General features: G+C 39.8%; 14 protein-coding genes across 14 annotated transcripts in view; 8 read left to right on the top strand and 6 right to left on the bottom strand. All coding sequences in view use genetic code 11, as the record gives it.

Annotated features, from left to right (window-relative positions):
• Nucleotides 1–9,762, top strand: part of EGR_05735 (hypothetical protein) — a gene marked incomplete at both ends in the record, with an annotated part of 13,534 nt that extends 3,772 nt beyond the window's left edge. The window contains 6 exons of the mRNA XM_024494984.1: nucleotides 686–1,020; nucleotides 1,385–1,804; nucleotides 7,488–7,596; nucleotides 8,129–8,412; nucleotides 9,278–9,640; nucleotides 9,704–9,762. Of these exons, the coding sequence (XP_024350577.1) occupies nucleotides 686–1,020; nucleotides 1,385–1,804; nucleotides 7,488–7,596; nucleotides 8,129–8,412; nucleotides 9,278–9,640; nucleotides 9,704–9,762 (1,570 nt within the window). The remainder of the gene's footprint in view (nucleotides 1–685; nucleotides 1,021–1,384; nucleotides 1,805–7,487; nucleotides 7,597–8,128; nucleotides 8,413–9,277; nucleotides 9,641–9,703) is intronic.
• Nucleotides 9,763–30,551: 20,789 nt separating this feature from the next.
• Nucleotides 30,552–33,919, top strand: EGR_05734 (Putative deoxyribonuclease TATDN1; the record flags this gene model as incomplete). The annotated part of the gene is made up of 6 exons (XM_024494983.1): nucleotides 30,552–30,598; nucleotides 30,727–30,836; nucleotides 32,897–33,019; nucleotides 33,053–33,251; nucleotides 33,285–33,555; nucleotides 33,635–33,919. 6 exons carry the CDS (start codon nucleotides 30,552–30,554, stop codon nucleotides 33,917–33,919), a joined length of 1,035 nt encoding a protein of 344 aa, XP_024350576.1.
• A 758-nt stretch (nucleotides 33,920–34,677) lies between these two features.
• On the bottom strand, nucleotides 34,678–35,127 carry EGR_05733 (TM2 domain-containing protein; the record flags this gene model as incomplete). Its single annotated transcript, XM_024494982.1, has 1 exon — nucleotides 34,678–35,127. The coding sequence occupies one exon, from the start codon at nucleotides 35,125–35,127 to the stop codon at nucleotides 34,678–34,680; it is 450 nt and encodes a 149-aa protein (XP_024350575.1).
• A 2,378-nt stretch (nucleotides 35,128–37,505) lies between these two features.
• On the bottom strand, nucleotides 37,506–41,015 carry EGR_05732 (Cell division protein kinase; the record flags this gene model as incomplete). The annotated part of the gene is made up of 9 exons (XM_024494981.1): nucleotides 37,506–38,067; nucleotides 38,099–38,230; nucleotides 38,264–38,458; nucleotides 38,595–38,756; nucleotides 38,791–39,318; nucleotides 40,014–40,172; nucleotides 40,205–40,621; nucleotides 40,654–40,857; nucleotides 40,990–41,015. The coding sequence occupies 9 exons, from the start codon at nucleotides 41,013–41,015 to the stop codon at nucleotides 37,506–37,508; spliced, it is 2,385 nt and encodes a 794-aa protein (XP_024350574.1).
• Nucleotides 41,016–46,866: 5,851 nt separating this feature from the next.
• Nucleotides 46,867–51,655, top strand: EGR_05731 (Hairy/enhancer-of-split related with YRPW motif protein; the record flags this gene model as incomplete). Its single annotated transcript, XM_024494980.1, has 7 exons — nucleotides 46,867–46,928; nucleotides 47,720–47,765; nucleotides 47,864–47,947; nucleotides 49,184–49,295; nucleotides 49,872–49,975; nucleotides 50,292–50,364; nucleotides 50,802–51,655. The coding sequence occupies 7 exons, from the start codon at nucleotides 46,867–46,869 to the stop codon at nucleotides 51,653–51,655; spliced, it is 1,335 nt and encodes a 444-aa protein (XP_024350573.1).
• A 3,933-nt stretch (nucleotides 51,656–55,588) lies between these two features.
• Nucleotides 55,589–56,773, top strand: EGR_05730 (Sepiapterin reductase; the record flags this gene model as incomplete). The annotated part of the gene is made up of 3 exons (XM_024494979.1): nucleotides 55,589–55,604; nucleotides 55,657–55,892; nucleotides 55,982–56,773. 3 exons carry the CDS (start codon nucleotides 55,589–55,591, stop codon nucleotides 56,771–56,773), a joined length of 1,044 nt encoding a protein of 347 aa, XP_024350572.1.
• Nucleotides 56,774–66,124: 9,351 nt separating this feature from the next.
• Nucleotides 66,125–90,127, top strand: EGR_05729 (Liprin-alpha-2; the record flags this gene model as incomplete). The annotated part of the gene is made up of 21 exons (XM_024494978.1): nucleotides 66,125–66,157; nucleotides 67,033–67,230; nucleotides 67,570–67,659; nucleotides 69,023–69,124; nucleotides 70,512–70,727; nucleotides 71,767–71,941; nucleotides 72,064–72,128; nucleotides 72,857–72,958; nucleotides 73,448–73,624; nucleotides 74,470–74,787; nucleotides 75,129–75,432; nucleotides 77,125–77,252; nucleotides 77,534–77,827; nucleotides 81,676–81,981; nucleotides 83,595–83,812; nucleotides 84,573–84,869; nucleotides 85,361–85,442; nucleotides 86,384–86,620; nucleotides 87,786–88,047; nucleotides 88,555–88,738; nucleotides 89,848–90,127. The coding sequence occupies 21 exons, from the start codon at nucleotides 66,125–66,127 to the stop codon at nucleotides 90,125–90,127; spliced, it is 4,068 nt and encodes a 1,355-aa protein (XP_024350571.1).
• A 2,747-nt stretch (nucleotides 90,128–92,874) lies between these two features.
• EGR_05728 (EF-hand domain-containing family member B) lies at nucleotides 92,875–99,254 on the top strand (the record flags this gene model as incomplete). The annotated part of the gene is made up of 8 exons (XM_024494977.1): nucleotides 92,875–92,939; nucleotides 93,270–93,451; nucleotides 93,814–93,952; nucleotides 94,959–95,226; nucleotides 95,292–95,589; nucleotides 95,796–95,959; nucleotides 97,351–97,476; nucleotides 98,982–99,254. The coding sequence occupies 8 exons, from the start codon at nucleotides 92,875–92,877 to the stop codon at nucleotides 99,252–99,254; spliced, it is 1,515 nt and encodes a 504-aa protein (XP_024350570.1).
• Nucleotides 99,255–101,898: 2,644 nt separating this feature from the next.
• EGR_05727 (Regulator of nonsense transcripts) lies at nucleotides 101,899–110,136 on the bottom strand (the record flags this gene model as incomplete). The annotated part of the gene is made up of 16 exons (XM_024494976.1): nucleotides 101,899–102,024; nucleotides 102,467–102,703; nucleotides 102,767–102,929; nucleotides 103,015–103,190; nucleotides 103,220–103,339; nucleotides 104,558–104,681; nucleotides 104,743–104,975; nucleotides 105,222–105,622; nucleotides 105,817–106,354; nucleotides 106,890–107,196; nucleotides 107,336–107,571; nucleotides 107,777–108,060; nucleotides 108,208–108,849; nucleotides 109,289–109,671; nucleotides 109,771–109,919; nucleotides 109,954–110,136. The coding sequence occupies 16 exons, from the start codon at nucleotides 110,134–110,136 to the stop codon at nucleotides 101,899–101,901; spliced, it is 4,302 nt and encodes a 1,433-aa protein (XP_024350569.1).
• Nucleotides 110,137–110,735: 599 nt separating this feature from the next.
• Nucleotides 110,736–117,051, top strand: EGR_05726 (Microspherule protein; the record flags this gene model as incomplete). Its single annotated transcript, XM_024494975.1, has 8 exons — nucleotides 110,736–110,926; nucleotides 111,780–111,900; nucleotides 113,888–114,007; nucleotides 114,060–114,342; nucleotides 114,427–114,800; nucleotides 116,262–116,459; nucleotides 116,611–116,788; nucleotides 116,855–117,051. The coding sequence occupies 8 exons, from the start codon at nucleotides 110,736–110,738 to the stop codon at nucleotides 117,049–117,051; spliced, it is 1,662 nt and encodes a 553-aa protein (XP_024350568.1).
• Nucleotides 117,052–118,566: 1,515 nt separating this feature from the next.
• EGR_05725 (Acetylcholine receptor subunit alpha-like protein) lies at nucleotides 118,567–120,350 on the bottom strand (the record flags this gene model as incomplete). Its single annotated transcript, XM_024494974.1, has 5 exons — nucleotides 118,567–118,694; nucleotides 118,924–119,023; nucleotides 119,206–119,400; nucleotides 119,470–120,244; nucleotides 120,277–120,350. 5 exons carry the CDS (start codon nucleotides 120,348–120,350, stop codon nucleotides 118,567–118,569), a joined length of 1,272 nt encoding a protein of 423 aa, XP_024350567.1.
• Nucleotides 120,351–121,711: 1,361 nt separating this feature from the next.
• On the top strand, nucleotides 121,712–124,130 carry EGR_05724 (hypothetical protein; the record flags this gene model as incomplete). The annotated part of the gene is made up of 6 exons (XM_024494973.1): nucleotides 121,712–121,738; nucleotides 122,009–122,559; nucleotides 122,595–122,863; nucleotides 122,901–123,062; nucleotides 123,167–123,597; nucleotides 123,981–124,130. 6 exons carry the CDS (start codon nucleotides 121,712–121,714, stop codon nucleotides 124,128–124,130), a joined length of 1,590 nt encoding a protein of 529 aa, XP_024350566.1.
• A 2,752-nt stretch (nucleotides 124,131–126,882) lies between these two features.
• EGR_05723 (Farnesyl pyrophosphate synthase) lies at nucleotides 126,883–132,027 on the bottom strand (the record flags this gene model as incomplete). Its single annotated transcript, XM_024494972.1, has 8 exons — nucleotides 126,883–127,029; nucleotides 127,700–128,090; nucleotides 128,404–128,582; nucleotides 130,807–130,941; nucleotides 131,084–131,161; nucleotides 131,284–131,715; nucleotides 131,750–131,887; nucleotides 131,917–132,027. The coding sequence occupies 8 exons, from the start codon at nucleotides 132,025–132,027 to the stop codon at nucleotides 126,883–126,885; spliced, it is 1,611 nt and encodes a 536-aa protein (XP_024350565.1).
• Nucleotides 132,028–134,662: 2,635 nt separating this feature from the next.
• Nucleotides 134,663–141,244, bottom strand: EGR_05722 (RNA-binding protein 38; the record flags this gene model as incomplete). Its single annotated transcript, XM_024494971.1, has 4 exons — nucleotides 134,663–135,409; nucleotides 138,123–138,442; nucleotides 139,261–139,384; nucleotides 141,020–141,244. 4 exons carry the CDS (start codon nucleotides 141,242–141,244, stop codon nucleotides 134,663–134,665), a joined length of 1,416 nt encoding a protein of 471 aa, XP_024350564.1.
• Between the last annotated feature and the right edge of the window lie 2,935 nt (nucleotides 141,245–144,179).

The raw sequence follows: 144,179 nt of genomic DNA, 5'->3' as shown, positions 1-144,179 counted from the left end.
TCAATGCCTGCACGACAGCGTTTGCACTCTGGGTTAATTTATTTTGGTGTAGAGCATATTTAACAACCCGGTATTTTTGAGACAATCGGCTCGTTCATATTTGCAACGCATTACTAAAGGGACAGAAGTTTTTCAAACCTAAGAGTGCGAAAGTCAAATTCTATTGGAAGGATGTTTGGAATTATGCGTCTGATAAATCTCTTCATGTCTTTATTTAGCCATAGTACCTAATCAGTGAACAGTAGCTTGTAAATTAAGGAAATAAGCACCATATTTGGAAACACAAATTCCAAGGTGGACGCACCGGTTGTTGTGGTCACTTACTCTCAGCTAGCAAACGAAAAGCAAGTTTGCATCAAAAATAGCACGCATCATTTTGGGTGGAAAATTATCCGGTAAAATTTAACCGAACACCGAAGGCATCGTTCCACAAGAAAAGCGTTTTATGCAGTTCCTTTAAATGGTTTATTGGGTACACCGAATGTACTAAGTTTGATTGAATGAAAGATCCAAAAAGTTTAAATAATTCAAAGAAAGTCGTATTTTTCGCCATATTTACTCGCACCAGAAAGACAAAATCATTCCTTCATCTAATGTATTTTGCGGAATGTCAAGCACAATGATTGTTGAGGAATCTAATAATAAATGGAAAGAAACAACTGTCGTTAATTTTTGACCAATTTAGGTTGAGCATAGTGGCTGTTGATCAGCGGACACCGATCAATATTCACTTCACGGTGGACGTGGTCAAGTGGCCCCTCGAGATGACCTTAACTTCCATCAAGTATGGCTGGTTTCCTCGACCCACCGTTGTCCACAACCACCGCGTGCGAATGCGCATGAAGCTAAAAGGAACAGTTGGTAGGGGGATCTTCCCCACCTACAGCTGGCCGCCTACCTCACCCGAGACTTCACTCTCCTACCGTTGGAACCTGGTCACCAATCTAGACAAATACCTCCGACCCGAATGTAGTCCTCACTGTGGTGTTGGCATCATACTGATGGATATTCAGCGCCAAGGTATTTCTCCAGCCATAACTGCACCTTTTGGTGTAGATTATGTTTTTTAAGATGGCGCCTATCAACATTGTTAATTCAGGGTATTATAAAGAATGGCCATCTATTTGTTTCCCCATTTTATACATCTTCATGCTTGTATTTTTTTATCTACTTAATGAAGTGCCTAATTAACTGACATCTTGAGCGTATGTACATTCATACGCACAAGTTAACAACTGGTAGCTCACTTTTTATTATATTCATTAGCGTCACAGCCTTTTTTGCAATAAATTGTGGTCTTATCTTCAGAATATTTTGAACAGCCCAGTCCTAAATTCAAAAAAGTGCCGTACGTTGATTTTCAATTTTTTTGGCACCAAATTAGATCAATCGGTTATCCAGATAGAATGGGCCCAGTTGCCACTGTTGCAAGAAGGAATACGCGACGTGACTAGAAACCTATCTCATACTTCTCTGGCTCCTGCAACGAACAAGTGTCCACAACGATCCATACAGGATCTCCAGCGAAAGCTCCTCAAAGCTCCTCTGTACCACCGATACTCCTCTCCTTCATCGTCAGTCTCATCACCTCATCAGGAGTATTTCTCTGAGAATGATCTCAGGCAGGCCTCGTGGTCTTCCCCGGCCCCGCAGCTCATTGAACACCTCGAATGGGCAAGACTTGGCACGACGGCCGTAGTAGCTGTGGACCTAATTGGCAATTGCTTCTCCCCTTACTGGAAGGGCGAATCCAGCAGCCGATCCGCCACAGTCCTCTCCGTTGTGAATGTTACCACCTACGTCGGTGAGTCCTGCTCATTTCACCGCGTTTCGGAAATATAAGGAGCCAATGAGCAAACCATACGAGTGATTTAGTACATCAACTGTGTTGAAGTAGAGCCACTACTTATAATAATTATTAGAAGTAACAAAACACTCTCGTGACTTACATTAACAAGTTTTAAAATAAGGATTAAGAATTTTTCCATTTAGCACAACAATTTTCTAATCAATTCATAGTAAAAAAAAGTTTAAAACGCATCATAGAAATTAAAATTTTCTAATTTGGAAATCACTGTGAATAAAATTTTAAGTCACTTGAATTGACATTTCGCATTTAGATAGAAACACTAAAAACGCCGCTGTTTGTTTTGGCAACTCATCATATTTTAACTGCACATTATTTGTCTCTTCCATCAGATCACAATGCCACGTACTTGGTTTTGAAGAGTCAAATTCTGTCCAAATTAAAATTCGCCTTTTTCCTTATGCCTTGAAGCAAAATAGGGAAAGGGGACGAAATGCATTAGTCTAAAGTGGGTGGTACTTTAACTTTCAGTTCTCGTAATTCTCTCCATTAAAAAGAGAATGCGAATGGGTTCAAGTCTACAAAATCCATCGAATAAAATGTACAAATATTTTATGACATGGAACCAGTCCTAAGGTATGGCGCTTGTAAGACACTCCAAGCTGTAGGAATGGACGCTAAGGGGGTAATTCTATATTAGCGGTACCTTACAAATTTTTCCCAATTCTATTGCCTAAATCACATTAAAATATGGTGATACACTTAATTATCACCAGCTTGTAACTCTCTGAGACTAAAATAAACAAGGCTTACCTAAGGGGACTTATTTGCACTGGATTCACCGTCAAAGGTTAACAGTAGGGTTCATTTGCATGGGATGGATTGGACTTTAGGCCTTGTATAATTACTGATCTGAAACTAAATATTTACAGGCACTAACTCGCTAGGCTTTATGAGTAGGAGATTAACAAAAAGGCAGTTTTCCATACATTGGGAAAAATTACTTTATTTTCTAAAATTCTTAAAACTACTTTCTGATTCAAAATAAAGGAATTAGTTGAAACAATAGGTAGAAATGAATTCAATGTGCACGTATGACTTCAGGTACCTTCAATAGCTTCCCAAGTGATCAGTTAATGATGATTAACATTTTGTCGCATTCATTCTGTCAAATCAGATCAACGTCAGCATAGGTCATCATCACCAAAAATGTTGTTTGGTCCGGGTAATTTTGATCATAAAATCACCAAACAATACCTTATACTTGATTATCAAACTCCCATTTGTACGAAATGTTAAATAAAGTAGTAATTATATCAGTTCATTGTATTTCATCCATTAATAAATGTGTCGAATATATTTTCTGATTTATGTATATGGAACCGAGTAAATGGGTAGTTTTTCTGTCTTAAAATCTTTTAAACATTAGAAACTTATATAAAATGGAGCGATTTTACTTATGAGGCCCGATTAGTTTCTCATATCCACTTATGGTTGCATGCACACATTTCAGGCTTATCATTTGAGGATAACTCTACTCTTGGTTGTATTGATATGCATTTCAAAAGATACTGACTAATAACATTAACTTGAGTGCAGTCTAGAAATTGGTTACTGACAATGATAATTTTATCTACTGTCTTTAAATATATAGAAGTATTAGAGAGTTTCAATGTTGCCTTTCCGATGACCTTCACGATTTATTCATAAAAATGTTCTTAGGAAAATAATAGGCTTTTATTGACAATTATTCATAAAGCACAATTTAGATATCACCAAAACGCAACTTGTTGAGCGGTTCGAGCATTTGTAAAAAAGTAGGCTTTAACCGAAGCATGTCAAAATTTTTGCGTGTCAGAGGTGACAGCCCCAGATTGCAGCAGGACTAGAATCATGTTGACGGATCATTGTCAGGGAAACGCCTAGAGTTAATTAAAACTTAGGATAAATATTGGCTTATTTATGACAGAATACTTAAAACATCATAATTTTTATGCATTCTTCCACTTAACCTACTTTGCCACAATTCAAAAAGACCTCAAAGCACATTCCCCTTGTTCCTATTCTTTTTCCGAAATCGAAAATAAGTCAAATTGTAGTTAACTAGATCTGACGGCAATTTTATCAAGTGGGAATTACACTCACCTTTTACTATTTGAATAATTTGTTTGTGAAATTTAGAGCAATGAGTTTCTTCAGAGTAAGAATCTTCGTTTGATATGATTATTTAAAAAAGCTCTCCTGTAAATTAACTTATTTTGTATATAACGTCAAAGGAGACTGGAGGACTTTTTACGCAAGCCTTGGCATTGTAGAACCTTTGTCATCCAGAGGCTTGTCAAACCAGGCGGCTTGTAGTCTAGAGGAGTCCAGATTTTACAGATTCCAGTTTGTATTATATATTTCCTTCATTGTTTTGAGTACCATCGCTGATGCTCCACTTAGATAGTGCTTCACACGAAACCACAGCTTGGAGGTTTCTTTTTTTGGCTAACTCTAATAATTCATTGTTTTGTCCGATATGTGCCCTGCCTTTATGAGGCCGCATTTTGTTTTGCCTGCATTAGTCGTGCATAAAACAGTGTGTTGTAATCCGAACAATTTGTTGATGAAATAGTCCATATTATTCGAAACGGCTTTTTTATTTCAAGAACAGTTCATGCTTGCGATGCACTTTGAAGAGTGGAACTGATCTGCAGAGCTGCACTAGATCTTCCTCCAAATAGGCATCTAGTTTGCCCTGAATGCTATAAGACACCCTCAGTCTTGAATATACTGTTTCTCGGTGTTCACGCTAGATTGAAAATTTTTCTCATATCTTCTTTCACTTGGTGAACATTCTGGGGCATTGTTTCAGCAGCTCGGTGTTTTACAGGAAAGTATAACGTGGTATCCTTAATTCGCGAATCGGTAAATCGCTGGTGGATGTATGGGCTGCAGCTCTATGAGCTAGGAGCCACCGGTCCATACGTAAATCTCATTTCTACGGTTGTGTTCCTTAGTGAATATCTTAAAAATCTCGAATCGCGGAGTTACGTTCTCTTGTCGTTTGTAAAATGTACTAGCTTTAAGCAGAGATTTCGGACAAAATAATACACATGCTCATTATCTCACTCTAATAATGGCCAGTGAAGGCATTCTTTGAAGAATCCAGAATAGCTCCATTGCCACATAGAAAATGAGCTTTAAGGTGAGAAAAGGAAAAATTCCGCTGGTGCTGCCTTCAGTTTAGAGCTCACTTCGTTTCTCTCATTAACCTGTACTTTCAAACCCTTTGACTGATAAGCTTGACCTGTGTAGAACATAATACATCGTTGGAATAAAGTTGTATAGAGTAATTTACGGGTCGGAACGATTTGGTTGGAATCACGGGGTTCGTCGAACCGAACGCGTCGTGTCTTTGAGAGATCCTGTAAATCAAACGCGCATCAGAGCATTTACATACAATTTAATCCTTAACAAAAAAGGGCTGCACTAAATTTGCATTCTCAGCTAAATAACTACTGACTCCCACCTCTTATGCTTCCCATTTTGTGTGTTTTTGTTTCGTATTTGCCTCAACTTCTTGTGATCTTTAAAGTGGAAGCTCAAATGTTTAAATGGAAAACGGCAGTAGATGATGTCAGAGGCAAAAACCTCAAATTCGTTGGTAGTGGCGTTTTATAAAAGATGAATTATTACTGGCATATCCAGCTATTACTAAAAAACTTAAAAAACTTAAAAAAAACTTAAAAAACCGCCATTTTAGCAGTGGAGTAAGCTGCTCCTTGTTCTATTTAATATGGGTCTCTTGCTTCGACCATTGTTCTTTCCCAACTTGTGTTTCGTAGAATTTAAATGTTTTTTTTAGAGAAAGAGCTGCTTCAGTTCCTGCTCTTCGGTCAAGTGCTACCGTATGATTTACTCAAAATGTTTTCCATTTCTTTTCAGGAAACTATCGGTCCAAAACCAAATTTATTGTAGTTTTAAAAGTTCAATTGTTGAACATGTAACTTCGCAGGAGCGTTTATCTTTGTTCATCTTATTTTACAAAAGCCATGAGGAAATGCGCGCTGTTAACTACATCTTCCTAACTCATAAATTTCGAAATGGTTTTAGGAATTGTAAATTTGCAATGGACTGTCTTCTTGTAAAATTTTGCATATTTATGTGAATTACGCATTTGTGCCATTAGCGGGGTCCTCTGAGGCATGAAGCGACCGTGGAATTTAATTGACACTTCAAATTAGTCTAAGTAATCCTCCGATCCAAGTGAAAAAGGTTGCGGGTGGGACAAAAAACCTCTAAGCTTATACATTTAAAGTTAGACATAGCGGGTTGATTCTAATGCGCAGGTTTTTTGTACAATACAGTAAATTACTGAACTTCCAACGTGGAACCCGCATTTTGCCCTTCATACAATTTCACGTAACTTATTGTTACCTTTTCAAATGTAGCTGAAATAACCAGTGTACAATTCAATCTAATTTAGGCATTTCAGTGCCACGGCATTAAAACTCAGCACTTTGCGCTGATCCTTTTCTGAAGCATCACCCGAACAACGTTGCCCCAACTCTGTCATTTATACCAAAACACTTGTATCATTCGCCTTCTCAGCCATAATATTTCGGACGATACTTTGTAAATAAACTCTCCTTTCTTATTCCTATCATTTACTAATCTTTGTTGCAACAGAAAATTTGTTTTAATCTCCAGTCGTGTATACACGTGAAGATGGATTTGCGGATTTGAGGATGCTCTTACAGTTGCAATAACTTTTGGCCTAAACATGAAGCCAGAGAATATAAGTCATGCATTGAGTCGGTTTAAAATTTATTTTAATGAGCCCACTCTCTGGGATTAAACACATGAAGTTGGTGGATGTAACAGCAGCGGAAATTTGTTGTCAATCAAGCTTTATCCGGTCATTTTACTTTGTATAAAGGTAATGCTTGCACAGGTATTCTGCATATTAGAAGGCTAGACACCAGGAATAATTTCATTTTGGTTTAAATTTTTCCATTTAAGGTGAGACGTTTCGCTACCCTTTATCAACGGACAGCACTTGCTTTCAATCTCGTTCACTGTCTGCCTGTCTTTTTGACAAAGGTGTGTGAATTATTTTTTAGCGAAATTTATTTGCTGTTTGTGTCAGAATCCCGATGAGGAAGCTTATTTGTAGCTGTTTTTTTTTTGAAGGACTTTTCAAATATCTGTATAATAGCAAAACGTAAATTCTAATTCTAAACCACTAATTTGTGTAAAACATTAAAAATTAAGATGGAAAACTTGCGTCTGTGATATAACGTTAATCCAGAAGAAAGGCTGGAGACGTTGAACAATAGTTATTTTAAATTTCAACAATGAATGTGGTTCTGTCAGGTAGATGTCAAGTCCTGCACTGTCTTCATAGATGGTCCTTTCCGTAAAAAACTGTCTCTGTGATTCAACAAAACTGCACGCATAACATCGTAGAAAATAAGAGTAATGGCTGATACATACTTCACCGGCTTGAATTTTTCCATTGTGGGAAATCACTATTCATCCCAAACGATCTCTTTGTGTAGCATAGCATGAAAGCTTAACGATCCTCGACCTATTATAGTTTTTTTGCATAGATTTCTGCAATCTAGATTAAATTCCTAACTGATTTGGTAATCTTTATTTCATTGAAATATATGCATGCCAATTCACTTTTTAGACTTGATTGAGGTAAACGAAACATCTTGGCTTAGCCTGGATGCAACTGATTGCGCAATATTTGGAATTGCAATGAAATCAGCCATTTCTGCCGGAATTCATGAATTCAGGTTTGTACCACTTCGCACTTTTTTACACACTTCCACTCAATGAATGGGATTTCTTGAGCATCAGTGCGTTATTTTTTAAGGTAATATGTGTTCTTTGATTATTTTGGATCCTCAATGGAGTAGAATAGAATGCACTGTAATTTTGGTGCGTGGAGATGTAGCTGAAAATGTAATAGGTCATATTATTGCTAATACCAGGACATAAAAGACCTAGAAAGCTATAGACATACCCATCCGACTCAGTATTTGAATTGTTTTTAGCCTGCATAGTTAAGTTGGCCTATTTTCAAACAACCTGCATCATGGCTCGTAAGCTTAGGTTTTACCTATAACATAATGCCTTAGTATATTCTACTTGACGGGTAGTTTCCGTACCTGGACAATAATGAGTAGTAACAAACACACGGCAAATACTCCGTCTTAATTAACCAATTACAAATAACCCTAAACATGCAAAAATGGAGTTTAAATAGCCTTGGTCATCGGCAGGATGATGGCACATTCATTTGTATTCTGGTTGCTATCCTCAAAGGATAATGACGAGTCCGGTCGGCACATTGATATCACGCGTGATCATTCATGTGGGTGATAGAAACCCTCGTTTGCCGGAGGTGCCGAACCATCGAGTTCTAATGCGTTTCGAACCAGGGTACGCAGTGAGGGCTGATCCAAGGACCCACATGCTGCAGACTCTGAGACGGAAGTGGGAGTTCCTTGCCACTATTGATGAATACCTGCGACCAGAATGCCGAAAAATAGGTCGCTATGTCTGCGCAAATGACATGGACCTTCTCCTAATCAACGTTGCACCGGATGGTGCGTTCATAGTAGCTTGGCTACCATCTAAATATTGTTTTTCTTGATAATGCTGATATTTTATAATAATCAAGGTGCAAGTGCTTCTATTTAACAGAGTTCCTGATATTCCCCGATGTAAATAGTACTGGTAATTTATTAATTTTCAGTTTCTCGGATTAAAAATCACCAAAACTTTTCTCAAATGAGACAGATAGCTATTTTAGTTTAAACTGCGAAAAAATAATGAATATAAACTTATCAATGACTATTGGATCATTGTTTCTTACTCACATGTAATTTTGTTCGCCTAAATCGTGCTATGACAAAGCGGCACGTCCCTCATTCGTACTTAGCTGTTTTGCTTTCGTGCTGAATTGACAAGGGCCTTGGAGCAAAGAAGTCTCATCTGATCTCTTTACGCCATTGATGTCAATCCAATACCATCTCCGTTACCAAAAATTCGAAATTTTATTGCAGCAGACTAGCGCAATTACTCAACTCCTACACCGATTTCTTTCACCATTTCGGATGTACTCTTGATATCAACCTAATAAGTTTACAAGATTTCTATGCACTGGCGACTTTTTTTAAATAAGTCCTCCTCGTACCTACAAAATTATAAGTTCATTTGAAATTGTGAAATATCGACTATTATTAGATTAATGGAACAATGTCTTTTTTGAAGAAAGTTGTTCAGGCAGTTGAAAATGCTGTAAAAGTGTAAGCCCTCTTTTGGTTTTTCTACACATCTGTCACTTGTCAGAATAGCATTATGGTGAGGAAGTATAAACAGTGGTATTGTAGGCTAACCACAATCACTGATAGAATTTCAAATTCCCATTTTGCTTTTTACTTAAACGGACCTCTGCCATGTTTTTTTAAGGTGATGTCTTAAATGTGATATGGGCAAAGAAGTCGCTAGTGTATGTACCAACTCCATCAAGCAACCGTTCTGTGGCAGATAGTCCATACTCTAGTCGTCACGCACCCCGTCCGCGCCAAGAGCGAGTGGCGTACGGCGAAATTCCTGCTCCGCGCATTTCCGGTCCGGAGCACGAACTGTCGTGCCCCTGGAACGAACTAGAAGATTTTATCCTGCTGCTGCAAACTGGCCCACCCGACTCTCGGGTTCAGCCCAACTTGTTACGGCACTTCGAGCAGGCTGGATTCGGTCGACTGATGGGGGTAAAAGTAGAGAAACTTGGACATTGTTCTGAACAACTGGAACCATCTATTCCAGATAGAAGTAAGGATTTCGTTTTAAGTCCTAAAGGTAACAGGTTTATATGTGTAAATAAACTAACTAAAGACTTGATCACTAACTCAAAAATTTGCAACCTGCGCTACTACAATCTCAAAAAATTATAGCATTTAAGATACATATATATGTGTTTTTCATTGGGCTGCAGTCATTTCAAAATATTTTAAACATAAGTAAGGACGGCCATCATATGTTGGAATTTTAGACTGCTACCTTTTACTCCTATGGTAGAATTAGTATGGCAGGGAGTGTACCACTTCCAAACATATTGCCTAATTAATAACCGAAAATATGAAATACTTAAGCGAATTCTGATGTTGCCCACAAAATTATATTTATTTCATTAAAATTGCGTCTTCTCGTGAATTTGGTGAGAATTTTGTGAAGCAAGGCATGGCAAAATAAGTGCATTGAAGTATGCCTAAGTAAGTTACATAATCAGAATGATGAGTGAATTGAATTGCATGCATTATTCCTACTAGCTTTTGTAAGTAAAAATTCATTTTCTAACCTGATGTGGAAAGTGGCTAATACACATCCTGTTTCGATACTACAAAACACTAGTGGAGTCATAGATGCAGAAATTGTGTTAGGATATTTTTCAACTTGCAACTTTGCAGTACCATCACCATGCGTCTTATTGGTGCCAATTTTTATATCAACATTTGACTGAGAGGTTAAGGAGCTAATGAATTTTCCACCTTTTCATAGTTCATAGGTATTTATAAAAATGGCCAACAAATGCGAAAAAGTCGAGAAACCTTAATTTTACAGGACGCTAAATTCGTATAGTCCCAAAATCCAAATATTTAGACGACAGAGCAGTAAATTGTATCAGAAAAAGAAGACCCCGTTATTTAGAAAAAATTGGCTTTTATTGGGTTTTTACTTAAATAGCGAAAAGTCACATTCTAGCTCAGATGAGTGTTAGACGATTTTTAAGGAGAAAATTCTTTCAACATACTCTTTGCCCAAGATTTGACAATCAAAGAGGCTTTTTTAAAAGAATTGCATGCATGCTTTTTTCATATAAGCCATCTTATCATTAACCACTTTCAACAGTACGGTGGTAGATGACGATTTAAAAAACTTTATGTCTTGCAACACCGAGCCAAATTTTTAAAATAAGAAGTGGATGCAAGCTTTATTATTTACCGTTAAGCAATTCATCGTGGGGTGAGACACAAAGAAAATTTTGTTATATTTAAGTACATTTATATTTTCAAACAGAATCTGCCTTTCAATTTATTATCTTATAATTACTGAGTTCTTTTATCTGTCATACAAAAGATGTGAATGAAGTAGACGACCTTGGTTCTTTGTAGATACAACAGCGGCTTTCAGAATCTGAGAAGTTATAAGTATTTTAGTTTGTTATAAATAAAAATGCCACCATATGGCCTCCATAAGTTGGAATTCACGAGTACCTCAACATTGTGTAGGGAAATCTAATAAACCCATGTGTTTTGCAGTTTTCTTAAAAGTTTGTAGTTCATTACCTAGTAATGATGCCAAGCAAAAAGTCAACCATCATGTCAAAGCGAAAAGGAATATGCGATTACTTTCTGTGTTTCATAAGTGATGGAGTTTATACCACTCCTTATTCCTGCTGAGCGTTTTCCAAACGGGCCGACTGGATTTTGCCCAACGCTTCTGCACGCAGCATTTCCGGCCTCTTACTATTTAGTCAAGCCATTTCATCTTGCGCGCTTGTGTGCTAACAAAATCGTCTTTCCGTCTTGAGAACGAGTAGAGCAATTACATGAATGTGAGCTTCCCCTTGACCTCGAAATGGTTCGAATGGTTTCAACCAGCATGCATTGTACCCCATCAATGAGCTGCTTTATAAGTCGATGAGGATGGCGTGCTTAGGTGCGTAAACAGAAACCTGCCTGCCCATCTCCCTGCCTACGCCGTATTCCTAACCCTTTCTTATTCCTCATTGGCTGTCAGAAGAGCTCGGGTCATGGCGACCGTTGGGTATAAAGATTAGGCACTTCCAAAGTGCAGCGATGCATTGAGAATCGCCAAACTCTAGTTAAAATGCCTACCTTGTCAAAGTACTTAAATTTTTTAAATGATTTGCCAAAGCTAGTTTAAGGACATAGTTACGTTAACATTATGGTCCAAAGTTGCAATCGACGTTTTAAACCGTTCTTCGAAGCAAATGTGCAAATGTTGTAACAAAGACTACTTCGTAATTTCCTTGTTTTTAATCGTTATATCTTGCCGAAATCAATGCCAATTGGGGTAACTCGAGTTAACTGGATGCATTTCTGTAAAATAAACAATTTTTTATAAATATATACTTGTTTTGAAATAAGTCAGGTGAGCATAGTCTCCAAAATCGTTTTTCTCGCAAAGTCATTCACTTAGTTTTGCAATTACCTATATTGCATACATCTTCACAACGTGGGAGTGGATAATTAGTAGTTTGGTGATAAATTGCTCGAAAATAACACTGACGGACTTGAATGTTACCCATTCATGCGTCTCACCAAAATCGTCCGTATTCTTAATGAATCAAAATAGGTATGAGCAAAGCCCATTTACCAAATGATATTTAACCAAGTCCTCTTTCAGTGCGTGCCTATTTACTCATGCAAATGGATAGACTTTGGAGACGGACATTGCTTCTATAAAGTAACATTTTTTGTATCGGCCTCCACTATGATCCATCCACTAGACTTGCCTTATGGTCGAGCGCTGCAAATTAAAAAATTTGTTTATTTATCGCAAAACCATTTTTATTTTAACAATTTTTGGCATGCTGAAAGTACCAGTATGAGGACGTAGCGACCATTTAAGAAGAATCACAGTGTAAAGCACAAAGATGCGCAATTTTGTCTTCGATAAAGACATTCTCATTATCCGTTTCCTCCTCCCGCCGGCAACTGCACAGGTCAAATGTTGCCTGGACACCTGTCAAGGGAATAAATAACATCATTTAGGTTTTCCTTGAAACGCTCGGCACTGTTATAGTAAATGTAAATCCTTATTCTCTTGCAGAGCAATGTTCTAATGTCGATTATTTTAAGCGGTTGGAGCTGAGTAAACCTATTTGCAAAAATATTTCTATCATGTTTTTAAACCACATCAAATCACTTCCGTCTCCAAGGTTCGGACACAGCAAAATCCGAAAAAACAAACATGATTTAATTTTGTTCCCTCAGTGCTGAAATGCTTAGCGCAGAATTTGCTGTGATTGGAAAATTAATGAGCAAATGTACCCGCTAAGTTTGAAGTATGCGCTGATGTGATGATGCATTCCTCTGCTTCCAGCAAATGCTTTTTGAATATTCCTCATATTTTTTACAAACTCAATATTTATATTTTAGATTCCATCAAATAGTAATCTACCGCTTTGAGACGGCGTTGTTAGAGATTGTATTTTCCAAGGCAAGTAGGCACATTCCATGTCTAACTAAAAAAACGCTCTGTGGAATGCAAGATTTCCAAATGACGTTTAAGTGTATCATTTGAACCATTTACAGTGTCTAAGTAAAAGTTTTGAGCTAAAAAGCAAATCAGATAAATGTCATGAATTAATAAAACGATGGAAAACGTGTCAGGAACAAGTGATTACAAAAGCAAAGTTTGATTAAAACCACCAAAACCAAATTAATCATCTGCACTAGAATTTGTCATTTTTTGGTTGCGAAAAGTCAATTTATGTAACCTCTTTAAGATTAATACAAAATTGACTCTTGTTACTCTGATTTAAACTCGGGGAACTCTCAATAAGGTGTCAGGAAGCAAAATTGTGGTTTTAACCACTTTCGCTTAGTGAGAATCTATGTGGCATTGTTGCCGCCTGCAGACAGATACATTTCGATGCAGTTGTGTTCTGCATTTCCTTCGGTTTGAACCGTTCACGTAAATCACTAATTTGTCGGGACTGACTAAACCTTCAAAATTGCCCTTTTTAAGCAAATTCATTGTTCGAAGGTTATTGCCAATAAATTTATCTCACAACTGTGCCATTTGAACTAACTATTTCTAATACCCAGGAAATATCCAATATTTTTTTCAAATAAGGCTACAAGTCATGGCCATAGTTTCCGACATGAAGTCGCTTACTTATGAAACATTGAAGTGAAAGTTCGATGAAATGTGACCGGTGCGTGGGTGGATAAGCCACACCCACGCTGAAGCGCCTAAAAAGGTCTGTCAATGAGGCACTGAGCAGACGGCCCTCCCAATTGACCACTAATTTTTGTGATGAAGCTGTGAAGAAGCTCAGTGGCAAGGGCAAATGGGGCAAAGTGTGTGAGCATAGAGGAAGAGAGGTAGTGGCGTGTTTAGTCTACCTTCGCTTGGCCTGTCCTACCTTCCTTGAAGCCGATTTTGCCCGATGATTGGTCTACAAACATTAGCGCATTAATTCGGGCAACCGTGTGGCGGTGTCAGCTTCTCCTCACACTGGGCCAATCAGATGGCAAGGAACACTGTCAGCCAAATCGTAGGGCAATTTATCGAGGGTGTGTCTGTGATTGGTAGACCAACTGGGAATCAGGAGGGTTAAATCTGTGGAGCAGCTCGACTTGATTGTACTATTGCTGCAATGTCAACTGCGCCGGCATCACTATGTCACCTTTATCTACTTCCGGAGGGGATTTAGATCACAGCAAAGAAAAAGAACCGAATAAAGAAAACAGCATTTCGGCGCTTCCTGATAAGGTATGGGACTGGAAATGGGACTATGAGGAGTTTTACGATGCAAATGGTTACAATATCGATGGACAAAAAACAACTTCTGGCCTTTCTACAGAAAGCCCGTTTTACTTCATGGAGTTTTACAACCAAGACCGATCTAATGACGGTATGCAATGCGGTCGCCCTATTTTAAAATACATTTCTTTCTTGATGTAACTTTAATTAACATTTGGCGTGTCAAATGCCTTTAGAAGACGTATCTGTTGGACGCCAGCAGGAATATATTATTGTTAAGATAAATGTCTAAAACTAATCTTAAATAGGTACTTTTTACATTTAAATCGAATTTAATCACTTTATTAGTCAAGGCAATCTCGTTTTATCCGACAGGAAGTCGATGCGAAGCAGGTTGCCTTGGTGACTGAGTTCGTTTCCAACTCTACAATAAGTGGCTGAATAAGGTCAAGTAAAACCCTACTTTGGGAATTCCTCCCAACGTTCCACTTGACAGCATACTTTTTTGCCGTTTCAGCCCAAAAAATTGCATGTATTTCAAAAAAACATGCATGTATGTGAGAATTTTGATTTATTAGTCCCCTTCATATCGAGTATTTTACTTTGCTATCATGTTTAGAAATTCTAGTTGTACTCGGGTTATTCATTAGGTGAAGTCGGGAAATAAATTGATCCTGCATTACCGATAGGGACCCTCCTATCAAAAGACATAAGTCATCATTTATCAGAGTAAAAATGATACTGCTTGCGCAAAATGTAGCATTGAAGCTTGATGGAAATTTGAAGAATTTTGAGACATTTAAAACACTTTTTTCTTAAATCCTATGGTTGATGCCTTTTTAAAAAAACTTTGATTAATAGACCTTAAGTTTTAATAGATCATTCTCGTGTAAATGAGTGAAAATTTACTTTAATAAATGGCCCTTCCTGTCACATGGATATTTAACATTTTTGTCGTTTTCAGATATCAAACGAACCATATGTAAATAGTAACGGTATGCCTGTAAATGTATAAAATACTGTCAATTTATCCTTTAAGTCTTTATAAATCATCAAAACTACTTTAGTGCAAAAGTCTATCGGATTTGAATGAATTTAGAAATTTATTTTTTCTGTGAAGACTAACACAACCGTATTAACTACCACCTGCTCACTAGTATCTAACATGTAGGCACTTATGAAATAATCAGCAATCATAACAGCAATTGTTTATCATTGTTCCACTTATGGGAGTAATGCTAGTCAGAGTGAGACTTTGTTGTGCTCTGCAGCGAAAAGAAGGGTATTTAAAATTCGTTCCGACAGTTTTGGTACTGGTTGTTCCACTTGCCAATGTATTCTTAGCAGTTTACCGTCACCAACATCCAATCCACTAATTATGCAATAAGATTTAACTTAATAACTTCGCTTTCATTCCAGAATTTTGGAAAAGTCGGAGTCAGAGGGAGTTGGGGCTGCATGCGTATAAGGTGTAGAACTAGCCAATCACATTGCAGCACTGGCATAAAAAGTGAGCACGCTGCTCATTGGTCGACTAGCCTTCTTGTGCCTCCTGCAATTGAATGCCTTCCATGGGCTGCTTGACAATGCATCCACTTTTATTAATGGGAATGCACTTCAAATACAGGTCAAGGTTTTTGTAAGTAAAAAGAGGAATGTGGGACCGTGGTTAAGATTTCGAAAGGGAGGGATGTGACAACTTTTGTATTTCGATATTTGGTGACAATTGAGTTTGACTAAGATTGACCACTCCTGGAATTTAAAACTCACAACTTTTTTGAAATTGTTAAGTCATTGGTAGGGACACTTAAAACAGGAAAATATTAAATGGACCATGCTGCCTCCTGTCCCCTGCGTTGGCGCAATAAAAAGTCCATTATGCCCTATTCAAACGACTCTACAGAGGCAAATTTTTTCTGCCTCTATGATTATTATACCTTTACTTTCAAAAGAATGACCAAAAGGCTTCCACTTTTACCAGCCTCCTAGTTTTTCAGCATCAGAATTAGTAAAAGATTTATACTTTAACATAACTGGATGCCCAAATGCGAAAAAGGCAGTATAGTTTTCTCTCTTTGAGATAGTGCGCATATTCTACGTGCGCATTCACATAACAAACCATAATGCTTTGAGGGACTTCCAAGCACTCGTCGGCAAAGACAATTCGCTTAATGAGTTAAGATAGCATTAGAATATTAAATGGCAATTGTTTTCAGCAGGTAAATAATTGTACAAAATATGCATCTCCTTCATGTTGCAATATTTGAAAATGGTTCTTTCAAATTTGAAACTTTGAATGCATTATTGAGCTAAAAGTAGTTACTGTCATGTAAATGCAATAGTATTAAAAAGCCACTTCGATTGGTAGATACTTTATTGTTACCTTTTAGAAAAATATAACTGAGGTTTACTTATGCATTGCATGATACCTTGAAATCAAGTGATGCAAAAGCACTTTACCCACGTCAATATTTTGCCGTTATGCTGTCTATTTTAGGCTCTAAACGGACATCACCAAACCTTCAACCTGACTATTCCGACAAAATTCCCAACCCCTTTGAATATCTTGATAGAGGGCTGTCGAATCTCCCTGTAACAAGTCAACCAAATTCAGAATATCCACTTGCCCCGCCCAAAATTTTTCAGCCGCAACCAGAACAGCAGCAGCCTGTAGGCGCACAAACTCAACAGCGAGCACTCCTCATTACCACCCTCCTTCCTATATGCGCAGTGATAGTAATCCTACTGACTGCCGCCCTAGCCACTATTTGGTTCCTCAAATGCCGTGGACGTAACTCAGGGCGCGAGCAAAAACTGCATGGAACTAAGAACGAGGGTGGAGGCGGTGGTGACATTGTCGACGGAGACGAGGTATTTACTCCAGAACGAGTTCCTCTAAAGGAAGACAAGAAAACGTTAGGCAAGAAAAATGGTCTAACCATCGCTAATAATGGTAACCAAATGGGTAACAAGACACCTCAAAAGTCTAGTAAGTGTGTGACTTTAAAAACATTATTGTGATGCAAAACCGCTTTGCATTTTAGACGACTTATTCATGATTTTTTGTCTCTTAAGCGTGCTGCCAAAGTAAATGCATTTATATCATTATACAACCCCCCTCAATTAGTTACTAGCCTCGACTGAGTGTATAAGACAGAAAGGTACTAATTCAAACTAACGAAAAATCACATTATCTGATGTTTTGGCAAATTTAGTCATACTCAAATTCTATATTAACCTTCATCATGATCTGACGAAAGCGTATTTGTTAGAATACTAGGATGATTTCAGCGAAGTATTGCATAAAGGTTGGCTCTTTTTCTTATTAAAGCAATTAGTGTTGGCAAAGCCGCCAGCTTCAAAGCATGACTGTGTTCACAAATAATATTTTTAATTGAGTTTAACACGCCTTACAAATGCTATCTTTAGATGTCCCTAAAAATTATATAAGGTTAAATGTGTTCCGCCTTTTATCCGGATATTTATCTCACCCAGTACTGTGCATGCGGTGGTTGCACTGACATTTACATTCTGCACACTTCTACTTAAAGTATTTGTCTGCACTTTTAATGTGACCTGTCACTTTTAAGTCTGCTATACAAAATTTTCTGTGGGACCCTTAATCACACCTACGTGGCACATTTGTGGTTACCAGCAAATGCGTTGCGCATAGTATTCTGCCACCTCAAGAACATTATCACGCATGACTAATATGGGAAATACAAAGTAGGTTGAATTCTGCCGGGCAGATTGGTTTTCTGCAGTCATATTCGCATTGCTAAAGTTTCTACAAGTTTCCCCACAATTATTTTAATATTCTGCATTCATTTTGTCGGTATGACGCACTTCTTGGTTAATGCACCCATTTAACAAGCATAAAATCACCTTTGAACGCCCCTGGTGAATTTAGTAACAAAAAATATCAAAAACCTCTGGCCAATAAATTCATCCATGTATCCCATTATTTATTTGCTTCTTAAACCATCTGTTCAATTTACAATCGTCCATCTTCCATTTACCGACCTGCTTGGGACGTTAATGAAATGTATTAATTAACGACAAGTCATCACTACTAATGGCAAAAAGTTGCAACAAGCTGGCTAATAAGCACGATAAACATGGAGCTTTCCCATTTACTATGAAAAGCATACTATTCATCCATGAAGCAAAGCGAAGTAAAATTGTTTGATCCACTTTGTTTCAAATAAAACAAATTTGACAGACGCGGAAAAATTTGAAGACAGAAAATTTTACCACGTTAGACTAGTTTGTAAATGTGTCAACGCACCCAAGTAATTAAGACAGTCTCTTCAAATTAGCCAAAAACAAGCCGCATTGCAAAATCGCCACTGGTCAAAGTTATTAAGGAGGAATTTCAATTCATTTGGACTTAAGCAAATGTAGTGTCTCCTATCTTCGAAGAACAAATTTTTGGGAGATTCGTTAGTTGGAAATCTGATAAAATGTTTTATAGTATCCTTCCACTTTCTGCTAACTCGTTACCCACCTATTGCTAAGTGCATACTCTGCTCATGAAATGCATTAGTTCCTCATGATTTCTTCTTAAGCTGTCGTTTATTGGAAGCAAACCTATCTTTCTCTACTGAACTTTATGTTGGACTTGAATTATGAGAGTTTTCACTTTGAATACGCGTTTAAATGAATTATTCACTAAGGTGTACGTTTGCATTTTCGGCATAAAATTACAGTCTAGGAATCACACTCGATCCAATTTCCCACCCCACTGTCCAATCAGTTGACAATATTGTCATTATAACCATTCACTTTCCTTGAGAGGTAAAAAATCCATTTTTTAGTTCGTGAGATTCCCACGTGTGTTTATTGGTCCACTTTTAGTCGTTTTTAGTTTTAAGGTTAACTGGCGCTTAACAAAAGAACTCCACTTGTACTCTCTAGTCAATGGAACTTAGCAAAATCTTATTGTGTATCAGTTGTTTTAATACTTAACGGTTTGTCCTAATACAATAAAAAACACTTAAGTTTTCACTCAATTCGACCTCACTAGAGATTCATAAATCAACCCAAAAACTGTTCTAATGATTTTTTGCAACAAATACGATCCTATCAATCAGTGTAGAAATTTCCGGTTCTACCGGTTTACGCCTTTAGCAATAATTGAGAAACAAGAAAATTCAGTAGCTCTGCTGCTCGAGTTATTTTAAACCCAAAATTTTTATAAGTGTACCAAAGCTTTGTCCAATTTTAACTCCGGACAACCTTCTCCATTAAAATTTTTTTTGAGGGGTTCCAAGGAAGACTTTGGATATTATTGTTTTGCTGTTTTCTTAGTTGGCCACTTGAAGGACATTGACAGTGTCCCGTCACCACCTTCAAAACCCCTCATACTCCCGAACGAAAAACCTCCACTGAAGCCGCCGGAGTTAATGCCTCCACTAACCAAAAGCGCTGGCGAGCAAACTTTCCAGCCACGCGTCGCGCCGTCTGGCTCTCCCAGCACGCGGCACTTCTATGCAATGGGTCAGCGACCAGATCCCTACCGAAACCTCCCACCCCCCATTGATGCGCGATTTGGCGTGCCTCGTCAAATGACCCCTCAGTTTAACCCCTATCGTAGGGACCCCGCAGTCTAACCTATTTCTTCAACATCGAATACCAACCTTATTCATATTAACTTCTCTATCTTTAAAAATCTTCCAGCTTTCATATTATCTAACCCCGAACTCACTTTAAGACGTTAGCTTTTAGTGATGGGCAACAACCATTATGAGAGGGCATTTACTCGGCATGGCAAACAATTATTTATGTCTTATATATCGTGTAAAATAAACATTGAAATGATTATAGACCGAATCCGAATCACGTGACGAGGGTAAATGCATAAGCACTGGAGGTAAATGTAGTTTTGCGGTGTTCGCGTAATGCCAAGGCTTGACATCATACTTCCTTTCACTCAACCTGTCTAAGTGTATAGCAGGATCATTACACTTGCATAACCACTGTAAATACTTGGTCTCGATTTCCTTACTCAGGGACTTCAAAACAATTTTTAGGATAATGCGTAGAGTTTAAAGACCATATCGTGCCCAATATGGTTTAGATGAATTCTAGCCATCCAAAACTAAAATAAGTTTGCCAAAAACAAATCTAATTCGGAAACAATTGTTTTAAATCCACTACTGCATGCCTCAAATATGGAACGTGGGATTTATCGACAAAATAAATGTTAAGCTACAAATTGTCAAAATTTATTTGCATTTTTAACAAATTTCCGATAAAATTTTAGTGCAAGGAACTTCCACTAAGTGTCATCTGTCATTTTTTACTAACTTGCAATCATGAATGTGAATTGGCTGAATATTGAAGGACGTTAAGTAAATTTGAGAGTTGGTGAAATTCCTTATAATTTCCATTAGGAAAAGATTTCCTTACATAAGCTATGATGGATTACCCTTACTGCTTCGTGATTACCGTTATTAATTTGAGCGACCTCTGCTGAGCTTATTATCGAAAATGCTAGAACTACAGTTGCTAAGTTAAAAATGGTTTACCCAAAAAACGAGCACTATTACCGTTGTTGGACTTATCAACGAATATGTGATAGGATGCCATGTAATCGGGTTTGAATGTTCGCAAACGGTCTACCCTGATTTCATTGCTAACCCAACAATATACCAGGCAGGGTTACACAACTTTTACTAGACAAATCTTTGCATTTGGAGACAGCGGTGAACTGTAGCAAAAAAACACCCTAAACCACATTCATATGGTGTGCTTTTAAAGTCTTGCAATTTTTTATTAGAAGCTGTCCACACCGACAGGTCTTTACTATCACCGAACAATGCTTTTCAAAGTTACTACACTTAACTTCAAGTACGCTAAAACAATTTCATTCACTATAGAGCAGATTTAATCAAGCACATTAAAAACAAAAACTCAAACTTCGTGGAATATTATTATAGGGAGGATTATTTTTACAACTTTTGGGATTATAATAGTATTATGAGCTTAAATGTGATAGAGGCAAACTTTTCTGGAAGACCTTTAGAACGTACAGAGTGGAACCCCCATTTACCTGGATAAAAGTGATTTGCAGTCTTTAAGATTTTTACTTTTGTGGATATTTAGACGACGCAAATAAATAAGCCTCATCTATTTAAGATATACCTAAATTACTAGTGTATAATCTACACGCTTAGTCACCGTGGTTAGGTAGGTACCATTGATTATTCGTCCACTTTATCTTTTTATCCAGGTGGCAATGAAGGCAAACGATTCTGTTTTATTCAAACATTACATTACTTCAATTTCTAAATGCTCAATTACATGATAAACAATAGCAGTTGCCCGCATTTGCGCATGTTAGATTGAACACGATACTGCCCTGCCCTTCGCTGGTGCTCCAAAACTGTGCTTTTGAAAATCAGTCTGCCCTACGAGAAGCCAAAACGAGGGATGTCTACTAGCACTTCTCCATTTTATAAATTCATAACGATATTTCAGTTATAAGCATTTAAATGCACACTTAAATTTGTTCTTACTTTTTGGAGGAAACGATTCTGTTTTATGGAAGTCAATTTTTTCCTCTGATTATGAGCATGCATGTTAGGGCTGTTAGGCTGATCCAAAACGAAATGCATGTACTTGTCACTTTCAAAAGCGGTTCACGTAAGGTCTTTGGCGCTCTATAGGATTCCTGTATGTGAATTCAGTTTAAGGTTGATTCAATCATGAAAGACAGTGTGATTAAACTGCGTTTGCTACTCTTCACACTATGAAAGTTCAAGTGCCACATTAGCTAGCAAATTCAGAAACACAATACATATTAAAGTGTAACCATTTTAGTTTCCTTCGCAGTAACTATTGGGAGCTTTAAAAGTGCTTGTCTCACGAGTTTTTGCAGTTGGTCTCCGATTTCACCCATTGGCATTCCTTTAGCAATGTTAAAAGTATGTGATGGGCACTTTTAAGTTGTACACGAACGGTGTATTTTGCATCTTACAACCGAAAAACACAGAGTCTACCTAGTTTATTGACTCGATCTAAAAATTCACAAACTTACAAATCGGCCTAGGCAAAAACGTATGCAAAATCTCAACTGCATTCATTTATAAATAATGGCTGTCCTTGCATCCGATTTTTGCCGAGACACGGAGGAATTTTCCTGTATCAGTGATTTGTCGACTTGACAAGGACTTTAAATTAATTTAAAATTTATTTGTTCCTTCTCATCGTTTATATAAGGTTTTCCAACATACAGTCACCTACAAGATTTGATTGTTTGAACATTATTATAGTGCCAAAGTGAGTTTAAGGTATACAATATTTCTGGCAACCTGTTTGCCAACTTGTTCGCAGTTCATTCTGTGTCGAGTTCAAAATTATTGTATCCAAATACCACTCGAGTACAAATCCTTGTATGGCTGGTTCACTAGTGGAATGAGCCAGAAATTAGCAGTACAGATGTAAAGCGCTACCAATGCACCGGAAATAACTAATATGCCGAGTTCTTACGTTTCCTTCACCTGTGAGAGGAAAATTCACGATTTTGATGGTTTAGTAAGTAACTCTGATCGTCTGAACGCTCTGTTCACACTCCAGATTATTTTGATGGCACTAAGCATATTTTTATGGCGCAGATTTGTCTATTAGCATCCTCATCAATCCAGTGTAGTAAAGTGCTAAAACTGCATCAATTTGCTTTTATCGCCAACACTTTACTAGCATCGCTAATTATTCCATTCGATATGCAGATTTTTTTGTTATGTGTTCAAAGTACAAAACGAAAATATGTTTAAATGGTTATGGAAATTTACACTCGGCAGCAAAATCAAATCGGGGAAATTTCACGATATAATAGAGCCCTGTGCGTTTTAAGCAATGGAATTCATACATTGCGTCCGGTAGTCCCCCTTCAACATCAACGGCCATCCGCTTCCATCATCTCTCAATTGTGCAAATTCGGCCTTGCTCCAATTTGTCACCTCGTTTGCAAGGTTACCAGCATACAGACAGCAAAAAAGATCCGAATTTTTCCTCCATCACAAACATTGGCGGATTTAAAGCTGAATGATTCTTAGGTATTAAGGCTTTAACTAAGTTCTTTGGACACGCATTTGCAATGGGATGTCACAGTTGTGCGCTTCTAGCATTAAACGGAAACTGGTCGGAAACAAGTATTTACTCTTTTAAGCAACAAACCCCTTCTTTTCTACAACTCTGTATTCAAAATCTCACGTACCAACATAAGATAAACTAAAAATTCTGGAATGTATTTCAAATTAAGCATTAGCTGTTCTGTGTTCTAGTTGAAACAGTAATGCTGAGGCCATTTCTCCAGGTGGCTCAGTTTTAATCTGCTTGGTAATTTTGTGAGAATTTCGCGTCTCATGGCGATACTCCTTTCGTGACTGTTCCATATTACCAGAGGCTAATATTTGGTGTTTATTAAGTTGTAACGTGGACTCAAATCATCAGTACTCAAAACCGGGAATAATTAAACGGATTGTCTACAATCATGATAAAACAATAATTACACTCATATCTCAATTATATATTTGGCTTAAAAATCCGTGACTATTCCGAAAATCGTCTATTTTCTGTTAACAAAATGAGTAAGAATAATTCATGTCAACATTCTTTACGAAAATTACTTCTTCACTTATCAAATGCGCTTCAAACAATAGTCTTGGTGCACAGTTCTGTTTCCATGTCGAATTGTATAATAATATTCTTATAATGATAACTGAAATACTATGTATTGAATTAGGTAAAAAGGTGTGTTCTAGCAAGTTTTGCGAATTACTGAACGATTTTATCAAATACGCTAGCCATGGGAAATATTTTGGCCATTTGCATATTAACCTGGGAAATGTATTTTATAAAAACATCCACAAAAGCTGTCGCAATAGATTACCCTCACTTTACTTCATTATTAATTATCCGTCTTTAATGAGAAGTTTCGATTACGCTCACCAAATTTACCTTCTTTGATATTTCCAAGGCATCGCAGTTACCGGCTTGCTAAATTGCAGAAATATCCATTATAAAAACATCCAAATATCATATGCTGGTATGCCTAGTTATTTTGTAATTAGTGTTTGTACAGTAGAGTTTTAAATACCTAGTTCTCATATTGATTCGGGATATAAAATACTTTTTTTTTGAATCCGTAAATAGTGGTTTCACGCTCTTAATGCCTACTACTGTGATTCAGAGCAAAAAACAAGCCCATGACAATGATCATGCGAAAAATCCTACCTGTGCACACACCAAAAAATTCCACTGGTTTTAAGCTTCTGATTTGGGATGGTGAAACTTTTCAACTTTTAAGCACAGACCCGATTTGCCTCCTTCGTAAAAAGTGAAATAATTACTGTACGGAGGATGCCCATGCGTCGTCTAATTTTGATACCTCTTTTTACTGAAATTATCACCGCCCTAATAACAGCCACATGGCTAATCGTGACCTGATGCTTTTTTGTTACATAGAGCAAACGTTCGAAGCGTTTATCATTAGGCTACATATAAAGAAGCCTAAAGCTTTTCTTTTCCTTCATAATGTTTCCAAGGTTTCCGTGGATTTCTGCAGATCTAAAAATATTCACTTGAAAACGCAAATGTTTGGCATTTGTAGTGATACTATGGCACCATAACAAATTATTTTAGAACTACGGAAGTTTTGCCAATACTTCAAATCGCTTCTTGCAGTATTCTGTCCTTTACGGACATTCGTGTCTGGTGGTTAAACATACTGTTCATCTGTACAAGGTATTGAGTTTACCCTAAGCAGGCGTACTCATATATTGGTGGCAAATGCACCTCAATTTTAAAATAAATATCTAAAAGACAAGTTGTCAACTGGCATTTGAAGGAAACATTCCCCTACAATGTACCTTTGCTTCTGCTCCTTTTATTCAGCTAAAAAAAATAAGAAGAGCTATTCTTTAATCATTAACATTTTGAGGATCAAATGCCACTGCGCCCTCACAATTTCAACTCTTTGTCTCAGATAGTTTTGTAGGCGAGCGGAGTCAATCTGAATAGTATTATTTTTGGCGTCAAATAATGCAAAAATCTGGTAGATGTATTTTGGCAGTTTGGATATGCATTACGACAGTCCCGGCATTTTACCTGGAGTTTTTTAGCACTAGTGCCAAAAAATAGCTGTTTGTATGATTCACACTAACGGGATATTACTCATCTCCAGTTTTATTCGTGAATATTATTGAGGACAGGGTTCGTATTTTAGTATAGCATTCTCAATAGCCGAATTCGAAACAATACTAGTGAAGTTAACGGCTGATACATAAATCACAAAGAACTTTTTAAGCTTCATCATGCAATGGAGCTTAAAGACAGACTAACTCATTCAGAAGTGAGTAGTAGCACTGCATAACTTTGGGTATGATATTTGAATATTCGGCTGTAAACTCATCAAGGAGGGTTTCATGTTTGGTTTTATAATATTAAATCGTATAAAAGAACTATCGACTTAGAAATACTGCCAATATATCATCTGGATCTATTGAAAAACAATTTTTCAAACGTGACTACTACTTTCAAATCAAAAGGTGTCGATTTAAAGTCGTAGTATCCTTAATGGGTAAAATTAAGCCATTTAAATTTAACCGTATCACTTCTAAAACAGGTAGTTAATACTTATGGGCTATTAGTTTTGAGGACTGTTTTTAAACTAAAATAGTGGTTGTTTTATTCAGGGCGTTTCTGCATTTTCACGGCTAGATTTCTTAAAATTGGATAAATGGCAGTCTTGATAGAAATACACTCGGTTTGTCTGTTTAACATTTACCAAAACTTATATGACCACTTTACACATAAATCTGCAGTTAACAAAGGTTTGGCAGTCAGTACTGCGCCCATTCACTGTTCACCAGAATCCCCACAAGCAAGTCTGTTAATCTATATTTAGTGATAATACAAAGAAACACAAAACTCTGCTTGCGTACTGATTAAAATATTCATAAATCAACGAGATGTAACAAATTTTGCAAATGACATTCTTTAAAAAGGGTGATTTTTGAACACCATAAAAGCAGTTCAACCGTAGTGAATTTGTGAAATAGTGAGTTAATCACAGCTACATGCACTTTCAGTGCAAACATTACCAAATTTTTAAATTAAGCAGTGATTATCTTTTCACAAGTTCTCCGCTTTAGATTGCAAACACCCCCTATTTTCGGAGTAATTTTGCGACATTCCGTCTATGCCATCAGCCGGATGCAGATTATTTGGCACCACAGAGTAAAGGAGAAAACGTAAACCCAAAGCACCGCGACACACTTTTACCCTGAAAAATTTCCGGTCAAATGAGAAAATTCCTCTTTGTACGCATCTTTAGTGGTTAAAGTGCTGTGAATTGTATCATCCGACTTTGCCACCGATTTTTATGAAAAAGTAAGGTTATAGCGAATTGGTTTTGGAATTTCAAAAACAAAATTTCTTATCAACGACCTCTGCAACTCCCAACATCTAATATGTAGCACCAAGATTCGAGTCCCCTTTCGTCATATTGATGAACATTACAGTAGACTAACCGTGAGATAATTGCAACGCTTTCTTCATTAATTTGATTTTATAGTTTAATTTCCTGCTTTACTTCTAAACTTCCAGTTCGCCATCGCATTCAATTTATTTTAGGAAAATGTATGCTAATTCATTTCAAAACAAACCTCACTACATCCCCGCCGTACTGCCAAACAGTGATCTTAAATTTACTGCCCATCTTATGTCAGGGGCAACCCATTTTGGTTAAAGAAGTCTGCAGCTCCGATTGTAATTCCTGAATGCCTATTGACATGATGTTTGAATGCTTTCACCTACTCTCAGTCGAATTTACGGCCACTTTGGTGGACAAATGCAAGCCAGAGTTGGTTCCCTTTTTACGCTAACGTCTTACTACTGTTTCTGTTGTCAAGTTCTGAGTTTAAGTCCCCCCACTCCTTGGTACTGCTACATCAATAGTAAACCAAGTTAACTAATCTTGTTTTTGCCAGAAATCCACCTTTGAATTCCATTGTGAAGCTGAGAGTTAATGGTCAAGAAGGCAAGACAGGATGAGTAGGATCTCTTATGGTATTGTGGCTGGTTCACCGAATGCAAAATTTGCTTAAATCACTTCATATGAAGGCAGTATTTTCGCGCTTAATTTGCTTCACCAAACATCCTTGTTCTTGTTGCCAAATGCGCAATTTCTTTAGTCCTATGAAAACAAAATATAGTGAATCCATCTTTTTACAGGTGGTTCTTTTAGTACCTTAGATATTACTTCGGAAGTGCATTCCTTGTTTACGTGACTTGTATGACGCTACACTGCAGCCAAGCCTGAATGTTTTTGGCTGTAAGATGCTTTGAAAAGACCGGCTCATTGAAGGTTATGGGAAAAAAAACGAAAAAAACTGATGATATTGTTTAACCAGAACTAATCCACTTTACCTTTGGTGGAATGGTTCTTCCTGGTAAATGCAGGAAAGCCATTGTACCCGCATAGCTTACGAAATTCTTCCTTTCTGATGATCATGAAAGGATTAACCTTGAGTTAGCAGATGAAGCGCCTTGAGTGGTTTTTAAATATAATATACTACACTTGCGTATTTTTGGAACGAATTAAATGTGTTGGTCAGATGTATGCTGAAATGCAAGAAAATGATAAAATTTGCGGAATAACGGAATTACGCAAAAGAAATGAAACAGATGCACCTGATTAATAATTCTAAACGAATGATTCCGAGATCAGTTTTTTCCCTTAAGGACAAATGAGTTTGAAAATTATTGGGGGTAGTGATGGGGGTATGAGATGCCTGTTGTCTCCGTCATTTCTGCTTTATACATACAACAGAACGTATTCTCACGCATTGTATTTTATATAAGGCATTCTCAATTCGTGACCACAATAAATAATTTGCCAAATGCAGCATTTCTATCGACTCGTTTGGCTCCGCATTAGTTGAGTGTAACAAGTTGAGGGAAGTTAGTTGACATTCATCCATTTAGTGGGTTAGATGGCAATTCGATTTCAAGTTTGACTTGCATAAATTCGTTCAAAATCATTAGGTAAGACTAATTGGAATTTCCCGTATTGTAGCATGAGAAAATCTACTGCCACTGTGCGCGGGATATTTAGTCGCTCCGGTTCTAAAGTGACCAAATTCTCACTTTATTCGAATGGGGGGTAATAATGTTGTGGGCGATTGCTTAACACTTAGTTTGGAACACTTATCAGCACTTAGTTGGATTTAAAAAGGTGTGGCGAAGAGTTGACCATTTATTTACATTAAAAGCCCAAATCTGCATTTTGATCTTTCAATTTCAACTTGTAAGAACAATGGAAAATCACTTCAATCAGAAAGACACATGGTTGAGCATGCTGCCCTAATGAAGTACGGAAATGTTGGAGGCCTGGAATGACCCTCTGGCGGACACCAATTTGTTCAGTAAAGGTGTGAATTTTGATCGTGCCTAGACGAAATTATCAAATCAAGGCTTATGTAAGGAAACTACAAGTTAATAACTAGGGCAAAATTGACAGGTACTATCATGCCAGCAAAGTCTAAGCTAGTGATGAGTTTGTTTTTTTGTAAATGAGTATTGGGCTATAAGGCGAAACTCCCCATAAATGATTCTCGGAAGGTATAATTATTACAGATTTGTGGTTAGTTATTAGCGAAAACGTTTACCAAAACTTCTACGGAAATCATTGTGAATAAAGCTAAAGCTAAAAATTCACAGGAGAAATCTACTGTCATTGGAATTCATTCAGTGTAAAGTGAAAAGCATTAGTACATCCGGTTTGATGTTCGATTGCTGAATTGTTTTATTTAACTGTCTTTTAGTTGCGCAAGTACGCAAGTCCCTGCAGGTTGTACTTCCACTGCGTGACGTGGTCTTCGGGACATATTAGTGGCCTGCGGGGCCTTCTGTAGGCTTTTGCTCATGCCCTGCTGGACTGTTTTGGCTGATTGCGATTTTAGCGATGACTGCATAATAAAAACTAAAGGGGTAAGCGTGCCACCCAGAGCCCTCACCGAAGACGAAATAAAACATGATACCCGGGCAGAATATGTATTATCGGCATACGGGAGGGACTGAAACAGCTGGCACGACCCGAAGGTCAGGCCGCTCGTAGACGGTACAATAGCGGAACCACTAAGCGACCCGTTAATAAAATTGAGTTTTAAATGAATAATTAATGCGCTGCAAAAGCACCCGTAGAATTGAGAGCTTTTGGTTGTCCCACCCTCATTTTCTCGAGTAGTTATTTCTAAAATTGATTAAATATTTTAATTAGAAAGTAATTGAAGGAAAGTGTTGCGCCCACGGTGAAATGGGCACAAAATTTGTCTCTGCCGTTGTTTGGAAGGTGACAAAACCAATTGTAAAGGATAAAAACAGATTTCGCAACGGAAAGTCTGAAAAGTGTATTGATTCGGTGGCAAAACTCACAATTTAATTTAATGAATTTGCTATTTAAGCACAAATCTTACGCGTGGATTATACTATCCTGTAGTATATGTTTACTTGAAAATACATTTTTGGTAGAAAGGGGTCAAGTTTTCATTAGCCTTGCGGTTGAGCGGATGCCGTTGACCCCTAGGGAGGAGTTGAACTCTTTCCTAAACTTTAATAATCTGCTAAGCTCCTTTGTACCACACAACCGTAAGATGGGCCCCCTACTCATCCTCTATCCATGGGCGTAAAGTTGGGTGTAGAAGAGAGAATCAATGGAAATTGTGCTGTTAGGAGACCCTATTCTAGTGTGACAAGATGTGAGGCAAATGTTAGGCACTAAGGGTAACTTCGGAAAAAATTTCATATGTCTTTACTACAGCCAAGTAGTCAAGACGGAATTTCGTCGCATCAGGCAAAAATTCCAATGCCTATTTGTTTGTTCATATTTTGCACATTAGCACAAAATCATCTCATCGGATTTGCAAATGCGTAGTTTAATAAGGTTCTTTGTTACTCCTTATAATGCCCTTAACTTTGCGTTGAGTTGCGCATCTATCACAAAGATTTGCCCCTTATTTGTATCAGAAGAGAAAAATCTCCTTTAAGAAATCGCCTAATGTCATCTTGCCTAAAGTGTTTTAACGCTTAATTTTAACGGCAAAGGTTACAAATTAGCCAACGCAGAACTAGTTGGTAATGCGTGGTTCGGCTCACACGGCTGTCATTGTTGTCAGTTGTGTGAACGGCATTTACGTCTTCGGTCCCCGATCTCGATCAAATGGACATTAGTATTTTTGGTATTTACCGCGCAGCATATCCCAAACGGTACTGTAAGTCTGTTTTGTAGTGGGTTGAATTTGGAGATGACTTAACCATGACAAATGGCACCGCTAATCTCATCTGAGTAGTAGTTTTCTCTTACAATCTCCATTTGACTCTTGAATACATGGCAGACGTATCTGTGGGCTTCAAAAGAAAAGCTGCGGTCTCTTCTCTGAGGTACATCGGTTTCGACTGAGGGATGTCAAGCGTTCCGTATCAGAAAAGGAGAATTATCGAGTGGGTTTGGTTTCCATCTGCAATGCTCCTTCATCTATTTACATGTCTTTGATTTCGGTGCAATAGGTTCTTGCGAAGAATCTATACCAGTTCCATTTTGATGTGGACCTATCAATTGAAATGATTTCACTCGGAGGAAATTTATGGCGTGCATCGGTGGGTGCCTAAGTTTTAACTTTAGCTTAAATTGCCTGCCACAGAGCACGATGCCGCGTTCTCCTTGCCGAAAACAGTTTGGAATCTTAGCTGCTCTCTGCAACAGAACTTGGTTTAATGCCATTTGTACGCATTCATTTGTTCACCAAGGGGGAATAACAGTGTTGGTATCCGAAATGAATGTGTGTTCCTAAATAGGATTAAAAGTTTAGGCGTGATATTCCGGAAGAATAAAACGTGTCTATTGGTCTAGGGAACCCTCGGGCTGGCAGGATTTCAGCTGCACAAATCTACTGGAGGGGGCAATACATAGTAATCGACTGTAATGGGTTTACATTAAATGTTGAGTAGCGAAAGGCCTAAAGGAACGGAAACTGGTTTTGTCAATACTACAACCGAATCGACAGGCCCCAGCATGCCAACGCCGTATCTCATCCGTCTGGGTGTTTGTCACTTCATTTACCATGGTGCTATTGGAAAATGCTTAGTAGTGTGCTGGTTCTCATTCTTGGTTTCTGCCTTGAGTACATTTTAACAAATCCCGAAATTGTGAAATTCGTGTGCTTATAATTATTTTCATGCTTTAGTACGAAACTTACGTCCCGCCCATGAAAACCATGATGACAATGAAAGCTCCAACCCTTTCTTTCCGCAAATTTGTTCGTGTGGTTGTTTTTTGAAATAAAGCCTCCTGATAACCCATCTCGTCTAGTACGCTGAGATTGGCTGCATGTAGAGTTAAAAATTGCGTAATAGAATCACAGCTGTCCTGTTGCTGATTGCTCTTTATACGGTGTATTTTTTCCTTTTTCATTCCATTGTCATGCTTCTTAGCAGGTTTATACGTGCACCTTGTTCCTCCCTCAGTCATTATTTCGGGCATTTTGAACTGCGATCACTCGATCCAAGCAGATGCCTATTGCAGTAAAATTTGCCGATTATAGGTATTGATAACTCGAGCACTTTGCTGGACTGTAGCCTAATGTTATAATTTTAACTGTCCCGTTCGCCATTCCAGTGTTTTTCAACGTCTCTCAGGAATGTTCTCGACAAACCTTTGTAGCCTATTCTAGTTACTTATACCCATGCTTCATGGTGCACTCTATCAATGAAACTGTTCCAACTTGCACCTGCATTCCGTGATAAACTACGATAATCGTTACCTTTACCCGTATTCATCGCGTGGACCGCTTATTCCATTCTCACCTTCATGGTGGTATTACCCTGCTCCACTATGCGCTACTTTTATCTACTGCGCGCATTTATCTGAGCCTACTACTTTCTTGCTGTGGACTATTAAGTTGCACTCACCATTCTAGTAAATTTTTATCCTGCTCAGTTTGATACCCGAGGTAGATTTATTTTAGTACAAGCTTCGTGCTGCTCTTAAAACAAATATGATTGTGGAAACCTCTCAAAATGTTACTAGTTGAAATGACTGCCATAGCAATCTCTCATCTTTCCTTAACGAGACGTCCCTTTCGACGGCAAAACTCGATGGTGTGCTCATCGTCGATACCCATCCCTATGTGTATTTTATCTTCGTTGAGGGCAGTGCGTCAATTCGAACTATCGTAAGATTTTCGTTGTGGGTGAGTGCGACACACTTGCATTTTAACAGATAATGGCCAACGGGCTAGGTGCATCTATCTCTCGAAATTGTGCACAGGCGATTACGATAAGCAACTTCGGGTGCCTCGTCGAATCATTCTAAATTGTGCTCGGAAAAGGACAGGCTTCACATCATATTATGCAGCATAGGGCTTCATTGCCTCACATTCTGGTCTGCATTAGGATCTTTGGGTCATGTTCGAGAGGTGCAAATCTAGTTCATGCCAATACTCGGAGATAGTTTGTGCTCTGTTCAGATCTCATAATTGTCGATGAGAAAATTCATTGATATTGGAGCAAATCTTACGGATAGTATGTTCTCGGGGATTTACAACGGATCGCAAAAACACGCGCCGGACCTTGATCAGGTGCTGTCGCGTGCGTTCAGCCTTGGGATGGAGAAGATAATAGTGACGGCCGGTTAGCGTTGCTCTTTATTGTTTAAATAAGCAGGATGCAGAGGAGATATTGTAGGCGCCAAGGCACTCTGTTGCACTGATCCACGCCTCTACTACACGGTTGGTTGCCACCCAACAAGATGTCAGGAATTCGCCGCAGATTTTGACCAATACTATCAAGAACTTAAAAACCGTGTTTTTGAAGCCGGGTCTCGTGTGGTCGCTATTGGCGAATGCGGTCTGGACTACGACAGGTAGCTTTCGCCTAACTTCAAATTCATTTATAGAGTGCACTTTTGTCCCAAAGACATTCAGTTACCATGCTTTCGAAAACAGCTGAATCTTGCCTCTGAAACCAAACTTCCTTTATTTCTACATTGTCGCAATGCTTTTGAGGATCTGATCAGTGGCATTCAAAAACACATAGAGCAATGCGGCCCTATCCATGGGGTGGTGCACACCTTTGATGGAACTGAAGAACAAGCAAAGGCTATAATTGAGCTTGGATTCCACATTGGATTCAATGGCTGTAGTTTGAAAACTGAACGTAACTTGGAGGTACACCTCTAAATCCAAGCAAACCAGTCTGTTGCAAAGGCTCATTACTCTTACCACGGTTTGCAATCTCTGACCGTAGGTCGTCGCATCGGTTCCTTCTGAGAAGATTCTGTTGGAGACAGATGCACCCTGGTGCGAAATTCGACCCACACACGCAGGTTTCCAGCACGTGGTAACAAAGTTTGCTAAGAATAAGCCCAATAAGTGGGAATCTGGACGCATGGTTGCCGGACGAAACGAGCCAGCCAACATCGTGCAGGTGCTGGAAGTGGTGGCGGGTGCCAGAGGGCAGTTGCCGGACGACTTAGCCTACGCAGCCTATGAAAATACCCTGAGGGTCTTTCCTGGTCTATTGGCTAGGTAGTGAAATAATATTCTTAAACTATTGAAACATCTTTTGATATAGTGGAAGTGGATGAGTCCGTTTATGTCCCGTTTCCTCTTTACGCTTAACAGTATGTTATAAATATTGTGGGTCGAGTCTAAGAAGTACCACTATATGAACATGGCAAACTCAAGTCCCAATACCACAATTAATATCGTCTTAAAAAAATACAATGTTGCACCTACTGAGGAAATTGCTTATCCTCCATAATCACTCACAGACAACGATAGCAAGATATGTTGCTAGTAAAGTGAGGAAGCATCCCTCATTGGGCTTACCAATCAGCCTTTCAGGGCAATCCGTGTTAATCTGAGGGTGATGTGAATGCTGCATGTTGCAGTAATTTTGGCTTGGCTTCGTCACCGACGTACCGGAACGGAAATCCATTAAGGAATCTAAAGAATGTTACGCGTTCTCATGATGAGTCAAATTCCTGTGTCGCTATAGGCTCTTAGACCTGCGAAAGGTAGCTCAAGGGCAAAAGTGCTACAACTTTCAGCATCGTAACGCGAAATAAAAAACCAATTCTGGGATTTTTGAGCGATCTGAGGGGGTGGAGTTCCGTGGGGCCGTCTATTCCTTTGCAGAAACGATTATATCCTTTCGGTATCATAGTGCAATACTGTACATATATTCCAGAGAATAAGTAATAAATGCATTGACGCATTATCATTCCATTCCCGTAGATAAAATCATCAAAATGCATACAATAGTCATGTAAAAAGTAGATTTACCAATTACATAGGCAGTGCATTACTCCAATAAGTTATGTCGTCAGGTGGACAGATATATCCGACAACGACAAGAATGAAGTCAATAACGCTCCACACTCCAAGTCCACCAAAGGTAAACAACTTTCCAAGGCCCTCTCTCCACATACCCAGATAGAAACGATCTGCACCGAGACCTCCCAAAAACAGACTCAATATAACTGTAATGCCATAACTCTTGCCCGATTCTTGGACACACGGAAGCATCCGCAGGAATTCTCGATGACCCATGCAGACAACTGTGGGACTAGCATGACACTGGGCGACGTAATAACTGCGTGCAACACCCGGTTGTGTACACTCACTGGAAGGTGGTTTGCAAGAGAAATCCGACTTTTCTGTCAATTGGTGGCAGTAACGGCAGATGGTCTTGCAAAAATGGATGGAGTCGGAGGCATTCGACACACTCCGACACATGACGTTAACGGCTCGCCCATAACGACAAGTGGAATTGAATTCGCATTTTAAACTGTCAGGGCTGACATCAGAGCATAAATGGCATGCGTATAATGGCAGGGAAATGGAAATAATATAGAAAGGGAACAACATAGAAATTGGGAGTAATTCGCTTGAGAACTAAAGCAACAAAATAAATGTAAAAAAGACAGAATACGCTGACGTTAAACTGCAGCGCTGAAAGTTTCGACAACGTACAAAGCTTACTTGATTTTCCTATAAATAATTAAACGAAGAGTTCATGCGCCCCCGCAAATCGCATATCCAAACAGCCCAAAGAAATTGTCATATTGTGGGCAAATGTAGTCGATATAAACAACTTATACACCCTATGTTCAAAAAAATTTCTTTAAAAAACTACGCTTCCATAGTCAAAATTTTCTTGCAGTAACTATTTAGAGGTCGGCTCCCAAAAACTTAATTAATACATAAGTTTGTATCGAATATACAGAGAAAAGATTTATTACTTGGTATTTTTAACCTATTAAAATGATGATGTGCCACTTTGATAGTACATTGATTCTAAACACGCTGATCTTAACAACATCATTAAACTTGCAATACTTTTACGCCGTTCGTTTGCAGTAACTAATAAGCATATTGTTTCGAAAATTTTGTGCAGTGCACTGATAGCTTGTTCTGCTCCGCGAATGACCATATAGGAATCGGCTCCTCAAGAGATTGAAAATTCTTTTAGCATCCTTACTATCAGAATATTTTAAAGTCGCTTTGGTCTTTCCGTACCCGGAAATACACATTTGCCATGTTGCTGTACGACTAAAAGGAAAACCTGTGGCGTTATCTTTGTATATTTAGCTGCCTAAAAAATTATCTGGCTTTTTAAAGGCAAAAATAAACGCATAATTTTTGCTACCATACAGGAATATATGCTAAAAGGTATTAATACGATTATTTACTGAGTAACATTCAATAATGCTTTTTAATTAACCAAACGACTCAAACTCTGCGCGTTCGCACGTCTTAAAATGTCGTATTTGGCTTGTGCCGATAATATCTGGAAGATGCTGGATGAAATGGCCCTTTCCGATCCTAGTGGCTACCAGAAGTTTGTGTCAGAGCAAATGAAATTGAGGCCTTCACCCCTCAGTAGACCTCGGTGTCGAGGTTTCCAAAAATGCACTTTAAAAGTATTTTTGCTTACCAAGCATATGTTTAGGAAGGTCGACCAATTTTTATAAATATATGTGAATGGAACTTAATTGATGCTCCTAAATCAAGCATAGATCCTATCCCTTTTTATTGTGGGGGTGTATATACGGTCGATACAGGTGCTAGTTTTAACTGACGAGCTTAGATTGCGTGTTCCATTTTAGAGGAAACAGTATCCATTGCAATGCACCCATCCGTCTTTGAGCAGTATAATTTTACAAATGATAATTTCAACACTGCGGATCAGTCCCTAGATGTGGACCAACTTATTGCACTAATAATACTTTATCTACAGCGCGAGAAAAATATCCTAACTCAAGAAGGCGACAGAATAGAAGAGCGTGGGAGCCTACCGAAATTTACTACTGAATGGTCTAACCAACCACGTGGAGGCGATGCTATGATGCTCGAATCCCTCAAATACAAAGAATTTTCTTCAGCAGACTTTGCCATTTATCCACCAACTGTGACGAAAGGCAAAATCTGCGCTCACCCACCTGTCTTTCTATCCAATGTTGAAAACAACCAGGGTAATAAACTGATAGAGGAAATTAAACCACAGCCGCACTGGCAACTCAATCGAATACGAAAGCGTCCAAACGCATACGAGTACATCATACAGTTGCCTCCGGGCACTAGAATGGAAGACTGTGAACTTGACATATCTCCAGTGAGTCTTTGGTACAATAATAAGTTCCGTAGAATGCCCTTTCTTTGAAACTCAAAGGCAATCGCGATTTCCCCGACCCCTTCTACGTACAATTCGCCGATCCTGTCAGCCCACACAAAGCGAGGGCCAGACTTGCAAAATCGACGGGTTACCTATACGTAGTAGCACCGATATCGTAAATTCCACTTTAGCATTCCTCGACTGAAACCAGGATCAAAAATAGGCATTCGTTATACTCCCTATTTCAAGGCAACCATTGTGGCTCCAAACCGAGTTACCTCACATAAAACCAAACGAAACAATGTTTGTGTAAAAGATTCTTGGCGAAAGAAAGACATTGGCATTTACGCGTTCAGAGTGAATATTTACAAGAGGGTGAAAGGTGACTATAATACAGCAACTAATCAAAAACATCAATACACAGTGCTATACAGATGGATTAGTCGTTGAATTACATAAGCGCTATTTCCGATGCCGACGCAGACTGTTGCCATCACAACTAAAGGGTCTTACCACTGTGACTATCCGATGGAGGTTGTTCAAGCGGGAGTGTGGTTTGGATAGATGCGTCATTGCTATCCTGCATCGAGCCAGCGTTTGAGGCAAACTCAGTCAAGAGTGAAAGGATAGTGGACGTGGTCTCAGCAGAGGTGTTTTCTCCAGACTCAACGGTTCCAAGGAGGGATTGAAATACTTCCATAATGCTTGGATCCAATTTGAGTGCATCTGATAGTAGTTTTTCGGGGGTGCTTGTTTTGAGTGCAGAAGCCAAATCCTCGAGTAGCTCTGTGCTTGATAGTGGTGGTTTGTCCGAGGAGGCCGCATCTGTAATCACTTCCACAGTTCCTGTTGAGGATGAATGTATAGAGGTTGAGTTCTTCGAAGGCAACTCAGTGCTTTGCAGTGTCGATCCAGCAGTAGATGATTGTAGTTGCTGAGACTGGCCGGACTCTCTGGATTCAATACCGAGTTTTCGGGCCTTCATTTCTTGCCTATGTTGCAGCATATCCTTTCTGCGCTTTTTGCTCCACATTTCATGACAATGAAGCTTTTCGGGTACCCTACGACTGAAAACTAAAGAAGGAGCCTTACTTTGGAGGAGGGATCTTCGATGGCTCAATATTTTTCAGCCAGGGCGATTCAAGAGCTTCTCTAGCGCTACAGCGCTTCCGTGGATCAAGACTCAACATTGAATCAAGTAAATCAAGTGCCATCGGGGGAAGGCTAAAAAAGCTTAATCATTAAAATCTAACTTACTAAGAATAATCCTGCCTTATGCGACGCTTGTATGGATATTTTGGTCGAAACGTAGCAAACATGGGAAGGCGCTCTACACCGTGCCAAGTCTGAGGATCGGGACATCCACAAGTGCGTGAAATGATTTGAAGCTGCTCCATCTCCTCATTGGCAGCAAACATGGGTTTGAGTGTAAATAACTCACCCAGAATGCAACTGAAAGAAAGCGCACATCTTGCTTCGTCAAATTTCAACAGACCACTCCCTAATCAAAGGTTTCGTGCAAAGTTAAGAACAGCTCTACTAACGCAATCGGCTAAGCTACTGCTGTTTTAACCAATGCTTGACTCACCCACATGACCAGATATCAACAGCAGGACCGTAGCGTTCTTCCCCTAGGAGTAATTCTGGTGGCCGATACCAGAGTGTGATAACCTTATTCGTGTATGGTCGCTCCTTATCATCAGCAAAGTAAAGGCGGGCTAATCCGAAGTCGGCTAACTTCAGTTGCCCTCTGATAAGTATTAGCAAAACAAAAGCATCCATACTTGTTATTAATCAAAATATTGGAACACTTTATATCGCGATGAAGGAAATTCTTGCTGTGGCAGTAGTTAATACCGAGCATTAACTGCTTCATCAATGACGCCACCTGCACTTCGGAAAAAGTTACCACCCCCGAAGCCAGGAGACCGTACAGATCATGATCCATGTAGTCGAAAACGAGGAAAAAGGCACCTGAGGAAATCGGTAAGATCTCGACTAGCATACCTTTGTCCTTTTTGAAGTCTGTCGGATTGTCCTTGTCGGTGACTATTTCGCAGAGGTTGACAATATTTTCATGCCTTAGTTGACGAAGTATTTTGATTTCCCGCACAGCCGTTATCGGAAATCCTTCACGCTCGTTCTCAAGACGAACTTTTTTCAACGCTTTAATCTCACCAGTTAAGCAATCACGGGCGCGATAGACATGACCGTAAGTCCCCTCACCGACTTGCTCCAAGGTCTCAAAAGCACTAACTGAGCGTTCTCCCCAAGTCAGATTGTTTCGTGTTTTACTGCGGAGTTCGCAGATCCTGAAAGGTGCAAACAATGAGTAGTGGTGGCATACTGTACATGTTACCATCGTGACAGCATGCTTGATCGCATAAAATACAGCATATCAGAATGGAAAAGTACTTGCATAAAAGCATTCTAGATGTTGGAATGAAATACGTGGTTTACTAGATGCAAACTACCTTCTTGAAAAAAAAAACACTACAAAAGCAAGTAGATTGACTAGCATCTACCAAAAACAAGATAAAGAACTGCGCGTAAGACTATCAAGTTCCGAGATATTGAGGTTTGACCAATGTTAAACAAGCGGTTAACGTTAATTAACAAGCTCCCTGTCGCACACCACGAAAACACAACACGATTCTGCCTAAATAGAAAGATTTAGAGGGCAGGAGACAAAATGTCACCCTTTTTGTCTCTAACCGCCAAACCACATTATGGAACTAATCAGCAGATCAACCTCCATAAGGTTGCTTGAGAGTACCTTAGACCATATGTCTACTGGTTGATCAGTTGTTATAATTGCAATTTTTTAATTTACGAACTACCAGTATCGAAGCAAACAATTTGTAGAATTTCCTGTTGTGTGAATTTCTGCTAATCGACTCCTCAGTGACACGTTTTTGCTCACACTAAATCCCTCAAATGCGATTCTTAAAAATAAAGATCAATGTTAAATATTCTGCAATTTCAAAATGAGGATTTCAGGGCTTACTTTGGTCTGTGTGATATGGAATGTCTGAGGGATTGCTTCGTCGCAGGTACTTGTGCGTTTGCTAGAGGCGTCCGCGAAAGATCAGTCACACTGGACGCACTGAACCCCGGAGGAAGCGGTAAATCAACTAGCGTTTGCCGTCTCACAGACTCTCTTGATCTGCAAGTCACCATAGATTATATAATGCCTACTTGTGATATGAAACCTGCTGGACGGCCTGTTTACTTGAATGAGAGCGAGGAACCAAAGTCGTTGAAACATATTCAGTACGCTTAGGGCTAACCGCATAAGAGCCAGGGTCCTGACTGTCAGTTTCATGCTTGTGTTTTGGTTCAGGGGGTAATTGTATTTGTTCTAATGGGACGTGTTCTTCATGCTTCCTAGGTGAAGATGACCCATTAAGCCGTTCGCTCTCCTCATCCTTGGATGACTTCTGGGTCTGTCGAGTTTTGCTATGCCGTTCTTTGAAGTTTGGGTGTTTCGTCAGCTCCGACATAATGCTAGCCTGGAACTTATAAGTACTTATGTCAGTACAATCCGGGGATCTATCACGAGAATAGCCATCCTTTCGACCATGATGACCGTTCTTGGAGCGATTTTTCCTGGACCTACGCCAAATGATTAATCCAGGCCTAATTACCTTTTGGGTGAGTCTTCCTCATAGTGAGCGAGGTCATCATTCCATTCCTCAGAAGATCGCCGCTTATGAGTCCGTCGTTTTGAAAGATGCGTTTCTTCGTAATCCCTGTGACGATGAGTGGAAGTTTTTGATTTGTGGGATGAGTTTGAGTGACCGGAATGCCTCGGAAGGTCGTCATAGTCATAATAATCCTTATAAGACCCCCTATACAAGATCGATCAGTTGTAAATTTCAGTTGCCTGTCACAGTAATCATCATAACGATTATTCCTTGGCCTAATCAAATAAATAAGACACAAAGTACGAAGAACGTACATCTCAAGAAGACCCGAGCCACCAATTCGAAATACTCAGAGACAACATGCAAAAGGCGCCACTTAAAACAACTTGGCGTTTTTAGTTGGTTTGTAAAGTACTAAATACGGGGCAATAATTACCTAGAATTATTGATTTAATAACAACAATTATATCCCAATGACCAACAATGCTGTTTCAAGATAAAATTATGTTTCGGTTTTCGTTTTGTGTAAGTGGATGTTGCATTAGTTTACTGGAAAACTGTGTTTTAATTAAATCAATAAGCTAAAATGGCAAAATGCGAACAGTAGCTTTATTTGTTTTCCTCTTAAAAATTGCAGAATGTGCTGTCGGTTTTTTGGTGTTACCTAAAAGCTTTCCGCAAGAAACTATCACTACTTTGAGCATTTACATTGTTTTGCCTTGATTGCTTGAATTCATGTTATCCAGTCAGTCCCCAACTCCGATTTTTTTCTATTTCATGCTCATCCACTTGTTTACCTATCATCAGTTAATTATATTTAAGGTATTTCTCGTTTCTTTTACCTCTGGATTCACACCCTTGAAGTTTGGGTAAAAGGAACACAACTTATTCGTGAAGCATGATAGGAGCTTACAGTTAATGAAGGTTCAAAGTCGATCAGCATTTGTTTCACCTCAGGAATCACTTAAGTTCTTGGTACAGCGAATCTCTAGTATGCTTGACTTTTTCCAGCCGGATGGTTTGCTAGTGTCCCATTCATCTGCAACACATTGCATTTCCTGATACTATGTTTTATTGTTTGAAAGATCACGTTATTAAGTACCACCGGAAATAGTCTTTTATAGCCCTTTCAGTTTTCCAGTACTACAAATTGTGTTGGTGGCAAGGGCCATAATGTACATTATTATAACCTCGCCCTCAACATTTGTCGCTCGCTGTCATAGTTACGTGAATGTACTAGTAACTGGCACTACAGACCTAATCTTGGGTCAGTGCAGTGACAGCAGTCCAAAAAATGTTTATTGTTCTGCATTGCGTCAGTTTGTTTGCTTACATTATAATATGCAATTATATGGCATCCATTTTTATTCTCTCAGCTGCTGCTCAAAACTAAAAAATAGAATATTACCAAAACCTATTACTTTTAAGATGATAATTAGCAGTGAATTAATTGCAAATGATTCTGCCACTCCTGGTTTAGCATTCATGGAACGAGATGGATTCGTAGATGATGGTATCCTATATTTTAACATTGGTGGGGGTATGTAAGCTACCGAAGTGATTCAGAGTTCGTTTCAACCCTAGAGATTAAAGATGTCCGCCCATTCACGTGGTCAGGATTAACATATCATATTTCTCGTGGGCTGTGATTGGATGAGTACGGAGTTGTGTATTGCAGATGAGGTAGTTTATCGGTTAGACGATCTTTATTGCACGAAATACATCTTTGCGGCAAGGATAATGGAACTTGCGATATCGCCTTTTCGGTAAACGTTGAACTGGCTTTGTTTGTCATAATGTATCTTTTGTCTGATATGCGACAGCCGTAGGTGTTCTCATGTGACGTTGGAAATTTGCCTAATAAGTTATTGTAGTCGCAGTACGCACTGGTACATTGTGGGTTGCTACATCCGCATTTGATAGAAAACTAACGGTTAACATTCTTATTTCTCGGTCTGTGAGCATTTTGAACGGTGGAATGCCTGTTGATGCGTAGTGCATTGTAGCCCTATACGCAAGAAGGCACTGTCCAAGGCACAAATTCCAATCTTTTGACTGAACATTTTTAGTGAAAGCCTTTAGCAGTCCAACTAGAGTGTAATTCGATCTTTCCAATCTGCCCATTACCTTGAGGACGTTCAGATGTGGTACGTTTCTGGGAGATTCCGAAGGATTGCATAGTTTGGTAAAAAGTTGGATTTCAATGTTAGTGCCTTGACCGTCAATCACCGTTTTGGGAACCCCGTGTCCAAATCCGATGGTTGTCCATCCTCAACTCTAGTTGGAAGTGAGCCGCGAAAAGCTACTTCAGCCAATTCCTCTAGGTTCTTTGCGTACTCCTCTTACTCCTAATCATCGTCCCCCACATTTCGGTTTCGACGGCAGAACCCTCTGACTGGTATCTATTCTTCTTGGGCGATGACGAGTTAAACTAAAATATCGAAGCCTTCTGTAAACTCAGTATCTGAGGTTGTCCAGACCTTTACGGCTCGAGAATAGGTTCTGAAATGGAGTGCATAAGATCTGTGGCGTCCTGTAACGCTAAAGTAAAGGCATAGTTTAAATCTAGCATTTCCAAACCATTTTCCAAAACCCATGCCAGCCCTGAAAAAAGGATGGTATGCTGGTGCTGCCACCAGCGTAACAGATTCTAGACTTCCCGTTTTCATTTCTGGTTTTGCACCCTTGGAATGCGAAAAGTGTGTAAATGATGACATCTTTTAGTTGAGCAGTAATCTAGGGTTTACAAGTTGGCAGTGTTTAAAGAAGACTGAAGTTCGTTTCTTTTTCAGGGGCAAAAGGCGTCAGTTTCGTCATGTGGTTGGCGTACTGACCACTTTTCACCCACGAGGTATGTTCAAACACACATTATTACACAATGGTATCGCTTTCGAAACTACGCACGTTTAATAAATAAGCGTTTTACAATCACCTCCTTAACACAACTGCCACCACTATCACATGTTTCTTCACTTCATGCCAATTGATTGTACCAAATCGTGGAGTAAACAGTTTGGTTGGATTTAAATTGAGAAGAGAGATGCAGACTGTCCTTAATCTGAGGATAAGAACATTTGCCAGGAGTCTAATTTTATCTATCGAGTTACTTAATTACCTATGATGATTTTCAGGTGAGAGAATAACCCCAGTTTTTTTTCTGACGCTGCTTTCGTTCCCGGTGAAGTTGAAGCCAAAGTATGTTAATTTAGAATTGTGCACTCTATTTTGATATACAGAAAATCATAGAAGATAAATTTGAGCATATAGGAACTTTAAAACAGAGTTCTATTGTAATTAAGTATTTAAACCCACATCCTCAACACGTATCAACTAAAATAAATCACCTCACCCTTCCACTATTATGAGTTCAATTCATTATGCTCGCCCTTTAAACTCCCTTGTAAAGACGACAGTAATCTCATTTTTATTTTAAAATGCAAGCGTTGACATTAAAATTTCATTCAAATAGCAGTATTACAATCTGTAATAAACGTCAGGTTAAGTTTAAGCGGTTCCGCTAGAACGATTCCCCCGAGAGTTAACTATCCGTCACCTTCCCACCTTCCTTGTCTCACCCCGCCCCCCTCGGGTCATTGCAAATTTTATTAAGCCTTAATTGCCCTTTTCCATGAGGGGAGAGGGGGTGCTGGGAAGGTAAAGAGAGGGTAATTCCCCATTCCCAAGTCGTGATCACTGCTGAACCTGGCTGTGATAAACGTAAAGGCTTGTTTATGCTTGTTGCGCAGGATCACGGGAATAGGCGCATTAAATGTCAAATATTTATGCCATCCCGTCACTACCTAACTCACACCAGTTGATAAATTCAGGCGCATACGCAGTTTAAATCGAAACAACGCTTAATCGTTTGTAATTTCTTCAAGTTTTTAATTGAACAAACATCACAGTAATACAAAAATTGAGAAGCAGCATTTCCATTCAAACTTAGCACTGCTATCAGATTGGTTCCTTCAGTAAACGTGCGAAGAATGACGGCACTGGTAATCCCTAGTATTGTTTACTCAAATATGGATGAGAATTAAAGTTTAGTTAATTCTTTAGGCCACTGAACGTACCTTTGTATTGGATTTCAGCTCTTTAGTAAAAAATCGTAGGGGAAAAAACGGGACAAAAATTCAGTGTACAATCCACAACCCTCATTCTATTTGAATCAGATTTAGTCCCGCTGAATTTGATAGTCTGTTTAATTTTTCGCAAATTCCTCTAAGCGGAATCGGAAGGTAAGCATTTTAGATCATTGCTTTTAGTTATTTTCTCCAGTTTTCGACGTTTTCAATTGACGGTTGATAGAACAACTTACTATCGAGACAAGGCTCTAATGATAGTATTATTGGCAATACCTGATAAGGATGTATGAATGAATCCTCTCTTTCCAATGTTTTATACGAATGGCGCTGTATGTTTGTAACAATATGGACTTCTTTTCAACTTTCCCTTACACTCATTACAAAGTGGGTGAGCTTCCCCATTAAAAAATTTTCGAATCTGCACTTCAGATAACGTCATCACGGTGGTAAAATGAACTTTTAATATGAGTAAGTAAAATAGATCACTGAATCCACTTAAAGTAGGAGTAAAAAGGTATTCTGCTCAAGCCTATTTATAATCATTCAAATGCGTTAGTAAACATACTCATAATTTCATTGTACTCCTTCCTTACCGTTAATGCTAACTTCTGTCTCTGTTAGACGCTGAAGTAAATTTGCATTTCAAAAAGGAAAATACTCTGTTAGCTGACGTTTAGTGAGTGCTCTAAGCTGCAAGATGGCAGCTGGTGCAATGCTTCTTGTTAATCACTAGGGGCAAAGATACCAAAATGATGATCATCAATTTTACCCTGGCACGTGTCAACGCCACCTTAAGGTAACCAAAATTAACCCACCTTCTTGGGTGCAAAGGCATGGCTGGAAGTAGTAACTTCTGGAATAAACATTTCTAGGGTCATTAGTTTGCGCTTAGTAGAGGTCACCTAATTGTGAAAAAGTATGTTTCATTACTGTCGTTATATGTGCAGCCCTCGCTCGTAACCTCTACCGACTGGCGTTTTAAGGGAGAGTCGATTGTTGATGGAGGGCATAATTGTGGGGTAAGCACTTGCTGTAGTAGCGGCACTCATCCAATATTCATTAAGAATTGCTTGCACTATGGTTTTACCCAAACACAGTTAAAGTATGGTTTTAGTTAATTGAGCTTTACATTACATTTTTTCTGCATTTCATATATGAGACGCAGGAGCACTCACGGCTTCAAATGAGATACGGGCTTGATGCATTTCCGGCCAAAATTGTTGGATTTATGTGGAACTAAGGCAGAAACTTTTGGGCAAATCAGAGGATCTAGCTAAAACTTTTAACATGAAGAAATCCCATTAGAAGTCTTGTGAAGCATTCTTTAGTTAAGAGTAGTGTTTGTATTCACTTTTGAGCTACTTTTTCCAATTCCATATATTTTTTTCCCTCTTGTTCCTAATTATTTTCCTAACTTTTAAAAATACTATAGATGCAAATACACCGGTCTCTTTTTTAAATAGTACAAATATTTTTCCCTAATTTTCCAGCACAAGTAAGAATAGCGTATCTTATTTGAGCCTGCATTTGCTGCTCATTTCTCAACGAGCTTTAAAATGGGCATCTGCCTTACGGGTTTTTTCACACAGTACAAAAGGAATTATTTACAACTTTACTATGATCAAACCAACTTTTGCTTTAATTTAGGGCAATGAGAATCGACTCATCTAATGGTCACAATATAAATCTGCAGTAGGTTTTGCTTATTTTCAATAAAGCAATTTTTAACACATTATAATAAGTAAAAATATTTGAGAAAATACTGTAATATCTTCATTTTCACACTACTTACAGCTGACCATGTGGCAGAATTTTATTCGCCGATACTTTTGAATTAAGGTGCAAGTAGTTTTACATAGATTGCAGCCTTTATGATGCTGGAAAACTTGTGGCATTTTTAAGCATGAATATCTCAATGAAATACGAACATCGTTTGCCTCCTTTTGGAAACATTACGACCGCAAAATGGGTCTATTCCGTTTTTCATTGGTTGACGATTCGGTTTACCGACCAATCACGATGGTGCCCGAGGATGCGCAAACCAGTCGGCCTACCAAAGGGCCATTCTACTTTCCAATGCTCCAAAATACTCTTTCGGATCTGGAACGTGTGATCCCTGTCTGTTCAAATGCGAGCTCATGAAAAACGTTGTGTTTCGCCTGATGATGATATTGAGGACGACGATATTGGGTGCGATTGTTCCAATGAATTGTTCCGTATAGGCATTATTTACTTCATAGGTTTTTTCAAAATTTTTAAAGCCATCATAAGTACGATCCCAGATTATCCTTTTTATTCAATTAATTTCTTATTTTTGGCGCTGACTTTGTCAAAGCGGTATTAAGCCTTTAATTACTTGAACTACCTGTTGTCTGTCAAGTTTTCCTGCTGTTTTAACACCGGACTATGTGGTCATTAGCTCTAGATTTTTTGACAATGTTAACAGGTGCAAACAATGTGAAAAAATCTACATAATAATTTGTTTTTAACTATCGATTGTCATTATTCGAAAAACGTCATGTTACTAGGTTGAACGGCTTTTGACGTAAATTCTACCGACTTAGAGAATTTGGTCTTTTTGCTATTTTTAAAGGCAAAACTTAGCCCAACATTGGTTTTGCACCAATTTGCTTATCACATAGTTGGGTACTAAATAATTTAGTGAGTAGGCTTGTGCAAACTACTTACTGTGAAATATTATCTTATAAGAATGCAGTTGATTCGTTCAGGGCTCCAAGATAAGCAAACGTATTTCTTTAGCCTCTTTCTTTGACACGAAATCGATATACAACCATAGCCCAAGGTTGAAATAGGCACCCAAATATGGGAATATTGGTATGATCAGTTACAAGTGCTTTTATGATGATTTGGCTTACTAGTAACAGAATTTCGCGTTAATCCAAATCCCAATAAAGTTAAAACATTTTAAAGGGAAAATAGGAAAATTATTTGCTCGTGCAATTTGGTCTTTTCTCCTTTAGCTCCTCTGGAGGGTACACCGGTCTGGATAGAAAAAGAAGACGAGGCGTAAGTTATTGAGTTCTCGCCATATTTACCTTTAAAGTGCATAGCATCGTGGTTTAATACAAATGCATTATTTTCCTGCTTTTTCGCATTCATTGCAGATCATTGAGAAGCGCCGTCGAGATAGGATAAACTTCAACCTCAGTGAGCTTCGCCGACTTGTACCGGACGCAGCACAGAAGCAGGTTAGCTCTCCGATCTTTGTGCATATTCATACATTCAAAGTACTTTGTAACCACCTCGATTTCCCTCTATAAAGTAAGATTTTAAAAAGCGATCAACTACCATGGCAACAAGCGTGCTCTCCCAAGCTAGAAAAGTGTAGTAACCCGCTCTGAGATTGGACAGATCAATCCCCGGGGTCCAGTAATGCCTATATCTGACTTTACAAGAAGAGTCGCATTTCATTAAACAAGAACTGTAGTAAACATCTATTTGAGGACTACCCTGCGAAAGAGTTCTGCCAGCAAGATCAATTAAGGTTATTTAGTTTTTGGGCCAAAACTCGAAGAGCATTGTCTCATCAAGTACATTGAATTGACTGCTAGCATGCTCATCACTTTCGTAATCGTCTCACAATTCGGTTTCCACCACTCTATTAAGTAGGTGTTTTTAAGACTATCATTCGATGCGCACATTTATTTGCAAAATCAACCTCTAGACATTTATTCATCCCATATTAAACAGTGTCAAACGGTGCCCTTGATGCATTGCAACTGTTGCTTGCCTTTGACTTAATTTAAAAAAGTCTAGGTTTGAATACAGGGCTATTCTACAGACTTGTAAATTAGCAGTTCAGAGATATCGTAACTGCAACGTATTGCTACATTTACAAAAGTGTTCTATTACATTAGTTTTATTTCCATTTAGATTACGTTAACGAATCTCACTGCAATCACTTATTTACACACTTCCGACCCAGTCATTTGTCGTAGTCTCTTTCGTTGTGATACCAATCCATTTATCGGTAAGCCTGAAGTCCAAAACTTTACCACTTCAAGGCACTTCTCTCCCCTCTTCGCCGTAATGGTTTGATGTAACTGGGGAAGGGGGAGTAAAGTGGTCATCAACCACGCTGACACGGCAACCTGACGACACATGAGGTGCCAATACCAGACTTCAGGGCAAATAAACACCTAGCCATTGGGTAATGGTAGCCCAGTTCAATACCACACAATCGTACGACCATCCTATTGTTGGAATATTTGGGTGCTAGTTTACTTCACTTGGGAGATTTTTAATGAATGGATTTACACCTTTGAAATAGTTACTTGATAAGACAAAATAAATACGACTTTAACAGGCCGTAAGCGACTTGATAAACTAGTTTTACCCCTACACAAAGAGTGAATAATTTTCCTGCTCCTGTCTCCACACGCTGAGGGAGGGAGGCATTTAAGTGTCTACTTCAACTGTGAGAGGCCGCAGATGCTCGCCTAAGCATTCGCACACAACGAGAAGGAGGGGGAAAAAGGTTGATGGGACGGATGGGGCCAGTGACCAGTCGCTCGTCTTGGCAACTCGAACTCTCCTGTGAGTAATGCTCGTCTGTGTGCGGCAGAGGAGGAGGCGGCGGAGCAAGGTGTTTCCAATCCTTTTCCCTTTAAGTAAAAGAGATTGAAAATGAGCAAGTTGTGAGCAAGAGCTACGATGTCATAAGTGACTTCTTTATATTTGCATTATAACAATCCCTGGTTCACTTTGATGCCACCTTTGTGCATAAATTTGATTTCGTTACATTTTTCGATTCCTAATTTTGATTATTGATCAGCTATACAAATTTTCTTTTTAACAAATCAACGGATTTCCTTTGAGCCGCAAAGAATTTATTATTCATTTTTGCTAAATACCAATATTAGAGTCAGTCGACTATGCAACAAGACTCCGTTAAATTATTATTAGGATTAACCATTTTACAAAAAGTAAAACAAAGTTACTATATTTACAATCTTGCCTAATGCCTTCTATGAGGAGTAAGCTTGCCCTCACTCATTGGCATCAAAACTACAATTGAGTCGGTAGTGTCGGCTAGTCTGCAAGGCTCACCGAGGGCATCGATAATAATACTTTCCCGTGGGGACTCAGGTCCTGATTAATTGCTTTGGCCAGCTGGCTACACAGATCGCCACCTGGTGACGCCGGATACCGGGCGGAAAGGTGACGAAAGGGAAGCCAGTAGAGGGGGCTGGATGAGGGTGGTGAGAAGAGGAACGGTTCGCGTAAAATTGGACAAGACAAACGTTGGGAGGAGGCAGGAATTTACATGAATGGTTGAGTCAATTACTGTACAATTCGGGGCTGTGTTGCTTGTTGCATTTATCGCTCATTCATAAGGTTTGTAAACAACTCAGCGGTTAATATTTGGCCGGGAAATCACAAGCCACCGCCATGTTACCGGTTTTCATATTCTCAATAAATTTAATGTCTTTTACCACCGTAAGCTAGTAGACTTGTCAGCACGGTTGTTAAGGTGACACCTGAATAGTAACTCCGTGGGTCTTTTGCCATCCTTTTTTGATTATTTACCAGACTTCAACCAAGCTCGAAAAGGCGGAAATCTTGCAAATGACAGTCGAATTTCTTCATCGCATTCACAGAGATGGTAAGCAAACGTTTAGAAGGAATAATAACCGCATCTTAACCAAATTACTTATTAATTTGTCATCCATTTCGGATTTTCAACAGAAACATTTTCTCAGGTCCCATTTAAGTATGCGCAAAAAATTTAACACTTGAATCCTTAGGGGACTTGGTAATAAATAACCTTACTCATCAGCCTTAGTCAATGAAACAATTCCCATTTAACTTAGATTAGTTTGGTAAATTTATGGAAATGGTTGTTGAAAATTTAGCCACTCTTATCTGTGAAAATGGAGGTGCCTCATTAAAAAAAATTGTTTTTGAAAAAGTGAGCAGTGGAATTTACACCACTTTCGGAAACGTTACATGTGTAACTCCCTTGAAGTTGTCTTTGGAGACACACATGATATGTAACAGCTCCAACCATTGCAAATAAAATTGATTTCTTGGTCATTGAAGGCACCATCCTAAACACAGAACTACGATTATTGGAGAATCGGCTTCTTGGATTCCAGGAGTGCTTTGCTGAGGTGACGCGTTTCCTGAGTGCGCTGCCAGTCGTGAGTACGATGGACGAGGTGTTTCGCAAGAAGTTGCTTTCCCACCTTCACGCTTGTATATACAGGCGAGACTATGAGGCTCGCACGCGTCTGGCATCTCTCTCCGTCATGGTTTCGGGCAGCAGCACCACTGCCGACTCGCAGTCCGCTGGCAGCAGCAACACCACCAACCAACACAGTAGCAGCCAAATGACCTGGCAGCAGACTCCCCATGTCAAAGAGGTCAACATCGAGTCATACGTTTCAAATCCCGCTGCTTATTGGCACTGTAATCCCAGCATTTCCCATAGGTCAGATGAGCACAACTGGCCCCGGACAGACAGTTATCATAAGCAGCAAATTCCTAAGGTCCAAACAGGAGGAGTTAATGAAAGTCAGTCTACCACATCACCCTCCGTGTTGGGTAATTATGAGGAGACGGACAGTGGGAATAGCACAGTGAATAGGTTTTCACCAAATGATAGGGACATTTCGACAGACGTCCCGCCTCCACATTCTGATCCAACGTACACATCTGGGCATGTGGAATGCGAAAGGCAGGATGTTGTACAGGCGTTCCAGTCAGGTGAGTATGGAAGCTACAGCTACGTTTATCATCAAGCCTATTCCGATCCAACACTGGCAGTTGGTACTACGACCGGGCAGCATGTGCATTCACAAGAACAACTGACAACGAGTGGATACATCCTAGATAACTGTCAGACAGCTGGTAACCCACACAGGGATTTCCCATATTATCATGATGATTTCTGAACTTTTTTCCTATTTAATTAAAGATTTTTAAAAATAAAGTGTCACTTTTGTACAAAACATTTCCACTTTTCTACGGCACTTAAATTCAGAGGTAAAAGACTGCAAAAAATGCATATTGTGACCGACTCACCACTTCTATATTAAGATATCATTAATTGAAGCTTTAACATGTTCGCATTGAAATTCTATTCGAGCGCTTAGAATAACATTAAATGAAACTAATCCGCAATTGTTCTCCAGTTAATCTACAATAATAATCAACTGAGCTGTTGTTAAGTTTCGTGAATAACAAGAACCAAGAAGCTTTTCAATTTCATTGCATCAATGAAAAAGTTAATTGCAAAAATTTTGCAGGTGGTGTTAACACATTTATAGAATAGGAATGCTTTCATTGTACTGCTGAAATACAAATATTTGGATGCAATTATCAAGTACTAATTAGCTTTTTCGAAATGCTAAAGCTTATCAAGACTTGTTGAAACATCTAATATAGCGTTTTAGAGCGCTGATACCCCAGCCTCTGTAAATTCAGGCTACCACTTTGTTAGCATGGCGCTGCGGCCGAGTAATTTCTGTCAACAGCCCAGCAGCGCCTCTGTGCAATAGCGATAAAATTTTTATCCTACTCATGTATCGTATAGCATCGTCAGGAGGGCCTCGAGTACTTCATTGTTGACAGCAGTAAGCAAATTCAGTTGAGACAAAAACAATCCCAATTCCCTTATCATGATGCCAAGATGCATATCAAAGCTTATCCTGCTAAGCCTCATCACAGAAAGTTTACCCAAGTAATAACCTTAATTTCGCGTTGTGATAGCTAGCAACTGAAGTGATCGATTCGAAGGGGTCAATCAGGAAGCTGGATAATTTGTTATAATGAAACGAAATCGTTCCTACGATCCTAGTAATTGGACGAAACCCAGGCAAGCGGCCCGATGATAATAAAATGAAGAGTTGACAAGGCGAGCTGAGTGTTGAATATTATCCCTGTGAAGCTAATTCAAATTGAATGCTTTATCAAGTAGCTACACTTTTGGACAAAAATTTCTTCGAAATGTGAAATCGTGTAATAAGCTCAATGTAGATCCCTAATCCGCTGCGGAGAGTATCTTAACATTAAGGTCATATATCATCTCGACGATAAAAATGAGAGGATGGATAAATTGGATGAACGAGGAAGTTGAAGGAGAAGGCACCACCGATGTTATGTGCCGCGCTTAAAGCCGCCGTTGAGGGTGAAGCATTGTGAGACGCATAACCCGGGTCCACCCCCAGTGAATGCAAATACGTTGAACACGAGCTGAATCTAAAAGTATTCACCGACTCTAATGCTTCTATAAACCGCCGAAGACTTCACCGCTCTCCATTCACTAGCTAGTCATTTTTATTTTATTCAAGACTATAGAATAGCTACTTTTGAAAATGCCAAATTACAGCACTGTATTTGGCAATGAGAAGGGAAACATTAGTTTGACTTAATCTAAGACAAAGTTTATCAGATACTTTTAAATCAGGGACAGAATTTTTAAAAATACAATCTCATCTTTTGCAGTAACTGAGTCTTTTATGCATGTAGCACTTCCGAGTCTTTCCTGAAGTCGTAATTCACAGTAGTACGGCAGAAAATGCCGTAATTACATGCAGGAATAGCCCGGCGGCCACAATGCTGAGTGAGAATCAAAACTTCGGAGTTGTAAGTGACTGAGGAAACAAACGCAAAGTTAAATAAATTATTAAAGCATTACGATGAAGAAAACCCTATGTCCACAACATATTCAGGAGAGCTTATGGAATAATCAACCACTCAAGAAAGATCAATATCTCGAACATAAGCTTTGCGCGGTTAAATTCCATAAACTATCCATGAAAAATCACCCTTAATCATGCAGAATTATGTTAACTCAGTTGACCATACTTCAAGCATGTCTTAGCTGCAGGAAAATTCTTTGAAACAATAGATTTAGGAACATCGAAACAATACTCAAGATGTTGATGGTACTATGTGACCAAAACATTTATTAGAATTATGGATCAGCAGAATAAAGTAGTGATTTAGCAGGATATTATGGGTAGGGGGATGCCAATTTTCACCATTAACTGTTAATGCTCACATCGGAACAATGACAATTTTAACTGTAATTCGAATACGTAGATCCTTTCACCTTCGTCTTATGTCTTTTTGACCACAGCTGCAATACGATAGTGGTTTATCCTTCGGTTCTGGTGAGGCCCCACTTTTGTAATTTGAATTAGCCCCCTTGTACCTCACTGGGTGGGCTGGCCTTCTGGGCCATGCCAATAGCCCAGATGCCCTCGCTGCGCTGAATATATATTCTGCTTGAGTATTGTGTCTTCTTTCGTCTTCAGGGAGTCTTGGGACGCTACACAGCCGTTCTATCCAGACATGTTTTGTGCTCTCCTCAAGACAAATTCTTCATGCAAAATTAAAAATAATTTAAAGAATTACTTAATAATGAAATTAAATGGTAAACGAGATGGACTGAATCCAATTATCAAGCTAAACATCTGAATAAGCATTAACAATTAGTTAAAATAAAGTGAGTTGAAAGTTGCTGGTCAGTGCGATGTACCGTGCAAAACACACTTAGATTGTATCCAACTAGTACCACTTTGACAAATCCACAAACATTACTCGTTAGTGCTTCATAATCTCATTCGAGAAATTTTAGTCGTGGGATCCACATAATGGCTGTTACCACAACAGCCAAGGCATTTAAAACCATACATTAAAATCACAAACGCAAATAATTACTTTTGTACTTTGTATTTTCGAAATATTGTTATATTAAGTCAACAAAAACAACTATTGTGTCAACCTTGAGATCAGCCTATTTTATTAATCCTTAGCCCGCATTCTACTAGCCTACGTGTAGCTGGGTATCAAGTCAATGGGTAAGAAGGCCATTGTCATAAAGCGAGATATTCAGTTTTTGCAAAAATGAAGTACGCATTTTTACCTGATAAACGATGGACCCTAATGTACCGCCGTGCTTACTTGATTAGTGACAGGTGTTTAATTATTTGGAATGCTTGAATCAAAATTATTCTTTAGAATTGAACGCATACCATACCATTGGTTGCTATTTCATGTATTCTGTAATGCTATAGAATGTTACCTCAATGTGCTGGAATACCTCGCCTATGAATAAAATGGGTGTTGCACCACTTATACATTTTTTCACCCTATTGACCCGTTCACCTACGCTGATAACGATCCTTTTGGTCGTACACCCACAAACAGATCTTATGCTGATCATGTTGCTATATTCTTGTGGTGATCTCATTTATCTTTATTCCTCCCTTGAATGGGTGAAATTCGGTCGTTTATTTGTAGATTATTTCAAAATATTCGTTTCTGCATTGCGGTGAATCTGGCTATTGTTAGACTTGGGACAAATATGGAGTTTTTTTACGGGGCGCATAAACTTATACCCTTAAAATCACATGAATTGCTTAGTCTCTGTTGGCACGTGACCACTGCTTTGGTCCCTAATTGGAATATTCTTAAAGGCATGTGAAGTTATGTTTAACATATTTGAAACCAGTTTTTCTGCTTGAAACTTATTACATGAGGAATTACTAGCCAAACATTTTAGGAACACCTATTTATATTACTGAATTGTTTAAAACAAGCTATCATTTCTAGGGTCCATAATTTATTAAGTACGAGTGAAATACCGAAAAGTTTTTGACTTTCTATTGCGTTTCACAACTATGACCACATTATCACCCTAACGATGTCCTCTCCAAATCATCCATATGCCTTTTGGTTTTAAGGCAGTGTTCGACTATAATATTTTGCTCATGTATATAACAAATAAAGACTGTGAAAAGGGGCAAGGTCACTTATACGTGTATCCTTTTTCCCACAACAAGCCCAAACTTATTGTCAATATAGGACAGACTTAACAAATGTCCTGCTGCATGTGTGGGTCCCTGAGACATTACTTCTTAACTTGACGTGCTTCGTAATCTTTTAGATGTAAAGGAACCCAAGTGCACGTGTGGCCAGTCATTTAGGGAGGCGGCACCCTGGTCGAATGCAAACTGCTTTGTCGTGGTGACGGGGGCCAGCCGCGGTTTTGGTAGGGCCTTTTGCATTCAGCTATTGAGGGAAGTGGCCGAGCCGCGCTTCTGCCACTGCCCCCCTGCCGTCTCCCTCACCTTCTTTCTCCTCGGTCGTGACATGAATGCCCTCTGTGAAACAGAAAGCGAGGTGGACACTCCTTTCCATCCTTTCCCATGCCTCTTTTACCTCATAGAGTGTTTACAATCATTGACATATTTTTCCACTTTTTTTCTTAGATAATTGCATCGATACCAGAAAATGGTACAACAAGCGTTGCTGTCTACTTCGACGGTGGTGAGCATCTGGACATGAATACAGCAGATGCTGTGACCCTTTCAAACACACTGCAGCCAATCTACGACGCAATGGCGAAGTGTGCCAGTGGCAATCAGCCCCAGTGGAACCTCTTGGTCAACAATGCCGGCACTCTGGGCAACATAAAGATCCGCGCTGATGAACATCTTTCCACGGTCGATCTGGAGTCGTACTTTCGCGTCAATCTCTTCTCCCAGATTATCCTCACCAATGTCTTCCTCCATCATGTCGCCCCAATGGTGGAAAAGACCTCCCACCCACCTACCACCATTCTCACCATCTCTAGCCTCGCTGCGGTGAAACCACTTTCACACATGCTTACCTACTGTTGTAGCAAAGCTGCACGGGATATGCATCTCAAGTGTTTGGTCATTGATCGGCCCTCTATCTCTGCTTTTATCTATTCTCCGGGTCCCCTTTTGACTGCAATGTATGATCAGTTGGAGAAGGAGCAAGGGGATCCGAAGGCGCGAGCGTGGTTCAAGGAAAGACGTGAGCAGGGCCTCGTGATACAGCCTATGGATTCTGCACGGATGTGTGTGCGATGGCTGCGCCGGCAAAGGTTTTCCTCGCAAACCGGTGAAATTCAATTTCCAGCTCGCGTTTGTCTGCTACATCAGGCAGACTACAGGGAACTGTGGAAAGGGCAGCATTTGGACTACTTCGAGGCCAGAGACCTGGAGGAGGCAGAGTTCGGTCGAATTGGTCTCTAGACATTCATACTTAACCACTTGCGAGGTGAAGTGGAGTCTTTTTACACATTAACCAGGGACCCTCTTTCTACTAATACAATCTTGCATTCTTTACCTTGATATTTTCTTTTCGCTACAATCTTGTGTACATTAGAGTTATTAACTATTGTAAAATGATAAACTTCCGCTGTTTTCAGAGTTATTTTTGACTTGACTATAGTTTATTATTCCTCTGAATATCATTAAAATCTCCCAAACTCTATTTTATGAGTACGATCGATTGCATTAACTTAAGAATTAGTTAATGTCTTGAAAATCGAATTTAATGAATATCATAACTTTGAATTTCGTGCTTACATGTTACCTGGTGTGAAATACGTGAGTACCGAAATCCACTAATTTATTCGCATTTTGTTATTAATTTTGGTGTCAAATAAATAACTTAATTTGACACATTTTTCTCCAATGTTTTATTATAGCGATGCTTTTAGCCTTCTGATAGCCATTAACATGGTAGTAAAGGTGTTTTGTCGAGACAAAATTGGTAATCTGCATTGCCATCTACAATTTGTCCAGAATACGCTTTTTCAGTTGTTTTTTTAGAAGGCTCTCCCGAAACTGCTTATTAAAATTAAATGGCTTGCTTTCTAAACCATTGTTTTGAGCCAAAATTCGTGGCTTTGTTAGCAGAGCTGCCTTTCTTGATAACTAGCGTCTTCCACCAGTGATTTGTTCCGACTCGTCTCCTAGCATCCTAATTTGCATATTTTCGCTAGGGCAAAAATGTTTTAGGAAATTTCGAAAGATTTTATTCAGGAGTATGTTATTGATGCGCCCTGAGACTCTCCCGAAGACGAAAGAAGACATGATGCTCAGACGGAATAAGTTTTCGACACACAGAAGAGATTAGGGCTACTGGCATGCCCTGGAGGCCAGTTGGCCCGACAAAGGTACAATGGTGAAGCACCTAAGTGTCCCCTTTACTAACACCGAGAATCAAACAACCAGCTTATTACATCACAAATATTCATTACAGATTTTTATGGTAAGCATAGCAAATATGTGGGTGTGATAGATTCTGTGTTCATCTCTTCCTCCCTGGCCTTCATTCCCTTGGAACGAGTAGACTGACTATGCAGGGTACAGTGATCAAAGGAACACACGTTCAGAGTATACGTATCCCTAACTATTCCATTAGAAAATTCGTGTTCTCATGTAAAAGATGTGTTCAAACAAACATGTATTACAAAGTATGCCACTTAGACACTAAGTAAGTTGAAAAGACGATAAGAAAATAACTAATTCTGATAAAAACGAAACCATCGTAAAAGTGGCAAAATCTTGGCTTTATTCACATGTGGACCAGAAAAGTTGATCTCGAAATAATGCCCAGTGCCTCCAAATCCTCCGGTGAAACCATAAAATTACAAGAGATCAGTTACGAAATTGCTCTCAACTTTAAATATTACAACTGATGTTTGTAAAACGCTAAGACATCAATAAAAAGTACTATGGCCCACAGTAGGACGATGCATTACACGTTTGCTGATAAATCGTGGCAGAGGTTTGTCTGACCAGACATTGACATTTTACAGTTTCACTCTTGAAATCATTCCCAATCGGAGACTATCAGACACTCACAGTACTGAGGAAACGTGGAAACGTGCAAACCTCTATCGCAGGCAGTGTATTATGCGATAAACCCCCTTATTTATTACTTCCAACACGGTAAACTAACTTTATAAAAATTCCATGGGAATCAGAGTGTAATAAAATGAGATACGTATTTCGCCAAAACTGCGTCTCCTGTGACGATACTTCAATTTAGATTAGCTTGGATTTTAGTCAGGACTAATAAATAAAAGTGAGGTAAAAATAATGCAATTAACAGGTTGAAAATTCTCACTACATTTCCTATGGCCTTTTGTCCATCTTATCACAGAGAATTTGGTTTCTGTTACCATTGTCTAAAAAAACCGCGCTTTAATTTTGAATTCGATTTGTAGTAACTTCTTGGGTTCTGCTTGTGTCTCTTGATAAGACGCTGCCTCCAATAAAAAAAGGAGGATTTGTGATTGCATTTGGTGAATAGGCGCCCCAATTTTCTCCTACGAAGTGCTGTAATGAAATCACCTATTGTCAGTAAGAGATCTCGGCTCCTTCATCCAAAACTTTTTACTAAAATACACTCATAGCAGTAATTGCCAGTGGCTAGATAAAAACAAGATTATGTGACTTTAAGTACTTAGAATATCACAAGCTTCTCTTGGTCCACACTAGTTTTACTGTATAATGAAGTTTCATTGAAGTACCTAGACGATTAATATTTACTTAGCTTAAGGAAGGTCCCAGAAACATTTGTGATGCCGCTGCCTAACGGAAAGTGTGCCTGAGTGGGGCTACCTGCAGGCTTCCTTAGTGTAGACCAAGCACACACGACTGCCATCGTGTGTGCGTTGATAAGAGGTGGCATTGATAGAAGGATGTCAAAAAAGTGACGGTTGCATAAATATGATCTAAATGGAGGAATGCACTAATTAATAATGCTCTTATCAACTTAATTTAAAAAGCATCAACTACTTTATATTTAAGACGCAGACAACTGTAAAATTGCCTCCGAGAGAAGAACAATCCAACCCCTTAGGTCGAAATGTTTTCAAAGATGTATGCGAATAAGGAACTTTGAAATCGCATAATATTCAAATAGAGGCGAAAAAGAGTGTGTCAAAGATCACAATCTATATGGGTTTATTTAGCATATCGAGAGACTACAGCGGGCTATTGTAAATTATAGGATAGGTTCAATTATCAAGTTTGGGAGGCGATAGCCGCGACACTTTGGCTTTACCTATTTTGGACTTTGTAATTGATTGCCGTTGCTAATAGGATTACAAATTTTGTTCTTTGTATAAAGACCTATGATCCATCGCCACGAGGCAGTTTTTTTTATAAAACCACTGGAGTTGCGTGATCAACTCGGGACATCAGTGGAGTGTAAAGCGATGATTTGGGTAATTTAACTGAAAGTGAGTCGTGTAAACGGACCATTTCCTTATATTGATGCACTATTAGCCGCAGTAAATCACAATAAATTCTTCCTTTTAGCCAATCAGTAAGACAGATCAAAGCTAAACAGTGTACCTAATCAGTTCAGAACTGAAATAAGAACGCACAGGGACAGGTAAGTTACGTTCCACCAATCGACGCTGTCCATCAATGCTCTTTGGAATCTGCTAGGTTAGATCTATCACAGCACGTAGATGCCTACTGTAATCACGGGGACTAGAAAGGAGAGACTCCCCGGCCAAGGACTGATTACACGACTCACAAACAGCGTCACTGAAAACATGGGAGAACGGGTATGAACCATTGATCACGCCCTATATAAGCAAAATTAGACACTTTTCCAGACATTGAATCACTCATTCCTACCATCATAATCGCAAATTCCATTTTATGAAAGCTGTTAATAGACTTCGTCGCCCCCTAGACTTTTGGAATGCCACCAAAAACAAGTTCCTTTTAAGGTGGTAGAAATACTTAATCCTATACACCACTTCTGAAGCAAATTCTGGAATCTAGTATTCATCCACCCAGTCAAAACGGCCATAAAGGTCCTTCATTTCAAAGGTCTTAGTTTACGCAATGGCTTCTAACTTTTAGACAAAGAATTTGCCAAAAATCGTAGTCTTTGCGGCCTGACGGGATTAGTTCTCAGAATCGGAGCGATTTCTTAAACGAGAATGCAATTGGATAGCAAAAGTTTAAATCCCCTTGATGAATACAAATTGGAAAACATCCCGGTACAAGAGGGAATCAGGGAATTAAAAGCTTCCAATAAAAAGCATGAACCACAAAATTTAAAATGAAGTCAGTTACGGCACAGTGGCAGTAAGCTTTCACCAACAGAAACTCAATCAGGAAATAATTTAGAGGATATAATTCCAGGCTCAAGACTGGAGCGGTGAACCTAAGATTAGCATACTAGTTTAAAATTGTCACTAGCATTAAAAAAGGGTAGAAGAAGGGGTTAACTAATGTGGCTAGGAAGTTCAATAAAAGGAAAAAAAGTTATGTTAAATTCTAAAATCGAATTCTAACAATAAACTGTAGTACTAAGGAAGACATAATGCCCGGGAAGACCACATACATCCGACCAAACCAAACAATCAATGTATTACGAAACCATTTTTAAAATCTTCATTTGATGCGATAAATTGGTGAATTGAGTGTAACACTTATGATGCCTAAATACACCTGGTTAGGCAAGCAGCGCGCATGTAACTTTGACCTCCTGATGGGGGTAGTCAGAATTTCCCGAGGTAGAGAGAAGTTCAGTGCTCAGTCCCCCTTAAACTACTAGTTCCCCTTAATTCCGACCAATAAACATGTCCCTATTGAATCAACCTCTTCATTCAAAGGGTTTGGAGGCCGAAGAGGAGGAAAATTGGGGAGTGGCTTAAAACCACAAATACAACCTCTACCTTTAATCTCAACGCCAAAGAATATCCCCAATCTTCCGTGCCTTCCGCCAAGATTGTTTGCCGCTACAACAGAAGTCGGCATCATCCACGACACAGACATCGAACAATGCTGCTACAACTAACTTAACTTGTCACTGATCAAGAAGAGCGGACCCTCGCCAGAGACTCCCACCTTCGTTACCAAAAAGCCGGAGATAGTGATGAAGAATACGCTAGGAATCCTCAACTTCTAGCGGAACGTGACTTTAAAGGCTCACCTCCAAATAGGGTCCCCACCTGGATAAATATCCAGATCAAACGCGGAGTCCGACCACTCATCATGGCTGAGAAGCTCTGATGCATAAAGACCAATACGCCTAGTCAGCTGGTCAAGTTTGCAACCGAGAAACACCAGAAACTCGGTACGGCCCCACTTCACCACACGCTCAACGGACGGTCAAACCCAGCACTCTCACATCGTGCTCCTTCGCGCTATACTCCAAGATTTGGTGAGCCTTTTCCCTATCACGTTTGCTCCCGAACGGCTCCCATTCATTTATGCTAGGCCTAGGTGAACAAGAAGGACGTCCATGCAGTTTCCTTCTTGGCTCAGAAGTAGCTAAATCAATGGTAAATCTTCAGGCTTTCCCCACCCATTGTAACAAGATTAGGACCGTTTATCATTTTACAAGATTACTTAAGCAGAGGGAAGGGGGATGGTAGTAAAAGGAAAGAAACTTGGACAGTGAATTCTGTGGAAGGCACCTTTTCCATGCTAACAAAGCACCGAAGTCAACACCGCTGTTTTGCCCTGCCGAAAAATGACACGGATGGCATCTGAAACGCCCTTTTTGAAGCCTCAGCCATACTCATGGAGAACCTAGGTGACCTTTGCGCACAGCTGACTCACGTTACTAATAATTAAGGAAAAGAGCCCCAAGAATTACTGATTAAGCAAGCAAACATATTCCCATGACAAGGTGTTGAGGTGGGACGAACAAGTATCGTCAAACATGCAATTGATAGCTGTGAAGGTAGACTCATCTAACATCCACCTAGATGCATACCACCTCCTCTACTAAGAGTAACCCGTCATTTCGGAAAGAGGATTAGAGGAGGGGTTATAAAGCCATCGAAGTCGCCATGGGCCTCTCCGATGGCGATGGTAAAGAAGAACAGCGGTAGCTTACGATTGTACATCGACTGTGGGAAGCTAAACGCAGCGACTAAGAAGGGCATATCCCCACTACCCCACAGAAAGAACTCACTAGACTCCTCACATGGGTCAAAGTGGTTCTCCACCCCGGACTTAAAATCAGGTTGCTGGTAGGTGAAAATATCAGAAATGGATAGGGAGAAGATAGCTCATATGTTGCCGAACGGACATCCTGAGTTCCAAACGATGTCCTTTGGACTCTAAGACAGCGGCCACCTTTCAACGCCTGATACAAAAATCGTTAACTGGTTTATGCCCAAAACATTGTACAATCTGTCCCGATTAAATTCTCGTTTTTTGGTAGGGATATCCAAGAGCGTAATGCCAATCTGGAATTTGTGTTGGACCGCTTGCGAGACGCGGAGTTAACCCTCAACTCGAAGAACTGCCGACCTCTGCAGCGCTCGGTCAGTTCCTGGAACATACGGTCTCGTCAGTTAGGATGACAGTCACTGAAGACAGAACAAGTGAGGACATGGCCAGCACCAACCAATCTGACGGAGCTCTGCAGTTTCCTAGGTTTGGAAAACGACAGCATGCGTTTTGTAAAAGGTTTTGCTAAGATCGTCAGCCCGTTGCATGAATTAACAGAAAAGCAGGCGATAAAGCATTTCAAGTGGGAGAAAAAGCAAGATGAACCGTTTAAAGTACTGAAGCGAATGCTCTACTCTGCACCCATTCAAGCATTGCCAAACTTCGATTCGAGCGCCCCACCGTTTGTACTGGATATGGATGCGAACGACAAGGACGTGGGCGATATACTCTCACAAAGGGACAAAGGATGAAGGAAGGGAACACGTCGTCTATGCGAGTATTAGGCTCAGCAAAAAAATGAGGCAGAAAAGTGCGACGTAATGTGAACCGCTCGCTATCAACTCAATAGTTAGACACTTTAGACATTACTTGATAGCGAGGAGATTCATTGTTAGAACTAACCATCAGCCACCCGCCAGGTTAAGAACAATAGGATCGGTCGTTCAGTTGCACTCTGGTACAAAAAACCGCAACAATATAATTTTTCTGTTCAATACAGAAAAAAATGCTCATAATAATGCGGACGTTCTGTCTCGCAGACTGGTCGCGGCAGCAACAGTTGACCTCGTGGATTGTACCATATTTTTGAGTAAATACACTAAACTCCATTAGAGAAATACGCAGAATACCGATCCCGGCGAGGCTCTGATATATGAGAAGCTCCTGACATTCTCTTACGAGCCCACAGCAGAAGTGATGACGTCGGCCAGCTAGGCGGTGAGAGGGTCGTAATTCTCTCTAGAGAATGGGGTTTTACAGTACCAAGAAGAAGTCGAGTCGCCCAATCACCTAGTAGTCCCTGGCTCATTAATACAAACGGTAAATAAAGAGCTGCACGGGCAACTCGGCCACGTGGGTGATAGAAAGATGCTTGATGCTTGACGATTCCGTTCATAGCGGTCAGGCCCTAATTTCGAAAGCTGGTTATTTACTGAACTACTCAAGACCTTTCCAATATTAAATACATGCACGACACTTAGGCATCTGTGAGGCAGTAAACAGGTTCAAAGAACGAATATCACTCTGATCGGACTACTGAAGGCTTTTATTAAGGATGCACAACCGTAAGTCTAAGAGGTAAGCCCAGGACGCGTCATCTCAGCGTATAGGACTACCGTCCATACATCAACCACCGTTTTATCATTAAAAATGCTCTCAGGCCGTAAACTGCGAGTACCTTCCGATATATTCATGACAAATGTAGAAGTAGCAAACAGCGATGTCCCAGAATTAGTAATGCGTCCGAAAGAGCGCATACGAAAATCTTTCAACATCACACGTAAACACTTACGACTGTGCAATGCGATGGTTGTTTAACGCACGGTTTTGGTGAAGAGCCACTTTTGACTTGGCCATTGTACCACGCTGGGTGGGATGGCCTTCGGGCCAAATGCCACTTTTATGTTGAATATATATATTCTGTCAGAGTATTATGGCTCCTTTCGTCTTCATGGAAATCTCGGAACGCTACAAATGTCTCGTATCAGGCAGAAGAAACATTACGACGAGCACAGTCAGACTAGCGTCTACTGAGAATAAGGTTTAGTACAAATATACAGGCCAATTCTACCACCTGGAATATATAATAAGTTTCATCACTTATGGAGGAGAGACCCACTCCGGGTAGTGAACGTTCTCTCACAAACTACCCCATCTGCAACGCACAACTACTTGCTCAGCCCTTAACCATCCACCAACACCACCGAAACAAGCAGTTGCATTTTCTAGTCTACCAGAAACTTTTACTGGTTTCCGTTACCTCTGACCGATAGACACGTTCCTGCCAGATCAACGTGTTCGTTCTGGGAGTTTGAAGGTCGGAGAGGGGGAGATAAATGAGGGGCACGCCCCCTGGGAATACGTAATATAAAACAGGTCATTAACAAGCTTAATAAAAGGCATAGAGCTAAAATATGCAAAAAACGTTTACATACAAAGCACAAAATAATCCCATACAACAAATATGCATAAAAATAAGAAACTTGCCAAAAATTTACGGCCAAGTACTTTTTTACACCATCTCTCACACGGATGTCAATAGATAGGTTTCGTCTTTAAAAATTAGCATGAAATGCACCTCATCTGCTTAAAATTGCTCAATTGTGATCGAAAATCTTCTGTATGTTTAGAATTACCATAACCATCATGTATTTAGTGTGGCAATTTAAGTAGACTGCGACCAAGGTCATTTCCCACCACCCTACTCATATTTTGTTTTCTCCTTCGGTAATTATTCCATTTATGCAATACAAATAAACCTTAACTGGTTTCACTTTGCATACTTAAACGATAGTAATTGCTTTTGCGTCCAGCACTTGTGTTCTATTTGCAATTTTGTCTATCTTGTATGCTGTGCTTGAATGCATTTAGGCGATGCACTCTTGGAGTTTTTAAAACTGCCTACATTTGCTATTTATTATTGGATTTTTGCTTCAAAATTGTAGAATGTTTTTTAAAGAGGCTGTGCAAAAGTATACGTTCTATGAATTGTTTTAGTAAACACAGTTCACAAAATGGGGATGTCAGAGTGCTTTACGTTTTTGTGAAAAATTTCCGTACGCCCTTCTATACATTGACAGAAAGCATCCTGTACTTTCTTAAAGTCAAATAACTTAAAACTACTTTGGCTCTTTTTCGTTAGAAGTGGAATTTGGTTGAAAGTCACCTGCAATTTTACTCTTAAAAAGGCCTAAGTTATGGGGCATTTACTGTGCAGAAATATAATTAAGGTTAAAAAATATCTTACCAGCTTTGTTTTTATGCCTATCAAAAATAAGATTTTATTGAAATGGTATTGCTCAGAATTAAACCTGGCCTTTTTGTTATGCATTCATCAAGTGTATTTTTTGAAGTCCTGTTATTTTGTGGGTATGGATTTTATCTGTAACATATATATATATATATACGAATCTTGCAAAAAACTGGGTTCGTTGAAACCCGTGGCTTTTTAAAGGATATTCTTGCACTTAACTATTGATGAAACTATACTGGTGTCATTTTTACCATTTAACATTTCCATTCCCAGGAAATACCCATCATTTGAAACACCTGTTATTTAAGATAGGTTTTTAACTGTAGGTTTACGACATATCATGCGTTTATGTAATCGAATGATCGGAACTAACACCAACCTTATCCTAACATAAAATGTGTGACGTTATGCCTACCATTCCGGAGGATGCCCTAACTCAGGTAAGTTTGCATGTGCGAAGAGTCAGCTTGGCTAATGAAGTAGTTAATATTTATATAAAGAAATCGTTATTTTGTATCGATTAGGTCAGAACGTGTATTTTATCCTCCGTCTACTATGCTTCTGCAGCTGTTTTTACTTTATTTTCTTATTTACAACATTTAAATGCTATTTTTTTCATTTTAAACCAAAATTCCTTTGAAATTTAGCTTTTTGTTGAATACACGGAGCATCATATGAGCAAAACTGGCATTATTTCATTTTTTGTGTTTATTATGAGTAAACGTCTTAAAACACAATAACAACTTGGTTACTATTCTTTAACCTAGCGACTGTTTAATCAAATACTAGTCAATGGTGTTTTCAACTAAGTGTTGCGAGCATCGTAACTTTACTACAACTGAATAAATTTATTAGATTGCAAGTCATGGAAAGCTAAAAAGTGAAACCGAATTTGCGGAAACGGGTATAATTAGGCTCACGAATCGTGTATCCTTTATGACACGATGTGTCTAATTGATAATACAGAGAACTGATTGAAAAATGCAGGAGGGGAATCTGGTATAAATCAGAAATGCTCACCCATTTGCAATGCAGATCCATCTAGATTTTGATGAATGCTTCAAGAGACAATATCAAGGTGTTCACAACCCATTGTCAATATTGAAAGAGCTTAAGTCAAAAGGTCTTGGTTGGTAAATTTTTGGGCTATAAGTGGAAGAAACAACGTTTGTGTGACTAATGGTGCGGAAAAACTGCGTAACAAAAACTTTGGTTTTACCTCAAAATGATGGCGTACGTCCCCTGTTAATTCCCTAGTCCGGAAAAAAGATAAGACTAATATACTTTGCATAATTTCATCTGCTTACTCCCACAGGTCGACCGTGATTCTCAGTTGAGTGGAGAGGGCGGAAATGTGGAAGATATGCTTCTTAGTATGCTAGATGAGCGGGACAGATTAATGGTAGGATTAAAAGAGGCTCGTGAGGAATTGCAAGCTGTTCAGCTTCGTATGCGAGACGTTGAAAGGGAAAGGGATGGCTTGCAGAAACAATTGTCAAGCGTCGTTCCCCCTGTGAGTTTATTCCTCCCCTGACGCTTGCACAGTTTATACAAATTTCACGCCTTAGATTTTATGCGCGTTTGGTTCCCCAACTTTTAGAATTACTGGGTTTTACGTGGCAAACTAAGTTTAATAATCTGACACCTATGGAATGGTTTGTGTATATATGCTCAATTTTGGCCCTGGGATTCTATCTTAAACACTCATTGCGAGTAGGTCCCAGTCAATTTTAAAGATTTCTATAAAATATCGACTCTTTACAGTGCTACTTATGCACAACAAGGAGCAATGAGTGCGTCCGTGGGTAAACGGAACTGTCTCCGGCTCGTTCTGCTGCGACTTCAATTTCAGGAGCATCGATTTGGGAATTGCGCGCGTACTGCTCATTCGACCTTGAAGTCGAATGAGCAGTACCCATTGACTACGCGTATGGGACAGCACGTGCGCTTTACGCCGTCATGCCTAAAGACTAATCTCTCTTGTCTTTAACCAATTTTTTAAAACTAACTTGCGCCTACACGGAAAATCGGTTTAAATGACCCATATAAATAAATGCTTTGATACTACTAGCAGGCGTGCTGCCATGAGGCTGCCTGACAGGGTAAATTTTACAGATATGCATCCTCGCACATGAGTGAATAAATTTTTCGTGCAATGCATCGTAGACAGAAGCCATTTAAGAGTAATTAATGTGTTGATTATGTTGAGAGTGTTTCTAATGCATACGCGTTTAATACTTCGTGAAAATGCAAAACCCTACTTTTAGGTGACTTTATTTAATAACGTGTAACTTTGTTGTTTATTGCGCTTTGGTGCCAAAACTCATATCCATAAAAGACAAAATTAGGTTCCTGTTTCAAAAACAAATTTTGGTGTCCTACACTATCCATTTGATTGGGTGTAATCATGTGTTTAAATGCCGAATTTATTAGGGGATTTCTCACATGTTATGAGGTTCACAGCTATAGAAAAGCCACATTGGATGGAAGCACATACCTCAAGTAGGATATTATACCCCTACCTTTTGAACGACCAGAATTATTTGCAAACTCAATGCGAGTAGTATCATTATATGCAGTATTAAAATGAGTCGTGCATACTTGCCAGCATATCACAACGCTTGTTAACGTTTGGTTATGCTGCAGAGGGCCGGTTTAATGCATTTAACTGCGACTTAATGCTCACTTTTTCTTCTATTCATACGGCCTTCCAGATATTGATGGCAGCTGGTCTGCTAGGTCGCGATTTATGTAAATTGGGTCAATAGGGCTTTTTCTACCGTTGTCAGAAGACTAAAACCATAATACTCACTTGAAGCACTTTTTTGCACTCCTATCAATGTGTACTAAGTTAAAATGACACCGCAGTGGTTGAAATCAGTTTGAATTATGGGAAAAGTTGATAAGACGTCTGAGTCACTGCGTTTAGACTCGTGATTTTGTTTTTACCCACCTTTACAAGAACTTTAAATTCAAATTAACCATGCTGTAGTGTTTAAAGGTAAAGCCAGGATATTAACTAACCAAACGTTTGCAATTTTATCTTTCCTTTCCGAATATTTTGGATACACGTTCTTTGAATCTTGTTAACTGATGGACAAGTGCGAATTTGACTGTTTTAATATTGTTGCTTCTGATTCACATTAGTCATATATATTTAGTAAATTTGTTGCATTGTATTATTAATATGTTTTTTGTAGTATTACTGTGTTGCATTAATGTAAGCGGAGCCGATGTCGTGCACGTTTAGGTCTAATGCTTTTTTTGAAAAAATTTGCTGCTATCTCTATCCGCTTAAACTTTAGGATATTTTGGCTTGTACACGGGAGCTGAACGCAACAAAGGAAGAACTGGCTCAGCGTACAGAGGAGGTTCTAGAGCTAAAGGCAGAACGCAATAATACACGGGTAGACCTTTTTGTACATGCAATTCTAAACAGCGCAGGAAAAAGGAGCCCTTTCGATAATAGTGATGCTACTGGATGATAGAATAGCATTGTGCTTATTTCGATAGACGAAAATATGGCTTACTTCATCTTTAATGTTATCAGAATTCGTAAAAAAATTTCGAAAGAAAAGTGTTTACCTTCTGGAACATCTGATCTGCAAGTATTTATGAAGATCCGTAAAATCCGAGTTGATGGTGGGCCATATTGGACGTAATCGAAGTAACTCATCAGCTCACAGTAATTAGAATTTAAGTGAAGTAAATGATTGCACCAATTTTGCGTTGCATATTACAAATGATACCCCTTATTTCCCAATTTCGGCGAAGTTTAGAAACGATTTCTTGTTCATTTTTGCAGAAGGCAATTTTGTTATGTGAGCTGCATACTGCTACATTAGTTTATATGCCATTTCTTATGACAGATAAGAGGGTTTTCATTTAAGGGTCTTATTGTGGAACTGTACCATTAATATTACAATTTAATGTTACTGTCATCTTCTGATAAGTATGTTATGCGCATGCTGGAATTAAGCAAAGTGCTTTTTTTCCTCCGAAAAATTAAAGTAACCCAAGTTGACGCAGTTACGAGCTTGGTATTAGTTAGACTTCCTGATCAACATTTTTATAAAGTAAACGTACGACTACGCTAAAAGCTCTAACACTTGTAGTAATGGAAATTAACAGTGACACTGGGTTCGCAACAATGCGTTTTACAGTGATACCTTGCAACCCTTTCAATTCCATTTCACATCTACTTTAACCGAAATGAACGGTACGAATCACCTGGTTGGGATTAGTAGTTGTAACAGGAACTTTAACTTCCTCCATAATTCTCGCACAAAGCTAAGTCGTAAAATTTAATATACTAATTTCTCAGGCACTGTATTTTCATCCTTTGCCCCCATTTTGAATGAGATTATGAAGGGTCTGGGTATCAACATCTCCAAGAGAATCCAAGTTACAATTGATTACATTATAAATAATTGTTCTGTGCCTCTAAATTGGTTGTCCAAGTAGTTGATGATGGCCAGCCCCGTAGGTGTCTGAAGTAGGTTACCTCCCATGGGACAGTCACTGTCGTTGCATTTTATCAGGTAAATAGGTTACAGATGGTAATAGCGTCGCACGCGAATTTAAGTATCGTCTATCCTTAAAGGAAAAACTAGAACCTTTTAGAATGCTGAAAATTCTTCCTCAAAGTAGGTAGAAAGGCCCCAGATACCACTGAAAATAGTTCACTTATATCTTACCCAGTATAACGTTGAAAATCGAGTTAGTTTTATTAAGGTTGTTACCTTACTTAAAGCTATTCATCTTTAAAAGTACACCCTTTTTCTCTTCAAACAGCTTCTTTTGGAACATCTTGAGTGTTTAGTATCCCGCCACGAGCGCTCTCTGCGGATGACAGTAGTTAAGAGGCACAACCTCACTGCTATAACAATCCCAGGCGGTGATGACTACAATGGAAATGCAGCTGGCGGTTCTAGTGGAATCAGCTCGGAAGTCGAGGTCCTTAAGGCCCTCAAATCCCTCTTTGAGCATCACAAAGCATTAGATGAGAAGGTGCGTGGATAGCCAATTAATGATTTTATAAAACTTTTATTCTTTAAACTAATGAAACTAATAACTAGACCGACGATGCGGATACACAGTAGTTGTCATTTATTGTCACACTCGACTACGTTATGGCGATAAACAGGCCAAGCATTGACCTTTTGTACTGCTCAGACAATTAAATGTGTGCATGGCAGAAACTGGTTGATATTTGCATTTCTCAGGAGACTGGTCTTCAATAATCACTTAATTTTAACGTACCGGATATATAAGCACTAACAGTATTGTTTGAGAAGATTACTCACTCTAACCTCAACTCATGTAAGTTCCTTTCAATGCCAAAATGCATATTAATAGCAACACTTCACTAACAATCCCAAACACTTTAAGCATGGTTATCATCTTGGTTATAAAATGACTGTTAAGTGTAGTACAAAGTTGACTTGTCATCTTTAGTATCCCGCATGAAATATTACCACTTTTTTGAGTACCACGATACCGAACATCGCAGGTTCCATCATCGTAATGAAACATTAGTAACAAAGAACTTAACTGGAATTCCCAAACTAGTGAAAAAAACTAGAATGACATTTCGTTCGACTTATTTGGCAGCTGATTTTTTTGAAATCCCGCATTTCGCAGTAGAATTAGACCATTCTTAAATACATGCGGTTGCAAAGCGTATTCAAGGGTTTAGTCTAATTTTATAAGAAAAATCTTAGGCCATTATTATGCACTTTAAATATCTTTCCTAGTAATATTCTCTTATTTAGAATCTAAGCAACATGTTTTCTTGTTAGTATTTACTAATTTATTACTATCACCCTTTCTCGTAGCACTTGATTTTGGTATGTTTATTTGTTGCGATCTCTTGAGCATCTTTTGAAAAGAATCAACCATACATAGAAAAACTCCTGCAGCTGATGGAATACAAGGACAAATTTACTACATGTACTTCCTATTCTCCATTTTTTCAAGTTATATTTTGTTGTCTCTAATAAGTACTCTTAATAAGACCGTAGAGACTCCATATTCCTCCAATTCATAGGTACGAGAACGCCTCAAAAGCGCCATCACACGCGCGTCGCAACTTGAGCAGGAACTTGCGGAGTTAAAATCCAACTATTCCATCACGGAGGGGAAATCTACTCCAGTCAATGTCTCACAGAAATGTACGGATAAATCGGACGCTGGTACCATTACAGATACGCCATATGATCAAAGTAAGTTTTGTCCTCATTTAACAAAGTTATTCTAGCATTTACTTTTCATGTAAAAATGGTTGCCTTACAACACATTTCAACCTAGCACCTTTGTAAAGTTCCTTATTCCCCCCTTTTTTCAGGAATGGCTTTACTGAGCCAGACGTCTCTTAAAGGAGCAAGTCAAGATTGTTCTCTGGATGGCTCGGTGAGTGAAAGCAAAGGTTCTGCCCCTGGCCGAGACCACCTATTCGTCTTCGTAAGGTGCCCTGTTATGTTAGTTAAGGTGATGACTCACCCTTCCGAAGTGGCGATGAAACCCAGCTGCCCAACCTCAACTAAGCATTTTTGACGTCCAGTTATCATGCTGGACAGACATCAGCTAGATGTGACTGTAACGGCAAAGAAATTGTACTGGTGAACATAAAATACTCCTGCTCGTATTCTTTGAGAAGGGGCAAAATGTAGGCTCTGATAAATTTAATCAAGAAACCCTCCTGCGAAGATTTACGTTGTTTCAAAGCTGCGCTTTAAAAATGAAATACTAATCGTTTTTACAAAATAAAATTTTCAGCAATGAAGCTGTTTGAAGACTGAGTCTACGAAAGGCTTCGTCCTTGGTATAATATTTGCTCTTCCCCTAGCATTAATGCATCTCTCTACTACGGATAAAGCGGGAGTAAACAAAGGTTTAAACAAGACACCAACGCTTATTGGTCATTGATATTCAAAGACAGGAGAGCTTGATGTAACAGTGGAAGTATTGTCCACAGCTACGTGATGGCTACTTTAGGCATTGGTTCCAAGAATCCTATCGAGGCTCGTAAGCGTTTTTAAGCACAGTTAAAAATTAACACATTACTAAATCACCTTTTCCATATTATTAGTAGTTTTTCTTGCTCTAAGTCGTAGCACTACTTATTTCATTATTTTTAGGAAAGCCTGGGACAACGTATCACAGAACTCATGGCGCATAGCTATGAACTCGAGCAGAAGTTAACTTCTTCCTCTCGTGAACTCTCGAGGGCTAATAATCAGGTTTATTTAAACTTTTTTAAAGATTACTCTTTCAGCGTCTAGACGTGACCATTCTACACTCAACTAAGCACATTGCGAATCTTTTAACTCCTTTTTAATTAAGGTGATTTATCTGTTCCGGCCATTATCATCCGTTTATTAAGTATTGCTTTAAAAACCTCTATTAACTTATTTTTATGTGGAATATCGCGGCTTCGTACAACAGAAAATTACTAAAGGAGGGGATCAGATCAAAAAATAGGAGATCGTTAGTCAAAATAGTGGATGAGTACATGGAATTCTCCATCTCAGCAATGAGTGCTCGTGACTTATACATACTACTTATTCTCATTTAATTAATGCTAAAGATTAAATAGGAATTTCGAGCTAAAGAAGACTGTTGCGTTGGGAATGATGATATCAATACCAAATTCGACAAAAAGTCTGTCATGTATTTTTACACCTCAATATTTTATACCTGTTTCTGAACGTCAAAGATATTGCCCTTAGATAAGCCAACTGCACACAGAGCTCACTGAGTCGGAGAACAGGCGAACTCAACAGGAGGCAAAGATCATTAGTCTAGACCAGAAGTGCCTCTGTGCGCAACGCGAGATCGCGGCCGCCCAGAATCAGACTGACAAACTACGAACGGAGCTGGCCAGCAAAGTTACGCAACTAAAGCAGGTCAATATGCTGTCAGGCTTTGCTTAATTCTGTGAAATAATGATAGTAAAGTCTTAGGTGAAATGTTCAGGTGTTACAAATACGCGCAAATTTACGTATTTTTCCTCTTGATAAATATTATTTCATTAGAACAAGAGAGATCTTTGATGGTTTTTTGTGCATCTATTTCTTTTTAGAGCACTCTTTTATTAGTACTTGATTTGAAAGCAACCTCAAATTGACCCTTCTCTCCTTGGCCAAAGTTGCGCATGCCGAAATTTGTAACGATTGCACACTTTGTAATAGAAACACACATGCAGAATTAGATTGGCTCTCGGTGTTCGCCTTACCTTGCTTTATCGAATTGTTCAGAGTCCTGAAAATATCTGATTGAACCCTTGCAAAACCATCATTGTTATACAATTGAATAGGATAAAAGTGTCCTTAAATCCTTAAAGCGCCCCATCAGACGCTATGTAAAACAGCATAATGGAATTGCTGAGCAATTTTTGGCATTAAATGCTGTTCAAGAGGTGATAATTAACTCATTGCAGACGTAATTTTGAATCCCATTTTTCGCAGCAATAGCTTAACAATGTGTTTAAAAGAGATTCATTAAGTTTCAAAACGATTTTGTACTTTGCGTCTGCTTTTCTGATATTTTGAATAGAAGAAATTTGACCTGAATAAGGCTGCTTCCGAGGTGGCATAAAGGAAAGTTTCTACTACGTTTTATGTTTTGTTTTTTTATTCTAAGAAATAAATGCCATAGTAATGGATTTGCTTATATAACCAGATTATTGGTAGAGTTGTTAAGTAGTCTGCCGGTAAAATAACCTTCTTCATTGCTAAGTTCCTTGTTTCAGATGGAAGAAAAGGTTGCTCGGTTGCAGGCGAGCCTTGAAATAATGGAGCAATCAAAAGGCGGGGCAGGCTCAGGCCTCGTAGAAGGGAATAAGCTAGAGCAGCAGGAAGAAGAGTGCGATTTACCCTCTGTGACACAATTCCAACAGCAAATTATAAATCAGAAGAGCAAAATCAACACATTAGCTCTTCAACTATCCAACGCACAGGATCACATCAAGGAACTGACTGAGCAACTGGAAGATAGCAATTCTGAGTTGGTCAGAGCTCACGAAAGGGAGAAGCTAAATGAAGAACACAATGAAAGGCTATCCTCAACAGTGCGTGCCTTATTATGGTCTCCAATGTATTGTCAAATTAGTTTGATGCTTCATCATAACACAGTTTTTTGCCTTGTATCCGATTTAGCACGCAAAGAAGTCTTTTTGTAGGTGATTTGATATCCCCGATCTATGATGTTTCCTATTACAAATCTATTTGTGAAAACTGAAAACTTTTTCCTTGTATAACAATTAAAAATATACGCATGGTCTGAATGTAACGATGTAGGCGACTTCCAGCATTTTTGAGCCCGGCGGTTACAAATAAATGAGTGGGAGCACCGATTTATTTAAATTACCCTAAAACTGTAAAATACTATTTATAAAACTACTTTTAATAGGTTGATACCCTGTTGCTGGAGGCCAACGAGCGTCTGCAGAGCCACCTTTCAGAGCGCATGTCGGCGCTGCAGCAGAAGCGTGATTTAGTCTGCGAAGTGGAGCGCCTACGCTCAGCCCTCGAGGAGGCTACCAGTGACCGCGAGGCGCTCACCAAGGAAGCCACGAATCTGCGCCGCCGACTGACCGAGACTGCCGATGGGGGGACGCTCCTCTCTTCACCTCTTGGACGCCAAAAGTCACCTGCTGACGGGATAAGCAGCCTCGACACCATGGACGCCCTACTTGCTGTTGATCCTTCCGGACGTATGTTGGCTTTCGTTCGATAGTGGCATCCGAAGCATTCATCACAGGTGTAAATGTTAATCATCCTATAATTGTGCACTTTGTGAGTCCGCAATGCGTGTTTGTGTTGGCATGAGTTGTATCAAGGAAAGACAATATTCCAATTAAAGTGTTTAAACTAACTCTAAGCACTTACAAGTAAAGCATTAAGAATCATTATAAGGAATTTGTAAGAAGCTATCATTCACCTTACCTAAACTTTCTGCCGTATGACTTTTGTGCTAAAATACATATTCTACCGACTTGATTTGTAGAGATTGCTGTTTATAACAGCCTATTCAGTGGGTTGGTGTAATATTATTGGCCCCCAAAAAGCCATTACTTACTTTTCTTTGTTTCTCGTATAAAATTATTATCAACGTGGTCATGAAATCCAATATGTTTAAGCAGTCTTCCCCATCCGCTATGTGCTGGCGCAAAATATATGCAGTTATATGATTGATTGTTGTAATTTTAATCTAAGGGTCATTTTAACGATGCCATTTCAATTCAGATCGACAGGTATTCTGGAATCACACGCATATCTGGTGAAGAAGCGGTGTTTCCCTGCACCCTCAAAACAGGCCATAGAATTCCACGAGTCAGTAATCAAGAATCTGCCTGAAATGAAGAGGATAATGCCCTGATATTTAATATAAAGTGGAAAAAAGGGGCAAAAGGAAAATAATGGTACCAAATGAAAATGTCATAATCGTCAATAGGAAGTCAACCGGTAAAATAAATCATTCATTTAATTGCTTCCTATGAAGAGGTTATTCAGAATGGCTGGGAACATCAAGGTGTTTTAAAACACCGTTGTGTTTCCCCTCAGCAGTATTGCGCACCCATTCCCTTTGCATTTGGTTCAGTCTTCTGTAATTTGAAGTAAATGAACGAAGGTAAGGAAAAGTAGGCAACTGATTTGCCAATAGGAGGCATAGCGTCTACTGCGTAGCTAATGTAGCAATTGGAAACACTGCATCAATTTGATGAGGGTTCTAAATGGGCTTGTGGAAGCTACTCGGAAAATTGCATGATTCAAAGATATATAAGTCTCCAAAGTGCTTGATTCTTTCTGCATACTATACCAGTTTAATAAAATACACGTTATAGTTTGTCTGAATGATCTTCGGGTGAATAGATGACTGTATTTCTTACCAAAAAGTTCTTTTGTTGCTCAATGTTTTGAACCACTTATAATTAATCTTGCAACCGTTATGAATAAGGAAATTGAATAATTATCTGGTTTTCATTTCCTCTGCAAACTGTCTATTATAGGAAACTAACAATTTGGATCAGTTACACTTTGTTAGCGGTAAGGAGTAAAGTAATTATGAAAAATTGTATCTGAGAAGGATTTGGGCTATAAATGTCTGTGATATAATTATTAAATAAAAGCTTCCAATATTAAAGGTAGTAAGTATTGTCTCATAAGTCTTTAAAGACCTCCTATCGCCAAGTCTGGAAGAAAGTGTTCTTTGGAAAGAAGTCCCAAATGGTTTAATTGTTACTAGCAGTTAAGGCAGCGCGTAAGTTCGTGTCATTCAGCATATCAACCAGGTCTAATGCGTCTTGCATATATACATTCGATGCATGTAGTTGTGCAGCAAGCTAGTGTTGTTCCTCTAATCATTGCACATAGGAGAATAATTAATATTTCTTCCTTATTCATAGGTCTTATTTGCGACCACACGGTTAGTGCGACAGCCACATCTGTGGTCTATTCGGTTCGTCCCAGCATAATGAGTTCACCCTCCAAGTCAGGGACATTCATCTCAAACTGTGTACTCAGTTCAGATCAAGTACGGTTATTCTTGTCTGCTAAAAGGTCGCTTAATCTATATTTATTAACATATCTCATTCACAGTATATTTTATTAAACTATTGCAGCATTCACACGCAAAGCACCTCTTGACAATAGTATAATGTGGTCTGACGTTAAAACACGTGACACTGGTTTTGTATGTAACTTGCACGAGACAAATTTATCAAACCAAAAAAAAAACGAATTAAATAGGGAACAAAATCTATGATCAGGTTATTTTTTTCTGGATTAAACTCCTTTTTGGTATCACTACTTTAGCCCGGTCCTGTTGCTGCAAAATTCAGCGAAGCTTGTGTAGAGGATCCCCTGAATGGAAAATCGAGTAATGAATACGCCAATATTCCATGGTCAGTTGTCTATGGCTCACTGTCACAGAACTACAGCCAGTCTCAACCGCCCTCAATGCCTGAAATGGATACTTCCCACTCGCTCGCTATTTCCAAGGGCCTAGGAAATCAGCAGCAACAATCTCAGCAGACAGATCCGCAGGCTTTGGCCACGCTGATTCAGCAGCAGCTTGAGGTGATCAACGATGAAATAAAAATGATACAAGTATGTTTGTCTTTAAAAACGTAGTGGAAGCATGAGTACAATTGACATTTCAGTTGAACTTATACCTTTTGTAATTGTACCTTTTTATTCAACATTACTTTTAAAGAAATCCTGAAGTGTTCTGATTATTATTTCACATTATTGTTAAAATTACAGGCCTTTTGCTTACTCCCATCAGTACTACCCTTTTCCCCAACAAAATACTGATAAGTCAAATTAATTAATCCAAGTTATCCTTGTTTTTATTCATTTCTGATCGTTATGTTCTCCCATTTACTGTGTGTCATGAAACAAGCATTACGTAGATTAATTTATATTACCTATTCTGAGGTATTTATGCATTTCTCTATTTTTTTTGAGTAAGCGTTTCGATTTAATTATTTACATACATTAGGGAAGCTGATATAGCTACAGTCACGTGTACATTACTCCAGTTTACTGAGAAATGGTAATTAAATCTCTTACTTTGTTCCACCGGGAACAGAGGAGAAAGGCAGTGTTGCGATAAGATTTTTTTCCTTAAAAAGCACTAATTATATCACAGAAGTGTTAACTTAAGTCCTTTCCTGAAGTAGTGGGTATTGTTGTATGGCATGTGGCTCATTGGATGAGCCTAAGTTGGGTTTATTACTGGGTTTCGAACTGCCTTTTACTTCTACATGTTTTATAGTAAATCCAATTTTGGTTCATACATCACCTAAAACTAGGGAGGTATGCATTTAAAAATTATCAGACTTTCATGGTTGTAATTGCATTAGGAACCTCGACTATTTATTTTCCAGTTTCACCTGTTGTAGTTCTGGTCTTTCAATGAAGTAGCATTGTGCATCCTGCGCACTACCAATATTTTGTAGATTCTACCCCTAAGCTTACCACATTTTTAGAACAAATTTAGCAAAAAATAAGCAGCTTTTAGAATTGTTGATGTATATTTCTGGAACAAGTTTTGTTCACTTGTTTTCAAACTACGCGATACTCATTAACTATTGACTCTCAAAATCGGTCAAGATTACAGATATCCATGGTAAAGATGTGGTCTTTCAAAATCGGATGTTAATTTCCCTACAATTTGAATATGACACCTAAGAGTGCTCATACTCTCGACCCATTAGTGCTCTGTACAGCATGACATCTCACTTTAAAATGACTTGCATTGTCTAAAAGGAGAGAATTTCGGACTACTAGTGATTTTGCTTTTGTTAATGCGTAGCCTGTACTTGTAAATTTGGACCACACACATAAAACTAGCGTAGGGAACTACCTTTCACATGCTTCCACAGAAATTCCTAAAAAGCGGCTAGAGTTTTTTAAAACGCTTACTCCGTAAACGATTACAGCATTGTTTGTGGCTATTCCGCTTAGACATTCCAAGCATCAAGCGGGGCTACCACCTTGCTATTGCTTATAGCTTATTAAGGCCCTAAGGTGGGAGAATTTGCGCGTAGCCTACTCTGTTGAATTCATAAGCGTAAACTTTCAGCCCAATTAGATAGTCTGGAGGATGTAAAGGAGCTTAAGTTGCGAGGTTTAATACCAAGCTTTTCAATCCCCTTTAATGTTGGAGCTTGAAGGTGAGCATGGTTTAGCAACTTATGTCAGGTAATAAACTCATCTTTCTGTGTACATTGGGACAAACAGACGTACCGATTTTCCTGCAATTCCTGCCGGATACACTAATGAGAATTTTATTAGTTCTCTTGTGTCAAACGATATTTGGTGATAAAGTGACTTCCTACGTCTTGATTCTAACTGACTAGTGCTATTTATTCGGATAAATCGGAAAGTTGTTCGCTTTTCCAAATAGCAATGAGTGTCTCATTCCTATTTCAAGTCTATCATTGTTATATGTTTACACTTTCACCTATAAATTCTTCTCTCCGCAAAATTTACAATAGAAATCAGAATAGAAAAATCTCGGTTATTTTAAAAATTGTTATTTGCACAACCTTGGATTGAATATTTCATTGAACAATACGCGTTTCGCTTATTCCATTATAACAATTTTGCATGTATTATCAGATCGGCATTTTCATTTCAAGTCTCACGGAAAAATAGGTTAATTTTCCCTCGTCTGAAATACGACTGCACCACACATCTAGAATTGCATGCCCGCCGTATACCAGGAGCATCATATGCAGAAAAGCAGGACCTAAGCGAATGATGCCCACATCTAATTCTCGTTGGCTATATTTTGAGATGCAATATATCACCATCACGATGAACATTTTCTCGTGTTGATTAACTTTTAGTCCGTGCGGCTAAAGAGACCTTCCTATTTGAGTGGATTTGTTCTATTAGTTGCTAAAATGACTCATGTAGAGGTGTAGGTTCGTCAAAAGAAACCTCCTCAGAAATCATTTTGATCAATTCAAAATTAGAAATTCATCTGGTTTTAAAAATCATTCAAACCATTATGAAGCATTATTTGAAATGGCTAAAGTGACTCCACAAAAACGATTTGGTGATTGTTTCACATCGTGGCGAAGCTTAAATTCATTGACTTGCTAAAGTAAGAACACTGTTATTTCAAATTAGGAGATCGGTAGTAACAGCTACCATTCGGCCACTCAGAATAGGACCAATTATTAAACTGACCCACCAGCAGATGGGATCTCCGTGACCAGAGCTGTCCGCATTTACTCGAAATGTTTGGCTCTTTACTGCTGCCCTTTGCCCTTGCTGTGATCTCCATGAGAACTATGATGACCTACGGACGTTACGTCTGATGCTCAAAGTTACAGGCTAGTACTTTGAAAATCATCAAAGGCAGACTTCATCTATGGGGGAACGCTCTATGCACTTTATATCAAAGATACCAATATTTTATTTGGCAGAGGGATTTCCGGCACAGATTCTCGTTTGAATATCCAAGTTCATTATACTAAAATCAACAAACTAAGTATCGTTGAAAGTGTACATAAATTGAGCTGATGATTTGAGATTAGGGGCTAAAAGCGGGGAAAACTTGATGAAAAATGATAAAAGCATGTGACAATTGACAATCCTATGCAGCGCCTTGAATCCTTCTTGGTCGTACGAAGTTACAGTGGTAATAACAGAGAATATTTCACCGGCGTACAGAAGGCCTGAGACCGTGGCGCCGAGCAGACGTACAATCTGGTGCCTGCGTATTTAAACGCAGAATTCAACAAACTACATTTAGATAGTACCGTCAAAATTAGCGAGAATGCCTGACTGTTTGTTGAACGACAAACTGATGTTAATCGGCTTACAATTTGCTTTTATTTGGCAGCAGCCGTAAGTTAATTAGGAGTTTGGAAATCCCTTTAAGTCCATTTGGACCATTGTTACAGGAGGTTCTCACTATGCTTTCAACTTTGCTGATAACATTTTTTAGTAAACTTGTGCAAATGTGTTGCTGCATTAAATAGGACATATTGAAAGAATCAAGGAGACTGATAGCTTTTCTAATTCTGGTAGTAGCGAATTTACAATGGCTGACAACTGTTCCCACATTACCACTTTCGATGGAGCTTTCAAGTAGCGCGAATTTATGGGGAACCTTTAGATATACCAATTACTAAAAGAAAATTTTTCAGAATATTCATGCACTTATTTTTGATTTTACTTGAATTTCGACCGTCAAGTTTATAAACTAAACCTTACAGCTAACTTGGGTATTTGGTAACTCTTATCTGGTAAATAAAGTTGACGCGATCGTATATGAAGATGTGTGCCACAAATTAGAGACGTTTGTACGAATAATGTAGGTATTATTTTATTAACTTTTTGGTATGATTAGCAGCACTAATTTACTTTGTGACCTAGCTTGGTTTAATGAATCTGAAATAAGTACCACTGAAGCAGGTGTGAAAATGCCCTTACAGGAGGAGAAGAAGAGCACAGACCAGCGGGCGAAGGAGCTGCGCTCGCGGGTGGGTGGCGGTTTGAGGCATGGTAACCGGGACGCTGCCATCTCCGCCTTTACCCCCTTTGAGACGGCAGACGCCGGCGCGCAGATGGGCTGCTGGTCGCCCACCTCTTCCCTGGAGCACTCTACCTACAAGTCCAATGCCTACGCCTCGGGCTCGTTACCTCGGCAGGCACCTCTGGGCCAGGATTTAGACGTTGTCTATAGGGAGGACGGAGACGCCGTAGTCCCTCCACCCATGTCACAACTAAGGTCACATCAAGTGAGCAGAAGTTGTTCACTGTTATGCTCGCGCAAAAAGTCTTTTAAATACATATTTAGAAAATTTTACCGAAATTTTACTGCTAGCTGTGTTTTAATCACTAGTTAAGTATGTCACGAATTACTGGTCGATTATATCCTTTCTTGCAGAACGTTTTTCCTAAAGCACAACTTTACTGCGCTCTTTATGATCTTCTTCAGAACTTTGAGTTTGGACTGAATTTGTGACTATGTACACTTATTTACAAATTTAATTGAGCGCACAAAACCCCATTTTTTATGAAACAACCCATCATTATTTATTGCTGATAACTCTAGGACCATATTTGACTATAATGATAACATTATCATCCCATGCTACATTGGCAAGGTGTGCAATTAAGAACTTTTTAAGACTGTTGTTAGTGTATACTTTAATTGTTAGAGAGGCCACACTATTAGCCCCTTCGAAGGACGCATTGGGGCTGCTCACCCGCCAGCCATTCCTCGACGAGCACACCCATTCAGTTTTCAACTGCCAAAAAAGGTATTCGTTGTACCTTCCTTTTACACCATTTGCGAGACTGAATATGATCGATCAGCAAGCCTGCTCTTAGATTTTTTGTCTTTATTCCCAAAATTCCATACTTAATTGTGCACTTACAATTAGTGGATCTGTTTATTGTAAAAGGCTTTTGAGTTTTAAAAAAAAATTATTTGCAATTGATTCAAACCAAAACTTTTATGAGCACTTAATGCATTTTATTACGTATTCCGGTTCATCATGGAAATCATTATGATATTAAGTAAAAATTGATCGGGGCTATACATGCAATGAAAAACTATCATCGATTGGCGTTAATCTCGTCTAACTTACATAACGCCACAGCGATTAGTCCTATGCAGGCGTGGCCAAACATTTGCAGCGCTGGTTAGCTACTACTTGTAGCCATTGGTTATTTTGTTTGGCAATTGTAACAACTCTCCAGAGTCCTTTATATTCAGGTTTTTTTCTCTGGTAGGATATGAATGGTTGTATGGAAGTAGCAATAAATATTTTGGCATGAGAAAGTATAGGCTAGTGAACAACAGTCCAGCAATAATTCACTGCCCCTTATTTTGCATTTAAAGATAACTTTGCATCAGCTTTTGGTAAGTGTTTATTTTGAAAGATGCTGATTGTGCATGACTGCTGTGTGATATGGGGTTTGCAGCTCTACTCAACAACAATATAACTTATTTGATTATTAATAAAACGGCGTGCGACATCATAGATGAAGTGAATATTAACCGAAGAGTATATTAGATCTAAGTAGACCCGTACATTAACTTAAGCCCGTTTCAAATTCAAAGGTGGGTCAAGTCCTGAGCTCCATGGATTATTTTTCGTTGGTATTGTAAAAATTATTGCTCAAACAAATTGCTTGGGTGATTTGTCGGGTAGTTTTTGTATAATCTGATCCATACCATGCATGTTATGATCCGCGCAACGGTGCCTTACCTGGGTGACCACGTTGCTTCTATTTGTTCTCCACGTAGGTGTTTAGTGACATTCAAGCTTTAATGCTACAAAGTGCTCTCTTGGCTGTACACTCCTCACATGCTATTTCACTAGCAAGATTTCCCTTTTCACAGCATGGATATGACGCTATAATGCCTCAAAGCGCCTCACGCTCTACGCGCTGGAGCGCGAATGAGAGCGGCACGCAAACGATGCCCTCGCGAGTGCGCAACACCGACCAGCGGAACTACTCGGCAATGCAGTTGCAGACATCAAGATTTCCTTCCAGTGGTACGACTCATTTAACCGACCTCTTGGAGACCACCAACGCGTATTCCCCTAGCGACACCAGGTGCTTCAAAGTGTATTTCAATGAAATCTGTTTTCGGAGAAAACAGTATAGACTACCTTACAAAGTATCGCCATAATTGTGAGAAATCACGCTTTAACCTTAAATACGTAATGTTTTTCAAATTACGACTTACTTGATCTCTTATTGGCGTAAACTTGACATGAATTAAGCACGATACGTAAAATATTGCTTTTAGACATAGTTACGTAAACGGTTCAGGACTTTCCACAAAAATGCTCAAATTCCCCTCGCATACGATGTTGGATTTGTATGTTAATAAAGTATAATAGCTTTAGGCCTCTTGCTTTTTGGGCTGTGCTTAGCCTTATAAATTATTATTTAGCCCAGCGCTTTTCTATGGCAATACAGCCAAAAATGCCTTCAAAGAATACGGTTCCGCACACGGCCTTCTTTTCTTTTGTCAGGCAAAGTATTACGTTTTCAGAATCCAGGAAAAAATTTCCATCATTCATTGGAATTTTTTACAAAAAGTGGTTTAATTTACCGGTTTATTTTTATGTGCAGATTTTGGCCTAGCGCTAATAAAGTGCGTCGCAGAGTCACTACTATCTCTTTTAGCCGTCCAATTTGACATGAATTGGCAGGGTTATTCCATTTGGAAATGCATCAGACCACATGATTTGAAATGGCAATAGGTTTTAGAGCATGTAATATGCGCATTGCATACTACCATAAACAGCACATGCAGTTACAACTGTCAAATAATTTTCGATTTTGGTTCAATTTTTCTTACTTCTAGACGTGGAACCCACGAGAAGGCTCGAATAACCCATCGATCCGACGAAGTTTTCTGGTCTCCATCAGAGTCTCAAATATATCAAAATACAAGGCTGCTGAAGTCACCCGACGCTGTGGCTCAGGTCGCGGGTGCGGACGCACGCGGGCAACGACAGCCAAGCGCTCGACATCGGGTTAAGGAGCAGGAGGAAAATGCCTTTGTACCTCACCCTAGCCACTGCGCGCACGAACCCTTAGTTCCTAGGAGACAATGGAGTAATGAAGACCCAAGTATGCGTAATGATCTCATCTGCTCAAAGTACTGTTTAAAACGAGTGTCGCATTTGACTTACATTAACAAAATACATTTTTATCATCCGAAGCCGAGAAAATGGTTAGGAAATTGTTTTGTAACTACTTTCTAGGTATTAGTTATAAATTGGTCCCTTGCAAGGTTGCTACATCTGGCTCATAACTGGTAAATCTTGAAAGTAGGATCTGATTCGATGATTAATGTGTCGTTAATGGGACTCACTATCCATTTACTAGTCTTCTTTGGGTTTAAAGCAAGTCGTTATTGCACTATGTTTACGGGTTTTCAACTTCTACTTTACAGACAGAAGCCTGTCCCGAGACGTGGTGCGTGATACTGTACAGAGTAGTAGTCAATATGCTCCACACCCTTCACAGGAAGAGAAACGGTGGCAAAGAGGGCAAGTTGATTCCCAAATGTCCATTTATACGGGAGCTCCTTATATGAAATATATGTTCAGTTAAAGCATTGGAATTAAACCGAAATTTTCATTACAGAGAAGATTTGATCGAGACGGCTCTGAGTGTGAAAATACCCTTTGCAATGTGGAATGCTGCCACAGTTGTTGCATGGCTTGAGGTAACTAACTGGCATCTACAAAGCGGTTTAATTTCAATAATCCTTTTTCCCATATTTTTGCTTTTCCCTAGCAATGGCATTCGGCACAAATTTGTGTGCAGACATAAGAGCTGCATTTTTAGCCTAAAGTGTTGCAATTTTTTATAATGAAACTAATCCGATTGATGGGAATTCGTATTAGTTTGCCACATTTTTCATCGGTTTATTTCATCTAATCCAATATTTTCACCACCTTCTCTTTGTACTATTATATTTTATGCCACATAGCAAATTCCCTTCAATTTTAGGGGATTTTTGGAAAATTACTGAATTGGTGTACTGCCTGAAAGTGACTTGAGCTCCGTTGTGATATTCATTTTAGTGCTGCGTTTAATAATAGCATTGGGTGCAATGAAACATGTTAGGTTTCCTACAAAGTGTTTGGACGTGTCAAAAAGGATTACAGTGTGTATAAACTAGCTTTAATTCTATTGCCTGAATAAGATATTAATACAATCTGAGTAAACATTCCTTTTGGATCTCGATAAACTTCGTTTGCATGTCTTTCGCACATTTGTATGCAATGCTTAGTAGCGAATGAGTCAGAAGATAATCACTAAGGCCAGAGTGTGTGGAATTTGTGTTTTGCTGTAAAAAGGTATTTTTGGGAAAATTTAGCCTTCTTATCGTAACAGCAAAATAAAAATGAGTCATTACCCGTCTTTCGTTAAAAGTACAATGAACTTTAAAAAAGTCTCAAAGAATGAGAAATCAGAATTTTTTGAATTTTTATACTGGTAATGATGCTGGCTTTGCCTGAATGGCGTTACTCGACAGTCATAGACGACTTATTTGTAGTAATCCTTAAGTTACACACGCAAGTCATTAGTCGCAAACGGTATCGAATTGACTTCCATCACTTTGCTAAAAGGGGCACTATCACCTTTTGCTGCGTGACTTAGCACTGGGTCGGCATGCCAGCGTGGTACGTGGCGGCGTGTCGGGCGAACATCACCTGCGGCGGAATGATAGCCTCACTCTCGGATCAGGAGGTACAGCGTGAGCTGGGCATAAGCAATCCCCTGCACCGGCTGAAACTTCGTGTTGCCATACAAGAGATGATCGCCTTTACCAACGCCGATCCCTCTGAGCCTACCCACAGCACTGGCACACCACCCACCGACCTACCTCTCCCCCAGGTATCATCTGCTTCCCGCCCCAATCGCACTATTTGCACTTAAAAGTGATATTTTGGGTACTTTTTATAATTTCTGGCTTCCGGCTAATCTATTCTGGTTATAAATGGTGAAACGACAAATTTGTATTGTTTTTCTTAGCATTACCTTATATTCTTGATTTTAAAATGACTGATTACTGTATTGACGAACACATTTGACTTTTTAAGTCCAAACATGAATCTACACATTTACAATTATTCCACATATATTCACTTATGTGTAGATATGCACTTCTCTATTTTATGCATACCGTAGAAGGTTTCAAAAGACACTCCTACCTCACCTATTTTTTTATAGCAATGCCTTTAAATAGGTACGAACTGTCTTCATCTTACTAATGAATTGTCAAAAATGTTACAATTTGATATTGCTAAATTATTCTTGTTAATCCTTTTATTTGGTAAAAGCATTAGATCCTCGGTTTTACTTCAAAATGCTGACCAAAATGTTAGCCCTAGTACTTTGTTTGTCTCCATAAAGTAAATTCCTGTATTTCTTACTTCATTCTAAATATTATTTTTGCTAAAATTCTTAGCGTCACTACTAGTTTACGAGTATATTTGTAAATCAAGTACGATGGCACCCTCAAGAGGCGGGGAGTGAAATTTTTTGCCAATATTAGAATTCAGCATGGCCCGACAATTAAATCAATCTTATATGGAAATTTAACTCTTCTTTGTTGCTGGAAATTGATCAAAGATTTCCCACGATTTGCCATGAAAGAGAGCATTTTCATTCCCCAAGACTCATGATTAATGCCAAAATGATGGTAGAGGACCTGGAAGTAATTAGTGAAAAATGTTTTTTGTAAAAGTTTTCAGTGAAATCAAACCTAGTTTTTTTTTACTTATTTTCACATTTTTGATTTATGCAGGAGTGTTAAAAAATTGCTTAAGCAATTTTACAATAGTTACTCTTCATTCAGCAGCGTGGATCTAGTGTAACCCCACATTGGCACTAAGATGTCGACACCCTTTGTCTTGTACGTATTTAAATGCCTTAATCGTGTGCAGTACTGTTAACTCTGTGATAGCTCTACTTGATCTTACCACATCCATTTGATATATCATTGTCACGAATTAAGATTTCGATAAGTTCTTTGAAAGTGCTTTATGTTGCCTGACAGGCCCGTTTGAACCACGAGTGGGTGGGCAACGTGTGGTTGGCCAGCCTCGGTCTGACCCAGTACCGACGCCAGTTCATGGAGTGCCTCGTCGATGGTCGCATGCTGGAGCATCTGACTAAACGCGACCTGCGACTGCACCTCAAGGTGATTGACGGCTTCCATCGCCTCAGCATCCAATGTGGCATCGCCTTGCTTAAGCGCTTCAACTACGATCTCGATGCCATCGAAGAACGCCGACTTGCATGTCTGAACAAGGACAATGGTAATGATTCTCACATCACGTCCTACGCGTGTGCCCAAAACAATTACATGTTTAGAATTTCCCCAGTCTGCAGAAATGGATTTCATATTGCGTAAACCCCAATATTTAGAATTTCCTTTAATACTCATTTAATTTAATTCTAGAATAATCATTCGTTACATTAGTACTATGTGCTCTTAAGTATCCTAGCTCATTGAGATGAGAATCTCTTTATCCACAATTGTCCGTGGTATGGAATAAATCCGTGGGGGTCATGAAAAACTCCCATGCTGTTGAAATACTGATTTATTATAAAACATGATTCCTCTGCACATAAAGAAGAACGGGCCAATATACTTAAATCTAACATCAATATCATCCCGAAATGGGACGTATCGCCGATTATCGCCTGTTTAATTTTCTAATTTGGTACAAACCAATAAACTGCATTCCTGCAAGGAGTCGCCCCTGAATGAGAAAATAAGGTAGCAGTTTGATGCGATTTAAGCTATTTTGCCTTCTCTGGAGCAGACTTGATTGTGTGGACGAATGACCGCGTGACTAGTTGGCTGTCCTCTCTGGGCATCACCAATACGAGCATCAGTCTCGACCAGTCGGGGCTGCACGGCGCCGTGATTGCCCTCGACGCGGACATGAACACCCCCACTCTAGCCATGATGCTGCAAGTACCGGATTCAAACATAGAAGCCAGGTATGCCCGATGTGTCACCACCTTTTTTGAGTAAACAAGGTTTACGCTCTCATCAGTCTCAGATGGTATGTAGCAAGCTCGCTTCCAGTTCCAACTTTGGTAAAAGAGTGTATAAATAAAGCTATTTCTTTAAAATACCGTATTGGCTAAGTCTTACTGAAGTAGAATTTTCTGGGGGAAATTATGCAAGTAAAAGGCTTACTTTTTATTGAATCATTTTGAACCTGTCATCCCTAATCTCTTTATTTAATAGAAGAGCTCATACGCATGATTTTTAAAACACAATTCTTTAATGTATCATTATGAAAACAATCTACTACTTCGAAGCGTAGATCTCACGCTCGGGCCTGTATCCTCGCCAAAAAAGCTCTCAATCGTGAATATTTTCCTCAGTGCGTAGACAAGTTTAGTGAATTTGAGCGCAGGAATTCTAGTCAAAAGGCTTCCTTTAGCTATTTGTGTGGCAGAGCTCATCACTATACGGGTGTCCACATCATGAATGGCAAGTAGACATTGTGAAGATTCCGTATGGTTAATATAATTTGGCAAATTAACATGTGCTGTCATAATTGGAATCATTCTAATATAAAGTTTTTGAATCCATTTATTCTCTTTTATGAATTCTGAGCTTCTTATTAAAGGTATTTAAATGTTATTCAAGCGAATTTACGGGCAAATGTTATAGTTAGCAGTTAGAACTTGAATGAGTCTTAAAATACGTATTCATTATGTTGGAAAATGTGTACAAAGGCGTGTACGATTTCTAGTGATCCAGTAATTGTTTACCACCTTCTTTAGTCCAAAAACTGTGAACGTTGAAGTAAGCCAGTCTTAATTTATACTGATGACATCCTTTGGATAACAGTCATTCCCTTATCTATGAATAATTTCTAAAAGTATGACAATCTTATTTCAACTTTGTCATTCAAAGTTTAGAAAAGTCAAAACTCTTTTCCGGAAAATGCTCACACATAATTTTTGGATTATTGTCTTCTTAAATTCAAGTAGACCTTCATTATGAAATTCATAGGTTATTTGATATGCTAAATATGAAATATCATCTTTTGGGGGTTGCTAGGTTAGTGCGTTCTCATGTCTTCTTATTTCAGGGAATTGCTCGAATATCACCTCTTCAATTTGGTTAAGCCGTATCGAAGCTTACGCCTCTCCTACATCAATCTGGACAACCCGGCCTTTTCCTTAGATGACAGAGGTGAAGACTATCCTTGGGGGGATGAGAAAACGGGGGAGAAGGGTGTACAGGTGGAGGATCCGCGGGGACACAAAGGAGTGCCCCCTCGGGGACCACTCACTGAATCGCCACACTCCGTCAGCACCAACAAGCCAGCTCTACCTTCTACCGGCTCCGCAAAAAGTCACATCCACTAAAAAAGTGTTTTTCTCATTAAATCATGTGTATGACATGTAAGTTGCAAATTGCTTTAATTTACTTTTACGACAGCGGGAAGAGTTTGGGCTCTTAGCGAGCTTGTGGAACTTTCCCGAACTTATACGCTGCTGTTTTGCGATAAGGGGACAATACTCCACCAGATCACACTTATTTAATAATAGTAAATCAATCTGCAAAATTACTAGGGGAAAGTTTATTGGCCAAATATTTACACGATCTGTTTCATAATGATGAACCTTGGAACCGGTCCTTGTTCAATCACTTATGTTTATAGTAGATCAACACTTATTTCTGCATCGGATTTTAGTGACACGTCAAGAAGCAAGAAGTTCTGATTCGAAACTGAAAATAACTGTCAATGGTAAAGCGGCAGCCATAGGAATTGCGTAGTTAATATTATCTGTTTGATAATCTTTACAGTTCCTAAAAAAGATTACACCGGATTAAAAACTAGATAATTCTGTTCCATTTACACCATAACTCAAATACCATCTATTTAAACTATTCTAAAGAATGAATCCCAATAAAAACTTGGAAATCCACAACCTTTTTTCATAGGAACTTCTATCCTAGTGGAAATATTTTCCTCATTTTTAAATCCAGATATTTTACTGACCAATGTAATGAGCCTTCAATACATATATTTATATATGCATTCTATTAGCAACTTAAAGTTTACATTTTCCATGAAGTTAAGGCAACTTAAAAAGACCCTCTTACGAAAATCCACAAAAATTTCTGTCCCAAAAGAGGTAACCACTTCCTTGAATTCATTCAACTAAATTGCTCCTGTCCTAAAAGCTATGTCACGCATAATCGGGATGAATTATCCTCAATTTCAAATAATCCAGTGAACTCGTATTCATCAGGCCTTTCATTTTCAGGCCAGTTAGCTCAGCACGTGGGAGATAACCTTACTAGCTAGGTTTAGGCATTAGAGAGCAGTTGTAGAACCGATTGGGGCAGATATCTAGCAGAATACCTAGTAAAGGCCACTCCATCCACTTGACTCGCAAAAAATGCTCTTTTCTACCTTTTTTTGACCGTGCGAGGTCACCGTTTGTAGCGAACCTATACTCCCACACCAGTGACTTTGGTGACCTATACTCGACCGTCGTAAAAGTTCTCATGGCAAAATATACATTTTATCTTACGGATTGATGAGTTATTGTATTCCGTCGAATGGGAAAACAATCTAAAAGCTTTAAAGTTTGTTTTTATATCCTTTGCACTTTCTTACTAGGGTCACCCATTGCAGGGGATGTATGCTAGTTCAGACGTCCAGCCCTCCTCTCTACCTGTGAAGTGTCTTTCAATTCTGACTGAGAGAAAGCGCGAAGTTATACTGGTACATACCACGTCCTGTACAGAATGAAGGTCTTCACGACGTCGGCGAATCTTATCCTTAATTCGTGACGTGTTTTACTAAATGTACCATAATGTTGACAGTTTAATTACCTTCAGCCTCAGCTTCTTTTTCTTGTGAATATCTTGCCACAATAACCCTTTTAAATTAGATTTATTTGACGAGAATGGACAGCAGTGTACCATAGTCGTAATGGAATGTGTTCTCAATTGTGAAATCTCAGATTATTTACCCTTTGGGGGTATCTGTCTTTCGTTCGACTTGATTGCTTGTTATTTCGGAACTCCACTTTCGGCTACGTCAGTTTTGACTGGCTTAACAATGATCGTAAACAAAATTTGTTCAATGCTGTGTCTTTTATTGCCAAGGTCAAAACAACATAAAGACCGGTTGGGAACCTGGTTGAGTCTGCGGATGTCACATTAGGTTACCGGTTCTACTGGTGAGGATGTTTCCATTCCTAAGAACTGTAACCGAGGCCGAGGGCGCATCAAGTTGCTCAAGTAACTCAGCTATGCCGAAACCAGGTCTTACGATGGTGGGTTGGTCGCGGAGACGTATTTCAGAAGTCGAATAACTAACCCTAGAAAAATAAGGCTCTCTAGCTATAAATGTCGATGTAATGCGTAAAGCCAGTTTGATTGCAATTATGCTTTATGATTAATAATTTACTCAAAATGGCAGCAGGGAGATACGCCTTTCAGAAGGATAGAGCAGTGAAAATATCTAGTTTTGATGGACTCCAGATGCCGTTTCATTAGATCAATAATGAACACATTAATCCAAATTTTTTTAGATGTGACCTACATTTAGGCAGACCGTACCCAATTTTCTTATCGTCATTGTTCCCAGGGCATGACAACTCAGTAAAAATCCAGGGAATGCGCTGAATATTAATTAGGTATGGCATTTAATCACACTTTAATGATATGGCACTAGCTAGCATGTGACGTTTGCTTGTACAAACTTATATTTTAAATCATATCCTTCCTGGCTAACTAGACGATTTGATATGGCAGTTTTCCGAAGCACATGCATTGTTTGTGATTGCCTTGAAGGTTTGTTGCACTTTTGAACTGCACTTATTGGCGCGTTTCTGTAGTAACCGATCATATGGCGTTGCAAAACCATTCATCTAATGTTAAAAGCTACCAGGTATTGTGCGATTAGCTTTTAAAATCAACAGGTAATATGCAATAAAATGAAAGGCAGCAAGGCAATGAAAAGTTGCATTCAACATCCGAAAAGGGTACGATTTTCGTTACATTATGAATGACAAAGCCTCCAAGTCCAGAAAAACAATGCATTATGCACAAGTGGAACCAAACAAAACTTGCAGATCATAGGATTTTCTGGGCTATGGTAAAGGATTCACAGCTTGAATTTGCAAGGGTTCTAAACCACGGTTCCAGACCCGAACAGGGGTATCTGATATATTAACTGCCATCATATACCTCTTCGATACACAATCACAAACTTGTTTGTTTTTTTTGTCGTAAAATTGTTTTTTTGGCTTTGTCAAGATAAAATGGCCTGAAATTATTTTAGACGTAAGGGAACATCAAGTAGTTGGTTCTTACAGATTATAAGTTTATGTATGTCATTGACTTTTACTATATTGCTCATAATTTGGCAGGATATAGGTATTGAATTTTGAATTAATTTAACTAACTTACTCACTGCATTCGAAAATACGGGCTCTCTACTTTAGGCTACGTCAGTAGCAGCCAAACATTTTGTTAAAATTACTTTAGTGTATCAATGAAAGATTGCATAGCACCAGAAGACCTTTCCCCTTTGAAACAAAGAATTACAAGTGAAAACGAAAAAGTATACGAAACTAACAGGCGCAAACCTGTGGAAACCTCGCCCAAACCGAATCTGCCGAGTCATATTGATCCTAATAAAACTATCTTTGGGAAACCCTTAGTAAAAGGTTAGTTTACTCGAAGTGGATGTGTAAAACAGTTGGTATTTTTACGTATTTTTATCAAAATGCATTTTAAAAGAAAGTACTTAATAAATATAGTCCTGCTCCAATGTCTGTCTTGTGGACGATTTTACCCAGCTGAAATGGCCACTGCATTTGCAAGAAATCTTTGCTCGCCTATTAAAAACTTCACGATCTTTAAATAAAATGGACATTTGATGCTGTAACGAAAAGTGGCTTTTGTTAGCCAGCCGTAAATTTGAAAAAGCCTAGTATTTTGTTTCGATTTGTGGTCATAACTTTATTCTGTATTGTTAAAAGTAAGACAGATAAGATATCATTATTGACCTGTATCTTCTAATGCGAAGACGGTATTGCAAATCTACTGAATCCTGACATCCGGAGAATTGAGATTCTCAAGCAGGAATTGGAAGACCGCATGCATTATTTGCGCCCATATGCAAGACTTCTGCCCGGTGAACAGGCTGAACGTGGTTATAACAGCCAGTAAGTCGTTTATTCTTAGCCTTAAGTGAGGTCCAATATTCTAAGGTATCGGCGTCAAAAGCGTAAGAGTTGTTATCTCCTGCAAGTAAAAAATCTAAATAAGTTGGGGCATGAATAATAACAATAATTCCAATATTACGTAAATTGAATACTAATTTACCAATCCATTGATAAGTAAAATTTAAAACCGATCAAAATAAGGTTTGATCATAATTAATTCCGCCGGTATTTTTGCCTGAGCTACGCATTGTGTAAGTTCTCTACTTTATATAATTACATAAATATGATGTTATGTATATTGAATGCTTTTAATTTACTCGTTCTCTTGCTTTTAGTTTTAGGGAAGATAAACGTTTTGGTGTGGTAACATGCAGTGACAAAGAAGGTAGCTGCGTACACCAGTTAATGAACTGGGTAAACGATAAGACTGAAATGACTGTAGACTCAGAATGCTTGAATAAGGTCAAAAATGTAATGTAGGCTCCCATGCTTTCCTGATTTTATATAATGGATTGATAATTATTTGCCTAAAACATTCATACATCATATTGTTCCATTTTTTCAAATTTGCGATCAGATGGAATCGTCCTAGTTTTCATGATATTCTTATCACCTCTTGAAATGTGATGTTTTTATGTAACCTTAAAGTCCTGTTTTTTGAGGTGTCTTTTTATTTATTTTTTGTCACTTTTCTTCCGTAACCAAAACCAAAGGCGCTCAAATTCTGTCTAATGTTGTGATAGTTCCGTCTCATAAATAGGATGGGAAGATGGGTGCTTTTGTGCTATTGTAAGTTCACTAATTAAATAAATAGAAAGATGCAGAGCTTCCTCGTTTTTGTACGTTAAACATCGTAATAACGTGAAGTCAAACTCCTTAAAATATGGCACAGGGGTTATTAACGGTTAATCAACTGTAGCACATATCTCGCTTTATAAACAGGTATTAGAGATTAAGTACGTTTTGCCTAAATAACCGAAAATGCAACATTTTGACATAATTTTAGGGATACAAATCATACATTTGGAAAACCCTCCATGATTGGGAAGCGAAATGTAGCCGAGTTGATGCATGGCTTCACACCAAAAAATATTCTTGGTCTGACAGCTCCATATAGCACCCCATTTCACAACAATCGAAACGCAGGAAATCACTGCGTAGACTTAGCCGAACAGGAGAGAATCGTTAGAGCGCTGGTTAAGAAACAACTGAGGGATAAAAGGTACAATCGAGGGCCTGATCTTGCGGCCGTTCTTTGCGATCTGGCCAATGGTGTAAGTCGAAGCAATAAGTTCTACTCGCACTCTATAAGTAAAATCTTATGGTTTTATTTACTTAGGAGCAATACATTACCGAAGCGGTAGCTCAGGAGGTCTACGAGGCATTTGAACCCCCTCTTGACAATGAGCTGCGTGAGCTGCTTTTCGATATTATCCGTGAAGACAACGGAAGGAACGCCGTGAATAAGAAACTGTCTGAAACTGTTGAGTTTCGAGAGGATGGGACAAATTACCCAAAAATTATAAACTGGAGACTTATGGCGAAAATACTTGATTTTAACCGCTTCCAACCCTGGGAGAGACCCTTCGGGCACGGGTACATCGATGAAACCCAATGTGTTCAACAGTCATCGGAATGTATGCAGTAGCTTTATTTCATTTATACTTGTTTAGCTTATTATCATGATAACAATTGCTGTTTTACTTGTCTATATAATAAATCGCAAAGTCAAGAGGATTTTGAGTTAATTTTGTTATTTAATGAGGCAACGCTTTAATGTCAAGCATTGTTCTTTGCTTCCCTTGAATTAGTGAAATTTTTATTCGCACACCATTCATTTGAGGTGCTGAAAAGACTCGACTGCGGATAGCTAATGCAATTAAGGCTAGAAGTAAGGTACCTTCAACGACAAACCAAGCCTATCAGGGAAACCGCAACGGACTTATAAATAGCAGTCTGTGGCAGCCTCTCGGCTTTTCAACCCGAAACTGTGAGCCGATTGACCTCGTAGGTTTACATTACTTTTTTGCAAATATTTTCATGAAATTTCAACATTTACATTGAAACCTTTCAAAGTAACACAAGGGGAAATGTTAGCTTGTAAATTTTGTGTTCGTGCTCTGTATTACTTTAATTTGTAAACTCATGTCTGATCCTTATTCTCTTTTTGCCAAGCCAGCTTTATAAATTTGTTTTCCGTTGGTTTGGCACTAAATTACTGAGATAGGCCTAGTTTAAGCACAACTGTATCAAATTTATATTTTGCCTCTATGGTAGTTAGTGTTTATAATGGCCAAGTGGCGCCAGTAGAAACACGACTACTCTCTGGGTTAAAAATGGTTTTACCAGATTTTTTATTAGCAAAATTAGATCCCCCTCAAATGATATTTCTGGTAACATTTCGCAACAGCAGTCAGCCACATCCATCATAGCCGTGTCTTTCTCACTAAAGTACACTTACCGTCTTAAAATGCTTGTTTTTATTCCACTTATCTTTCGTTATCTCCGACCTTCATATTGTGGAATAGTCCCTTTTTTTCACCTAATGGTAGTTGTAATTAGAGCGTCAGGCTCATTTTGCATCGAAAAGGGGATCATGTATCTTGGTATTCATCCCTGCTCCGCGTTCCGCTTAGACCCCGGATTAAGGTATCACCAATTGAACTTTGCATCGATCTGAGGACCGATGCAAGTTTTAATCTTATTTTATGTTTTATTACTTAATGAGTTTAATCTTTCACCGTCAAATGGAAAGTTACTTACACCTCGATTCGAGGTTACAATGCTCGGACAGCTGTAATTTTCGAGACATTGTACTGATTTCCTTTATTTCCGCACTTCAATCCTGTTCAAAACAGGCCATGCTGAAAACTCTTTTTAGAGAAAGTTGCTTTATTGCCTCAAAAGCCTTATTGTCAGCATTACAGTGTCAAAGGAAATGGTTTCAAGCTGCGCGAAAGTGGTTGTAATCAATCGTGTAGTTGTTCGAAATAACGAAAAACAGTATGGCGGATTCGAATTTCTATTAAGCAATTATGTGATCAAAGACATGGCAAAGCTTAGTTCTTTTCTTTAGTAGCCGGTTTAATTGAAATAAAAGCGATCATAATTTAAAATAATGGTAGCTTTTTCGCATGTTGTTAATCTTTTTGAATTGCCAAGTGCGCATTTGACAAAGTGTTTACGAAGAGCCAAGCGGTCGCCGTTCTGAAAGTAAACAGGGTGTAAATGCAGGGGAATGCTCAATGCTTGACTAAACACATTCCAAAGTACGTGCAATTTACAAAGCATGTAAACCTCTTTACAGCTAGTGCTGAAACCGTAGTCTTATGCAAGACATCGTTATTTGTTGTGGTTTTCTGAGTATTTATCTTGGGATATGCTCTTTTTGTTTTCAGCTGTACAAAAATAGGCGACATGGAGAAATTTGTGTTCCCACTGCCCAGAGTTCCGTGTGCACGCCCTTTCAAGGAAGATACGACAGTTGCAAGAGGCGGATGTTTGTTCTTCGAACCAAAGAAGAGGTAAGTTGCTTAGCTTCGAGTACGCCTGTCTCTACAGTGCATGTGATTACCATTGAAATTGTCAAAACTGCAATGGCGTGGTTGGAATTCAGAAGAAAAGTAGTTTGCTTGGTCTATCAGGAATTGTTTTGTTTTATACTATTTTAGCTTTTTCCAATCGTTTGCATGAATCATTGTCCATTTTACTCATGAATAGGTTTACAAATGCCATAATTTGCCTCCTTGTTCTCGCTTTTAATGTTTTTACCGGGCTTCTAAGCATTGTGTCACAAAAGAAAAAAAACGCGTTTCACAGCACTACCTTTCTTAGTCGGTTTGATGATATTGGGTCGGTCAGTAGAAGCACCTAGTTATGGTTCTCAATTAATTCAAAGGTAGTGGTCATCATCACTTCCTTACATTTGTCGTTTTGGCGCACTCAAGCGCAGCGATCGTACTGATGAGACCGACACGATTTAGATACCAGGCTCCCGTTTGTAATCCTTCTTTACCAAATACAGAAGCGGAACTTCTGCGACGTCATTGTTAAACGGGGTACAGTTTGCACAACCTCAAATTGGCTGTACTACACCGCAAGCCCTTAACTCCTTTCCCTCTTATCGGCATTGTACCGATGAAACCGTTACCCCATTCCTGCTACTACGATTACCTCACTACACAACTGCATCCATTTTTTACTTGGTGCATGTCTTTTGGTACGCTGACAGTAAACAATCGCTCTTTTAAGGGAATGTTTATGCTGGAACGCGCTTTTTTTATGAACGTAAACCTTTTTGGTTATGTACAGATTCATTGATGCCTTCTTAAACTAACATTCACTACTGAGACAAGTTAGGATGGGTGTTCAAGGAGAAGAGGACTGGCTAAGTGAGCACCGAAAAGTGCCATAAGTTGGAGACCTCAAGGCTAGACAATGTTTTTTTTCTAAACATTCAGACAGTTTTCCATTTGAGTGATTTGGTGGGCTTGTAACTCCTTAATTTTTTTCTAAAAAACTTTGCGAAACAAGCAAAAAGAATGTTCAAATGACAAAGCATTTGATGCATCATCTTTAAAATAATTGATCCGCCCTCTCTTCAACCACTGGGTTTATTTTCCCAGAGTGTTGAAAGTTAGTGGCCAGGAAATCTGATCCACTTAACAGGTTGTCCAATGCTTATGCTCATTCGAAATCCCTTCCGAAAGTATTCCCCGTGTTTTTAGCCAAGTTTTCTGGAGACTCGGAATTCCTCTAATTTTAACACAACTTTATATCACTTTTTTGATCAAAAATAGATGTCAAGTCAGCAACAGTTTAGGCGTCAGGATTGCTTTTTCCTTTTTAAATGATTCCTTTCCGTGTGGATGGCGAGTGGGAAAAAACTTTCTCAAGACGAATTCTTATTTCTATGCGTAGATGTCTCAAGTATTTGTCTTAACGAGGACTTCAGTACAGTTTTCTTATTTCTGTCACATACTACTATTCAAGAAGCGTTGTGATAAAACAGCACGCTTTTTATTAATAGATTGAGAAAATTTTGGAAGAAACTGGTTTGAAGGGGGAAATGAAGGGAGACTGCAGCATAGAAAAGATCTGGAGCCTCGCCAAACAGTTCAGCCGGACAGATCCAGTGATTAACACAATATCCTGCGGAGACGCCAAACGAGTGACGCTGGAGAGCGTTAAACAAGCCCTAAACCAATGCACTCGCGAGCAGATTGAGGCGAAAATCTCTGAGAAATATAAAAACTGCTGCGTCTCGACGTCAGTGGCGGTCAACAAGGGTCTGCTAATATAAATGAAGCAAAAGGAAAACTCGTACTAGGTGATTTTGCGTTCCACAAAGTAACCAGTGCGTGCTCCGTTCCGTTGAGACCATCTTTCCCACGCTAGCCTCATATTCTAGGCGAGATAAACAAGCAATCCTCAGTTCCAGAGTCCTTACTTCTTCCAACCTTTGGGTGTTTATTCTTCTATGAAATATTAGTGTGAGTTGAAAGTCACAGCAAAAAATTTGGTATAACATTGACTGGAGTGCGCATGTATTGTGTGCGTTTGCTCCAATAAAATGTTGATGCAATTATAATTCTCATAGTTTTTCGAAATGCAACATTTGGATAGTTCCACTGCAATATGCAAACGTCGCGGATAAATCGGTTGGCAGAAAATATGCTACTGACTTACAGAAGGACGGAGGCAACTGGCATGGGTCAGAAGCACAACCTCAAGAAGCTTAAGTGCTAGTGCAATCAAACGCAGAGTTAGACAGACTAACAAAGCATTGTAATCAGTCTTGATGACTGATTAGATACTAGTCCTCCATACAACTACAATTCATGCTCAAATCGTGCATTTACTTAACTGTGTAATAAAAAAATTCATGTTTAATTGAACAAAATTCATCTATATGGAACGGCAACTAGTCTAATGGGGCTAAAATATTAACCCCGACATAAAGTAACCGCTAATTTTAGAATCATTTTCAAACTGACACCTCAGAGTAGTTTAAGTTTTAATTTTACTTCCTTTAAAGTATCTCACACTTAGTTGTCATTAGGATTTGGCTTATTTGTCTAGTGCAATCACAGCTTGCAAAACCGTTCAAGAGAAAGGCAGTAGCCAACGTCCTATCTGCTCCGGGAACACACACTTTGTCCACATACCTGTAAGACAGGTATTAAAAAAATTTAAGAAATTCAAGAAAATTTAATTTAGAACACAGGGAGTTTGTTTTAAACACACCAAAATGTTTGGTGATGGTAACAACCACTACCATCTACACACCTCAAGATGAAACTATTGCAGCGAATCCTCCTGCAATCCAACGGAAGCTTGAAAACCCTCACTCAAGAGATTTATTGGTTTGCACGGCCCTGAGTTGCCGAAACAATACTTTGTAAAGTTTTCTCATGATTCTAAGGAACTCTTCTTGGCTTTTCGAAAGTTGGTTTGTCCGGAGTCAAACTTTTTACTTTGAGCTCATTTTACGCACACTTCTTGGTAAACTATGTGATTATTTGAAAAGGAGAGGATTTTGTGAGAGCTATCATTGAGCGTCTCCCCGATTGCTTTCATGATGAGCCACAACAGCCAAAACTCCTCGCGAAATCGGGCATACATTGAGCATAGGCTTTTGGTGGCATTGCTGGGAGTTCAAAGCTAACTGCTGTTTACGCCAAAAGCGTCACAAATCAAAAATAGCAAACAAATAAAGCCAAACTTTATCCAACGAATGACAACGCTTGGGTTTGGAGGACATTTGTTCGCGTATATTTGCGCTGTTCAATAAACATGCGTAAGAACTAGCACGGTACTCTATAAAAGAGGAATGCCGAATATGGAGGATGCGGATAATTTTAATGCTGATTTACCGCTGGCATTTTTATTCGGACTAAAATGCTTAAAGTCGGATTTCTTGCTGCCGACTCTATTCAAATAATCATATTATTGTTACAAAGTCATGCAATTGTTTCTATTGCGTTGAACGGTGTTGCAACGACTTCTTTCACATCGCTACGGGCCGTTGCGCATAGAGTAACACCACTCTTTGATGCTGTGCAAACTTCCTTTTACCAATAGCGCTCATGGTGAGTGATTTTGACTTATAAGTCGCTTACCAACGAAGAAGAAAGGCACGATGCATTTCCGCCCACCTGTGCCAAGTTTGGTTTTTAAAATACCTACGCACATTTACGCTAGTCGTAGCCTCACCTCTAAAACGTCTCCTCCAATTGACACTAAGTTGGTACTGTTCTTTCGTTTCCTCAATGCTTTGTGGGACGACTGACTGGCGTCTACGTCTAAGGGACAAGATCAGAAGTCGAGAAACCTTTTTATAAATGAAGTCCATTGAATAGTTTATCCCACACAATTATGTATGCAACTTGTTTGCACGTCGCCCACATCAGATGAGCGCTTTCAGTACAAATCTGCACGTGTTAATTACCTACAGATAGCTTCCGTTTTGTCAATTTGCACCGAAGCAGTTGTGGGCATGTAATATTATTTACGCCTTGCTCACAAGAATTGGCTAATTTTACGGTCAACAGTAAAAGATCCGATCCTAACATTTAAACTTCCCTTTTTAAGGCATGCAGGTGAATGAGCCTGTGGTAACCGCACCCGCTCTTAGCATCATGGTCCACGTAGCAGGGAATCACTAACGCACACCAACTCCCACCCATTTGGCATCCGACCTGTGCACAGCGAAGGGCGTAAAATCTGACAACTCGCGAGAGGCGTGCTATAAGAGGGAGCAAACTCGACTACCCAGAGCAAACAAATAACAAAACAGTTCATTTCCCTAATTTATTGTTTCTAATTGAACCACTGGCTTACACTTGAATTCAGATAAGTGAAATAAAATTAAAGATGTAGAGGGTAAAGCGCTTGCATGGTATTCAATCAGCTTCAATTACATCATACACCCTTTTGCAAAGTATTCACTTTCGCTTCGGTTGCTCCGACTCAATAATGCAGCTGACAATTTCCAAAGGAAGTTCAAAGCCACCGTCGCTTGTAAGAACAATATCATAGAGGTTCATATATTCATCCAGTAGTGTTTCTATCTACAGAATAAATGGCCACTCGTTAAGCCTTTATCAAAAAAATAAGCACCCCGGACCTACGAATAGAAACAGAATACCAAACATGAGATGAATAAGGCATTTCCAGAGGCAGAAAGAGATGCTCTATGATACTACCGCAAGGCACTAAACAGTTGTTCCGATATTGACTTCGTCCATCTACTGGAATTGGTAAATTATGTAATTCTGGGTATTATCTACCCACGGAACGCAGATAGCCTTCGGTTTTCAGCAAAATGGTTTATTCTCTTTATGAAGCCACCGACACCTCATATTATTACCTCTCCATAGTGAACTATTAACACTTATTATGTAAAGTTAAATACGAAAAGCTGACAACAAATGAACAGACATGGCACACGCCTCATGCAGAAAATGCTGGTAGAGGCAATATACCAGAAATTCTCATACTTTGAAAACCAACCTTTTCGTTCAGGAAACCAATTTTAAGGATGACTGATGTGCTACTTTCACTAATGTCCTCCCTTATATCCTCTTCAATCAATCCGTCGGCCATACGATGATCGAATAGGGAATCACCCAGAAGCATAATGCAACGCCTCTTCGAAAAAACGCTACGATCCTCATCGCTCAAAGCAAGGCCGCCAAAAGTTTTGTTAAATGTGTGAATGCATGGCGATTGGAAACTGACGAGTAGCCCCTACAAGTAGCGCAAAACCGCGTGATGACTTTTCCAGACCGCACTTATTAAGACAGAAATTACCTTTTCATTGAATTTCATGAAGTTGGAGGCGACCTTAACATTTTCGTAGAGAAGACCTTCCTTTTCTAATATCCATTCGATAATATTCCCAAGGCCAGCCGAGAAGATCACCATGGGGATATTATGCCTATTTAAAGTTGACATGAAGTCAGGGACCCTATCCCTTAAATAAACCAAATTTTGGGTCAGTAAGGTAAAAGAACAGTACAATTGATCAATAAATGGGAGCAATTCCGAAGAACGCTTACCTGAGCTGAAAATTGCTACCATATAGGGTCATTTTCAAAGTGTCTCTATGAACATTGCAGGACGTAATGACTCGATGAGCGATGTCCCACCATTCTAACATATAAGGATTTTTCAGTGAGTGAGGGATATACTTGTCGAATTCCAGAGACCCATAGGTTTGTTTCAGCATGCTCAACTACAAATAACAGGAAAATAGCAGATTACCTTGTTGCGAGCTTCACTTGTTATTTCAGGATCGGATTCCATAATTCCATGACAAGTAGGGTTCACCTGACCGTCATCGTTGAAGCATTTGGACAGCGTCCGGTCAAAATCGGATATGACCTAACCAATACCACATCCTGATATAAGCGAAATACCTGAAGATTACCGGACCCGTTGGAAAACATCCGACTAAGTTTACAACGAACTATGTCTGGACGTTTTATGTAAAAATAGGGCGTAACCTAGTTTACCCATAGCATATGATATCCATCTAACCTTATCACTTTTACTAAATAGTGTCTCAAACAAAATATTTAGGTAGGACTTTTCCGGCACCGAAAAACCGTTGTACTGACACGATTGTATCGAGGAGTTTTGCATGTTTTTGTCTAATGTTTTATCTTCAATGCCACTAAAGTGCTCCAGCGAACACCTACTGCGCCAAAACGCCAAAACGGCTGATGCAAAAACAAGGACGCAAGGGCGACCTTGAAACTACCCAGACACCAATATTATCTATTAAAACAGCAAGATTTCACAAAAACTTATTAGAAAATCCAGACGTGAAAATGATGTGCGGCTAGGCTAAATACTTACAAAGTGACCTGTCGCAAAACTACACAACAATAATAATCAGACTATTGCAACTATTTTAAGACAGATGTTTATGCGTCTTCGACAATATGAAGTGATGAAGTTATACACCAGACTTCGGGCTGATTTCGTTTTAGCTGCTTAGTACTAAACTATGTATGCTATATTTTTCACAAAAAATAAGGCCATATAAAGGGTCATGCTAACATTGAAGCTTTTTAATTCAAAGTATTCTTGCACCCCAGATTTATTTACTTCAGAACCTTGCATCTCCTACCCTTTCAAAATGTCTGATTCCATCACCAAAATATTATAGGACTGTGACCGAAAAACACTGCTGCATTTGCTGACTCAGACGCTACACCACCGAGGCTTAACAGAAACCACTTATTTTTTGAGAATCCCATATTTCCACGGAAAGCCGAAACAAACAAAGGTCGTGCTGTGCTGCAACAGCTGGCAGAACATTCACAGTCTGTCTTATTAGTTCAGAATGCAAAACCAAACAGGTGTCCTTAGACCATCATCAGGCGAGACCGGCCAATCGGAACCACGGCAAGGTGCACCACACACCGCCTCACCAGTATGCCCCAAGAAACGGCACCCCCACATCAGATGACACAACCCTCAGGCCAACCCCAGCAAGTGATGGAATGAAAATAAGCCTTACGAAAGCGTTTATTTTACCAAAGGACTCTACTAACCATACAAACGACGGAAACAGCAACGCCAGACAGCCCATACCCGACCCCCACATGAGCAGGTACAAGCCAACACAGTTACGGGGAAAAGGAATAGTCTACAGTCATCTTCAAAGTTGGGTGTCGTCTTCAACTTCTTGCGCACAATTACATCATACCTCCGGACGCTGCGCGAGATCAACAGGTACTGCGCTGCGGGTCTACACAATAACGCCACCAGACACCTACTAAAACTGTGATAAAGGAGCTCCGGAGGGACCAGAGACATCATTTGCTGCACCATTAATAGTATCGGGCACATCAGTGAAGCCGAGGCCATCGATGGTTAGTCCGAGCGGATTCTTGCCCGACCTGTCGGAGGATAACGCACCGGCCGCAGGGCCCTGAAATGCGGCATCCTGAGACAAGAGGAGATTGTCTATTTGACTAGCTCCTGAGGTGAAATCGAGCGCCACACTGTCCTGTAAAAAAGTGACACATTGATTGCATCAAAAAAATACTTACTAAGCCATATGTTACCAAAATTATCGTTAAAATTAAATAAGCTAGGAAAAAAGTAAAGATATCAGTACCTTTAGATTGAAGATTTTCAAGTGTTTAACCACCAAGACAATTTCACTACCTAGAATACATCCATTACTGCAATGAGGCATACTCCCATAAAAGGGAACATTTAACAACGATGAGGTGAAATAACGAAGGCTTACTTGGGAAAGGCCTGTTAGTTCCATATGACCCACGCCCTGTTGACTCGTTCCTTCTGATATTTTACCCGAAAATCCATCAACAGCGTAGCGGCTGGAGGACCAGCTAGCACCCCCTTGTTGAGAGAGCATACCAACAACGTTTCCATTTACATTTGCACCGGCTGCCTGAGAAAGTAATACGGACTGCGTGTTCATTGTATTTTGCTGGTTGGCGGCCGATGTTCCTAAGCGCTGCTGGCGAGAGGCGTTGTAGCGAGGAGCCATGGACCCAGATGGGCGAGAATTTGTTATACCAATCCCAACATCTTGCTGCGTTCTCATGGCTCCATAGAAGTTCGAGTCCTGTGTTCGGCCCGAACGTCCAGTTGGATTGTACATCATGCTCAGTGGTATAGGCAAGTCTGAAATAAATTCAATTAATAATTCACCGATTATTCCACATCCGCAGCCAGGATTTGCTCATTAATGGCTTTCCAATCATAAAGAAAAATAAATTTTTACCAAATATGGAGCCTAAGGTCAAAGTAGTACTCCTCGACAGAACGTTCAAGGATAAAACATGAAAAAATAACGATTCCTAAAAATATGAACTTACTGGAATTTGCATTTGCAGTAGCAAACTGTTGGTTGGGGCTAATGTAGCCCATTTGGTCGAATAGGTATGGATTGACTGCGCCGAACCCAGGTTGGTGATCGGGTCTCGGAAAAGCCACACCCTGATGGGCAGCAGCGGCTGCTGCAACCGCATAGGCAGCAGCGTGATTGGCCGTATTGTTTGAAGACCCTGAATTCACGACATTAGGGTTCCCAGCTCCACCGGTGCCGAAGTAGGAAGCGGCCGCTGCTGCCATTGCTTGCATGAAGTTTATCGCTGGAGTTGAAAAATTCGAGGAGGCGGCTCCATGGGACTGAGCCAAGGCACTTTGGTGCGCAGCCAACTTTGAACGGGAGTCCGCTGCAACTTGGGCGAGCGTCGCTGCCAACTGATTAAAACTATGGGTTCCCGGTTTGTAACTATATGGAACCTTTGGCTTCGGAAAGTTGAGTACGTATTCAGTTAGGTTATTCAGTGGACCTTCGACAAGCAAATGCTGATCCTTGTAGAAGTGTAACAAGTGGTTCCACAACGGTTGCTACAGTAGATGCAAGAGGTTAATGGACCAATTACAACGTCATGGGCTGTGATAGTCCAAATTAAAATCGAATTAATGCCTTTTATTCACTCGTGATTCCTGAAGTTTATACTTTATTAATAATGGAATGGTATGGGTTTTGGCCAGTTGTATGAGCACCTCCACCTAAAACCCAGTTTATCAAACGATTATTTTAAATGATGGAAAAGCGATGTGTTAAGAATGGTGTTATTCCCTGCGCCAAAATACAAAAAAAAAGTGTATTTCCACAGTAAGTTACTTTACCGTGAAAATGAGCTATGGATACCTACTAACATTAAATAGCAACAAATTATATAAATTGGAGCACAATATGATGGAAGCTGAATTGCACTACTACCGATGCGCAATTAAGACGAGGTGAAAAAGACAACTTTCTAACTTCTTTCGCATTAGGAGTAACCTTGATCTGATTTAGGGTCAGAAAAATTGTGCTGAAAAATGATAAGCAGTTAAGCTTTTTCTTCAACGCATACAACAGTATGTGAAAACATACTTTGCAAAGAGCCTTGGGATTGCCAACAACGATCATGCCAAACTTAGCGCGTGTGAGAGCGACATTAAGACGTCGTGGGTCGTTCAGAAAACCTATTCCCTGATGTTCATTCGCACGCACACAAGAGAGAATTACGTAGTCCTTCTCACGACCTTGGAAAGCGTCCACACTAGCAACTTCAACCTCCTGGTAAAGCTTGGAGTTCAGCGAACCAGACTGGTGGAAGTAGTGCACAATGTAAGCACGCTGGCCCTCGTAAGGAGTAATAACACCGATTGTAGCAGGATTAACACCCACTTTCAGCATTCTAGGTAAGAAAATAACTGAATATGGATAAAATGAGCGTTTCAAATGTGAAGTTGGGCTCCTTTGTACTGAAGTCCCAAAACCGTGAATATTTAGGTATCTCAAACAATCACAATAGAGTCACGACTCTACGAGCTCACTTAGTCACAATTTTCTCGACAGTCGCAGCTTCCGTTCGATTAAGATAAGAGACCCCGTTACCAGATATCTCCTCTTGACCTGTGGTGCAGTAGAAAAACATGGGTCTATCAGGATTAGGCCATGGAAAATCAATCTTTTTGCAGCGATCCTCCGTGGTCACACCATTTTGCAAGCTTCCCTCATAAAACACGTTGCTTGGGAAGGCAGATAACGCCGGATGCATACGGTATTGGACCTAAACATTGGAAGCACCATTAGAAATGCAGCAGTTAAAAAAGCAGTAGGAAAAGTCGCCGCGAAAAGGCAGCAACTTTGGCGATTTACGTGGAAATAGAATTCAGTGTAAGCATAATTAAATACACATGACGGAAAATAGAAATTCACTTTGACACCAACACAAACCATTCTAAATTTAGTACACCACAGATTTGGCAACAAACCTGCAAGCGGATGGGACGAATACCGAGGAGAACGAGGCGCTCAAAGAGACTTTGAGTAAGTCCAGCTTTGGCCGCTTTTTTGCACGTAATAACCGGTCCCAGTTGACAGTGGTCGCCAACGAGAACTACCTGACGGCATCCGACCATCAGAGGAATTAAGCATTCGGGCTCAGTTGCTTGTGTTGATTCATCGATCAGTACGGAATGAAAACTCATCCACAATCGTTTTGATCCAGCAGTCACGCATGTACAGCAAACTACGTCCGCAGCATGGAGGATTTCATCTAAAATAAAATACTTCAACCACTGCTTCGCCGAAGTGCTCATTTACAACCGTATTTGAAGGGATAATAGTAAGCTGGGAAAAAGGTTTATTCTAACCGACCAGATACATTGGTTGTAAACCGCACGATAAAAAGGGGGACACATACCCTCCAACGCCTTTTTCAAGGTTCTATATCGATTTTCATCGTCTTTACTTAATTCACCAGCTTCATCTTTTAGTTGTTGCAACTTTCGCAGTTCTGTTTGTCCATTGACATTTTGAGCTTGAACGTGGAGAGTTAACCGCGAGACTGGAGAAACCAACGCCTCTCTCGAACGAGCACACACTCGGACGACTTTAAGACCCGTTTGGTCAATCTTTTCACACAACTGATCAACGGCTGTGTTGCTAGGAGCAACAACCAAAACCTTTCCTTTATGTATTTGGCTCAAATGATACACGATTGTGGCGGAAGTAACCGTTTTCCCAGTTCCGGGCGGACCTTGAATCAAACTGAGAGGACGCTGAAGAACAGTTTTCACTGCATAAACCTGACTGTGATTCAGCTCAGGAAGTCCGGGAGCTGAATAACGCTTCGGGAGATTGCATTTCAAAACCATGTCCTCCATTTCACGGCCGAGAATCCTTAACTTTATATAGTCTTCCAAATTTTTGTTAACATTAAAGACGGCAGTAATCATCCTGTCGTAGGTAGTTCCCTTCCATTTGAACACGACTGTATATGAGGGAGCATTGGTAAACATTTCGGGAATAGATTCCATCTCCAAGGCAACCTCATCTGAGAAGTCTAAAAAACATCACTTAAAAATCGCAAACAACAACACAGCAAACTGGTTAATAACCAAACTCACTGTCAGGTATTTTTGTGACATGACCTTCCATAGCTTCTTCTTCTAGGCCTCTCGACTTGATTAGTATTAGTTCATCTCCATGTATAATTCTCAACTCAGGACCTAAAGACTCTTCGTTTACACTACTGTGGTGTACCTTCGTTGGCGCCCGGAATTCTGAAATACGCAACCCTTTTCCGATTCAATGCCACTTCCCAACGAACACAAACCTTTTCCAATTTAATAGATTCTTTGATTTTACGATCATACTCAGCTTCGAGGCGAATAAGTGGAACAAGTGTTTCACAGTAGTGGGTTGCGTCATCATACCTTAAATCGTTTGTCAAAAAAACTTGCAATACCTTAACAGGACAGGATTGACTTCTTTTTCAATACCAGGTTTTTCCAAATCAATAACTTCGGCCTCCGGATTTTCCTTCCACAACTCCTCCAAACGATTTATTTGTTGAGCAGATATTTGACGCGCCTTTGCTTGTTCTTCATCACTAGGGACTTTAACGAGCCAAGACAAAAATTGTCGATCTTGAATAAGCGGTTGCCATTGAGTTGGGTCCCAATTCATGTCCTTATTTTGGTTTGCGCAAGGATGTCTGCACAGTAACACCACTACTGATTCTGCCTTTGCCGGCACAAAACCAAGAAGAAATACATTTCGGGAACCGCACACATAGCATTCTAGAATAGTGTCCTTTAGTGGACTGTCTTTGTGGAGTGAAACCTCCTTGTATCTTGATCGGACGAGGTGGTTGACAATATGGCTACAGAGGTGGTGAGAAAATGACATACTTTACCTTCCAGAAGTGTTTCCTCGTCCATTACAAAACCATTTTTTGGAGTTAGTACATAAAACGACCGACGCTGGGTCACTAATGCCACAATAGGCACATGCGTGTTCTGGAAGTTCCTCAACCATCGTTTCTGCATCATCATCCAAAGCACGTAGGTTCAGATTATCAACATCCTCGACAAGACGTTCAACATTCTTATTGGGATCTGTAGAAATTGACTAGAAAATGGTATGGAAAAAATAGATAAGCTACATCATCATTGTCAACACTAGACTTGACATCAATATGTGAGGACTGCGTTTGCGACTGTGTCGGTAAAGTAAAGTCAATCACGTCAAAGTCCGGTCCTTGGGTATCAGCACCAATTAGACCTTCGTCCGGATCAAAAAATGTTAGAGCCTGAGAACTAGGACAATAATTATCAAACACGTCCATCAGCCGAAATTTGGACCACGCACGAAAAGAATTAACTCAACGAAACAAGGCATAGCAAAGTAAAAGTATAGAAATTTTATACTTCAACCTGGTTTTATTAAATAAAATAAAATTGGCTGAGGTAAATGCTCTAAGGGTTATAGAATTATTGATAATTTCTGGTGTGCATGCTTTTCACACTTGTATTCTCCAAAGAACATCGTTGCGGTGCAACGGAAGTATGCACAAGTAACAATATTGAATTCTCGCGTTATTTTTTGGTGTAGGTAGGCTGATTAATAGACTAATTAGGACATTTCTGTAGACCTTGTTTGATCGTTTTACGCAATAGTCTCACTTTCCCAGCGTTGTTACAATTCACAATTTAAAGCTCACGGAGTCACCCGTAGAGTCGCAGTCCTGGGAAGTTTGAATGTATGAGGTTTTTCCTTTCAATAACGCTGACTTTTATTTTGAAAGGTCTTCCTCTGCCTGCCTCTTTGCTTTTAATTTTGTAAGCATCTGTTCTTTTTAACGCCATCACTCGATCTGTTTTTGTCATCGCTTTGGAGGCTATCAGTCGAATCTTTGCCGACCACGCTTTTAGTGCTGTTGATGAAATGCTGGACCAGACTTATGAAGCTTCGGCTCTCGACGGATTCCACGGCTGCTACTTGCTCGTTTCTCTCAATCCACATTGCAACGGTCGAACTTATGTGGGCTATACTGTAAACCCCAAGAGAAGGATTCAGCAACATAATTCCGGGTCTCAATGCGGTGGGGCAAAATCTACGGGCGGTAAAGGTCCCTGGTACGATGGTGCTTATAACACTTCTTTATATAGAGGGTTATGGTGCTGGTGGTACATGGTTTCCCTAATGATATTTCTGCCCTTCGGGTAAGGATACTTGTATAATATCGAAATCAGTTTGAGTGGGCGTGGCAGAATCCGTATCAATCAAGGCGAGTTCCCTATATTCCTCCAAAAACAAAGCGCGAGACACCTCTTCAATTCCGCTTTCGGGTTCTTTGCCACATGCTGCGTGTGCGGCCATGGAGCAGGCTAGGGTTGACTATAAGGTGGATCCATCAGGAGTACATTCAAGAATTCCCGTCAAAATTATCACCTCCCCTGCATATGCCTATTGCCTATGGCCCCATCGAATCAGCTGAGCCTACCATAGAAACTCGCGTTCGTAATAGCAAGCCGTGTCACCTATGTAAAAACAAGTTAGAGGTTAGTTTTCTTTTTCTCTTCTCTTGGATATCGTACAAAGGTTCAAATATTTCTTCTTCAATGTATACTTCACTTTACTAGTGGTTAAAGTGGACGTTTTTAGATTGAATCGGCTTGTGATTCCTGTCTTTTATCATGTCCTGCAAACTGTGAAAATGGTGTTTGGCATCTGCTTTGCCTGGCACGGCATCTCACAGAGGATGGGCAGGAACTTCTTCCTCTTGGTGGTCTATGTCCTTCCTGCAAAGTAGGATTGATGTGGCCAGATTTGCTGAAAAACCGGAAGGAAATTTGTTAATTGCTCTTGAAACATTCGTAACAAGTCTCTTTCACTTGATGTTTGATTTTGCCTGGTGAGAGATGACTGGTAATATAATACGCTGTCCGGTGAAGTTTGTTTTGCAATTTAAACGTGCTGTTGTCTAAGGGGTGTGCTGGCACGTCGCGCCGATCCTAACTTGCAAGACTTGGTTGCCACCTCTTGCCTCCGCCGTCGTAGTGCTTGGATGGCTGTGCGGGTTGGTGAATTGCTCTGTATCAAGCGGGTCGTAGGTTTCTAGAATCTGTTAGTGCATGCACACGGATCTCCTCAAATTTGCTAGAAGGTTATGTACCTGGGTGGCAGACCTGGAATTCAGCGGGGATTAGCTCGCAAGTTTGCCGTGAAATGCCGTGCGGGGAAAGAGGTTGGGTTCCGGGGCTGTTGATCGGCATTGACGACTGGGAGGGTGCGGGGTTGCTTCAATCGTGACGCTCCGATTCTTCCTCGAAGTCTTGACAAGCTGAGAGGAATAAATATTCATAAAGTGCAGAGGACCGTTCTGTGAGACAGGAGTACAACATAAGGGGATTGAATTGAAGTGAACGGAGGTGCCAAGTGACCGAGGAGTCCCGCTTGGGCGTTGACGATGCTGCTGCGGATCACTCTCGTGTGTGGTGCGCAACGACAGTTTATGTCCCAAATTCGTTTTTGAACTGCCAGCGTCACGAACTCAAAATTTTTGCACGTGAGAAAGCGTTTTTATTCCTTGGCCAGTGGCGCAGCTCCTCGCTTTGATTGTATTCGGTATCTCTCACTATTTGTTGTTGAAGGAAACGTGCTGATTTCATATTACGCTTACCAATATATGCACCTCGATGAGGGTATCGCGTAAACTAATCGCCATTCGTACGAGCACCGGCCTAAAGTTAGATCCAAAATAGTTCTACGAGTCCAGCTTTTAAAATCTATACTTCCCTGGCACTGTTCGCATTTCGGTATTGGCCAATCATCTATCCGGGACTTCCCCAAATGGGTCAAGTCTGGCGTTGCTACAGTTGTTAGTGAAATCCTTGGGAAGCAGAAGATTGAGATAGCTAACGATTAAGCGTCACCCTTAGCCCTTTTGTTTAAAGTCCTCACAAATTCATATGTCCGCTGTAGATACCCTTCTCCAGTCAGCCACAGAGATCAGAATTGTACACATTATGGGCCAAGATTGCTCGACGCTGCCACCAATGCAGTCCTCCAAATCTACCATGAATTTGCAACATGTCAGCACACTGTGGAAAGACATATTTTACTGACAACAGGAGAGTTAGGATAATACGAGCACTACCGGAATGTCGGGGTGCAGAGCGAAATCACAACTACCAAAAGCTGAATTACTCAAGTAACTCAGTAGGCAGTCGAACAGAACATGCACTAAAATAAAAGGCAGGATTATTTCGCTTAAAGTCAACTTGTATATTTAGGTGGCATATTTTGAGTTATACAAAGCAAGTAATGGTCCTAGGCCATGCTCAGTACTTTTAATTACTGGTTACATTAACAATCAGTTAGACAAAAAGTCAGAGTTGGTGCCCTTTTTAAAGGCAAATCTTCTCCACATTAGACATTTCATCAGGTAGATAATTATTCCATAATTTACATACATGAAGAAATCTTTGTTATGCAGCTCTTTCAAACCAATGCACTTTGTTTATTATCTGCTTTTGTCCCCTAACCAGTTCTGTGCTATGCATAATGATAATGTAAATTTATTTAATTTTAGATATATTTTGAATTTTCCATCACCGCCGCATTTAAAATGTTCGCATTGCGGATTGGCTGGATCGGTCAGAGCGTCAATGGTTGGTGGTATTGCGGGTGGACGTAAAGTCAGTGCCTTGAGCCTACTTTCTCGCAGAATTAGTTACGCCTTGCTGACCTTACTGATAGATCTACAATGTTTTTTCCTCACTAAAAGGAATTTAAGGTGCACGCGCAAATTCATGAAAGCGCTTTGGTCACGCAAACTAATAAATATTTTGAATAAATTTCACCTAATTTGGGGAAGGAAACTTTGGTTCATATAATCCTGCTATGGCTTGTATTTTTATAATCTTGCTGTGCTTGATTAGGGTGTTGTGCATTATCTAACATAGCACAAGTTCCCTATTTAAATAGTCCTTGCTAAAAATACATAGAAACCTGTTGATTGTTTTAAAATTCTTCCTTTTCATAGCGCGTGTACCCAAAGATGAATAAACATTTCTAACGTTAATTTCATTCAGTCACAGTCTCGCAGCAAACAACGAACTCGTGACATTCCTGGAATACACAATCGATGGAAGCAGATCGATCCGCCATGGAGACCAGAGGATGATTACCTACTTATTCACTCCCTCTTCGTGGTACGTCAAATAGTATTTTGGGTTTATATGTCCCTATGTAATTTATCTTTAGACCTGTAATTTGGCTGAGGTTTGTGCCTGCGTCCGCTTCACACGATCATATACTGAATCAGAAGTTGAACAGAGGTGGCGTCTTCTTCTTTTTAATCCAGCGGTTTCAAAAACATCTCGTGAGGCTATATTTCACATGCCTCAAGCTGTGAAGTGTCGTCTTGATGCCCAGATTCCCTTTTCTGGTGAAGAGGATGCTCTTCTTATGACAATTTCCTACAATGAGGTATTCAAGAACGCGGAGAAATATTTCGTCTTTGAGAAGCTTCTAAATGAACATCCGCGTGCGTTTTACACTACAAGAACTCCGTCCCACCTTTATTCACAATGGAACCGCTTACGAAGCTGCCACTTGATTTCTGATGAAGGTCTAAACAAGGCCTCGGATGTCGGTGGTGATCCTGAGAGCTTTTCGGACACCGAATTTATTATTCAGGAGACAACTGCGAGAGTAATGCAGGCAGGCTTGCCTCATCTCATGGAGTCCTCAAATATTGCGAGACGGAAACGGTTGCTTGCATCGGCAGTCACTTATCATGGGTTTCAGGCCAGTGTGAGTCAGGCAGTGGCAGACTCTCTCGTGAAATATCAACGCTCCTACTCGTTTTGTGCAACGTCATCTCTGGGTAGCGCAAATCGAATTCTCCCCCGCAGTCCCAGTTGGGCTGGATTCAGAAGTGAGCCCATTGCTGTTGAGCAGTCAGATTTCTCAAATTCTGCTCAGGACGAATTCGTATCTGAGGTGTGTTCGATATTTTTCATCCACCTCATTATAATGCATAAATTTTTATTTGCTTACTATCAATTGGTACGGTTTTCGATATGACTTGCCTTAAGGACTTCTGGAATGTGTTCGCTGTGGTATCTGGAGACTTGTGAAAAAAATATGGCTGTTTGTGTGCGCGCATCAAATAGTACAGACGTGTATCACTATACTGGTGCTCTTTGTCGAGCTCTATACTATTTACCGTGACTTTAAAACTTCATGCAGTGTCGATCGGCCCTGGTTTTGTTTAAACTTGTCTGCTTTGCGAATTACGATCAATCCAGTTTCAAAACTGAAGAACCTTCTCGTGTAGGATTAAGGTATAAAAACGTGCCTTAAAAATTGTGGTTCTGGTGCTGAATAACTGAGATGTATCACGTTTAGAAAGGCTCTCAGCTCCTGGCTATGAAGAATGACGTGCATCAATTGGTTGGAATAATTTGTGATTAGCGTGTTAGGAACTTTCATCATTGTTCAACTTGAGTGACGAAACAATACATTGGAGAATTCAAGTGGGGAAGTTGTCGAAGCTGAGCCCGTAAGTCACATGGGCAGTATTGATATGCGACAACAATCTCTGTGGGCCATCAATTTGCTGTTCCTCACTTTACTTTATGAAAATGAATGGCTTTATATTGCTGATGATGTGATGTTACTGTGATGGGATGTGACTTTCGTAGTGAAACGCTAAACGAACGAACTTGTTACTGACTGGTCATCCCCAAACGATCCACTTACCATCCATTCCGCACTGGTATAGCACGTACTCTTATCCACTTGACGAAGGTCGAATAATTACTGCAGTGACCTATCTGTCTGATAGGGTGTGCAAAAATACTTTTTGAGAAACAGTTAGGATCAGTCACTCGGTCGGAAACGGTCCTATTCTTGCGGGCCGACGTAAGACATACCCATTAGATTATCATTTTTCCCTGAGAGCAATTTATTGTCCCATGCTCCGCATTCCTCTGATACTTTTGCAGTTGACGCTTGTCGCTTCTCTTTGTGTTAGACAGTCATGTGGGCGACAGAGAGTTTAGAAATAAAGCCATGTTTAGGGAGAACTTTTATGAGTGGAATTTGCAAGCTTATCTTGTTCAGTAACATGCGTAGATTATATTTGTTATTGGCGAATGAAACACTAAGACGCTTTCCGTGCATACTTGGTCCTTGTTCTCCAAAACTGTGGGGATTTATTCGGTTACCTTATGGGCGATCTTAGCAACAATTCAATGCATCGAGTATAGTATTTTTTTTTCTATTTCTATATCTTTATAGCTCCCATAGTCCTGGTAGTTTGTACATTTGTTTGTTAAACCTGATGATCCTGTCAAATTTACCACTGATGCGATGATCTTATAAGCGTTAATAGGTTTTTCCTTTGTTCACATTTAAATGACCATTCTTACACATCGGCGGTAGCCTTATTCGCAATAGGTTCAATTGGAGCGTTACCGAGCGAGGAGACGCTTGCACGCGAAAAAGGCGCGCGTGGAAGAAGAGGCGCGTCGTTGGACAGCTTTGGTGGAGTCCAAGGTGGCCAATGGAATCGTTATCTCAGATCATCAGCCTATTTATCCTACCCTGGCAACTCTCACGGGCAGGCGTTCACGCTTCCTTATCAAGTGCAAAAATGTGAGCTAGAAAGTTCATTATTTCCAATGCCCTACCAAATACATGGCTGCTAGTGGTGTGTTAATGACAAATAAGCATTCTGTACTACGGGTTTGTGTCTCATATTGTTAATGGAAATATTTGGCTTGTACCTTGAGTTTTCTTTATTCAGGTAACGTTCGGTCGAGCTGTGCAAAAATTTGCTCCAGACATCGACTTATCTCGAGAAGGCGAAGCGTCGCGTATTTCTCGACACCACGGCAAAATCAGTCTTGCTGATAACGGTGTGTTTTGGCTTACCAATCTTTCCAGACATCCTGTTCTGGTAGATGGAAGCCCTGTGCTGAAGGGTACGTTATATCGATCCTGTCTATATTTCCACCCCTGGTTGCCATTACGTACGATTTTCTTTTCAGATCAAAAATACCAGCTTGCTGACAAGTCAATAGTGTGTATTTCGCATCTCTCTCTCCGCTTTGATGTGGAACATGAACACATATTGATGCTGTCAGGACTTGAAAACACCGTTGCTGTTGGTGGCCTGCCTTTTCTCCTCCCCACGGACAAGAATCAAAACGATGAAGATGATCAAGCCATGGATAGGGGAGTATGATGGCACTTTACAATGTCCAACCTGTTTTCATCCTATTGTGCATCGCCTACTAGTCATATACAAGCAATAACTTTCAGCCCAGTGTTTTTCTTCGCGTCGACCGATGACAATAGTGTAACATTCAGGGGCGTATCTGTCCACAGACTTTAGTTTAGCCAGAAAAGGTAGGAAATTACTTTCCATTTGGAGAGGTGTTCCTGGCTATTCCGAATGGACTTTTTGTCGTGGAAGTGATAATTAGTTGCGCTTACTTTTGTTGCCTTTATAGAGTACCGAATGCAATTGCTTGCACGTAGTGGTCTTCTGGGCTAAATTCATCCTACTATTTTACTTGGGAATGGATAAGACCTGGTGAGTCGTGGTTTTGAGCTGCAGGGGCCTTTTGGCAGAGCTTCATGCTACTTCCCTTATGTCCATTTTCTTTATGCATATCACTTCAAAAAGCGTTCTAACATTAAGTTATTCTGTTCAATCTTTGTAACTTCTTAAATGGGGCTGAAAAATGGGACTTGATCTTGCTACTTATTCAGCGTGTGACAAATCCCCAGGATTATTCCGTCGACATTGTTTTAGGCCGTACACGTTCCGCTTTGTTGCAGTTGATGGGAATGTTACATTGAAGCTGGTATCGTCACCGTCGATTATTTTGCTCTGTACCTGTAGGGGCTCAATATACACATTGCTCTATCAACGGGTTGTTCCTTGGTTGCGTTGCGTGTTACAAAGCAAATTGAAAGCGGTAATTTTATTAGTAGATAAATAGGAACCTGCGACACCAGTGGATTCCTCTGGTCCGTGTTTCGAAAACTAGAAGGATTATGCGCGATATGTTGAAATGGCACTATGGCGATAGAGGTCCATCAGACTTTTAATGATTTTGGAGTTAGTTTTTATTGCTCTGACAGTATCTTCCTTTTATTCCCGGTTGGTTCTTTGAAAGCAGAACGCAAATTTACGCATCTGTTTTTCCTCATTATCATGACAAAAAAATGAAGTGTGATTTGCCACTTCGGTATCATATGCACTTCAGTCTTTCGTAGATTCAGTAACCTCAATCCTTCACTTTCCTTTGCGTATAGTGAATAAGGAATGTTTACGCACAATTTCAACTGACGAGCTGGCTTGATGAAAGCATATGCGCTCTGGCCGTGGACTTGTTGAGATAGAGTACTCAATAGAATTACCTGGAATTAACTCGTTTCCTCATTCTTACGGTCGGTTGGTATTTACCTGCCCCTAGAACTCGGATGAGACTAAAGCAGTGAAACAATTTGGATGCGAAAACTGGGCAGACAAAGTCTCTTCAGACCACTTACACTGATTAGTCAAGCGTCAAAACCTAATTTGCTTTCGTCTACTCGGTTGATTGCCTCGCTCCGTGGTTGCAAAAGTAGGTGAATAAAACCCGGAGGTGGATAGAGCTACCCATTACTCAAAACTTAACCAATCAATGACAGGGAGAAGGTTTTAAAAGCAATGAAATAGCATCTCTATTTGGTACTTGGTACACTTCGATTAGGTTAGTTTGGTTTCGCAGGATAGACGAGTAACGTTTATGGCATCCACAGCATGGGCTGTTGATGCTGTAAGAGCTCGTGCGTTGATATACAGCATAGGTGCGTGTACAAATGTACACATTATACCTGAAATAAGCAAGCTACAATTTATACTACCGAAAAGGCTAGCCATGGTCACTAAAACACTCATATGCTAGTGACACCGTACTCCAAAGGGATAAAATTCTACAGGTGGTGTAAAAATGTACTTCACTCAATAGTAGATAAAGGTGCGAAGACTGAAATGCTTTGTCAATTCGCATTATCTCACGGACGTATTGGCATTCACTACGTCTTAATGTTAAGTTAGGCTAACAAAAAGGAAAGGTGAGCTTGCCAATTGCGGTTGTGCCGATGAAGATCCATAAGAGCAGGCGATCAATCACGAAGGCCACATACTTCCACTCCGAGCGAATCTAGTTCCAACAAAATGTGTTTAATTTGTCGAAGCTTAACATCTGTGGAAATGGCAGGTGGTTAGATTATAGTGACCCTATTGAGAGAGGCTGTTCAACTGGAGTACTCTACTTGGGAATTTTAGATCTTAGTCTCAAGTGTGTTATAAATTCAACTTATCTTCAAAGTGGGTCACTGTTACTCGGTCGGAGTGCTTCACCTTGTTCCACTCTTCCTGTTGACGGAAGTAGAGGATTGTTTCTCGAACTTTGTCAAGCGATCTTTCGAGTTGTTCTGGCGATAAACCGGCCAAAATGTTAACATTTCCATTGGTAAACGTTTGAATTGAATTAAACCTTCGATTATTATTAGGTGATTTGAGTCGTTTTCGAAAACTCTAAAAAGAAGAACAGGATCTTACACTACCTTTTCCTCTATCTTTACAGGTAGGAAATCTTGAACTTACATATGTATCGAAGTGTTCATACCGCTTGATAAATAGGATTTTCGGAAAAGTGTCGATAAAAATTCTTCTGATCCACGGCGATATTTTGTGAGTGTCCGGCGACCGAGTGCGTACGTTGAGAACTACTACCGTCGCGATCGTAGAGAATATGATCAAGACCATGGTAAAGAGCAGGAATTTGACAATTAATGGCACCACCAAGCTAGTGGGCGGAGATATTTCAAAGACCAGGAGAAAGAACACTGTGAGGGCAATAAGTATTGATATGCTAAGGGATATCTTTTCCCTACTATCTGCTGGAAGATAAAACACCAAAATAGTTAAAATGGAAATGGAAATACAGGGACAGATTACATTCACGCCAAAGAAAAGCGGTTTGCGGCGGAGGATTATGTAAAACGTTATGTCGAGGTAAGGCTCTGTGCAACAGGGGTAGAATTCGATATTTCGTCTTGCCGAAACACCTATTAAGTCCCATTGAACATCAGTAGTGAACATTGATAAGTCCATGGCATGATCAATTTGGCTTCTGCAATTATCAAACGGCGCCTGCGATCTCGCTTTCTGGCTTGTATGCCTGAGATCAATCAAAAGACCGTGATGTGTCCAGCAGCCAATTTTCATAGAACAGTTTTGCATATCAAATGGGAAATACTCGACGTTGATTTCACATTGACTCTTAAAGATGATTGGGGGCCGCCATACTACTGTCCCATCATAATTAACAACAACTAGAGTTGATGAGGAGCTTGCGAGATCCCAGTCACCGCCAGCACTAAGCAACAATTAAAAGGCGCCTATGGAAACTTGCTTATTGTAGAGAGCCAGGTCAGGAGTCCAAATATTTTCTGAAGGCAAAAGCAACGACGTAACATTTCCATGCTCCATGGGATCCCAAATAAAATTGTGATCTTTCCAGTCCTAGAAATACCATTTATCAGACGTTGTTTAATTCCTAAGATATTCACAACTAGTCAACCTGAGCAGCATATTAACAACAAATGTTTATAAAAATAGGAGTGGTAATACACTAGAACGACAATATCCAAGAGCAACCAGGAATCAAATCTGTGCGATAAAGGGGTTTTTGAGTTATGAAATAATTGTAAAAAAAGTTAAACGTTTACCAAATTGGCCCATGCGTTTGTTATTATAATTTGCCGCTTTTCATCCTTTAAAATGTTGGATTTATGGGAATGACGTACCACATCCAGGATTTGAATAAGGCTTAAGTTCATAAACAAAAGCACCGCAGAATCGTGCGTTTTTACCGGTCGCACAAATGGACTATAGTTTTTCTTTGTTGTGAGACGTTCATGGAGTTCCTCATTCATTCCATTATTAAGGACGTCTGGGAAATAAAGGCACATCTAAGATGCTGATTATTAAGCAAAATTTTTCAAGAACCTGACAGTGTATACAGGCAATAGTCCTGATCAGCACTCCTAAAAAAAGGCATTAAAAAGTTATTTACTGGCTCAAAACCTTGCACTGTATTAGGCCTGAGTAAGTAGGATTTAATAAAGAATGATAATTGCAATAAGACACACGAGTTCAGGGACTAAACCCAAAGATAAAAATGAGAGCAGTTATCTTAAAAATTGTCTTAAGTAGCACAAGCTATTGCCTATTTGTAACAAGCAACATCCACCACGTGCTATGAAACAAGAGACGAGAATAATTGTTCAAGATTTATCACTCAAAGCCCCTGTCAGCCGATTAAATCATAAAAAATTTACCCGCTTTGGTAACCTCACTTAGTAAGATTGAAAAAACCACAAGATGCTTAAGATTGTGCAAAGAGCGAAGCGAAGACATCTCTTGAGGCTTAAAAGGTTACCTCAGACAAGGGCAAAATCACGAATGCAAACAATTATTAAAATCTAATGCTTTGATAAGAGCAAAAAGCTTTTTAAGTAAGCTGTGCCATTTTAATTGTACTAGGGGGGTGAATTCTAATTTGTATAAGCAATTCCACCGTATCTCTAGACCGTCCTTCTAATCGTAAGTGTTAACATATTATCTGTGAAATCATTATTTTTTAAATCTCTCGGATTTTTGTGGATTTCTCCTTTATAACCAACGATAAATTTCAACTCTCAAGGATCATGGCTTATTATATTGTCGCGGCAATTTCCAGTAGACATACAAACCTACAGTTTTTGGGTTTTGCCCATTATTCTTGTTTGAATCAGCCTGCATTCTCCGTGCGCGGTTTTCAACGGACTCGGTTATCTCTGCCATGTGGGTTTGTCGCAGATTTTCCACAGTTTATTGAGTAATCCCTGGAATTTGGGTAGGTTTCTTCGATGGGAAAGTCCTTACCTTTTATGTGTTACAATGATTTTGCGATTAACTTTTTCTGAAAGTCATTTATTTGCAGGAGTAGTCTTGTGTTGTTTGCCACGATTATTTTCTAGCCATCTTTTTTTACTTTTCATCTTCCTTCTTGGCACTGTTAGTGTCTGTTGTTTTATAAATTGTCTTTTTTTTCAAATCGAGTGAATTATATTGCTTTATTAACGCCTTCTCGTTTTAGAAATGTTCTTATTTCAATGCGTACATGTTTATGGAAACCGCTAACACCAATGGCTATAATATTGACGACACTGTAACTGTTGCAAATTACAATAACAACGCTTGCTCTCCTTCACTTGTGCAATATTCGCAATCAAAATCTGATCATACGATTGATTCTATGGCTCCCCGTACAGTCTCTGTTCCCTTTGGTAGTGTATACACGACAACCAATTCGCTATCGGCCACAAAATCAGCATTTAATTCCTCCGTATCTTCAGCCTTATTGAAAGTAGTGATGGATAAGCAGAGTCCGTTTCATTTTCAACGTTTTGCCACTTGCACTTCTCAAGCAGTTCTATCTGTTGAATCCGGTGAGAAAAGATTGCATCAAATTGCCTCACGATGCAATCTAGCTGAGATGCGGGCGTTGCGCATCATGTCTAATATTGGTCAGCTTAACACAATGTCGCGCAACCAGCCGTGCGGCATCTTCGCTGATAACTTGTCTGATGTGACAGAGTCAAGCTCTGACGATGACGAAGTACGGGATGGTTTTCAGCAATCAGAGACGTAAGCTTTGTGTTTACTCGTGTGTTATTGTGTAGGTGGCTCCGGAATCGTGCGGTTTTGCGTTGTCATTGGTCCCTTCTACAATCGGAAATGGTCAAGGCGATGGATTGTTTGAAAAATCTTAAGCCTTTGCGTTACCGTTGCAGAAAATGGCGGAAGTCCCTTCCACTTCTTGCACAAGGCGGTTTGATCGAAAGAAATCTGGAAACGACAAGTCGTGTTCGTCCTTTTGAGAAGTCAGACAAACCAAGGCATTATTATTATGACTTGTCCTCTTTTTCTCAGGTGGATTTCAAATTCCCTGGTTTGTTTTTTTTTCGATTTATTTGAACCGTGTTTAGGCAGCGCCAAACCCGTCTGCATAACACATCCCCACTGCCGACAAACGTTCGCTATGAGTTGCATTTACTGCTGTCCTGCTTTCAATAAAGAAACCGAGGTCGGTGTGACGCTCCCGGTTTCCAACATTACAGAAAAATCCATCACTCTTGACAAATTGAAATGTAAGTAAAATTTTTTAGCCTTACCGCCCTTACGTGTTCCTATTCTAAATTCCTATGATGGCTCATTTTCAACTCTTCCATTGATTCAAACCTTCATTGGTAAGGTCAGACCCGTCGAGCTGAGCATCCTAAACAACTTAAGAAGGATCCTGCGCTTCATCAAGTTCATCAGTCGAGATACAGAGATGGTCTCCCCTCCTGTTCATCCGGAGTATCATCAACGAGTTCGCAGGATGGTTACGATTCCAGGCGTTATTCCACTCTCTCGCAGTCCATGAACCGACAATCGTTTTATAACAGACCAGTTAGTGACGACTGCATGAACTATTTTGATTTCTCTTTAAACACTTTTAAAGAGACGAACTATCGTCCCAGAAAGTTCGAAAGTGCGAAGCAAATACCAGTTCCTTTGTGGCGAAAAGTTTCTTATCCGTCAACATTAGATGTTGGGAAACGAGCTGAAGGTTCGGGTATCTCGCACAGTCCTCGCGTCGCCAATTCTCCCAAAAATAGTCAGATTATGTGTAACTGCCGAGTAAGTGCAGATGTTGTTTTTAATTAGCGTTATTAATTTGCTTACTTGGGTTTTAGCATGTAATTATCCTAGAATCAAAGTTTGGAAAGACTGGGTTTTGGCATTTTGCGTTAACTTAGTTCCACATTGCACAATTGCGTTGAAGTTGTCTTATGACTTTGATCTGACTCACGAGTTATGAGCTACCAATCTGATGTAACCTGAATTCCGGTTTTCTATGCATCAGAAAGTTCTGTGGAACTAGAATTTTGCCGCTCCGGTGTCGTTTGATCAATCTGATGATTATCTGATAAACTTATATGTTCACTTGAACCACGTGATATAGAGTATCGCAGTTTCATGCTAAAGCATCAATGTATTTAAAGTTATTTCATTCTTTTTAGATTTCTCCACTAAACAGTGGACAGCTTGAAGATGTGGCGGATACGTGCTACGAGCATTTGCATTTGGCGGTGGCAGAGTACCACCGAAAAGTTGATTATCCTCTCTCCTTTAAATTTCCGCCCTCTTCGAATCTGTCAGACTTATCCTAATTATTCTTCGCCCATCCTGTATCTTATTTTCGTCGTTGCGAGGATGTATCTAGTCCCGACCTCGCCTTTTTTATCGCTCTTCATCTTTCAGCTGTACATATTTATCTCAGTTGATTTTGTGCTGCTTCAACTCCCTTTTGAAAGCGCACTCATCTCTGTTCCTCGTGTCATGTACATACACATTTCTCTCACGGTGACTCTTTGTATTAATTATATCACTAAAGCAATTATCTCTCACAACCAAGACAGTAGTTTTTCTTCGTTCTCTTGTGAACATCTGAGTTGGAGCTCATTTTGTGCTCAAAGCGACCGTTGAGTAATCATCGGGGTTTCAAGCGGACTCTATGCATGGAGTGGAACTCGGCGCAGAGTTTGGCGGATAAGTCGGCCTCTCTCTTGGTGCGGGGTAGCGGAATGTTCTGCGTTGTAGAGGCCTTCAGTGGTTCTTTGTTGGGATTCTAGCTTCCAATTGTAGTGTTGTCACTGGGATTGTATCACTGATTGCTATGGCTGCTGTGCATTCGGGTGGAATAATTAAAGCAGATTTTTCATTTGATTCTGGAGTAGGAGGACTCTGCAATTAAAGCCAGGTACTAATGACTTCAAAGTAAAAGTGAATTTTAGACCAAGAACTTGCGCACGCGTCATATTTCGCTCGTTTTTCTTCAGGAAGTTGCTGTATGTTAGACGCAAGTCGAGGCAATCGGATGTGATAAGTTGGTTGAATTCATGGTCGTAAATTGAATTTGATTTCCTATCGGCCCTTTCGAGCCACAGAAACAGTTGGAATGAAATTTCGGAGTAAATCGTTCGGGTTGAGTTAGGTAAAGCTCATGTTTTAAGTAAGTCGTACAACACATCTGTCAGGTATTTGACCAATTAGGCATCCTCATTTTTAAATAGTGCGTTAGCTTGAAGCCTGAATACATTTTTCTATTTCTAAATCCATTAAAATGTATTCACAAGGTCATCAGTGAGTTTGGGAAAACGAAGGATTTTTTACTTCACGTATATTTTTCAATCGACGTGGTGCAAATGACAGTGATCACATGCAGCCAAAATGGGGTCATGAGGGTTCACAATGCCGATCTTTAATGTTCAGTGGCAAATCTCAACTCAGCATCTTTTCTTTTTGCTTGATGAAATTGATGATGGGCCTGATGGTCTCAAAAGCAATTGGTTAAGCCACCATTATTCAATTAAACAGGGTGTTGAGACATGCTCTTCTATGAAGAACCGCAAGCTGTGGTTTTGAGGAAAATAGACTGCCCTGATTGCGTTTTTGACAAAAAGCCTTCGCTAGTGGAAAAATATAGAGCAACTTCACTGCAAATGCACATCCCTTCATCTGGTTAACGCCATTTTCGCAGGTTTTTCCGCTGCCAGAGGTAGCACTCAGCATGGTCGCACTTTGGGCTTCCTTATTGTACTGCACTGTCCCTCTCCGCATCCCGAACGCTTTATTTCTTCGGAGATTAATCCGATCATCGTAGAAAAGGGGCGGGTATTTTACGGTATGAAGGGATTTCCGCTGCTTGCACTGTGCAGGAATTTCGACACATCACTACAAAGCTGGAAGGGCAACCCTTACCATCTGCAAGATTTCAAAACAAAGTAGTAACAACACTACAATACCGTTTGCGAACACAGATAGTAAAAGTGAAGGGCACTATTGGTCAATCAGTTAAGTGGGACCTCAATAATCCGAACACTGCATAAGTGATTTGAAATTTGACCATCAGCATTCAAAATCGTTTACCATGCAATCAGTACCACGGCTGAAGTTCTCCCCCGTATCTTTCCTGGCCAAAATATCAACTTACTTCATAATGTTTTGAAGTGTAGCAACTATTTTAAGTGTAACAGTTTTAATCCAAATGTTGCACAATTTAAGCCCATCCAAATAAATGTGCTCCCATAAGGTTTCCTAATTTTTGAAGTCAGATAGTCCCCACTTTACCATTATTCTGGTCGGGCAAATAAAATTTTGCCGGCAGATTTTAAGCAGTGTGGACGACCATCTGTGGCGCTTACAAGCCGCCGCTGATTGAGTCGGTGTGGGTCGACATCAGCCAGGGCTTTTCTGAAATCACGGTCGCCCCTCAACTCGGTGGAATCCATTAAAGTTCTCAACCGACACCACTAGGCAGTAAATTATGGCTTTTTCTCAAAACTCTAATGGGCGAAATTAGTGAGCAGCAGATTTTTGTTAAAAATGCCGTTTGCACTAATGACGGACCGGAAATTTAGTGGATGAAACCATGCCCACTATCGGAAAATCACAATAACGCAGTTACCCCATATGGCGCATACTGCATGCTGTTGTGTACAGGTGTTGCTAAAGCAGTATTTGGGATTCTTTTGAAACATGGCGCTCCCTGAGCTATGTATGTGACTACTTAATCGCATCCATAGCAAGATAGTTGGCATGTGTCCGGAAATTACAGAAAAAAGTAAATTAAGTGGGAGATTGGAAAGATTGTCATGCGTTAGAACATCCAACCCAACTTCTGACCACTTCTAAATTCACATTCTGGGTGATTATATTCGATCTTTCGTAACAAAGCCAAATAACTGTGGAGACACTTACACGGCTTATTCTCTTAAAGGAAATCGGTTACCGACATCATGCCTACCCACAGGATAAAACAGGTTTCGACATCGCTCGAAAATAAGAAATCTGTCTAATGTACGTTGTGTTTTCGACACTTTCGTTAGCTTGACAGCTAAAGTAAAACTAGGCTTCTTCGCATTAAACTACGAGTACGAGACCTAAAATATCCAGAATATCTGTGGTGCAATCGGTGAAGTATTCAACAACAGCGAGGAAGGCGAAACCCGGGTTATTTCCATATGGTCCCGGCAGAACTTGAACCAATTCCGGATTTTTATAAACGATCTAGTTCCAGTGCGGTTTACACGTAAACAAGCCAGTCCAAGCGCGATGCACACACTTCGAAGGATTCGGAGTGTAAATGGTCCTTCACTTGTTCAGCCCATCTACCATCAGGGAGGAAACACCACACACACACACTTCAATTTAGAAAGGTAGATTATTCTCGGTTGCGTAATAAAATTGGGAATATTTAAGGATTCCTCACATGCTTATTGTGAGGTGACTTCACAATACACACTTCGTGTAAGTGAAACCCTGTTTGACCTTGAGAGTAAAACTATTGAAAGCTGCTTTGATGACAAATTAAGCGAATTCTTGCATCAACAGCAACAATAATGAGCTCATCGATGGCGCTTTCCCATCAAAGGATGGTCATAAAGATATTAGATACATTTGCACGCATAATGTATACGAATACTTTGTGGTGTGGTACCGTGTAGGATCAATTCGAGATCCCAAAGCGGAACAAAACAGAGGGCATATGCAAGTGGGAATCCTTACCACAATGTTAAAAAAAACCAATTAGTACACAATCCATCATAGAAATAGTGCTGAGTACCCCGACCAAAGAACGAATGCTTCCACCTAGTATGGCCGATAGATTAGGCGCTGGGTGCACATTTTAAATAACTCAGGCTTGAAGGACGATGCGATTTTGAAGGACACGAGCTACCTGATTGGCCGTCGTGACCATCACCCACGCCCGAAGGCACAAGTCTGGCAGTGCTCGCGTAGGTGCGCGAGCACCAACCACCTGTCCGCGCGCCCAGCCCCGCCCTATGACAACGACGAAGCTCAGGAGGCACTCCTTCAATGAGCAAACCAGCTCAGAGGATGAGACACTCCGTACTATCAGCTTAGAGAATGAATTACTGTCATCACAATCCATTGGAGGCACCGAATATACTCTTAGTGGCATTGTGTTTGGAGACGTAAAATCCACGCCACCTTTATAAAGATAAGTGTAGATAGTAAGTTTATGAAAAGCACCCAGATGGTAGTATTTCTGGTCATGATACTCTACCCCATCCCCACCCTCTTCACTATACGACTCCAAACTGCAGCTTCCGAGTAGTGAAAAAACTAGTGTCACAGCTTGAATGATGCAAACCTGTGGATAAGAGAGTTAAACGACTCATCATTACACACGACGCTGACAAAACCACTACGCCCAAGTGGAACTGATGAAAACTACACATAAAACACGAATGATTCATATTAACAATAAATAATCGCTTTTTTAGCATTTGCTAAAAAAACGACAAATCTCCACCTTGTTTCCACAAGGTAAAGTACAATTTGAAGAAGTTAGTTCCACATCACTTCTTCCGACGATGGAATATATTTAGAATTTCTATGAAGAACTGTCTTGGTAACTTGGTTGCCACCGGGTCAGTGAAGTCTTCATCCTTCTCTGTGCTCACCGATTTAATGAGATCGAGAATGTGTTTTTGGGATTGATCCTCATATGCAGAATAGAGACTCGGCAAGTCGAGCTCATCAAAAACCTTCCGAACTGCCCTCACACAATCGGGATCTTTCAGTCCATAGTTCTTCTAAATTATTATCAGAAAAGAAATCAGGCACACACTTTGTGAGCACACAAATGTGTGGGATGAAGAGAAGGTGACATGAAAATAAATCGAAAAACAGCGCTTCCCAGCCTCAAGCACAGGAATTTTTGGTTTGTTCCATAAAAGGGGCTGACAAACTTGCAAGTTACTCTATCAAAACAAATTTGACTATCTCACAGTCAACACTGGCGTAATACATCTTATCAGAACGGTGAATTGTCTTACCAAAAAAATTTGGAGTTTAAAATAAAAAATATCACATCATTCAAGTATTGAGAAACGTTACTCCTCAACGTTTGGCTTTCTGTGCACCTTCCCATATCACCTTCGGGAGTACAGAGCTTGCATTATTAGATGATGAAAGGTCGGGGTTAACATTCAGGACTGTTGGAAACTGTTATAAAAAACGAACCATGGCAGGTCCCCTTCCTTTACGTTTCAAGGGTCACTAGGAAAAAACGTTTAAATCAGAACGTGAGAACTCAAAGTTGAGCAACCTGCAATGGCATTAAAACCATGTGGATGCATTGTAGTGTTGTCGAGAAGGTGTCGGATTTTTTGGTTATTCAATAAAAACTCGTTCCTGTGAGCTTTACAGGAATTGAAAAATACTATTTTTTTAAGAACTTCACGAACATAAACGCTCATGGCGAAGTGGTAAACATAGAAAAGGAAAGTGGAAGTTTAAGTACACAGTGTCCTGAAAACAACACTTAATACCGGACTTAGGATGAGTATTGTGAGGTAGAAAATTTATCAGTAATAAAACCGCATAATCCATGCCAAAAGTTATTTAATCCACACAATCTTATATTCAAGTAGTAAGAAATGATGGTGCGTTCACCTCCTAGCGACAGCCTACACTATTAGAGATTGTCCATGGAGATTCATGACTTCTGACAAATAATTGAATACAATATATATACGTTCGACCGTTAAAAAGGAAGGCACTTGTGACCATGGACACTTTACAAAGCAGCCTGAATGTAGGAAAACACCTATATTATGATCATGGTGTGCTTAAATGACGGCCTCATCCTGAACTACACATTCAATTCTTTCGGTGTGCGTAGTTGAAATGACTTCTCGAAGTATGCTTGTTCTGTAGATTAGTAATACTCACACAAAGCAGAAATTATGATGCACGCGTTGGCAAGGATAGGCAATGAATTTTCTGATTATTATAAGGTATATCATCTAATGTTAACATGGCAGCAGGCATTTTTCATGACGCAAGTCGAGCATTTACGAGTCCTATGTAAGATGGCTCATTTACATGAAAAATAGGTTAAAACGTCGGTTTTCACATGGGGGCGGTACACGTTGTGCACACCAATCACCCACCTCGACGCGCATTAAAAGTCCGAACACGACTAAGGTGTTACTAATAAAAACTCAGTAAGAAGAATTTTTACTTTTTATTTGCTGACGGATTCGACGGTGCTTTTACCCGTCCAGTTGATATGACAGCGAAAGGTCTCTTCCGTGTGCCACTGGAACAGACCATTGTTCAAATGCAAAATTAGATGAGTCATAAAACGACGCCACTGATTTTGATGCGCACCAGGCAAAAGTTGTTAATAAACAGTGAACCAATTATGATAGCTCAAGTACGACTGAGCCAAATTTACTTCGGTGAAACGAATCAAAGCATTTGTGACGGCAGGTGAGGATTCAAAGTACTATGTTTCCCCAACTGGTTCTTATGAAATGCGTTCAACAATTTGAGACATAGATTTTTTACTTATTCATACATGCAGGACAACTAGACCCTTATCCAGAGGGTTCATGATCATTTCCCTGGCAGAAACGTCCTCATTATGCCAAGGCAAGTGTATTTTAATGTTCAAAAATCGGTCGCGGAAGTAATGCCAGTTCCAAGATTGCTCATACTTCTGTGCTAGAGATCAACGATGAAAGCAATTTTACCCTAATCAAAATATTTTTGTTATTACGGTAGGAGATTATTACAGAGAATAATACTGTAAAGCTTGAATCAATCAAGGAACAGAAAAAAAGCTTGCGAAAATTCGAGAGTAATGTATTAAACCTTGTCTACCACGGATATCGATTTGAACCTAGATCAATGATAACTATGCTTGGAGAATAATGAGAGTATAATAAAAGCAAATACGAAAACAGGCAGAGGGCAGACGTGTACGTCATAGTTTTGGGTAATGGTGTAGTGATGGAAAATGCAGCTTACGCTAAGAGCATCTCGCTGTTCACTGGAAGTCTTTTCTAAAGCCGTGGCAATCAGCCAACTGCACTTGCCTTCCTCAATGTCGGTACCCACTTTTCCAGTCACCTTTTCGTCTCCGTATACATCCAAAAAATCATCCTATGTAAACAAAGAGGTCGAGAATTAGAAACGCATCTGATTTATTTATCTCAATTTCGGCAATACGTACAAGGTGAAAAATGCGCGAGCACAGTAACAAGACCTCATATTTATAAACAGGAGGTTAAAAGTGAAAACTTACTTGCATTTGAAAATATTCCCCAATTTTGAGAAGGATTGACTCCGCATTTGAAAATAAGACATCGCTTTTCACATCCGCCTAGAGAAGAAAGGCCGATAAGAAACGTTTGTGTATATGTGCAAACATGCGATCGAGGATAAACTAGTGTGAAAGATCCAAAGATTATGCACGAAAACAACATGTTACCAAATAAAACTTACTAACAACATTCCTGCAGCAACAGGAAGGACAAAGCTGTAATAACTTGTTTTCCACTTTGCAATTGAAGCGAATCTACTGACAGTAGCATCTCTTAGACAGTCATAATTTGAGTTCGGTTTTTCGCAGGACAACATCCCATTCGAATCGGTGGATTGTAGTTGACCGCTGCTAAGAATATCCAATGCTTGTCCAAAGCAGGTACTGTTAGCACAATCACCAAAGAGCTTTAGAATTTCAAGGCATCTGGGATGGGGTCGAGAGTGGAAACCGGCCATGAGAAGCTGCTGAACAGATATGTATAGATGAAGTCCATCGTTAATTCCGATTAAACCATGGCCCTCCCTTTGCTGAAGCAGACCCCACGAAATCTGTCCTCTTCTCATGAATGAACCATCAATAAGATCATCAAGAACCAAGAAAGCTGATTCTACCTAACTATGAAGTCGAACAAAGGGATAACAGTACCAGCTCAATAGCCCAGCCGACAAGATTAACTAGTCTCAGCAAATCATCAGACGCTTCTCCTTTCGCAAAGCACTTAAACGCGGCGACGCAGATTCGACCACGAACCTTTTTTCCATTGGGTACATTGTATTTCGAAACCTTTAGTGTAGCCAATAACACTGACTTACTCTGATGAAGTGGGCTTTAACTAAATCCAGATCACAACTCAAAGACCCATAAAGGGTGCTTAAGACATTTTCAAAGAAGGAATCAAAGTCAGACGTGAGTTTAGCCAGCATATATAAAGTGAAACACCGATTCCCAGCGAAGATCGTTAAGAGTGGTGGGAATTTACAACTGGGTCAAGGTCGTAATAAATCCTGACACAATAATATCTTTGGTTCTAAATAACGTGTCTTAAACTTCGTTTTACCAATTTAAAACCAAACGGATGCTTTAAAAAAATATTTTGCTTTTGTGAGTGCCTCTGGTGAGCAGACGTTTTGCTTAGATAATTGCAACAATTAGGTCCTTTGTAGCTTTGCGAGACTTCCCTGAAGACAAACAAAAACACAATACTCGAGCAGAATATGCATATATCCGATATGCAAAAGATATCAGGGCTACTGACACCACTCAGAGGCCAGCCCATCCAACGAAACAATAGCCAAGTCAAAAGAGGTCCTTTATTGATACCGAATGTTAAGCGAACAACCAACGTATTGCACTTAAAATGTGGGCTTCTTGAAGCCGTAGGATGATACATCAATGCTGTAATGTGCTTTTGCTAAAGTGTGCTTTTTCATAGAGAGGCGTAAACTATCTAGCCCTGTCAAATGCACCTCCAGATCTAATCTATAAAAATAATAGGTTTTCCATACTTATTAGACCCTGAAATGTTCACCCGCTGATCAGATCTTATTGGATTAAACCATCTTTTGGCATTTGCCGTCCATTAGTGCGAAATGGACTTCAAATTTAGTCTGCAAAGAGCTTCCTATGGGTTGATCGGCAAATTTAAATGTTTCTAAGGGCAAATGGCTTCAACTTTCATGGCCATTAGAATTAGAGCCATATGCTACAATTACCAGTTATTTAATGCTGTAGCTTTCATCAGAATGATATTTTTTAAAGTCTCTTAGCAATAATTCTAGCGTTCAGAAAGGAGTACTGGAATTTACACATAGGAGGGTGAGTAGTTTTGTGGCAGTTGACCTCTTTGGAGCTTATTTCTGATTGTCTTTCTAACGTAAAGTGTAAACTAGTATTCGCACATTTGTAGATGCCTCCAATAAATCGAAATTTGGCTACACACTAAAAGGAACTTTCAACAAACTGTTATTTGATATACTGATGGTCAATGGATTAGCACCCATGTTAACGCTAAAAAGTAGAACATTAAAAATGGCAAATATTGACCTGAGGGCGGTAAAATCGGTCAAAAGTGACCGTGGCATTCGATTTGTACAAAGTCTATTAGTCAATTATGCTCAATCCAATAAAACGTATCCATCGTAAAATTGAGCTCTGAGTGATGTGGGTTTTACAAACCCTGCAGTTGTCAAACAGGAATTCTGTCAAATAAATCATCATTTAGTCCATTATGATTATCATACGATGTCTACATCAGTGGGTGGTTTAGCCCCATTCCTTGCCGCTTAGAGAAAAACACAGTGGCAATCCTTTTAATTGGCTTTAAAACCCTCATTGTCCGTGCTAACAATATGATCCTGTATCCTCAGTTCATTGTTATCTTCACTTTTCACCCCCAAAATATGGTCACCTATGTCCATCAGTCCACCTCTACATGGCGAATGGATCTCATCGTAACAGCTTCATTAATATGAAGTCAACATAGTCTACACTCAAGTTTTAACTTCTTACCATTGGAATGAATTAATTTCGAACCAACTCAAAGTGCACAGTTTGGTCAATCTTAGATGAGAAATGTCTGGAGAAGGTTAATTAAAGAATTGTTTCACTTTTAAAGCAGTGCGTTCAGTTGAGGCGATGCCGTAAATAGAAAAAGTTGGTCCTTTAGCAAGTATTATTTAATCAGTGTTTCAATAAGCCATTATCGTTGTTGTAAATCATACATTGGGTACCTAGGTGCGTACTCGTAAAAATTTCCAAAACTACGTTCAGAAAAATGACGCTGACACTGAAAAGATATCACTGGCTTTCAAAAACCCATCAGAATCTGTGACGGATCAATTTTTACGCAAAATGTGTGCCAACGTACTCATTTTACATTCCCAAACATTTACAGCCTTTTTCGACAAGATTGCCGTAAAATCGCCACCATTTAACCATCAGTAATGCCATTTTTTCACTAACCTAACTTTGAATTGTGACATCTTAGTGAGCTAATGCTAAGACTGCCTCTTCTTCCGACTATTTACGAATTTTGCAGGCGTGGGTTAGTCGACAACAGCAACGTCTTTAATCGTTTATAAGCACTCATATTCCATGAATATTTGATCACTTCTCTTTTTCAATAGGTAGTCGCAAAAAAAAGTCCCGAAAGGAAACGTGTTTTAGGAATTGCGGTTAGTGCTATGGGGACAAAAAAGAAACGCTCTGTAGAGCAGATTATGCAAAATGTCAGTCCTCTCTGGTACGTCAAGGGAATCATATCCAAAGCGTTGAAATCGATTCTAGTATGTAGACAAGAGCACCTTTGTCCACAAGGAGAAAGGAGATTAGTGAAGCCAAAATTTATTAAGCATTTTGAATCCACATGACCAAAAAGACGTGATAAGAGCGCTTCAGGAAAATATAAAAGATTGTATTTATTTTTCAGTGAGCAAAAATCCATTGGAGAGGAAGTTAGTAGTTGGTGATGAGGGAGAGGGTTAGAGATGGATTCGTAAACTGTGACTGAATAGTTTATTAATTTTGTTGACGAAAATTGGTAGATGAGGTGGCAATGCTTCAAATGAAGCTGCGAAGTTGTGTCTGCTGTGAGGCAGCAGCTGCAGTGCCGGTGACATCTCCAACATTCTCAAACACCTGCGCATTAGTGCCAATTGCACTGGTCCCGGATCCGCTGACCATGGCGAAACCGGGCGATGCCCGCGCGTTGCTGATGACACTGGTGGTAGCCACAGGAGCCGTCGCCTGAGGTTGAAAGACAGATGGCCACACGGGAGGTGCGACAGACGTCTGCTTCGTCAACGCATCCCCCGCCATCAATTGTGCAGCTATCTGCTGTTGCTGGGACTGCGATTGCTGTTGTTGCTGCTGCTGGTGGTGTTGCTGCTGAAATGCACCACGGGTCAGACCATCGACCTCAGTAGGGAAAGTCCCAGGGAAGGCGCCAACAGTTGGGACGGTCAGCGGGTTCGGTGCAGGATTAAACGGTTGGTGGTGCTGGCTCCCATCAAGCCAGGGATTTGCGTTGTACATAAATTGTGGGAGCGCAAACGGATTCGGAGCTCCCAGCATCGAAGCCGGATGGCTAATGTAGGGGTTCTGGTGACGCGGAAAATCGGTCGGAGACGGGGGTAGCTGGCTTCCTGGGTTAGATGGCGCCGGTGGGGTCGGAAACAGTGGACGAGAAGTGGCAGCAGCGGCAGCGGCGGCTCCGTTAAGAGCAATAAAATTTGTTAGCAGGGCAGGATTCATCTGACCGGCTCCGAATAGCGACGCCGCCGTCGTCGGTGCATGGGTAGTCGCAAACTGCCCGAGAAAGTTTAAATCACTTGGGAGCAGAAATAGAGTAAACCAGGTTACGTTACTGCAGCAACTAAAACAGGCACTGATCATCTGTACTACCACAAGAGGCCAAATAAGTAAATTTTCAAGCGCGCAATTCTGTTTCACTACAGATTCTTTTATTCAAAATGCCAACTTAGCTCAGTCGCATTTTCAAAAAGGTAAGTTGATAAAAAAACTAGCAAATACACCCTGAGTGTAGACAAAGTGCTCTACCATAAACAATCATCCAAATGTGAACTACTAAATGCTGAACATCTCCAAATAGGGTTAGTATTTACGAATCATGCAACATTTGGATTTTTAAAACAGCCTCGTTTAGATTCAAGACCTATGAATCAAAAGCTTGATAAATGGTGCCTTTATTGGAGAAACTGTAAACGTCCAGATTCCTTAGAAAATTCACTCAACATCTCACGCCTATTTGGATGAAAAAAGCACTCAACATTACTAAGCACTCGTTCCACTTGGAAAATAGTAATTATAATGTCAAGTTGCCGATGGGTCGAAACTGGTGCTCTGAAGCGCGGTTTGTCGAAAGTTCCATCAAAACACTTAACTGATTTAGCACAAAGGTGGAATCGCCACATTAGGGATTTGTGGCATGATCTTAAAAGTCCCAACGTACCAGAACGCGAATAAATGTTTACTGAACCCACGAATTCGGTAGTTCTAACAGCAGAAAGATATTGTGAATCATAATCGGCACAATGCCTTTATTATCCGGCTCTAATTCAGCCATCAATTAAAATCCCTCCTTTTTTTTCTGGCGAAACGTGTATTTAAACTTAAGTATTCTCACCCTGTGTTAGTAGCTTCACTCTGGAAGCGAAAAGCAAACAAAGCACTCCACTAGGCACGAACTGTAGGCAGTGTACACACCGTTTAAGGACTCAAAGCCACGTTAAATAGCCACACTCATGCGGTGCATACACACACACACATATGTACACAAGGGAGAACAACACAAACTCGGAGTAGGTAGTCGGAAGGAAGCAGTCGATGCGATCACCGAGAGGCTTAAGCCAAAGCGGTTCCGACTGGTAGCTGTAGGCGAAACTAGAGGCAAAGGCATGCGTCTCCCACCGGAGCCCTTCCCCCACATTTCTTTGAACAGGCATGATTGTCGCAATTACTCTCTCACACATTTTTGACTCAATTTAAAGTATGTCGTGACACAGTGTAACCACCTTGTGCTTCTACAACTTCAAATGAAACTAATGTAGCCATATTCACCACCGCATAGTGTTTACGCAATTATTTCATTGCTCCTCTGGGGCTAGAGTAGTTGCTGATAGTTGGGTATGCTCGATTCCAAAAGGCGTTTAAAGCATCAACATCGACTTCCAGCAATAATGACTCCCGGATTTCATTTCACAGTATTTCATATAGCTAGGACTCTGATGATAGAGGTCCAAGGGTGCTAAAATCTTTTAAAAAATTAGGATTAAGAACAGCCACTAATAGCATTGCATGACGAATAAATCTTGATTTTATGATTATTTCTGAACCTTTTAACTTGGTAGTCTAAACATGTACTACGAGAAGAACAGCTTGGGAAACAAAGTTGTACGTAGTCCTTTCACAAATGCCCCATAAAAGGTTACACAGTTAAATTCTCTCAATTTGCCTGACAATAAGTAAAACAATGAAATCAGAATCGTGTCTGGCATTGCAATAATTATCATTGTAATCAACGGATGATAACCGACGACTTTTGGCATTCTATAAAGCGCAAAATAACATTATTACTTTGGCATATTTCCTATGACTATGTGACAACCTAGAAAATAACGACTACCATAACTTAATGACTACACGGAAGAACTTCTCCTTGTTTCAACTAAGATTGGCGAGACCTCAAATTTGTTCTAGGCCGAAAACGAAATGCTTATCAAAGGTTGCATTATTTGTTGATATAAGTGTAATTAAAAGTGTGAGTCATGGATTAGTATGCCCTGTAGGTTTACCATTGAAGTGTTGAAGCTGGGGGTACAAAATAAAATAATGAACGGAAGGCAGTAAGATTATTTGATGCTTCACCGGAACGATTGAGGGTTCGGAATGAGGAGCAGGGGGGATGGTAACAAACCAATCATGCAAGAAGCAGTACAACGAACTGCCAAAATGACCAACACAAATGCACACATCACAACGAACAAGGCAGTTATTTCAAAGCGCGGAAAGGTTTTAACATTATGTGAATAGATGGGAGGCAAGGGAGAAACCACTGCAAGACTTTCAAGCAGAATCCACAATAACTACCTTCATTTTCACCAGCTGTCACAAAGGGATTACCTAAGAAAATTTTACATCCCTTAATATAATCTTGTCATCGACAGAGAAATAAATCAGGTACCCGCCTACAATATGCTGGATGAAAGGATGAAAATAGCTGGCAGCGCATATTTCTCAAATAGATTCAAATCGCATTCGTCAAAAGCAGACCAATTAAGTAGTTTTGACAAATTAAGAGAATCCTGCTGTTAGATTGGTCAATTTATCTCTGTCTCTCTCATTGTTGAATAAAATTACAAATTTCGTTTACTTTTAACACGCTTAACCAGAGTAGTGCTAAATCGGTTTTGCAAAAAACTCCATTCCGTGATGACTCGTGACACGTATAGGAAAATACAATTTCTCTGAAGTGCAGGACACAAAAGAAAAACAAACTCACGCGCCTGCCAATGCCAAAAGATTCGCAGTGTTCGTAACTAAAGCAAAAAACGAAGACAACGATTAGCAGTGAAGGATAGCTGATGGAGAGGGTCATGCACACCAATGAGGGCTTCACAGGCAAACTAGCAACAGGACAGGGGGAGCAGTGCATAAGGCATTGAAGGACCAGCAGAACGGTGGAAGTGGACGCAAGCGACTCTGCAAGCATTGGGGAAGCACCGAGATGCGGGTGTGTGGTCCGCAGAGTGTGCGCTAAGCTGCAGGCCTTGGCAACGAACTCACCCGCAGAAGCCGGTCGCTTCGAATGACTCACGCGGCCTTGCGAGACCATCCATACCGGCAGGCGATAAGCTCGGTTACACCCCGGATACGGTGCTAGGTTTCGCTAGCTTTACAACAGCCCAATGCTCTTTTCTAACCCCTTCGAGCAACAACTGCTTTAATCGTGCGTATTATCACCAAATTCCTCATGCTGATTAAAGTTATGTAACTCGGACAGTTCCGCGGGCGAAAATGGAAGTTACAGCCTGATCTTTTAACCAACATTGGAAAATGTGAGTGCTCCACCATAACTTCCGAGCTATTGAAAATCTACTTATTTCGAGACTGACCAGATGAAGTATGGCTTCGCAAAAGGATTGGATTGGCCTTCGATTTAAGGCACACAAGGCAACACTGCATGTTCGCACCATTGATGGTGAAGTTCGCGTAGAGTGCAGCGCTTGCAGCAGCAACAAGGCGCACTCGAGGGCACCATCGATGGAAGTTGACTGCGTCTTATGCGACGAGCTGATGACCTACAGTGTATTGGACGTGTAAATGGGACAAGCGTGAGCCTAGTATAATATTCACCAACTGCAAATGCTACGAGCATTAAGACTCTATTTGCAGAATATGCCTAATCATATCCTCGCCTCGTATATGTCCATTTTCGATCATACACAATGTCTTCGTTACTGAGCCATTACCTCAACAGGCCCCATACCGGTGAGCTCTGTTAGCTACAGCTGAAAGGCGAACGTTCTAACATCAGGCAAAGGAAATTGTGAAGTTTAAAGGGAAAACACACATAGACATGCATACACACACGCCTTTTTGACGAAAAGCAGAGGGTTAGTAGCATGCCCATAAATTACCTCCAGCAATGGTTCTTGGTTTGGCACCCAAAACAGCCAGATTAACATTGGCTTTGCGACCGTCTATGCACGGATTCGGATCCATTATGGCGTTGATGGCGTCTTCATACCTTGCCATTGTAACCTTGGAAGTAGAAGCAGGAGTAAAGTGTACACGAAGTTCAGAATATATTTCTTCGCCACTGACCACTCAAATAAATTAGATTTCGATGATGGGATTTGATTGCCACCCACAGGTCAGTGTGTAAACAATTCTATTTACACAGCTCAAAGTCCATTCATGTGGTAATTCAATGCTGCCGCATAGTGCGCATTTGCACGCCAAAACACTAAGAAGTCCAAAGTAATTACTATGATAAGTTTTTCTACTTAATGGAAAAGATGTAAATGTGATTGTGGGTGATCTCATGAGAGGATTTAAAAATTAAACAGTGACTTTTTCGTCGCTCAGACTAAAAATTTTCTGGCACATGAGATTCGTAAGGACCCAACTAGGAACTCAGCTATCAAATTATCCACTCTGAAGTAGTGTGTGGGTACAAATGCCAGTACCGTCAATCGTATCAACGTAGCGCTGCTGTTCCAAGGAGACAACGCTATCGACAACAAGGTAAAATGTACTGCCACAATCTTTGCATGAGTTTTACAAATTCGAGGACCGTGGATAAGTAAGAAAGTGGCAATAGAAACTTCGGCCGCAGCCTTTCAACTGTTTTTCACCAGTTGGAACTAAATTTTGGCGCCATGTGAATGATAAGTGAAGGAGAGTTGGGACGCCTTTGAACAGTCAGAATGTTCTGTGTAAAACAGCAATAACATTTTACCCTTCCCCAGACGGTACGGGCCGGTCGCTAACTCTCCGCGGGTAATGAGACCGCAGTTTGAAATAAAAAACAAAAGCCGTTGGCTAGGCTATGCAGGTCAGTCGGCGGCGTGCTTTTCTGACCCAGATGGTAGACGCACAACCACCGTAGGCCTAACGTGCACCGTGCCGGTTCAGGCTTGTTATACAGTAACATCTTAATAACATTGATACATGTGGAGATCCACCAAATCGCAATACGACATGTTAAAATGTACTAAAACAGCAGATAATTAACTCTGGAATCATTTCACAGATTGGAACTATACACTTATAAATAGACTATTCAAAGACAAAACCCAATGCATGTTTCCCGACACAACGTCTTGAATGGCTGGATAGACAAACATTTATGGTAAAAACTCTGTGACTTTAATCTCCGAGTTGGTACTGAGAGAATGATCCAGCTTTAATTTGAGATATTGAAATAGGATATCTTATAAAATATTGTAGTCGTCAATCAGGCAAAGATACCCTTTTCTATTCGTTTAAATTGATAAACCTGTAAAATAAGAGTAACTGACCTATCACATTGAAAGAAAGAGCTCCAACCTAAATGAAATGAAACTCTTACGTTAAAATTATGACCATCTTAACTTTGACTTCAATTTTCTAATAGTAAGAAGAACTCAATTTTCCCTTACTTTTGAAGTTATTGGCCAGGAAATGCTCATCAAGGCGTTTCAAATAAAAAAGTAGCATTGTTATTGACAAGATATCAGGCCTGTATTTGAGTTGAAGTCTAACACATCAAACAGTGCCATCTGCGAGAAAAACCGACGCAGAACAAATTCGACAAACCGAATAAATTTTTGTCCAGAGAATTAAAAATAAACTACTAATGTCAATAAATTAAGGAACACATCATAACCAAAGAAGGGGAAGAAATGCGCTTACGAAGCCATATCCGCGACTCTTGCCTGTTTGTCGGTCGGTAATCACCACCGCCTCTTCGATTTCACCGAATCTTTCAAAAAAATTCCGCAGACTAGCATCTGTTGTGTGATAGGGTAAACCTCCGACAAAAATCTTCGTAAACGTGGTGTCTTTTGCAGTGTAGTGGGACGAGGAGTTGCTCCCACCTGATGACGAGGCCTCAATCGGGGCAGATTCGGAGGACATGGTCTGCAGTCGGTGCGGTGGGGAGTTAAAGCGTTTTCAATTGAAAAGACGCCAGACAACAGCTACCAGTATACTTGCACGCGGTCAGCAGTGAGTGCACGCAAGAACATGCACCGTCTTCAAGTGCACCAATCAATACACCAGCCGGGGGTCGACGCGAGCCAATCAGGTGCCTGGATTGCCTAGCCATGGACGTGCACACGGGTGTGTGGTTCACTACTATGGTGTGATTCTGTGCTTGCGCTCACGCGTATGTGTGAGTACGGTTGAAAGGTCACCTCTCTTGGAGCCTGGTGCTAGTGCATGTGCTAACATGAGCACATTAGCTACAAGGTTTTACTGACCGCCTGTTTTAGACTTTAGCACATCCCATGGCGTTCTGGTGTTTGGTATCGTGCCATAGGCTGAGAAACTGATGAATCTGCCTCACGGTTAATACCCATGCCCTAGTGCCCAGGAAAGTTATCAAATGTTTTTCCAGCGGATACCAGCGTAACCGACTACCGAGTTTAATACTGCTTCTGGGAATTTTTTTGGTTTTCATTAATACAATTAGGTAGGTTCGCGTTAATTACTGCCACTTTTTTGTTCAAATCCAATTGCTAAAAGTGATTTTTTTTCTCATATGATATTCAACAGCTCAGTCAGTCCAGCTTCTTAAAGTAAGTCATTCAACCAGCTGGCAGTGAAATGCTCACCTACCTTCTTCGTGGAAGGGCGCAAATCGTGTGCGCTCACTTACAGATTCTTATGTGAAGGTCATAGAGACAAAGTTACAGGAACGGGCATCACTGGAGTATGTTGCAAAATATTCTCAAATCATCAAGCATTTTGCGTTAAATTTTGGTGAATTTTCCTGCGAGGTGAAGCCTAAGTTATCGCAAAGTGGGTGCAAACAATAAATAAATCAAATCGAACTTAATTACGAGGGAACCAACTGTGTAGAAAATGTTGAAAAGCAAAAGCTTTCTGCAGAATGCTTATTGCTAACTGTGATTCTTGTATCAGGACTCAGACATTACCTGAATAGCTCTGACCACGTGATAATGGAGATTTTGATGCAGGATCTAGTAGCACTTCCGATCCACGCTGAACGTTGTCCTGCGCTGTCGCAGCTGACCCACCATGTGCGTGGGTTCGGCGATGGCAAACGCACCAGGCGCGCTCTACGTAGATAGTATTCTCGAAAATACACTCCCCAGTAGTATTTCAGTAGGGAGTAAGCTTCAGTTTAAAAATTGGAGCAGTAGAAAGACTTTCCCCTCCCCTTCAGTTATTTCGCAAAAGCTGTTCATGCAAAAGGAGCGTTCAAATGCTTCTATTTAGGCCACCAACGAACGAAAAAACTGAAACTTTCATTATCTGCATCAATTTGGCCATTCCACCGTGTCCTCATAGGCGCCAAAAGTATAAAAAACGGACACACACAAACACGTCGTTGCAGAGGGTAGAAATTGACTGATAATGGTGCGGTAAGGTGCTGCCCTAACTTTTCCCAGCTGTCTCCGTTCATTAGGCGATGAACCAATCTTTATTTCAAAGCTTTCCAAATCACTAAAGGCCAAATCTTCATAAGTTGGACAAATTTGTTGACTATTAGATATAAGTCGTCAAAGTTACCAAGTCTGATCTCATCCCATGTATGATGCCTTAGGAATTTATGCTTCGGATACAAAATGCCAGCTTCTCAGCAATAATCAGAGCAGAAGCTGGATCTTTGAGTTGAATGAGGAAGGGCGGAAGCAAAGTCTTCTACTCATTTATTATTTCCCAACCTATTGGACCTTTACCTATTTCGGATGCCAAGTGCATACAAGGTTTGGGCGATTTCGAGTTATCACAAGATAACCAAACACACTCATTTCTTGCAGCTAAGTTGCAACAATTTATTCTCTGGAGATAGCTGTATTTCTTCCTACTCTGCGCCTCTAATTATGATGTCGTGGAGGCAGTAACGATGACCACCTCCCCTCTCGTTTAGAATGGTATAATAGTCAAGTGAATTATTTAAACATTCATTTGATTAAGAGCTATGAGATATGGAAATATCTCATGCAGTAAACTGAGGAAGTTGCGCAGCTGATCCAAGGTTGGACGGGCATTTTTCTGTAGTACAAATAGGCTTTTAAATGGGTTTTGTACTAAAGTAGACGGCAGGAAGAAATCCAATTAGTATGGTATGACTTACTGTAAGAAGTGGGCACACATTGACTGCAAAGATCACTTGTCAGAGAAAACCACTAGTTCCGTGTTTGATCTAAGTGGAAAAGTTAAGAAGCAATGTATAGGATTTGCAAGCGATCCATCAAACACTCTGAGTTTTAATTGTTCTGTAAAATCTGGGCGTCGAAGTGAAATGAATAAAACGTCTCTCTGTAGTGATTTTTATGCTTGAAAGGGCAAAGTTGTTTACGTGAAAAGGGACGTTAGAGCCTGAAAACGCACCACTGCACATCTGTTAAGACCGGCTTCCACAATGCCTGTTGGACACTAAGACATTAATAATTCATTTCTGCATTTTGTCATCTAAAGAGAGTGTGGTGCTCATCTGAAATTGTTTCACCAAAGCAACAGCAAAAGTTTGGCTCCTTTTTGCAACGTTAGGAAACAACATGCACATTCCCAACACTTCAAAGCAGGTACCTCGGCCTTTTATCGACGAAAATGGTTTTGAGGATGGCCAAGACTTTCTTCTAGAAGTATTAATTATTAGCCGATTATGCCTTATTACGTGGAACAAATAGCTACTATTCCTAACTTAACCGCCTAACAAGCTTCAAAAAATACATGCTGCATTTGAAACCCATTGCCTCTGTTAAAGATGTAACCAAGCTCATACTAGTCGCCACTTATCCGATGACGAAAATCTAACGCCTCTTCTCGTATTCAATTACTTTGTCCATAGATAGCATCTAAGGGGAGTTTTAAGCTAATT

Source organism: Echinococcus granulosus, assembly GCF_000524195.1.
Source record: "Echinococcus granulosus chromosome Unknown EG_S00045, whole genome shotgun sequence".
NCBI classification, from domain to species: Eukaryota; Metazoa; Platyhelminthes; class Cestoda; order Cyclophyllidea; family Taeniidae; genus Echinococcus; species Echinococcus granulosus.
Note: the sequence above shows the minus strand (reverse complement) of the source record. Positions and strands in the feature narration are given on the sequence as shown.